Consider the following 129,025-nt stretch of genomic DNA (forward strand, 5'->3'; position numbering starts at 1 on the left):
AGGGATTCTGGAAGAAGTCATTTTCACTTTATTACTTGAAGAAAACAGCCTGATCAAAATAAGCAAGTCAGAGTGACTTCTGATCTTCTGCCTAGTCCTGCCTGTATTCTGATGGCTGCAAATTGACTAGTTCAGGGCAAAGGACACAAAAAAGAAGATTCTGGAACACCTAGCTTTTATTCTGCTTTCATTTTCCCATGGAAGAGTTTCCCAAGAGAACAGTTTGTGCTTTTAGCAAAAGCAACTTCTAAGGCTCTATTCCAATAATTATTATGAAAATCTTATGTGTGCTTTGGAAGCCCAGCAGAGGGCAGATGAACTGTGTCCAGAGACATGCATTTGTGACATGGTGAATGTTCACCTCCATTTAAGTGGTATATATCTTCCTGCGTGAAAATGAACTGCCAGAAGTCTGGCAGCTCCTAGGTAGCTTCAGAAGGGGTTGAGGTGGGGACTGTGATAGGAAAGACCAAGGCAATGAGCTGAAGAGCTGAGGGACAGCGCCCAGGCCCAGAGTTCAGGCCCCACAACCAGACCCCCCCGCCCCCCAAAAAAAGGAAAAACCAAGGCAGGACTAGAGGGCTAGGAGTTTTCATTTCTCACTCTTAACTTGCAGAGGTTAGATGGATCACCAATGACCAGTGGTTTCTTTGTGTTTACATAATGATGCTTCCAGAAAAACAACAACAACAAAGACTGGGCTCCTGGAGGAAGTAGTGTTCCAGAAGCATGGAAGTGACCATCTCTTCTACCATACCTTATTCTAAGCATCTTTTGTGTGTTTGTGTGCCAGTACTGGAGCTTGATCTAGGGGTCTGAAGATCTTGCTCAGCTTTCTTGCTCACAGCTAAGGCTCTGTTGCTTGACTCACATCTCTAGGCTGGCATTTTGCTGGTTAATTGGAAATGGAGTGTCTTTGACTTTTCTGCCAAGGCTGGCTTCGAACCTTGGTCTCAGCCTCCTAAGTAGCTAGGATCACAGATGTGAGCCACCAGTGCCCAACTTAAGCATCTCTTCATGTGTATCTTTTGTAATACCCTTTTCCAATAAACCAGTTAATGTGTTTCTATGAGGTCTTATGAATTGCTCTAGCAAATTAATGGAACTCAGGAAAGGATTAAGGTAATAATACTAATTTATAATGGTCATGAGAAGTTCAGGAGTCTTCACTATTAAGTGGGGTGGGCATTCTTTGAGACTGAGTTCTCAACCTGTGTGGGAGGTGTCTGATGTTACCTCCAAGTGAATAACATATCTTAAGCATTGAATTGAATTTGAGGATGCCCAGCTGGAGATCCCTGCTTGCTTAATGGGTGGGTATTGCCTGACCAGAGACTTAGCAGTCTTTGCAGTGTGTGTGTGGTGGCTGAGAAGGAAGTTATGGAGGGAAGAACATGTACATACTTGTGTAAGACATTTAGTAGGAAGCAGAAGAGCAGCTGGGTTTATTGAAGCAGAAAAGACAGGAAGAGATTTATAATTTGGAAAGATGGAGTCTTTTGGGAAAGAAACTCTGTGGTGTTTTCGATAGCCTTGAAAACAACCCTTCAGAGATGATTGAGAAATACTATTTCATCACCTGCCAGATTGGTAAAAAGAAAAATCTGATAAAATCAAGTGTGGTTCAATATAGTGGAAAAATGTTGTGAAAGTTTATTGTTACCTAGGAGAACTGAAGAAAATATAGACCTATTACCCAGCCATTCCATTCTCTCTTGCAAGTGCCTTAAAATAATTGTTGCACATGTACAAGATCAGGTACGGGGGAGGGGCGGTGGAGGGGGAAGATGGGAAAGGATGGTAAGGGAAAACAAAGGAGGAAGCAACAATGCTTGATAAGAAATGATGTACTCATTGTCTTGCCAATGTAATTGTTTTGTTTTGTTTTGTTTTTGTCGGTCGTGGGGCTTAACTCTGGGCCTGGGCGCTGTCCCTCAGCTCTTCAGCTCAAGGCGAGTACTCTACCACTTGAGCTACAGCACCACTTCCGGTTTTCTGGTGGTTTATTGGAGATAGGAGTCTCACGGTCTCTCCTGCCTGGGCTGGCTTTGAACCGCAATCCTCAGATCTCAGCCTCCTGAGTAGCTAGGATTACAGGCGTGAGCCACCAGCGCCCGGCTTGCCAATGTAATTGTAACCTCTCTGTATGGTATTTTCACAATAAAAAAAGTTTGAGTATGTTATCAAGCATCAAAAAAAAAAAAAAAAAAGATCAGGTACAGGAATGATGTATTACAATGATATATTTGCAATAGCAAAAGTTTGAAAACTGCTGGGCGCCAGTGGTTGATACCTATAAAATCCTAGCTACTCGTCAGGCTGAGATCTGAAGATTGTGGTTTGAAGCCAGCTTGGGCAGGAAAGTCCATGAGACTCTAATCTCCAACTAACCACAAAAAAGACAGAAGTGGAGCTGTAGCTCAAGTAGTAGAGTGCTAGCCTTGAGACAAAAAAAGGTCAGAGACAGGTCCTAAGTTCAAGCCCAGAACTGGCACCAAAAAGAAAAAAGAAAAAAAGTTTGGAAACTTCCTACTGTAATAAATAACCAAATCTTACTGTTTACACATTAGGATATGATTTGATAAGACAAAAGGATGTAACTACAGGTAATATGAATGAATCTCAGCAACCCAATGAATGAAAGAAATTGCAAAAGAATAATGCAAACCAAGTGCTGGTGGCTCACGCCTGTAATCATAGCTACTCAGGAGGCTGAGATCTGAGGATCATGGTTCGAAGCCTGCCTGGGCAAAAAAATTAATGAGACTTTTTTTCCTCCTTAAATGAAACAGCAAAAAGCCAGAAGGGGAACTCTGGCTCACGTGGTAGAGCATCATTCTTGAGTGAAAAACCCAAGCAAGAATGTGAGGCACTCAATTTAAGCCCCAGTACCAACACACACACACACACACACACACACACACACACACACACACACACACACACACACACACACACACACACACACACACACACACACAGAAAAAAGAAAAAAAGGGAGTGAAAAACCCAAGCAAGAATGTGAGGCACTCAGTTTAAGCCCCAGTACCAGCACACACACACACACACACACACACACACACACACACACACACACACACACACACACACAGAAAAAAGAAAAAAAGAAGGGACTGAGAATGTGGCTTAGTGGTAGAGTGCTTGCCTAGCATGTATGAAGCCTTGGGCTCGATTCTTCAGTACCACATAAACAGAACAAGCCCAGGGGTTGGGGATTTAGCTCAGTGTAAGAGCATTTGCCTGGCAAGTGCAAGGCCCTGAGTTCAGTCCTCAGCTCTGGGGAGAAAAAAAAGAAAGAACAAGAAAAAAAAAGAAAAGAAAAAGCTGGAAGTGGCACTATGGATCAAGTGGGAGAGTACTACCCTTGAACAAAAGAAGCCCAGGGACAGAGTACCCAGACCCTAAATTCAAGCTCCAGTAACTAGTAAAAAATAAATAAAGTTACAAAAGATTGTGGCTTCTTTGTTGTCTTGATCACTCTCTGTCTCTCATTCTGGAGAGAGGCCAGCTGCCATTTTGGGAGTAGCTCTATTGAAAGACCCACCAGTGATGAGGAATGGAAGTCTCCTGCCAACAGTCATACAAGGGTTCTGCTTCCATAACTGATGGCTCCTGAGCCAAAACCACTCCACTAAACTGGATTCCTGACCCTCACAAACTGTATGAGATAGTAAATGTTTTTGAGCTGTTTTAGGGGTAACTTGTCCTACCATAATAAATAATTGATATAGTGATATATATCTATGTGGTAAGGGAACATTAAACAAAATTCAACATGGTCATTGTGTATTAACAGAGAAAGGTACAGGAAACAGGATGAAGATGGGGACCTGAGTGAGAATAGAAATGTTATTTAATTGAATTGTACATTGAATTGAATTATTTATATGTAAAATGACTTTTGATCTTCATTATTATTTGTATCTTTTGTATATTTCATAACTAAATGTATTTTTTGTTGTTATTGTTGCTTGTGGGGCTTGAACTCTGGGCCTGGGCACTGTCCCTCAGCTCTTCAGCTCAAGGCAAGCATTCTACTGCTTGAGCCACAGCGCCACTTCCAGTTTTCTAGTGGTTTATTGGAGATAAGAGTCTCACCAGGGCTGGGAAGATGGCTCAGTGGTAGAGCACTGGCCTTGCATGCCTGAGGCCCTGGGTTTGATTCCTCAGCACCACATAAGCAAAATGAAAAAAGCTGGAAGTGGCTCTGTGGCTCAAGTGGTAGAGCACTAGCCTTGAGCTGAAGAGCTGAGGGACAGCGCCCAGGCCCAGAGTTCAGGCCCCACAACCGGACCCCCCCCCCAAAAAAAGAGTCTCACAAACTTTGCTGCCGGGGCTGGCTTTGAACCATGATCCTTAGATCTCAGCCTCCTGAGTAGCTATGATTACAGACGTGAGCCACTGGCGCCCAGCTACTAAATGTATTTATATCTAAATCTAATAAACTTAATTAATTTTTTAAATTTTTTTTTATTTTTTGCCGGTCCTAGGCTTGAACTCTGGGCCTGGGCACTGTCCTTGAGCCTCTTTGTACTCAAGGCTAGCACTCTACCACTTGAGCCTCAGTGCTACTTCTGGCTTGTTTTTGAGTAGTTTATTGGAGATGAGAGTCTCATGGACTTCCCTGCCTAGGCTGGCTTTGAACCATGATCTTCAGATCTCAGCCTACTGAGTAGCTTGGATTACAGGTGAGCCACCAGTACCCAGCTAAAATTAATATTTAAAAGACCAGAAAAAAAACTTACTAAACTGCTAATCATTATCTGTAAGCAATTATTTATTAGCATTATAATTTATAAAATTCTAACTTTTTAAAAATTATTTTTTCTATTTTCCAAATATTAAATATAAGAAACTTGGCATTCTTATTTTTTTTGTCAGTTCTGTTTTCACTCAGGGCCTGGGTGCTATCCTTGAGCTCTTTTGCTCAAGGCCTAGTGCTCTACCATTTTGAGCCACAGCTCTACTTCTACTTGGCGATAAGAGGCTCACATGGACTTTTCTATCTAGGCTGGCTTTTAACTCCGATCCTTAGATCTCAGCCTCTTTTTTTTGGGGGGGGGAGGGTCTGATGTGGGGCTTGAACTCTAGGCCTGGGTGCTCTTCAGCTCAAAACTACCTCTCTACCACTGGAGCCACAGTGCCACTTCTAGCCTTTTCTATTTATGTGGTGCTGAGGAATCGAACCCAGGGCCTCATGCATGAGGGACAAGCACTCTACCGCTGAGCCACCTTCCCAGCCCCTCAGCCTCTTGAGTAGCTAGGGTTATAGGCATGAGCCATTAGCACCTGGCCCTTCTTTTTTTTTTCGGAGCTAGAGGTCTAAGTTATAGCCTGCCTTATATTTACCAGGCAAGCACTCTACCACTAAGCTACATCCCTAGCTCAGAACACCATACAATACTTTTTAAATAATAAAAAAATAGTGGCTGGGAAAGTGGTACAGTAGTAGAGTGCTTGCTTGCATGTATGAGGCCCTGGGTTCGATTCTGCAGTACCACATAAGCAGAAAAAGCCAGAAATGGCGCTGTGGCTCAAGTGGTAGAGCACTAGCCTTGAGCTGAAGAGCTGAGGGACAGTGCCTAGGCCCAGAGTTCAGGTCCCACAACCGACAAAAAATAAATAAATAAATAAATAAACACAGCTGGACTCAGTGGCTCATGCCTATAATCCTAGTTATTCAGGTGGTAAAGGAAGGATTGAACTTCAAGGTCAGCCAGGCAAAAAGTTTGAGAGACTCCATCTCAACCAATAAAAACGTCACCTAGTGTCTCATGCCTATTATCCTCGCTATACAAGAAAAGTGGCCTACACATGAATATGAGACCCTATTTGAGGTAAGATTTGGGCTCACGTAGTAGGGTGCCTAACAATGGCAAATTCCTGAGTTCAAACCTAATATATATAAACAATGAAAAAGAAGTATTAACACATAAGAATATATATGTACATGTATACGTATATATGTACATATGCTAGGCACCAGTGGCTAAAGCTTTTAGTCCTAGCTACTCAAGAGGCTGAGATCTGAGGACTGTAGTTCAAGGCCAGCCCAGACAGGAAAGTCCATGAGACTCTTATCTCCAATTAACCACCAGAAAATTAGAACTGGAGCTATGGTTTAAGTGGTAGAGCCCTTGCCTTGAGCTGAATAGTTGAGAGACAGCACCCAGGCCCAGAGTTCAAGCCCTACAACTGACAAATAAAAACAAATAAATAAAAGAAGCTGAAATCTGGAAGACTAGAAGATCTTTGAAGCCAGGCTGGGCAGAATTGCCTTAGAGATTCCAACTCTAAAATAACCAGAAAAGACCAGGTTGAAGATGTGGTTCAGTAGTACAACAGCAGCCTAACAAGTATAACTCCCTGAATTCAAACCCCAGCACTGTCCCCTCCAAAGAATATACAAAATGTGCATGTATATATGGATATGAAATGTCTGCAGATACATTAAATGTCAGAGCACCAAGGAGTTACATTAGAGAATAGCAATGGGGTGTAGTGGAAGATATAGGAATTCACTGTATTTTATTATTTTTGTAGTGATAACTGGTGCTTGAATTCAGAGCCTGAGGGCTGTCCCAGAGCTGCAGAGTTCATTCATTCAGAGTTCAACCATTGAGCCACACCTCTATTTGTAGCCTTTTTATTTATTTATTTTTAAGTTGTAGGTCTTGAACTCAGAGTCTGGGCTCTGTCCCTCAGCAATTTAGCTCACTGCTAGTGCTCTAGCACTTTGAGCCACAGCACCACTGCCAGTTTTCTGATGGTTAATTGGCAATAAGAGTCTCACAGACTTTCTGCCCAGGCTGGCTTCAAACTGAGATCTTCAGATCTGTCTCCTGAGTAGCTAAGATTACAGGTATGAGCCATTGGTGCCCAGCACCTTTTTCTTTTTAATTGGAAATAGTCTTACAAACTTTCCTGCACTACTGGCTTTGAACTGCTGTCCTGAGATCTTAGCTTTCTGAGTAGCAAGGATTACAGACATGAATCTCCAGTGTCTGGCATTCAGCTTATTTTTCTAAACTTTGTAGTTTTTATTGCTATTTTTATCTTATTTTTATTTTTTGCCAATGCTGGGGCTTGAATTCAGGGCCGGTCCCTGAGCCTCTTGGTGCTCAAGGCTAGCTAACACTGGCGCCACTTCCAGCTTTTTCTATTTATGTGGAACTGAGGAATCGAACCCAGGGCTTCATGCATGCTAGGCAAGCACTCTACTACTAAGCCACACTCCAAGCCCTTTATTACTATGTTTTTTTTGTTTTTTTATTTTTTGGTCGTGGAGCTTGAACTTTGGGCCTGGGCACTGTCTCTCAGCTCTGAGCTCTACAACTAGAGCCACAGCAGCATTTTTGGTTTTCTGGTGGTTTAACTGGAAATAAGAGTCTCATAGGCTTTCCTGTCCAGGGTTGGCTTTGAAGTGTGATCCTCAGATCTCAGCCTCCTGAGTAGCTAGGATTACAGGTGTGAACCACAGGCACCCCCTCCTTTATTGCTATTTTAAATTTTTGTTGTTGTTGTTGTTGGTTGTGGAGTTTGAACTCTGGGCCTGGGCACTGTCCCTGAGCTCTTCAGCTCAAGGCGAGGGCTCTACTACTTGAGCCACAGCGCCACTTCTGGTTTTCTAGCGGTTTATTGGAGATAAGAGTCTCGTGGACTTTCCTGCCCGGGTTGGCAATTTTTTCAACTGTGATCCTCAGATCTCAGCCTCCCGAGTAGCTAGGATTACAGGCATGAGGCTGTAATTTAGGAACCCGGCCTAACTGAGGCCTTTTGTTCTCATTGTTGCTATGGCTTTCTAATTAATTGACATTCTTCAGTTTCTATCTCCTTCACTTATGTGACTTTAGACAATTTTACTCAACATAAAAAATCAGAAAAAAAATCAGCATATATTAGTTGCACAAGGGGGTTTCATTGTGGAATTTCCAGCAATGTATGCAATGTATCTCTATCCACTTCACCTCACCTCTTCCATTACTCAGATTTACTCAACTTATTATTATTATTATTATTTTTGGGTCCGGTCGTGGGGCCTGAACTCTGGGCCTGGACGCTGTCCCTCAGCTCTTCAGCTCAAGGCTAGCGCTCTACCACTTGAGCCACATCGCCGCTTCTGGCTTTTTTCTTTTTTCTTATGTGGTGCTGAGGAATCGAACCCAGGGCCTCAGGCATGCAAGGCAAGCGCTTTACTACTGAGCCACCTTCCCAGCCCCAGATTTACTCAACTTTTAAAACTTTTTTTTTTTTGTCCAGTTCTGAGGCTTGAACACAGGGCCTAGGCATTTCCCTGACTTCCTTAGCTCAGATCTCAGCCTCCAGAGTAGCTAAGATTACAGATGTGTACCAGTGCCCGGCTAAATCCTTTTTTTTTTTTTGTCGGTCGAGGGGCTTGAACTTTGGGTTTGGGCACTGTCCCTCAGCTCTTCAGGCCAAGCCTAGCGCTCTACCACTTGAGCCACAACACCACTTCCGGTTTTCTGAGCAGTTTATTGGAGATAAGTCTCACAGACTTTGCTGCCTGTGCTGGCTTTGAACCGCTATCCTCAGATCTCAGCCTCCTGAGTAGCTAGGATTACAGGCGTGAACCACCACCGGGTAGCACCCGGCTTTTTGGTCTGTGTTTGGAGGACCTGAGCGTGGTGGTCCCTGAGCTTTTTATTTTTGCTCAAGGCTGGTGTTCTATAAGCCACAGCACCCCTTCTAACTTTTTGGTGGTAAATTGGAGCTATCCGGGCTAGCTTCGAACTCTGATCCTCAGGTATCAGCGTCCTGAGTAGCTAGGATTATAGACTTGAGCGTTGGCGTCCGGCCAGAATTTTAATTTTAAAAAGCCGGCTTCCATCAATTCTTTGGAGAAGTGCAGGATCTGAACAGACACCCAGCTTCTTAGTTGGTTCCACCTTTCCCAAATAGTTAGGAGCAGAGTGTTCTGGGCTTTGTAGTAAGGTCCCCAGGAGAGTCACTCCAATGGGTCTCCACCCTTTGAGGGCGTGAGACTACACTTCCCAGAAGTCTTCCCGGCCTGTTGTTTACTTGTCCCGCCTCCTATCTTCCTGTGACGCTATGTTCTGGGGGCCAATCAGTAGGCGGCGATTTGCAGTTCCAGGCTCTCTGATTGGTGCATTTGACTGGGCTGTCTGAGTTCAAAATTTCAACGGTACTGAGAGTCCCGCGGAGGGCTTGTGGCGCTTGGCAGCCAAAACTGTGGCAAGGTGAGGTGAGGAGAGCCGCGAGGAAGAAAAAGGGGAGCCCCCTGGGGCATTGGGGTTCCTTCTCCCTGTTTTTCGAACGGGTAGAGGTCGCTTAACCCCTAGCGCTGTCCGCGTCTCTCAGCCGGGCCTTTGAGACAGTTTCGCGCCTGGGCGCCGCCTAGATTGTGAGGTGAGAGCGGGGAGCCGGGCCGCCTGGTCTGTTGGTGGTGACAGGGCTTTGTCTTGATGTCTGTCGGGGAAATGAAAGATGCTGTCGGCTAATTAGCCACAGTTAGTTAATACGACAGTTGTTATAATCACCATAAAGCGTGCGCTTTCTCTAACTTAGCTCCGGGCTGTTAGTAGCCTCCCCCCTCCCCCCTTTCCGCAGCTGGAAACCGAGGCCCAACTTTGGATAAATGGACGGAAATAGTAGATCTGCTGTTATTGTGTAAGATAGGTAAATAAATGATGTGGCCACGAAATTGATGGAGAGTGTGGATTCCACTTGGAGTTGTCTTCTAGTTGGAATTTAAAATTCATTTTACGTTATTCGTATCTGTCTAGCACTCTCCCATTGTATCGAGTCAGTAGCTATTGCTTCTCTAACTTCCTTTCTGGAAACATTTAGAGATTGGAAAGGGGAGGGAAACAATGACCCAGAATTGATTATCCCTATCCTTGTTTTGTCTTTTTTTTTTTAAACTACCCTTTATTTTCTTGCACTTTCTTTTTCTCAGAATTTTTTTAGTTGTTCCCCTAAATCATTCCTGCCTAGAATGAAAGACTTTTTGGTTTGTTTGTTTGTTTGTTTTGAGGCAGCATCCCACTTTAGCCCAGGTTGAAATTCAACCATTCCCCGACCCCAGCTTCCTTAGTGCTGAGATTGCAGGACTAACGAGACCTTTGACTCTGATTTTGCTTTTTAAAGTTCATCTACTGATGTATTTCCTGGATTCATCCTTACCTTGTCTTCACAGCTCAGGGCCTTTCTTTGAATTTCTCCCATCAGATATTGTATAAAAAAACTATTGAGAGAGAGGGGGCCAGGCACAAGAGAGGGAGGGAAGTATTTGCTGCCACAGTAAGAGTATTTTTTTCTTTCTTTCTTTTTTCCTTCCTTCTTTCTTTCTTTCTCCTTCCTTCCTTTCTTTTTTTGGATAGTACTGGAGTTTGAATTTAGGATCTCTTGCAAAGGTTCTATCACTTAGGCCACACCTCTAGCCCAAGAATATTCTTATGGCCTTAGTGTATTATACCATCTGTCAGGCTTCCCTCCAGATCATGCTTGAGTGTACTTAATTTGTTTAAGTGTATCTGTTTATACAATAGTATACATTTGGTATCTGTGGGAATCTGTTTCTAAGGAGACCTCCATAGAGGAAAAACTATAAATGCTTTGATACACAGAGTTCAGTACTCTAAAATTACAGTCAGCAGATTACATGATTGTTTAAACACAACTGATGTTAACAGAGGAATGACAGCTTCTTATCAATGGAGCGGTGTAATGGGGTTGAGTTTTTTTTGTTTTTCTAATCTCCCTTGGTGAACCACCTGTAATCAGTGTATTAAAATGATTCTTCGGTCTGGGAAAGTGGCTCAGTGGTAGAGCCTTGCCTTGCATGCATGAGGCCCTGGGTTCGATTCCTCAGCACCACATAAGCAGAAAAAAAAGCTGGAAGTGGCGCTTTGGCTCAAGTGGTAGAGTGTTAGCCTTGAGATGAAGAGCTGAGGGACAGCACCCAGGCCCAGAGTTCAGGCCCCATGACCGGACCCCCCCCCCCAAAAAAAAAAAAAAAAGATTCTTCACTAGTTGTCATTCTTGGTTCTGTGGCTCCCAGTTAACTTAGCTAGTTAATTGTCTTAAGGTATACTGTGTGCTCTGGTTGGTGGTAGATACTGTGGGTATACAGATGTGTAATGTATTCAAGGACTTTCTGGTATGTTTGGGGACAAGAGACTCATGGACTTTCTTGCCCAGGTTGGCTTCAAACTGTGATCCTCAGATTTCTGCCTCCTGAGTAGCTAGTGATTATAGGCATGAGCCACTGGCTCCCAGCTTTCTACATTCTATATTATGTATATTTTCAAAATGTTTCTTGTTCCCACTGTTTTTAACTTGCTAGAAAAGGAGGGTGGGTATTTTTTTTGTCGGTCATGGGGCTTGAACTCAGGGCCCAGGCACAGTCACAAGGTTAGTGCTCCTACTACTTGAGCCACAGAGCTACTTTCAGTTTTCTAGTGGTTAATTGGAACTAAGAGTCTCATGGGCTTTCCTGCCTGGGCTGGCTTTGAACTGCAATCCTCAAATCTCAGCCTCTTGAATAGCTATGATTACAAGCTTGAGCCACTGACATCTGGTGAGGGTAGGGATTTAAATGTCTTTTGACAATTTTCTTTGCTATAACTACAGTTATGAAGTAGAATTAACTATAGGGTGATTAAATAGCCCAACTTACCTCTGGAGAGATCTGTATTTGAGACAGACAGAGATCAGCAGCCCAAAGTACTTTGTGAAAATGGAAAGATTGAGAGGGTTTTTGTTGTTGTTTGTTTGCTTGCATGGAAAAATAAATAGTAAAGAGGAAAGAAGTTAAAGGTGTAAAATTATAATAGGTTACTTTAGCAATGTAGAAGACTTAGCAATAAAAAGGTAATACATTTGTTTATACTTTAAGTGAGGGCCTGTTATTTGTGATGATGTTTGAATAGAAGTATATGCTATCACCCCTCTGTGTCAGTGTTTCTACATTGTAGGCTTTGTGTAGATTGCTTTATAGTAAGGGGGTATAAAACAAAGAGACCAGGAAATAGCACATATACACTAAAAAGTTTAAGAAAAATGTTTTTACTGATGGAATAACAATCATTTAAGCTAAGCATGTTGGGAGATCCATGCTATTTGGCTCTCAGATGTACCTTTAGGTTTTCCTGGCTGCTGTCCCTGAGCTTTTGTGCACAAGGCTAGCACTCTATCACTTTGAACCACTGCTCTACTTTCTGTTTTTGAGTGGTTAATTGGAGATAAGAGTCTCAGAGACTTTTCCTGCTTCCAACTACTCAGATCTCTGAGTAGCTAGGATTATAGGCGTGAGCCACCAGCACCTGACTTACCTTTAGATTTTGAGGGTGGGTATCGTTAATCTTTATTTTAAGTTTCAAGTAGTAGACTTCCTGATAAAAATGTCAAAACAATTCATTACAAATGTAGGGAGGATAATTTTAAAAGTTCAGTAAAAATTTTTTTAAATTTGAATATTTCTCATTGCTTTTCTCCTACTTTCAGGCTCTTAATAAGTATCTGTCAGACATCAAGATTTCAGAAGAGACAGGAAAGAGTATTGTAATTTGAGTCACGGCTATAGACAAGTGGACTGGATAAATTGATCAAAACATAGGTAAGGCTGTGTCCACATGAGTTACATTAAAAAGAAATATGGGGTTTAAACTCTGGGCTCTGTTCCTCAGCTCTTCAGCTCAAGGCGAGTGCTCTATCACTGGAGCCACAGTGCCACTTCCGGTTTTCTGGTGGTTAATTGGAGATAAGAGTCTCATGGACTTTCCTGCATGGGCTGGCTTTGAACTGTGATCTTCAGCCTCCTGAGTAACTAGGATTACAGGTGTGAGCCACCAGCACTTACCTTTTTCTTTTTAATATATAATTTTATTGTTTTTGTTAAGGTGTTATACAAGAGGGGTTACTATTTCACAATTCAGGTTATGAATACATTTCTCTTTTGGACAGCCACCCCTTCTTTCGATTTTCTCCAGTTCCCCTTCCTGTCCCTGCCTACAAGTTTAATATATATGTGTTTGTGCTGGTCTTGGAAATGTAGAGCCTGGGCTCTGTCCCTGTTCTCCTTTTTGTTCAAGGCTAGCACTCTACTACTTGAGTTTCACATCCAGCTTTTTGGGTAGTTTAGTGGAGATAAGAGTCTCATAGACTTTCCTGTCCAGGCTGGCTTCAAATTGCCATTGTTAGACCTCAGCCTCCTGATTAGCTACAATTACATATGTGAGCAAATCAAGATAAATAAAAAAAATTCATAGTTAGAAATATTTTTCTAATCCTATCCCAGTCAATCTCTCTAGTTACTTAAAGGAAACTACTTTTATTATGTCCTTGGATTTATGTATATATGAATACATATGTATATATCTTATATCCCAGGCTAGCCTTGAACTTGTAGTCATCCTGATTCTGCTGGAGGTTATAGGCTTGTGCTACATGTTAGGCTCAAGCAGGAATGTTTTGAAGGGTATGAAATCCTCCATGACTGAGTAATTAACATTTGACAAGATTTGTAACTTCCTGCAGCTCCATGTTAACTTTCTCTCAGCTTCTTAGTATTAGAATATTAGTGTACTTTGGGATATCGCAAATATTTCTTTGTGGAAGCCATGTCATTTTTTGGCCTAGAGCGGTCTCTGTGCTCTTTTGCTCAAGGCTACTAGCACTCTAGGACTTTGATCCACAATCCCACTTCTGGTTTTTGAGTGGTTAATTGGAGATAAGACTCTCACAGGGGAGGGGGTAACTATTCTCATTAGGAAATGTACTCATTACCTTACTCATGTAACTGTAACTCCTCTGCACAGTATCTTTACAATAAGAAAAAAATATTTAAAAAAACTTCATTAAAAAAGAAAAAGAATGTCACAGGGACTTTTCTGCCTGGGCTGGCTTCAAACTGCGATCCTCAGATCTCACTCTCCTAAGTAGCTAGGATTACAGGCGTGAGCCATGGGTTCGCAGCTGGCCTAAGTAAGAATTTTTATAGCATCATTGATTTCTGTATGAGGTTTAGTCATTTAGGTTTATTGAGTTCTGTATATAAATTCTATGCATATATGAATGCAGTAGTTACTGAATTTGTAATCCTTTAGGAAGGGTGTTATGAAACTCACTGGTTCAAAAAGAAATGATAGGAAAGTATTTGCTTGAGGTTCCTAGACAGTGATGAATTAGAACAAGTGTCCATGTGTCCTGCGATGCCTTTTGAGTGTTTGGACAGTTAGGGATTGTTACTAGACTTTAAATTAACCCAATTTTGGAAGCTTCATGGATCTGTTGCTGTAAACAGATCTGATTTCAGCATAGAGGTTAGCAAACATAAATGTGGAAACATGAAGTCCATTAAACTTCCTTCCTACTTAGATTATGGCTTTGATTAACAGTTAAAATTGTATGCTGGATTATGTTACAATTTAATGACTCCTCCTAATCCCTTATGTACAAGAAAAGAAAAAGGTAGATGTTTTTTCCTTGGGTAAATGAAAATAACTTGCTTATGGTAATATAAAAGGATCTCTTACCCCTTATGAAAATAAGTGGTGTTTCTGGGGAAATGGCATTGCTAGGATGGGATTATTTAAGTTAGCTACTTCTAAATACTTGCTTAACGCATGCTTTTCTCTCTAATAAAAATAGCAAGGAATATTTCACAAACTGCATTGTAAAGTGTTTGAGCATCTACCATACCAAAGTCTCTGTTTTTCTAGATACTGCTATTCCACTATTTCAACGCTGCTTAGAATGCGCCCTCTACAGCTTTCTCCTACCCACTCTGGACTGGCACCTTTTGATTTATAGAGCTTGTCAATGCTGGTTATTTTTGGTTTGAGAGTGAAGAGAGGTTGTAGGCAATGGGAGATTAATTTCAGATGAATGTGGAAACAAGTTACATTGCTTCCTCTGCAGTCTTCCGCAGGTGTATTTTTCTCCATGATTCCCCTTTTTACTGTTTTCTTCCTCCAGAAAAAGCCAACATTCATTTTTAACGTGTAGTACTGTGAAGATCTGTCAGTATCCTTTTTGTATCACTTCTAGGAAGCCTTCATTGGCTGTCCTTCACTTTATTCTCTGCACTTACTGATTTCCTTCTGTTTATGCCTATTAGAACAAGGATCACCATGTATCCTAATTGCTGTCTGTATTTTCCATCCAACTATGAGTTCCTTAATGGAAGGGATTTTATAAAAATGTAAGCTTGCTAGCTTACATTGCCATTTACGGACTCCTGCTAATTCCTATGTTCAAGAAAAAAGTAGGTGTTTTCTCTGTATGCAAAATGAAAATGTGTGTGATGTTTTTTGAAAACAAGAAATGGGCATTATGATATGATAAGTGACATTTAAGAGGCAGGCTTAAAAAAAATCTTAACATATATGATAGGCTTTTTCCTCAGGTTTCTGGTAGGATTCTTGGCCATTAATAGCTATTTTTCCACTGATACCATATCTAGTTTTGTGGGAATCTTAGCTATGAGAGATTGAGATAATTTTGAAATATGAAACTGGTTCTCTTCTCTTGCTTGGCATCTTGGCAGCTTGCGTTGTTTGGGGGAATGTGGTTGACGCATGTGTTTTTTTTTCCCCTGTTGACAGAAACTCAATCTTGATTAAGGGGGTGCAGGAAGGCATCCAGTCCCACCATGCCTAGAGATTTCTCATTTAAATAATTGCCTGTTACTTTGGCCTATAGACTTTAAATTTTGAAGCTATTAAATCCTAATATTTATTATTTTTGGCTAAACAGTGTGGTAAAACTGTCATGACCCAGCAATTACTTTTGGTTTTCTTCATGTCCATGTGCTTCAAGCTCTTATTGAAGAGGATCAGAGTTCTCAATGGATACATTTTTATTTGTTCCCATTTTGGGCTGGGAAGCAGTATGATGTCCTGAATTGGCTATACTAGACCAGATATTGCTCAAAAGAACTGTTTAGAGGTCATGTTAGGAAAAAATAAGTTTGGTTTTAAATTTTTGAGTAAAGATTAGATGTATTTGGGTTTAGGTCTTTTTCCATCTATCCTTCTGTTATCAAATGCAGTCTTAGCTCTTAGAGGACAGTTCTTCTGATGCTTGAAACCTGCTTTATGATCTTTTTTTTTTTTTTGGTGCCGGTCCTGGGACTTGACTCAGGACCTAGGCACTGTCTCTGAGCTTTTGTGCTCAGAGCTAGTATTCTACCACCTGGGCTCCAATTCTAGATTCTTTTTTTGGGGGGTGTAAGGTCGCTAATTGGAGATAATAATCTAATGGGTTTTCCTGCCTGGGCTGACTTGGAACTACAATTCTCAGATTGCAACCTCCTAAATAGCTAGAATTTCAGGTATGAGCCACCAGTGCTCAGCTCACAGTCTTTTTCACTCTAGAATGCAGGAATAAGTTTATATACAAAAGAATATACCTAGAAAGAAGGAACTAAAGGGATGTTTTGTTTAAAGGAAGGTTCAGCTCAGTGCTTTCTCAATATCATTAGATAAAGTTCCTAATTTACCAATGTGTGTGTGTGTTTCCTAAAAGTCTCCCTACAAATGTGTAGCCCAGGCTGACTTCCATCCTCCTTGCTCAGCCTCTGGAGTACTAAGATTATATGACTACATCCAGCTCCAAAGTTTTCTTAATGACCAACTTGTCAGCACTGCTTAGAGTAGAATTTATATGCATTTGTCTTAACAGGTTAGTGTGTTTGAAGGTTGTAACCAATAAAATAGTTCTGTTTATTATTTTTTTGTGTGAGTCATGGAGATTGAATTCAGGGCCTGCGCACTATACCTGCGCTTCTTTTGCTCAAGGCTAATACTCTATCACTTGAGTCAGCATCACTTCCGGCCTTTTCTGCATATGTGGTACAGAGAAATGGAACATAAGTCTTCATGCATATAAGGCCAGCACTCTACAACTAAGCCATATTCCCAGACCTCAGAAGGAATACTTATAGGAAAAGCCCTGCATATCAGAGTCTAGGTTTTGTTTTGTTTTTTAACCTTGTCTTTAGAACTGTCTCTTGCTACCCACTAGTTGGTGATTTTGGAGTAGTACTTCTCTAACCCTGTTTCCTTATGGCAAAGTTATGATGGTAGTGTCTATATTGTTATTGTGGCTTAAATAAGGTGATTTATATAAACTATCTGGTAAGATAGTTGGCTTCAATAGACAATATTTGTTATTATTTGAAATGGTTTTGATTCTGGCACTATGACAGGTTACTATTTAAATTTCTAGCTGGGCACTAGAGCTTATGCTCGTAATCCTAGCTATTCAAGAGGCCCAGATCTGGGCTGGGAAGATGGCTCAGTGGTAGAGCGCTTGCCTCGCATGCATGAGGCTCAGAGTTCAATTCCTCAACACCATAAGCAGAAAAGGCCAAAAGTGGCGCTGTGGCTCAAGTGGTAGAGCGCTAGCCTTGAGCTGAGAGTTGAGGGACAGTGCCCAGGCCCAGAGTTCAGGCCCCACAACCGACCCCCCCCCCCCCAAAAAAAAAAAGAGGCTAAGATCTGAGGATTGTGGTTTAAAGCCAGCCTGGGCAGAAAAGTCCCTGTGAGACTTTTTTTTTTTTTGGTCGGTCATGGAGCTTGAACTCTAGGCCTGAGCACTGTCTCACACAGCTCTTCAGCTCAAGACTAGTGCTCTACCCCTTGAGCTACAGTGCCACTTCCGGTTTTCTGTTGGTTTATTGGAGATAAGAGTTTCACGGACTTTCCTGCCCGGGCTGGCTTTGAACCTCCATCCTCAGATCTCAGCCTCCTGAGTAGCTAGGATTACAGGCGTGAGCCATCGGCGCCTGGCCCCTGTGAGACTCTTTTTTTTTTTTTTTGGGTCCAGTCATGGGGCCTGAACTCTGGGCCTGGGCGCTGTCCCTCAGCTCTTCAGCTCAAGGCTAGTGCTCTACCACTTGAGCCACAGTGCCACTTCCGGCTTTTTTCTTTTTGCTTATATGGTGCTGAGGAATGGAACCCAGGGCCTCATGCATGCAAGCAAGCGCTCTACCACTGAGCCACCTTCCCAGCTCCCCTGTGAGACTCTTATCTCCAATGAAGTATTCAGAAAAAAAGCCAGAAGTGGAGCTGTGGCTCAAAGTGGTAGAGCGCTAGCCTTGAACACAAAGAGGCTCAGCAACAGTGCCCTGGCCCTGAGTTTAAGCCCCCAGGACTGGAAAAAAAAAAGTTTTCTACTTTTCACTTAGTAGAGAAGGGCTAGTTTACCTAGCATGTATGAGACACTGGATTTAAACCTCAGTGCTGCAAAAATAAGGAAGGAAGGGAGGGAGGAAGAGAGGAGAGGAGAGGAGAGGAAAGGAGAGAAGAATAGAACCGTTAGTGCCTATCCAGTTTCCAACCTGGTCATAACTGTATGACCATGAGCAAGTAGTAGATCTCTAGTCCTTGTTTGTTTTCCTCATCTGTAAAATGAAGATTATAATTATACTAATGTGACAAGATTATCATGAGGATTTAGTGAATTTATACAGCTAAAACACTGCTAACAGTGTCTGGCATTTCCTAATGATTCAGTAACTAATAGCTATTCTTATTTTAAGCTTTTTGGAGACAAGGCTGTTCTGGAACTCATGTAGCTGAAGCTAACAAACTTCTGATTTTCTTGCTTCAGCTTCTAAAGGGACTGGTATTATAGACATGTATAACACCTGCCATTATTTTCCTGTTTTTCAATTATACAAACCTTTTTCTTAGATCTGTGTTCATGAGTTATTTATGTTCAGTATTGATATATCAGAATGAACCTCTGAATATCCTGGTGATCTGCTGTAATTCCAGCTTTTGGGAGGTTGAGACAGGACTAAGAATTTGAGGCTGGTCTGGGCTATGTAGTGGGATTTGGGCTACATAGCTTCATGACAGCTGGGCTACACAGTAAGGCCCTGTCACAGAAAAACCAAAGAAGCTGGGTGTGATGCCTTGTCTATAATCCTAGCTATTTGAGACTGAGATCTGGAGGTTCACAGTTCAAGACCAGCCTGCGCATAAAGATTCTGTCTCAACCAATAATAGCTAGATGTAGTGGTGTATGCTGTTATTCCACTATTTGGGAAACCTAAGTAGTAGGTTTGCAGTCCATGCCAGCTTGGGCATAAATGTGAGACTATTAGAAAAATAATGAAAGCTGAAATGGGTAGGTGAGTGTCTTAAGTGGCAGAGTGCCTGTCTAGCAAGCACAAGTCCCTTAGTTTAGTCCTTGTATTTTCTGCCCCCAAAAAGTATATTAGAAAAATATGAAGTGCTGGGTGATGGTTCCTTACACCTGTCATCCTAGATACTCAAGAGACTCTGAGGATCCAGGTTGGAAACTAGCCTGGGCAGGAAAGTCCATGAGACTTATCTCCAATTAACTACCAAAAAGCCAGAAATGGAACTGTGGTTCAAGTGGTAGAGCACAGCCTTCAGCAAAAAAAGCTCAGGAACAGCATTCAGGCCCCAGTAGTAGCACACTCGTGCACACGCTTGCACACACATACACACAAAGCAAAAATGTGTGGTGCCATTGGGTAATATCTGTAATTGTAGCTACTTAGGAGATCCAGAGGTAAAGCCAGCCAGGATAGAGAAGTCCACAAGACTTTATGTAAACAACAACCCAGAAAACAGCTGGAGGCCTGGATCAAATGATAAAAGTACAAGCAGAACAAATATGAAGTACTGAGTTTAAGGCTCAGTATCACCAAAAAGGATTAAAAAAAAAAAAAAAAGGCAAAGAAAGCTGTGAGGGATTAATCCCGCCCCCCTCCCCCAAGTCAGGCATGGGGCTTGAACTCTGGGCCTGGGCATTGTCCCTCAGCTCTTCAGCTCAAGGCTAGCGCTCTACCACTTGAGCCACAGCTCCACTTTCTGCTTTTTTCTGTTAATGTGGTACTGAGGAATTGAACCCAGGGCCTCAGGCATGGGAGGCAAGCGCTCTACCACTGAGCCACCTTCCCAGCCCATCCAGAGGTTTTTTTTAAAGCAGCATGCTGTAAAATCATGGGTTTTAGAAGGTTGAATGTGATTGCTGACTGTTACGTTCCCATCTCTTCCTTCCCCCAGTTTTGGTTATCTTCATTACATTCTGGCCTGGGAAGTGTTCCCAGTGACCTTGGCTAGGGATTAAGATCATGGGAATCTAAGATTTTCCCATGTCTTACAGCATGTTTGTTCATAAGAACAAGGAAACTTCCTTCTTGAAGCCAGGAGATTTTAACCATTGTCAGTCACCAGGGTCTGTTGAATAGAAATGAATAGAAATGTGTTCCAAGAGAGAAAAGATATCAATAATTTAAATGGTTGCGATAAAACCTTAGGTTTTTGGTGGTGTTTTTTAACCAACTTTGTTATTATTATTGTTATGTGATTTTAGAGAACCTTTCTTCTTCTTCTTCTTCTTTTTTTTTTTTTTGTTGGTCATGGAGCCTGAACTCTGGGCCTGGGCACTGTCCCTCAGCTCTTTGCTCAAAACTAACGCTTTACCACTTGAGCCACAGAGCCACTTCTGGCTTTTTCTGCTTATATGGTGCTGAGGAATTGAACCCAGGGCCTCATGCATGCAAAGCAAGCACTCTACCACTGAGCCACCTTCCCAGCCCCCTTTTTTTTCTTTTCTTTTTTGCTTTAATTCCAATCTTTAAAACTACAGAAGAGCTTGCTGCTGGTGGCTCATGCCTGTAATACTAGCTACTCAGGAATCTGAGCTCAGAGGATTACAGTTCAGAGTCAGCCTGGGCAGGAAAGTCTGTGAGATTCATCTCTAATCAGCCACCAGAAAACTGGAAGTGGCACTGTGGCTCAAGTGGTAAAGTGCTAGCCTTGACCTGCAGAGCTCAGGTACAGTGCCTATGCTCAGAGTTCAAGCCCCATGATTGACAAAAAAAAATAAAAAAAGCAAAAGTTAGGTGTCTTCTACAATTCTTCCAAATTTTTAGAACTTCACCTTCCCATTATCTGGTGGTTTATTGGAGATAAGAGTCTCACAGACTTTAGATCTCAGCCTCCTGAGTAGCTAGGATATTTTGTACAAAGAATTTGAGTGGGCTGATATTGTTGATTTTTCTTTTAACTTTGTGTATTGTGCCTTTTATATGTATTATGAAATCATTTTCTTCACTAGTTATTTTTAGCCATGCTATGGATTGAACTTGGGGTCTTATATTTGTTAGACAGGTTCTGTCTTCCCCAACTCAGGAATTATAAGACAAAAATTATACTTGGCAAAAATATGTCTCACAGCCAGGTGCTGGTGGCTCACGCCTGTAATCCTACCTACTCAGGAGGCTGAGATCTGAGGATTGCAGTTCAAAGCCATCCTGGGCAGAAATATCTGTGAGACTCTTATCTCCAATAAACCACTCGAAAACTGGAAGTGGCGCTGTGGCTCAAGTGGTAGAGCACTCGCCTTGAGCTGAAGAGCGCAGGGACAGTGCCTAAGCCCAGAGTTCAAGCCCCTCGACCCACCAAAAAAAAAAATCTTGCTAGTACTATGTATAAGGGTATGTATGACGTATTCTCAAGTAAAATTCATTCTTCTTTTTTTTTTTTTTGACAGTCATGGGGCCACAGTGCCACTTCTGGCTTTTTCTGCGTATGTGGTACTGAGGAGTTGAACCCAGGGCCTTCTGCGTGCAAGGCAAGCACTCTACCACTGAGCCACCTTCCCAGCCCCTACCATTCATTCTTGTCTTTAGGAACTTAAGTCGACTGGGAATGACACTTACATAGCTAACTAATATAAAATTGGATGTTAAGTACTATGTCCTGCTGGGCTCTGTGACTCATACCTGTAATTCTAGCTACTCAGGAGGTTAGGATCTAAGGATTGCAGCTGGGGGCCAGTGGCTCACACCTTAATCCTAGCTACTCAGGTGGCTGAGATCAGAAGATCCTGGTTCAAAGCTAGCCCAGTCAAGGAAAGTCCATGAGACTCTTATCTCCAATAAACCACTAGAAAAACTGGAAGTAGAACTGTGGCTCAAGAGGTAGCGTGTACCTTGAGCAGAAGAGCTGAGGGACAGCACTTAGGCACAGAGTTCAAGCCCCACCACCAACCAAAAAAAAAAAAAAAGATCTGAGGATTGCCTTCAAAGCAAACCCAGGCAGGAAAGTCTGAGACTTATCTCTACTAGAAAACTGAAAGTCGCTCTGTGGCCTAAAGTGTAGACTGCTGGCCTTGAGTGAAAAAGTTCAGGGATGCCGGGCGCTGGTGGCTCACGCCTGTAATCCTAGCTACTCAGGAGGCTGAGATCTGAGGATCGCGGTTCAAAGCCAGCCCGGGCAGGAGAGACCGTGAGACTCCTATCTCCAATAAACCACCAGAAAACCGGAAGTGGTGCTGTAGCTCAAGTGGTAGAGTGTTCGCCTTGAGCTGAAGAGCTGAGGGACAGCGCCCAGGCCCAGAGTTCAAGCCCCACTACCGACAAAAAAAAAAAAAAAAGTTCAGGGACAGGGGCTGGGAAGGTGGCTCAGTGGTAGAGTGTTTGCCTCACATGCATGAGGGCCCTGGGTTTGATTCCTTAGCACCATATAAGCAGAAAAAGCTGGAAGTGGTGCTGTGGCTCAAGAGGTAGAGTGCTAACCTTGAGCTGAAGAGCTGAGGTACAGTGCCCAGGCCCAGAGTTCAAGCCCCATGACTGAAAAAAAGAAAAAAAAAAGATCAGGGACAGTTCAGGATAGGTCCTAAATTCAAGCCCATGTCCAACAAAAAATAATAAAAACAAAAAAACCTCCAAGTATTATATCAGAGATGTAAATAAAGCACTGTGGCTTTGGAGATCTAACAGTTAGGATAAGTGAAAACTGGGAAAGACCATAGCAATTTGGATTGGGCTGTAGTGAATATGATTTTTATTAATAAATATAAAAGGTAATGATGTGTTTTAGAAATAAGGTTATTCAAGGCAGAAAGAATAAGTTGAATGGAGAAGGGTTAGAAATAAAATGATTGCTTAAAGGAAAATAATACTAAAATAATGTAAACACCTAAGATAGTATATAACATATTGTTATATATGGCCTCTGGTGGCTCACACCTATAATCCTAGCAACTCAGGAGGCTGAGATCTGAGGATTGTGGTTTGAAGCCAATCCAGGCAGCAAAGTCTGAGACATTCTTATTTTCAATAAACTACTTAGAAAAGCTGGAAGTGGTGCTGTGGCTCAAGGGCTCAAGTGGTAGAACACTAGCCTTAAGCACTAAGAGGCTTAAGGACAGCGCCCATGCCCTGAGTTCAAGCTCTAGGATTGGCAAAAAGAAAAAAAAAAGGCCTCTTTCAGCCAGGTACCAATGACACCTGAGTATCCTGATTCAAAGCCAGTTCAGGCAGAAAAGTAATCTGCGAGTTCTTATCTCCAATTAACTATCAAAAAGCTAGAAGTGGAACTGTGGCTCCAATGGTAGAATGCTAGCCTTGAATAAATAAGCTAAGGGACAATGCCCAGTACCTGAGTTCAAGCCCCAGTATTGGCACCCCTTAGCCCCCCCCTCCCAAAAAAAAGAGAAAGTCTTTTTCTGATTCTAAACACATCCTTAACCCCAAAACAGCATAGTAACAAACCCCTTTTATGTTGATTTGACACAAAGACGCATTTTCCTGATGGTTTTCTAAATTTCAATGTGGAAGTAAAACCAAGGTAGTTGTTAGAGAATCAGTACCTTATATTTATATGCAACTAAATTTCTGAACCATTCTTTCCTCAGAAGGTGGCCTGTTAAGAAGAGTGACATAAATACTGGGGAAAACCTGCTCTTCTGCATAAGGGTGACACAATGTCACAAATTACAACTCCCTATTCCTTTGATGCCCCCTCTGACTTCATCAATTTTACCTCTTTGGATGCTGAGGAAGATACTGAAAATGTAGACTCATGGTTTGGTAAGTGTCTTGTTTCTTTGGTTATTTGAAGTGTTAGTGGCTTGGTTTGTGCAAGATTGCAGATTGCAGATTGCAGGTGGCTCACACTTATAACCTTAGCTACTCAAGAGGGTGAGGGCTGAGAATTGTAGTTTGAAGCAAACCTGAGCAAGAAAGCCCGAGACTTTCTTTTTTGGGTCCGATCGTGGGGCCTGAACTCTGGACCTGGGCGCTGTCCCTCATCTCTTCAGCTCAAGGCTAGCGCTCTAACACTTGAGCCACAGCGCCACTTCTGGCTTTTTTCTTTTTGCTTATGTGGTGCTGAGGGATCGAACCCAGGGCCTTAGGCATGCAAGGCAAGCGCTCTACCACTGAGCCACCTTCCCAGCCCGAGAGACTTTTATGTCAAATTAGCCATCTGAAAGCCAGAAGTGGAGGTATGGCTGAAGTGGTGGAACTCTGCCCTTGAACACAAAAGCTCAGGGACAGCCAGTGCCCAGGCCAAGTTCAAGCCCCAGGACCAGCACAGACAACAACAATAAAAACCTAGAATATGAGCTTCTATCTGTACCAAGACATTTTGTATTGTATCATCAAGAAAACTAGCAACAACAGCAGTTTTAGCTTTTTTTGAGTATTTATTTTATCGGAGATAAGAATCTCACATATTTTCCTGTCTATGCTGATTTCGGACTGTGATCCTCAGAGCTCAGCCTCCTGAGACTAGGAACCATTAGTATAGCAATAATATCAAGTGCTTCTTTTTTCTTTTTTTTTTGGTGGTGGGGCTTGAACTCTGGGCCTGGGTGCTGTCCCTCAGCTCTTCAGCTCAAGGCTAGCACTCTACTACTTTTTTTTTTTTTTGGGTCCGGTCGTGGGGCCTGAACTCTGGGCCTGGGCGCTGTCCCTCAGCTCTTCAGCTCAAGGCTAGCCCGCTCTACCACTTGAGCCACAGCGCCACTTCCGGCTTTTTTCTTTTTGCTTATGTGGTGCTGAGGAATCGAACCCAGGGCCTCAGGCATGCAAGGCAAGCGCTCTACCACTGAGCCATCTTCCCAGCCCAGCACTCTACTACTTGAATCACAGTGCCACTTCTGGTTTTGTGGTGGTTTATTGGAGATAAGAGTTTCATGGATTTTCCTTGCTTGGGTGGGCTTTGAACTGAGATCCTTAGATCTCAGCCTCCCGAGTAGCTAGGATTACAGCTGTGAGCCCCTGGTGCTGACCAAGTGCAGTTCTAAAACTTCTTCCACAATTTTTCAAACTTATCTTAGTTCTAGCACATTACTTTGTAGTTTTCTCTTTTTTTGCCAGTTCTGGAGCTTGAACTCAGGGCCTGGGCACTGTCCTTGAGCTTCTCTGTGCTCAAGGCTAGCGCTCTTCCACTTGAGCCACAGTACTACTTCCAGCTTGTTTGTTTTGATCGGTCCTGGAGCTTGAACTCTGGGCTTGGGCGCTGTCCCTGCACTCTTCAGATCAAGGTGAGCACTCTACCACTTGAGCCACAGCGCCACTTCTGATTTTCTAGTGGTTTATTGGAGATAAGAGTCTCATGGACTTTCCTGCCCAGGCTGGCTTTGAACTGTGATCCTCAGGTCTCAGCCTCCTGAATAGCTAGGATTACAGGTATGAGCCACTGGCACCTGGCTCTGGCTTTTTTTTGTGTAAATGGTACTGAGGAATCAAACCCAGGACTTTATGCATGCTAGGCAAACACTACCGATAAGCCACATTCCCAGTCCTACTTTGTAGTTTTCTTAAAATAACCACATCAGTTGGGCTGGGAATGTGCTCAGTGCTAAAGTACTTGCCTAGCATGCATGAAGCCCTGAGTTTGATTCCTTAGCACCACATAAGCAGAAAAAGCCAGAAGTGGTGCTGTGGCTTAAGTAGCAGGACTGGCAAAAAAACAAACAAACAAACAAAAAAATCATCAATTATTACTGGGCTAAACCATCCTCATGCTCTTTCCATGGACTGTCAGTAGAACAAAACTTTCAGTGTTTTGCTCTGACCTTTGGGCACAGCACAACCTAAGATAAAATTCCTTGAGAAAACCTAGCCTTGCTTTACTATCACATAACCCACATTCTTGTCTGATTACCCAGCTGATGAGAAGCATTATGAGTAAAAGCTGTCCCTTGTAATCCAACAGTTTCTGGTGGTTACAGTTTCTTTCAAAAGGAACATGAACATGAACATGATGTGTTTGGGTGGTAAATAATGCCAGACACTGTTTGTATTGCTCTAACTGTATCAAATAAAGATAAGGGGCTATTAACAATTAAGAATCTGAACTTTTCCTTTTCTAAAGTGCATTGTTTAATGTTGCTAGTTTACTTAGTGATTTTACACTCTATTTCTGATGTATAAGGTGCACGCATTTCTTTTGGTTGCTAGAACTTTACTCATTCTTGCTAAATGAGTTAGAAGAATGCTGGAAAGGAGCTTTACTCTCCATTTTAAATGCATGGTACTGACTCCTTTTGCTTCCTTAATGATAGTTTGAATGATCTTACCTTTTCACAGACAAGAAGGCCAATTTGGAGAACAAATTTCCTGGGAACAATGGGATAGGAGAGCTTTTTTCTGCCAAGACTTCCTTGAGAAAAGCTAAACTTCAGCAAGGTAGTACCACACCTTTGAAACCAGGTAAGAAAACATTTTAGAAAAAAATTTCTAGTTAGAAAGGTGAGAAATGTTTAGCTTGAGGATCTGTGAAAATAATATAAGTGCCATATCTGTTGGTTTCTTACTGGCTAATTCTTTTCATGATGAGGGTGTAACTAACCACATACTACATTTTTAAAAAATTGCTTCGAACTTAAGGTAATATAGAATTTTATTGCCAGATACATGATTTTTTAATGACAAAATGTAATGTAACCTAACTTAGGTCTGTCTAGGAACAAAATGGCAGGAGAAAAGAGTGTATTGCTCAATGTCATACAAGAATTCTTTGAATCATGTATCTGATTTTAAAAGATCATCGACATTTAAAATGGCAGGTACTAAATTTACAAAATATTGTCTGTTTGACCATAAATCCTCTTGAAAATTATTCATTAAAAATAGTTCCATTTAATTATAATTTACCTATGTATTGTGTACATTTGAGTATTTTTCACTGTATTCACTGTATTCAGAATTGTACAACTATTGCCATAATCTATTGGGAACATTTCAAAATTATTCTGAAATTGGCCTCAATCCCATCATGTCAGAGCCATATTTTCAGTGAATGTGTGTGGTTTATAGTCTGAGCTGCTAGGTAGACTTTCAAATAATGCCTGGGTACAGGTGATATCTATTCAGTTCAGAATCTAGAACAAGAACTTTGATATCCTTCCTCTCTCTGTCTCTCTCCCTCTCTCTCTCTCCCTCTCTCCCCCCTTCCTCCTCTCTCTCCCCTTCATCCCCTCCCTGTCCCTCCCTGTCCCTCTCTCTGTCTCTCTGTCTCTCTCTCTCTCTCGTATACATGTTGGGGCTTGAACTCAGTGCCTGGGTTCGTTTCTGAACTTCTTTTTGCTCAAGGCTAGCATTCTACCACTTGAGCCACAGCACCACTTACTTCTAGATTTTTTTTTTTTTTTTGGTCAGTGGTGAAGCTTGAACTCTGGGCCTGGGCACTGTCTTTGTGTTCTTCAGCTCAAGGTGAGCACTCTACCGCTTGAGCCACAGCACCACTTCCTACTTCTAGATTTTTGGAGATGGAAGTCTTATGGACTTTCTTGTTTGGGCTGGCTTCAAACTGCAGTCCTCAGATCTCAGCCTCCTGAGTGGCTAGGATTACAGGTATAAGCCTGTAATTGATATCCCTTTTTCTTGCACAATTAGCACTATGTGGGATATTTTATATGACATTGATGGAATACCAATGGCTCATGCACTGTATCTTTAGATGAAGCTCATTCAATGTGGTAAATTTTCTTTTTTATATTGAGAAAATAATTTATTGAAAAGGAGAAATTAAAAAAAATGTTTAAATATTATCATTAACAAGGCTCTGAATTTTTTCCATTGATGATTTAAAGAATTTTAAAAATCAAGAAAGTCCCTCACAATTCCTTTAGCCTTTTTTTCTAAACTTCCACAGTAGATAATTTCTTTGGTTCAAGACTTCAATCAATCACAACCTACTCTAGACAGGGTCCACCACAACCTGTATAATGAAGAAACAAGATCTTTAACTGATATGTGATCTCCATTTTCTTTTCAAAGCCCACTAATTCAGGAGGGGTTTGGTTTTTTTGGGGGGGGAGGTATTGGAAATGTGATTTCATTCATTCACTCATTCCTTCATTTGGCAAGATTTAAGAGTTAGGAGGCACAGTGAAATGGTAGAAAAAAAATGTAAGCTTCATTTTTCTCAAGCCTTTGCTCTAGTCATCAAGCCAGTGCAAAGGCTCTTCAAATACACTGCGTGAAGATGAAAACAAATGACCTAAACTGGAATATAAGGAAAATATAAATATATATGCAGGTGTATATGTTGCCTGCCAACTTTCTTTATGTTGATTTGCTGATTTTAATATATAGAATGTCACTGCTTCTCTTAGAGAAGGTGATTGAATGCTCAACTGCTCAGTCATGACAACTGGGCCCTCCCATTGCTATTCTTCATGCTTTTGTCACAAAATCAATTAACCATCAATAGATCTGGTTGCTTATACTTCTGTAGTGCAGATGAGAGTAGGAGAAACGGACATCTTTTGATGGCAGGGCTTTATCCCCATACCAGCTCTCCATGTTGAGGCATGATGGGCTAAAGAACCCTGAGGTTTCGCGCAGGTAGCAGAATCAGCGGATAACACTCAATGTGGTAAATTTTCTGTTGCAGTCTTTGTGTTCTTGAATTTAAAAGGGTTGCAATAGTATCTTATTTGCACAACCACTTTCAGTTTAAGGCTGTTTTGCATCCAGTGATCTCTATCATCAAATAGAATACAATGACTTAAAGTTTCTGTGTAAGATTTTACTGGAACTAAGGGCTTCATTGCTTAGGAAGGAAATATATGTATGTATCTATATATGATTTCAATCTAGAGTTTTGTTTTGTTGTTGTTGTTGTTTTTTATCAGTCATGGGCCTGAACTATGGGCCTGGGCGCTATCCCTCAGCTCTTCAGCTCAAGGCTAGCGCTCTACCACTTGAGCCACAGGGCCACTTCTGGCTTTTTCTGCTTATGTGGTGCTGAGGAATTGAACCCAGGGCCTCATGCATGCAAGGCAAACACTCTACCACTGAGCCACCTTCCCAGCCCCTCAATCTAGAGTTTTGTATTAAGTTTTATATATGTATACCCACACACATCTCCTTTTGAATTCATTTCTTTGGAATTTGAGTGCTGACTAGTTTTTGTTCTCCCACAGTTGATAACACTTACTACAAAGAGGCAGAAAAAGAAAATATTATAGAACATTCTGTTCCATCAAGTGCTTGCTCTTCGTTGGAACTTGAGGGAGCCATATCAAAAAATACTCCAGCCCAGCCTCAGAGGTAAGATTGTTTTAGGAGCTCAAAAGTTGTTTGTATAATAATGTTCAGGAAAGTATCAACTCAACAGATTGCCTTCTTGGTGTTCATGCTATATCTAAGATTCTTTTTTTTTTTTTTGGTTGGTTGGTTGTGGGGTTTGAACTCTGGGCCTGTATGCTGACCCTCAGCTCTTCAGCTCAAGGCAAGCGCTCTACCAATTGAGCCACAGAGCCACTTCTGGTTTTCTAGTGGTTTATTGGAGGTAAGAGTCTCACCGACTTTCTTGCCGGGGCTGGCTTTTAACTGTGATCCTCAGATCTCAGCCTCCTGAGTAGTTAGGATTACAGGTGTGAGCCACCAGCACCGGGCTGGTAAGATTCTTTGTTATTTCATTTAACACTTATGAATTGCAGTTCATAAGCTTAATTTATAGATAAGGGCTTATAGATATTAAGTTGCCTGCCCAAGGCAAATTCATTTCAGAACCAGAATTCAAGCATGATCTAAAGGCTTTGTTTGGATATAATTTTTATATTTTTCTCATGTAAAATGTCTCTTTTTGTTCCTCAGTATTAAGCTTTTTAATGGCAATGTTTGTGTTTTTTCCTCTTTCATCCTATTTTTTTCCATTTATTTTATCTTTGTATTGTTTAATTTTTTTATGGTGCTGGATGGAGATTGAGACCAGGGCCTGATGTACTGAGTACAGTCTATCACTGAGCTACATGCTCAGCCTGCCATGGGTTTTTAGTCTATCTTCTTCTTTTTTTTGTCCATTGTAGGTCTTGAACTCTAGGCCTGGGTGCTGTCCCTGGGCTTTTCAGCTTTAAGACAAGTGCTCTACCACTTGAGCCACAGGGCCACTTCTGATTTTCTAGTGGTTAATTGGAGATAAGAGTCTCATGGACTTTCCTGTCTGGGCTGGATTTGAACTATAATCCTCAGATCTTAGCCTCCTGAGTAGTTAGGATTACAGATGTCAGCCACTGGCACCTGGCTAGTCTATCTTGTTATATTTTTAGCAAGATCTTGCTTTTATATCCAGTGTAATAATCGTGGCTTTTTGCTTAAAAGTTTTATAGTTCATTTTTACTATTTTGTACTATAATTAATATATCACTAGCTCTTTAGTAATATATTAATATAATTAATATTGGTAATATTAAGTTTATATATTTCATTATAATTACATAGATATAAAATTAATACATTTCACTTTTTGTTATTGTTCTGTTTCTACTTTATGTCTTTTAAATATTTGTGTACTTCTATATGTATTAATTTATTCATGCAGGGGATGGAGCCCCATGTCTTGCATGGTAGGAAAATGAGCTATCACTGAGCTACATTTCCAACTGTTATTCAAATACTTCTTAATATTTTTTTTTTTTTTTTTTGTCGGTCGTGGGGCTTGAACTCTGGGCCTGGGCGCTGTCCCTCAGCTCTTCAGCTCAAGGCGAGCACTCTACCACTTGAGCTACAGCGCCACTTCCGGTTTTCTGGTGGTTTATTGGAGATAGGAGTCTCACGGTCTCTCCTGCCCGGGCTGGCTTTGAACCGCGATCCTCAGATCTCAGCCTCCTGAGTAGCTAGGATTACAGGCGTGAGCCACCAGCACCCGGCTTACTACTTAATATTTTAATTCAGCTATTGGTTAACCTTGATCTTCTTGTTCTTAGCCTCCCAGATAGTTAGGATGATTATATGTGTGAGCCACCAGTACTGGGTTTTATTTTTTCTTTTCCTTATTCTCCCCTCTTTTTTTTTCCCTTCCCTTCCCTGCTCTAACATTCTTTTTCTATTTTTTTACAAGATTAAAGTGTGTTTAAGTGAGGTAAGCCAGGCTGTGAGAAACCAACAGCACATGTTTTCTCTCATATGCAGAAGCTAGATCTAAAATACAGAGGACTGTAGGCATTCACATACAGTAAGACCAGAGGAGGATACACAAAGGCCCAATGCTTCTGTGCCTCTGATCATATAAAATAATATTTATTGAAATGAATTTTAGGAAATGGAAACAAGAAGGTTTTTTTTTGTTGTTGTTGTTATTTTGTTTTGTCTTCTTGATGGGGGCACAGAAATGGACAAATGGTGAACAAATGCAGTAGTAATACTGGACACTATGTTGAAAATAATCTATAAAACTTCTTGGTGGGGATGGGAGGGAAAAAAAATGGAAGAGAGCCAAGGAAGGGGTGACATTGTCCAAAAAGAAATGTACTTATTACCTGACTTATGAAATGGTAGCCCCTCTACATCATCTTTATAATAACAAACTATACATATTTCTAAAAGCTTGTTATGAAATTAGCTGGTATAACAAAAATAATTAACAGATGGGGCTGGGAAGGTGGCTCAGTGGTAGAGCGCTTGCCTTGCATGCCTGAGGCCCTGAGTTTGATTCCTCAGCACCACATAAACAAAAAGAAAAAAGCTGGAAGTGGCACTGTGGTTCAAGTGTTAGAGCGCTAGCCTTGAGCTGAAGAGCTGAGGGACAGCGCCCAGGCCCAGAGTTCAGGCCCCATGACCGGACCCCCCCCCCAAAAAAAAAAAAAATTAACAGGTATACAGATGCATTCAAAAACTTGGAATGTATTTTTTTTGTTGTTGTTGGTCATGGGGCCTGAATGCTGTCCCTGAACTCTTCAGCTCAAAGCCAGCAGTCTACCACTTGAGCCCACAGCGCCACTTCCAGGTTTTTCTGCTTTTGTGGTGTGGTGCTGAGGAATTGAACCCAGGGCCTCATGCATGCAAGGCAAGCACTCTACCACTGAGCCACCTTCTCAGCCCCAAAAACTTGGAGTGTAATATATACCAAAATATCAACCCTGTGAAGGGTGAGGCCTCTGGGCGGGGATGAAACACGCTCCCGGTGGAGGCAGGGGAGCTTCACGGAGCCATGGCCAGTACAGTGGTAGCAGTTGGGCTGACCATTGCTGCTGCAGGATTTTCAGGCCATTACGTTTTTTTGTTTTTGTTTTTTTTTTTATTTTATTTTTTTATTGTAAAGCTACTATACAGAGGGTTACAGTTACATGAGTGAGGTTATGAGTACACTTCCTCTTGAACATTGTTACCCCCTCCATTGTTTTCCCCCTACCATCCCCTCCCTCCCTCCCTTCCCCGAGGTTCTTTTTTTTTTTTTTTTTGATTGTGATTAAATGATTACATAATTTCAAAGTCACAAGTTCATTCTAACTTCCCTGGAGCAAATTGTCTACCATAGTCTGTAATATATAACAGTGTTCACATGTTATATACCATATTTGTGATCAGCAGCATGAGGATATTTAGTAGTGGTTCAACCAGATGAGCGGGAGTTCTTTGTTTCTTAAGTCCTGTTAGTTTTGTCGTATCACTAACCTTTTGGATTTAGCATCCACTTATGAGGGAGACCATGTACCGTTTGTCTCTTCGTTCTTGGCTTACCTCGCTCAACATGATTCCTTCTAGCTCCATCCATTTCCCTGCAAATGCCATTATTTTGTCATTTCTAATGGCTGCATAATATTCCATTGTGTATAGATACCACAATTTTTGGATCCATTCATCTGTGGTGGGGCACCTAGGTTGTTTCCATATCCTAGCTATTGCGAACAGTGCTGCAATAAACATGGAGGTGCACGTGTCCTTGTATATTGGTTCCTGTTGTTCAGGGTAGATGCCTAGAAGTGGTATGACTGGGTCGTAAGGGAGGTCAATCTTTAGCTTTCTAAGGACCCTCCAGACTGCTTTCCAAAGTGGTTGTATAAGTGTACATTCCCACCAGCAGTGTTAATAGGGTTCCTCTTTCTCCACATAGGCCATTACGTTTTACAAGCCATGAAGCATATGGAGCCTCAAGTAAAACAAGTTTTTCAAAGCCTACCAAAATCTGCCTTCAGCAGTGGCTATTACAAAAGGTGGATTTAAACCCAAAATGACAAAACAGGAAGCAGCATTAATACTAAGTGTAAGCCCTACTGCCAATAAAGGAAAGATAAGAGGTGCTCATCGACAAATTATGCTCTTAAATCACCCAGACAAAGGAGGATCGCCTTACATAGCAGCCAAAATCAATGAAGCTAAAGATTTACTAGAAGGTCAAGCTAAAAAATGAAGTAAATGTATAATGAATTTTAAGTTCATATAAATTTATGAGTACTAATTTTATATAATAAAATGCCTCAAATAAAGTTTTTAAAAATGATTCAGCACAAACAAAAAAATACTGTTAAGAAGATTAGATTTCTGAAATACAGATAATAATACTAAACTTTTTTATAGCCCTTTGTAGTTGGACCAATTTTACATTTTTGAAGAACATATCTACAGAAGATGTATTCATTATGAGATAAATTTTGTCAATTACTCTATTATAGAAGATCTACTAGACTCTCTGCTCAGAAGAATTTGGAGCAGAAGGAAAAATGCCAGATTCAAATGAAAGCAAAGAGATGTTCAACACCTGTCGTCATCAGTGAAATTCCACCTTCCAAGAAAATGAAAGTGTATGTGGCCACAACTTCTTACTGTAAAGGCAGGCATCTTGTGCCTTATAGACCTATCCTGGACTTATACCTTTGAGTGAACATAGGAAAATTACAAATGAGTACATCTGCTGTATGGGGCAGAATTCATATTAAAATGAGTTTTTCCCCAGAAACCCTTAAATTATGTCTTAGTTGTCCAGCCTGATACTTGGGCCTTCTGTTTGGAAGAGAGTTTAGTGACCTAGGTAAAATATATTGTTGAACTAGGTAAAATATCTTGGGTTTTAGTAAATAGAAAGGGATGGAATAGTTATTAGCATCTAGTTAACTATCTGCTTGTAATTTGATGATGAGCAACTAGAATCCCTCTGTACTTCTTGAATCACCACTGCATAGCTCCCAGTTGGAGCCCTGTGGGCTTTCTCACAGTTTACTTAGTAGAGGCATTGTTGTGTATGATCTGATGAGTATCTTGGGAGTATATTATAGTAGAAGCATGCAAGTTATCCTAAAAATGAGGCTATTTAAGCTTTTTGTAGTCTATTTGGGGAGGAGGGTGGTGTATGATATGCTTTAAGGAATTTGTGTGTTTTTTTGTTTTGTTTTGTTTTGAACTCAAGGTCTCACAATGAAAAGAAGCCAAAGGAAAATGAAGACAGTGCTCAAGGTACTTCCAAAAAGAATGGATCTTCCCCAGAGAAAGCCAAGGGCAAACATTCTTTGACTTGTGTGCCACCTCTAAGGTAAAGGACTAGAATACAAACCAGTATATTTGTATTATAATGCACCTAGAGTTTGGGAAAATGTCCTGGGCAATTAATCACAGAAAATGCTGGAAGTGGAGCTGTGGATCAAAGTGGTATAGTGCTAACTTTGAGCAAGAGGGTTCAAGGGATAGTGCCTAGACCCAGAGTTCAAGCCCCATGACTGACAAAAAAAAAAAAGCCTGAAGCGGAGCTGCGGCTCAAGTTGTAAAGTGGTAACCTTGAGCAAAGAAAGCTCAGAGACAGTGGCTAGGCACTGAGTTCAAGCTCCAATACTGGTAGAAGATGAAAAATCTAATCTCGTATGTGTACTAGATAATTTTTTTTTTTTGGGTTGGGTTGTGGGGCCTGAACTCTGGGCCTGGGCACTGTCCCTCAGCTCTTCAGCTCAAGGCTAGCGCTCTACCACTTGAGTTATAGCACCACTTCGGGCTTTTTTCTTTTTGCTTATGTGGTGCTGAGGAATCCAGCCCAGGGCCTCATGCATGCAAGGCAAGCGCTCTACCACTGAACCACCTTCCCAGCCCTGGCTAATATTTTTTGCCTTTTTTTTTTTTTTTTTAAATGTCGGTGGTGGGGCTTAAATTCTTGGCCTGGGCACTGTCCCTCAGTTCTTCAGCTCAAGGCTAGCACTCTACCTCTTGAGCCACAGCACCTTTTCCAGTTTTCTGAGTGTTTTATTGGAGATAAGAGTCTCCTGGACTTTCCTGCCTGCAATCCTCAGATCTTAGCCTCCTGAATAGCTAGGATTACAGGCGTGAGCCACCTGTGCCCAGCAATTATTTTTTGCTTTTGATTATTATTTTTTCATAGATTAAAAACAGTCAAGGGACTGGGAATGTGGCTTAGTGGTAGAGTGCTTGCCTAGCATGCATGAAGCTCTGGCTTTGATTTCTCAGTATCTCATGAACAGAAAAACTGGAAGTGGTGCTGTGGCTCAAGTGGTAGAGGGCTCGCCTTGAGTACAGAGAGGCTCAAGGACAGTGCCCAGGCCCTGAGTTCAAGCCCCAGGATCAACAACAACAACAAAAACAAAAACAAAAAACAAAAACAAAACAATCTATAGTTCTTGGTTCTTGCCTATAATAACTTTTAAATTATTCTGAATCATTCAGCCTCTTTCTCCTCTTTTGCTCTTCAGGCAGAAGGTTCTAAAAAGTACTGAGGAGCAAGAGTTAGAGAAATCATTGAAAATGCAGCAGGAAGTGATGGAGATGCGGAAAAAAAATGAAGAATTTAAGAAGCTTGCTCTTGAAGGAGCAGGTCAGTTTGGCTGTGGTTGAACCTAATTTATGAGAAGTGCTTCTTAAAACCTTGGTAGTGAGTTTAGGAGTCCGTAAGGTCTAAAAAAAGGCCTTCTCAGTTAGAGGGCCATATAAAAAGATTAGTTTATTTAAAAGACTGAATGAAGTTTCCATTTATACTCCAATGATATTGGTAAAACAGTATCTGTCACTACCTCTTGAGTCATTCTTTCTCTTCATATTAGAAAAAGAGGAATTAGTATTGAGGCAGAAGATAAAGTAATAGGACAGGTCAGACTTTTTAAAAATTATTTTATTTTTGTTGTTATTGTTAGTGGTTGTGGGGCTTGAACTCAGGGCCTGCACACTGTCCCTGAGCCTCTTTGTGCTCAAGACTGCCCCTTACCACTTAAGCCACTGTGCCACTTCCAGTTTTTGATTGGTTAATTGGAGATAAGAGTCCCACAGGGACTTTTCTGCCTAGACTGGCTTTGAACCATGAGCCTCATCTCAATCTCAGCTTCTTCTTTTTTTTGGGGGTGGGGGTGGGGTCCGGACGTGGGGCCTGAACTCTGGGCCTGGGTGCTGTCCCTCAGCTCTTCAGCTCAAGGCTAGCACTCTACCACTTGAGCCACAGTGCCACTTCTGGCTTTTTTTCTTTTTGCTTATGTGGTGCTGAGGAATCGAACCCAGAGCCTCAGGCATGCAAGGCAAGCGCTCTACCACTGAGCCACCTTCCTAGCCCCTCAATCTCAGCTTCTTGAGTAGCTAGGATTTATAGGCATGAGCCGCCAGCATTTAGCGTTTTGTTTGTTTGTTGTTGTTTTGTTTTTGTTTTTTTAATGCAATAAAGCAAGAGAAATATTTAATAGAGAAATATTGTTAAGGGAAAGAGCTGTCCTGAGGCAGGTGGCTCAATAAATCCCTTTTGTCCTAAAGGTTGAGGAAAAGAGAGCTGAGGCAATTGTAGTTACCGAGGAAAAGTATAATGAGAGAAGTTGTCACAATTCTGCTTTGCTTTGGGAGGCATAGAGTTGTTTTTGTCAGAACTCTAAAATTCTGCTTACTCAGTTAAAAAAGCACCATGGAGATGATAGAATTTGCTTCTTAGAGAGGCTGAGTTTAGTTTTCTTTTTTTACGTCAGTCCATAGGGTTAAGTCAATCCATACGGTTAAGGAATGTAGTTCAAGACTTGTCTGGAATTAACTAGCATGTATGAGGCCCTGGATTAGATCTCTAGCACACACACACACACACACACACACACACACACACACACACACACACACACGTAGTATGTGCATACATGTAGTATGTGTACACACTTAACTAGCATGTATGAGGCCCTGGATTAGATCTCTAGCAACACACACACACACACACACACACACACACACACACACACACACACACACACACACACACACACACACACACACACACACACGTAGTATGTGCATACATGTAGTATGTGTACACACTTTTTGTACCAAAAGTATTCTGGTGACTTGTCTTTCCAGAGCTCTGACTGTATCTGGGAAATGAGATTCTTTCCTCCCTGTGTTACCTAGTTTACATCTGACCAAAAGGCTCACACCAAATAAGATTCATGAACGTATCTATTAGTATCCCCAACTGTGTTTCAAGTTTTGTGTTACAGGTCACTAGTGAATAAAGTTAGATCCATGGTAACAGAAATACTAAAATGACTCCAGGAAAAATGAACTAACAGTTGTTCTCTGGTCTTAATGTTTTTGTATATTTTACTCTGCTCCACACTCAGGGCAACATGTGAAGAAATCAGTGAGCCAGGTCACCAAACCTGTTGACTTCCACTTCCGCACAGATGAGCGAATTAAACAGCATCCTAAGAACCAGGAGGAATATAAGGAAATAAACTTTACCTCTGAACTTCGAAAGCATCCTCCTTCTCCCGTAAGTTGATCAGTTAAATGAATTGTCTTGTTGCTAATTTGGTAGGATTCAGGTGTAGCATTTGATAGTGTAATTGAAAGTAGCCTGTAGTTTGAATTAAGGTAGATAAAAATTCTCTGTAAGCTGCAGTTTTGGACAAACAGCTCTAACCCTTTGGGAACCATCTTATTAAGTGCTGTGCAAATTGAATTAGGAATGTATATAAGGCTGGACAGCAGTCCAGTAATCCTAGCTACTTAGGAGTCTGAGATCAGAGGATCAAAGATTGAAGCCAGCCTGGGCAATAAAGTTCTCAAGACTCCATATCCAATTAACTAGCAAAAAGCCTCTCTCAAGTGGTAGCTGTAAGCAAGCAATCTCAGTGAGCGTGTGAACTACTAAATCCAAGCCCTTGCATCAGTCCTTCCCCCAAATATATATATGGCTGTGCATTATATACAACTCACATCTGTAGGAATCAGGAGGACAAAAAATTATCTTTTTTGGGGGAGGACTTGAACTCCTGACTTGGGCGCTATCCCTGAGCTCTTTTGCTCAAGGCTAGTGTTCTACCACTTTGAGCCCAAGCTCCACTTCTGGTTATCTGGTAGTTAATTGGATATAAGAGTCTCAAGACTTTCCTGCCCGGGCTGGCTTTGGCTGGCTTTGAACTGTGATCCTCAGATCTCAGCCTTCTGAGTAGGATTACAGGCATGAGCCACCAGCATCCAGCTAATAAGATCTTATCTCAACAAGTAAACTGGGCATGATGTGGATACTTGTTATACTGGTTACATGGGAGCTTTAGATAGGATTGTAGTCTAAGGCAAGCCTGGGAGAAACGCAAGTCTTTGAAAAATAAACACAATAGTGAAAGGGCTAGGAATGGCTAAAGTGGTAGATTACCTGCTTTGCAAACTCAGGGCTAGAAGTTCAAACCCCAATGCTACCACCAAAAAGGAAAAAACTTGGGGCTGGGAAGGTGGCTCAGTGGTAAGGCGCTTGCCTTGCATGCCTGAGGCCCTGGGTTTGATTCCTCAGCACCACATAAGCAAAAACAATAAAGCCGGAAGTGGCGCTGTGGCTCAAGTGGTAGAGCGCTAGCCTTGAGCTGAAGAGCTGAGGGACAGCACTCAGGCCCAGAGTTCAGACCCCACAACCAACCAAAAAAAAAAGAAAAGAAAAGAAAAAACTTAAAAATACAACACACATAAGATTATGTTGACAAATTATAGATACAGATACCTCTGCTATTAAAGAGTTCTTGACAAGAAAACCTGGAACCATTTCCTCTAAAATTAGGAACAGGGGCTGGGAAGATGGCTCAGTGATAGAGCGCTTGCCTTGCATGCCTGAGGCCCTGGGTTCGATTCCTCAGCACCACATAAGCAAAATGAAAAAAGCCGGAAGTGGTGCTGTGGCTCAAGTGGTAGAGTGCTAGCCTTGAGCTGAAGAGCTGAGGGACAGTGCCCAGGCCCAGAGTTCAGGCCCCACAACCAGACCCCCCCCCCCCCAAAAAGAAAAAAAACCCATAAAATTAGGAACAAGACAAAGTATACCTTTTCTCTCCCCTCTTTATTCAATAATAGTGCTTGAATTCCTAGCCAGAGCAATAGACAAGAGAATGTAACAGGGATATAAATAGGAAAGGAAGAGTCAAATTATCCCTATTTACAGATGACATGTCCTTTCTTAAAAGATCCTAAACGCTGTACCAAAAAACTCTTAGATCTGATAAATACTTCTGGTAAAGTATCAGTTTATAAAATCAACACTTAAGAACCAGTAGCTTTTTTCTCCCCCAGTCCTTGGGCTTGAACTCACAGCCTGGGCACTCTCTTTGAGCTTCTTTTGCTCAAGGCTAGCATTCTACCACTTGAGCCATAGTGCCACTTCCAGCCTATTCTGTTTATTTGGTACTGAGGAATCAAACCCAGGGCTTCATGCATGCTAGGCAACCACTCTACCACCCCTAAGCCCACATACCCAACCCTAAATCAGTAGCTTTTCTATATACTAAAAATGATAAGGCAGAGAAAGAAAACAGGAAACTGTCTCATTCACAATAGAAAAAGTAGATAATAAGTGAAATAATGGATGAAAAACCTAGGAATAAATTTAAGGACATAAAAGCCACCTAAATGAAAATGAGTAATATTGGAAAAGGAAATAAAACACATAAGGAGATGGAGAAATTGTGAAAATGGCTATAACTACTCTTACAGATTCAGTGCAATCCCTTTCAAAATTCCAGTGCCATTCCGCACCAAAATAGAAAAATCAGCTTTAAAAAATCAGGGGCTGAGAAGGTGGCTCAGTGATAGAGCACTTGCCTTGCATGCCTGAGGTCCTAGGTTCAATTCCTCAGCACCACATAAGCAAAAAGAAAAAAGCCAGAAGTGGTGCTGTGGCTCAAGTGGTAGAGTGCTAGCCTTGAGCTGAAGAGCTGAGGGACAGCGCCCAGGCCCAGAGTTCAGGGCCCACGACCAGCCCCCCCACCCCCCCAAAAAAATCATATGGAAGCATAAAAGATCTGAAATAGCCAAAGTAATCCTGGGCAAAAAGAACAATATTGGAAGAATCATAGTATCTGACATGAAATTATACTGGAGAGCCATAGTATCAAGAACAGCATGGTACTAGAACAAAAAATAGATTGATTAATGGAATAGAATAAGAGGTTTAGAAATAAACCCACAGAACTACACACATCTTATTTTTTACAAAGCAAAAAATATATGCTGGATATACATTTTTTTTTAATATGTGTGCTGGTCCTGGAGTTTGAACTCAGGGCCTGGACACTGTCCCTGAGCTCTTAAGGCTAGTGTTCTACCACTTGAGCTACAGCTCCACTTCTGGCTTATGTGATGGTTAATTGGAAATAAGAGTTAACTGACTTTCCTTCCTTGATCCTCAGATCTCAGTCTTCTAAGTAGCTAGGATTACAGGCTTGGGCCACCAGTACCCAGCCAAAAGACAGATTTTTTTTTTTAACAAATGGTGTTGGGGGAAACTGGATATCCAAATGCAGAAAACTGGAACTGAATCTGTGTCTTACCCTGTACTAAAATAACTCAAAATAGATTAAAGACCTTAATGTGAAACCCCAAACACTGAAACTACTACATGAAAGCATAGGGAAAACATTAGGAGAAATAGACAAAAGCACAACTTCCAGATAGGACTTTTAATAGCTTAGAAAATAAGAGCAAGAATTGATGGATGGGATGCATTAAAATGAGAAGTTATTGTACATCAAAGGAAAACAGTTACCAGAATCAAAAGACAACAACCCACAGAATGTGAGAAAAATCTTTCCTGGCTATTCAGTGGACAAACTCCATATCCAGAATATATAAAGAGCTTAAAATATTGAATAAATGGGTAGTGAGTTAAATAGGCAGTTTTCAAAAGAAGAGGCACAGAGTTGGGCACTAGTGGCCCATGCCTGTAATCTAGCTACTTAGGAGGTTGAGAATAGAGTATTTCTGTTTAGCACTGGAAGAAAAGTTCACAAAGACTCTTCAACCCATTCATTGCTGGACATATCACTGTGCATCTATCATCCCAAGCTACATGGAGGCTGACATTGGGAGGATCAGGGTGCTAGGCCAATCATAAAATATCCATAGGAGGAAGGCTAGATGTAGTGGTGCATGCACTTGTAATTCCAGTGTACAGAATTATAGAGAAGCCTATAATAGGTAGATGGTGGTCAGGCATATACCTTGCTGGAAAGTGTGACCCTATCTTAAAAATAGAGAAAAATAGGGCTGGAGGCATGGCTCAGCAGTGTCATATCAGCTTAACAAGCACAAGGCCCTGAGTTCCAGACCTGCGTTCAAATCCTGAGTATAGCCAAAAAGTAAAAAAGGATACAAATGGCTAATAAATACATGAAGAGGTGTTCAATATCCTTAGATATAAAGGAAATATAAATAAAAATGACACTGAGATTCCATTTCATCCACTGCAGAATGGCCATCATTAAGAAAAACAAGTGGTGGGGCTGGGAAGGTGGCTCAGTGGTAGAGCGCTTGCCTTGCATGCCTGAGGCTCTGGGTTTGATTCCTCAACAACACATAAGCAAAAAAGAAAAAAGCTGGAAGTGGCGCTGTGGCTCAAGTGGTAGAGCACTAGCCTTGAGCTGAAGAGCTGAGGGACAGTGCCCAGGCCCAGAGTTTAGGCCCCACGACCAGACCCCAAAAAAAAAAAAAAAGAAGTGCTGACAAGGATGTGGGGAAAAAGAAACCCTGATTCACGGTCATTGGGAATGTGATTAGTCCAGTCACTATGGAAATCAATATGAATATTCCTCAAGAAATAATAATAGAACTACCATATGATCCAGCTGTACCACTCTTGGGCATACATACAAAGGAATATAAATCACATAACCTGCACACCCATATTTATAGCAGCACTATTTACAGTAGCCAAGATGTGGAACCAGCCTAGGTGCCTAACAGCTGATAATTGATTTAAAAAAATGTACTACATGTTGGGTACTTGTGGTTCATACCTGTAATTCTAGCTCTCAGGTGGCTGAGATCTGAGGATCATGGTTCAAAGCCAGCCTGGGCAGGAAAGTCTGTGAGACTCTGATGTCTACTTAACCACGAGAAAATCAGGAGTGACACTATGGCTCAAAGTGGTAGAGTGCTAGCATTGAGGAAAAAGAGCTCAGAGACAGTGCCCAGGCCCCAAGCTCTAGTCTCTTGACCAACAAAAACAAAGTGCTACCCATATCCAATAGAGTATTATTTGGCCATATAAAAGAATGAAAGGACAAAATTATGTTGTTTGCAGAAAACTGGGTGGTATTTGCTACTATGAAGAAGCAGGTTTCAAATAGTAATGTATGCCATGATTTCACAAGTGGAACTCTGGGTGTTGGGACCAGTGAGTGGGGGCCTCACTATGTAGCTCAAATTGTCCTTGAACTCACATTCTGTAGTTGTAAACCCTGATGTGGTGCCGAGGAATCGAACCCAGGGCCTCAGGCATGCAAGGCAAGCGCTCTACCACTGAGCCATCTTCCCAGCCCCCCAAAGACCAATTTTATTAAAATGAATGATTCTAATTAGGTGATATTTGCCTAAACTGGTATGACCCATAAGCATGCTGTTGGGATTTTTGGTTCATTTTGTTTTGTTTTTAGTGGATTAGGAGTGGGATACCTTTCTGCCATTGCAGTTTTTTCTTTTTCTTTAAATTCTAAGAACGTTTGCTATTGTTTGGTTTAAAAGATTGACATTCTTGGAAAAACTGGCTATGTATTGCAGAATGCACCCTCTGTTTAAGTGTTAGACTGCTTCTAACCCTTGTGTAAGGATTGACAAACTTTGGAACATAGGGATCTTGGACGTTATATAGGTTCTTTTTACTTTGATCACTGTGCTGAATATGTGGCTTGTAGTAGATTTATACTCTTTTATAACATCTAATGTGGGGAATAACTTCTCTTTACAGGGTGGAGTGACTAAGGGATGTACTGTTATTAAGCCTTTCAATCTGTCCCAAGGAAAGAAGAGAACATTTGATGAAGCAGCTTCTGCATATGTGCCCCTTGCACAGCAGGTTGAAGCCTTTCATAAAAGATATCATTTGAGGAGCAAGCAGGAAGGTTTTAGTAAGTTTCATTCAAATAGCATGGCAACGATTGTTCTTTGAAAGGAAGATGCAAAATTGAGGGGAATGGGTGGAAATGCTGGTGATTTTGCAGATTTGGTGGTGAACAGGTGAGAGAATTCTAAAGAATAAGAGAAAATAAGTCTGAGAAATGAAAGTTGTTTTTTTGTTTTGTTTTGTTTGTTTGCTTTTTGGTCAGTCCTGGGGCTTGAACTCTGGGCCTGGGCGCTGTCCCTGTCCTAGCTACTTAGGAGGCTGAGATCTAAGAACCATAGTTTGAAGCCAGCCCAGGCAGGAAAGTCTGTGAGACGCTTATCTCCAGTTAACCACCAAAAATTAACTTTTTTTTGTTTTGTTTCTGATTTTGGACCTTGAACTCAGGACTTGGGCAATAGTCCCTTGAGCTTTTTTAATTTTAATTTTTGCTCAATGCTAGTGTACTACCTCTTGAGCCACATCTTCCAGCTTTTTGGTAGTTGATTGGAGATAAGAGTTTCAAGTACTTTTCTGCCTTGGCTTGCTTTGAACTGTAGTTGTCAGATCTTAAACTTTTGAGTAGTTAGGATTATAGGCCTGAGTCACAAGGGCCTAGATTTGGTTTTTATCTTTCATTGTTATATAGGCTGATCTACTGAAGGAATCATTATAAATATTTTGGAAAATTGAGAGGATTGTCCCTGTTTAGATAAATGAGTGATGAGTAGCAATGATGATCTTAATATTAGTGCATTCACATAGTTTTTTTACCTTTTATCGTTTGAATTTCTGTGAGTAGTATTCTTTCTTGATGCTTTGATATAGATGCTTCTAGGAAGTTAAAAAATTTCAAATCTATTACTTTTTTTTTGAAGGTCTTATGTTTAAAAACTGGAATTAAAAACCTTGTCAGTAACAAGTAAAATAGGTGGTGGTATCAGTAGAAAGTACAGATGTGCAATAATACTAAGGAACCTATTAGACATGACTAGATTTTAAATTTAGAAAGTGGCAGGAAAATTTACCCAGAGGCTACCTACCCTTCACCAAAGAGTGACAAGAAGGAAATGAACATTTGTCTGATACAAGTGAGCTGAACATAGAGCTCCAGGTACTCTGACTTGTTTATTCATTTCTCATCTGCCTATTGGATCTCAGCCTATTTGTGATCTCCATTTTATAGGCCTCTTACCCTCCAAGTCATCTGTGACCAAGATCTCCAGAGATCCTCAGACTCCTATACTGCAGACAAAATTACGAGCAAGGCCTGTGACATGCAAAAGTACTGCTGAGCAGGAAGCAGAGGAGCTTGAGAAATTACAACAGTAAGTCCTGGCATTGTCTGAGGAAGAGTTATAATACTTGCTTGCTTTCTCTTGCTGTTTTTCTTTTCATGAAAATTTGTGACATTAAGTTTTGGGTTCTATAATCTGTAACTCTGCTCCTGTGAAAAGACTGAAAGTGTGAAAAGACTTAAAGTGGAAGTATACAGATGTCCTAGATTGTAAACTGGTAATCTAATGCAGAGATGAGAGAACAAGATAACTACAAATCTGATTCTTTTCTTTCTTTTATGCTAGGGATCAAACTCAGGGCCTTATGCATGTTAAGCAGGTACTATAACACTGAGCTATATTACCAGCCCTTAAATTCCAATCTAAGAATGTCTTTGGGGTTATTCTATGTAGGTCAGAGTTTTCTTTTTTCTTTTCTTTTCTTTTTTTTTTTTTGGCTGGTTGTGGGGCTTGAACTCTGGGCCTGGGCACTGTCCCTCAGCTCCTCAGCTCTTCAGCCCAAGGTCAGCGCTCTACCACTTGAGCTACAGCGCCACTTCTGGTTTTCTGGTGGTTTATTGGAGATAAGATTCTCAAGGACTTTCCTGCCAGGGCTGGCTTTGAACCTCGATTCTCTGATCTCAGCCTCCTGAGTAGCTAGGATTACAGGCGTGAGTCACCAGCGCCCAGCTGGTCACAATTATTTTATTTTATTTTATTGATAGGTCTCATTGTGTAGCTCAAGCTGATTTTGAACTCACAATCTTCTAACCTCAGCATCCTGAGTACTGAGATTATATGTATATACATTACACCCAGCCTTTGTCCTTCTTTTTGAGAAGGGGAACTTCTACCATAAAGAGAAACCCTAATCTTTTAGGGAAATTAACTCAGAATTTAATGAAATTATGAAAAAATAATTATGAGCTAAGACCTGTTTACAGCTGTGAAGAACAGCCATCAGAGATACACCATCACCATCCCAAGCCCTTTTTTGTTTCTATGAATGGAGGTAGAATGAACACTTCAGAGTTCAGAGAGAGTATTAGTGAGGAACTTAAAGCCATCTCTTTCATTAGTTGATTGCAATGGAGCAAACTCATGTAAAAGGTGATAAGAAATACCAGATCATTTTTTAAGAGCTCAAGTAAACCTTACTTCAAAGCTAAGCTAGGCAGAAAGATCTATGAGACTCTATCTTCAAAATAACCAGTAAAAAGCCGGATTGGAGGCATAGCTCAAGTAGCAGAGTGCCAGCTGTGAGCAAGAAAGACAAATCATTCAAGAAGTTCTGAGTTCAAACCCCTATACAGGCAAAAAATAAAAGCTTAAAATTAGAAATATTACATACATAGAAATCTTTATAAACTTAGAGTGAATTACTACTAAGTTGGCCCAAATACACAAAATTTATCTATAAATATTTGTGTAGCATTGTTACTAGTATCAAAACTGGAAACAAGGCCAGGCACAGTGTCTCATGTCTGCAATCCCAGCTATATAGAAAACAAATAGAATTATGGACTAGGCTGACCTGGGCATTAATGCGAGACCCTATTTGAAAAATAATGAAAGCAAAATGAGTTGGGGTGTATGGTTTTAGTGGTAGAGTATCTGCCTAACAAGTATGAGTCCCTGAGTTCAAACGTAAGTACTACCTTAAACAAAAAATAAAAATGATTTAGTGTATGGATATGAAAAAACAAGAAATTAGTAGAGCTATTGGGACCATCTGGAGTAGGGAAAGTAGAAACTGTATTGTCCATGGAGGGTTATTTTAATAATATTTTTTTGGTTTTGGTATAATTTGTTTAGTCTTCTTTTTTTCTTTTTCTTCTTGTGGTTGTCATTTAAACACCCATCGTACAGATACAAATTCAAAGCACGGGAACTTGATCCCAGAATTCTTGAAGGTGGGCCCATCTTGCCCAAGAAACCCCCCGTGAAACCGCCTACTCAGCCTATTGGCTTTGATTTAGAAATTGAGAAAAGAATTCAGGAGCGAGATTCAAAGAAGAAATCAGAGGATGAACACTTCGAGTTTCATTCCAAACCTTGCCCTACAAAGATTTTGGAAGATGTTGTGGTAAGAATAGTTGAGGCTCTGAAACATTCAAATGATACTATGCACAGGGCACTATTATATTAGTAGCTGGAGGTGATAAGACATAACAGAAGGAAATTTAAGGTATAGGAATTCAGGGAATGATATCTTGCAGAAGATTCAGGAGGTACTTTACGGAAGAGGCAACATTTGAACTGACATTGACAGTGTGCAGTAGAGTTGTCATGATTGTGATGTTGTCATGTTCCAGGAACTGCTCTGTACTCGTTTTTACACAATGGTCCTTCAGTGTCTGTGGGGAATTGGTTACAGGACTACCTCTCAGATCCCAAAATCTGAAGATGTTCAAGTCCTTTAAATAAAATACTGCATTATTTTCATGTAAACTATATACATCCTACCATTATTGTTCATTAATGCACTTTTTTGGAGGTCTTACGTTGCTTGATCTGGTCTTGAGCCTAAGGGGTCAAGAGATCCTCTTGTGTCATTCTCCTTAGCAATTGGGACTATAAGCATATGTAACCATGCCTAGTTTACTCTTTTTTGGGGGGAGTGAGGGGGAGAGGGTGCTTGGTTTAGAGGTAAATGTGTTTTTTGGTAAAACTAAAACAATATATTACTTTTGAGGCCCTATTTTTGTTCATATTCTGAGATTAATATTTTCTAGTGTTAAAAAAGTCATAAACTGGTGGCTCACATCTGTAATCCTAGCTACTTAGGAGGCTGAGATCTAAGAACCATAGTTTGAAGCCAGCCCAGGCAGGAAAGTCTGTGAGACGCTTATCTCCAGTTAACCACCAAAAAACCAGAAGTGTCACTGTGGCCCAAAGTGGTAGAGTACTAGCCTTGAGTAGTAAAGCTCAGGGACAGTGCCTAGGCCCTGAGTTCAAGCCCATGACCAAATAAATAAATAAATAAAAACTAAAAAATTATTATACTTAGAAATAATTACTGTATCTTCTTGAAAGTTTTGTGTATGATATTCCTCTTCTAGACATAATGCTCTTGCCACTCTTTTACTATGAAACACATGTACTACAGGCCAAAGTCTATTAGAATTTTTTTTTAAATTGTAAAGGTATGATGTATAGAAAGGTTACAGTTACATAAGTAATGAGTATATTTCTTTATAAACAGTGTTGCCCCTTCCCTCATTTTCTCCCACTTTCCCTCCCCCATTCTCCTCCAGAAAAATTTTTATGGAATCTTCCCAGCCAAAGTACCCACTTCTAACAGTTGTACTTTCTGTATCATTATACTGGGCACTGTTCTTCAGCTCAAGACTAGTGTTCTACCACTTGAGCCACAGGACCATTTCCAGTTTTCTGGTGGTTGATTGGAGATCAGAGTCTCACAGACTTTTCTGCCCTGCCTGGGCTGGCTTTGAATGGTGATCCTCAGATCTCAGCCTCCTGAGTAGCTAGGATTACAGGCATGGGCCACCAATGCCTGGCTTATTCCCATTTTTAAGACAAAGAAGTTGACACCTTAGTCCTGGGATTACAGGCATTTATTACTACACCTAGCTTTCACTTGCTTTTAGAACCTAGTCTAAAGATGTTTGGAACTAAAACTTAAGAGTGGTTCAAGGTAATAGAGGCAGAAATAGTTTTGTTAAGTTGAAAGTAAAGATTGGGCTGGGAGTGGGGCTTAGTGGTAGAGTGCTTGTCTAGCATACATGAAGCCCTAGGTTAGATTCCTCTGTACCACATACACAGAAAAAGCCAGAAGCAGTGCTGTTGCTCAGTTAGTAGAGTGCTAGCCTTGAGGAAAAGAAGCTCAGGGACAGTGCCCAGGCTCTGACTTCAAGCCCCAGGACTAGCAAAAAAAAAAGAAAAAAAGTGAAGATTGAATATGTAATAATAACATTCTAGAGGCTGAAACAGGAGTTAGAGGCTACACAGTAAGACCCTGTCTAAAAATAAATAAATAATTAAAAGTAAAGATTGAGATTTTTTTTTTTTTTTTTTTTTGTCAGTCATGGGGCTTGAACCCTGGGCCTAGGCGCTGTCCCTCAGCTCTTCAGCTCAAGGCAAGCGCCCTACCACTTGAGCTACAGTGCCACTTCCGGTTTTCTGGTGGTTTATTGGAGATAGGAGTCTCACGGTCTCTCCTGCCCGGGCTGGCTTTGAACCGCGATCCTCAGATCTCAGCCTCCTCAGTAGCTAGGATTATACTCCTTAAGACTCTTATCTCCAATAAACTACTCAAAAAAGCTGGAAATGCACTAAGGCTCAAGTGGTAGAGAACTAGCCTTGAGCAAAAGAGCTCAGAGATAGGGCCCAGGCCCTGAGTTTAAGTCCTATGTCCAACAACTACAACAAAAATCACTCCAAGGAGAGTCTAAACCCGTTCTAAGCAGTTGTAGCATTCCTAGAATTAAATAAGTGTCCTTTTAGAATTCAAGGTATAAATTCTCATTTATTAGATTCATTTAAAGAATGCTTACTGAATAGCATATACTTATCAAAGTCTGTTTGAGGCATTAGAGTTTGATGTAATAAAACAGTACCCACCCTAAAGTAAGCACTCATAGTCTAGCCAGAGAGTTACACAATTTAAGTTGATTACACTGGCTGAGATTTGAGGATGGAGGTTTGAGGCCAGCTCTAGCAGAAAAGTGCCCAAGAGACCTTTATCTCTAATTAATCACTCAAAAACCAGAAGGGGAGGCTGGGAAGGTGGCTCAGTGGTAGAGTGCTTGCCTTGCATGCCTGAGGCCCTGGGTTCGATCCCCCAGCACCACATAAGCAATAAGGAAAAAAAAAAAAACAGAAGGGGAGCTGTGGCTCAAAGTGGTAGTAGAGTGTTAGCCTTGAGAAAAGAGCCCAAGGATAGTGCCCAGGTCCTGAGTTCAAGCCCCATGACCAACAACAAGAAAAAAAGTATATTTCTTTTTAGACAATGTCATGCCTTCCTTTGCTGTCTCCCAGAAGTATAATCAATTTTGTATATACAGTCTGCCCTTTGTGGGTTCTGTATCTCTGGCTAGATCTATCTACCATAAACAGAAAATACTTGGGAAAAAGTACATTCATACTGAACATACACCGACTTTCTTCTTGGTCAGTATTCCCTAAAACAACTATTTGCATTGCATTTACATTGTGTTAGGATTATGAGTAATCTAGAGATGACTTAAAGTATGAGGAGATGTGTATAAGTTATATGCAAATATACTGTTTTGTAAAGCAACGGAGCATCTGGATCTGGGATCCATGAGAGGGGTCACTTCTGCAGGCCTGGGAGTGGAGGGATCTATTGACACGATACATGAAATTTTCCTTAAGAAAAGGATTGTAATCTTTTACACAGCCTAGTGGAGGTTGTTCTGGGATGTCTGATTGAGTTGCATATTCCTTCTAGGGTGTTCCTGAAAAGAAGGTACTTCCAATTACTGTTCCTAAGTCACCTGCCTTTGCATTGAAGAACAGAGTCCGGATGCCTACAAGAGAAGATGAGGTGATTCTTTGGGAATAGAGCCTTTTTACCTTGTGTATAAGCAAGCTAAGCCTTAACATTGAATCAAAGGCAATCACAATTGTCTGGAGTTGTCTTTAAGAATGATACAAAAAGCAAAAGACAAAAATAAAACACAAAAGAATGATATAAGCCTGATGCTGGTGGCTTATGCCTGTAACCCTGGCTCCTCAGGAGGCTGAGATCTGAAGATAGCAGTCCAGGAGACTCTTACTTCCAGTTAACTACAAAAAAAAGTCCAGGCTGGGCACCAGTGGCTCACTCCTGTAATCTTAGCTACTCAGGAGACTGAGATCTGAGGATCATGGTTCAAAGCCAGCCTAGACAGGAAAGTACGTAAAACTCTTATTTTGAATAAACCACCAGAAAACCGGAAGTGGCACTGTGGCTCAAGTGGTAGGGTGCTCGCCTTGAGCTGAAGAGCTGAGGGACAGTGCTCAGGCCAAGAATTCAAGCCCCATGGCCGATCAAAAAAAAAAAAAAAAGGACCAGGCACAGGGCCCAGGTCTGAGTTCAAGCCCCAGGAGTGGACCCATGGCTTAAGTAGTAGAGTACTACCTTTAAAACACAAGAACTCAGGGACAATGCATAATTTCTTATAAGTACCGAGCGCTAACCAATTGCGCAACTGGAGCTCCGTCAATGCATAATTTCTTTTTTTTGGTCTGGTTGTGGGGCCTGAACTCTGGGCCTGTGTGCTGTCCCTCAGCTCTTCAGCTCAAGGCTAGCACTCTACCACTTGAGCCACAGCGCCACTTCCGGCTTCTTTCTTATGTGGTGCTGAGGAATCGAATCCAGGGCCTCAGGCATGCAAGGCAAGCGTTCTACCACTGAGCCACCTTCCCAGCTCCTCAATGCATAATTTCTGAGTTCAAGCCCTAGAACTGACACACACAAGAAAAAGAATGACATATATACAGCAGGTGAAGTGGTAGAGTACCTGCCTAGCAAGAGGGAGGGCCTGAGTCCAAACTCCAAAAAAAAAGAAGAATAGGAATATTTAGTGCTAGAGACATGGCACAAGTGGTAAGGGCCCAGAGTTCAATCTTCTGGTATGGGAAAAGAAAATACATTAAACTTTAAAAAACAAATTCTTTTTTGAGAGCAAAGTAGTACTTTTTGCTCTCTGTAATAACTGATTATACTTTATGAAAATGATAGGAAGGAGTTAGAGGCTTGCTTATTTCCATAGCTGTGAAGTCAGTCTATCTTGATCAAAAGTTGCCAATTCTTGTCCTTTAGTTCGCCTGAGTTCTTGTGACTATCCAGGTATATCCACATTCTCATATCTCCTTGATACCCATGGGCACGTAGATAATTATGGTAATGCTTCGTGGAACATTGATCATATTAGCTTCTTATGTTTGAGTTTTTATTTTAACTTACATTTTGTGTGTGTGTCTTTTCTTTTTTGGTTCTGGGGATCAAACCCAGGAAGTTGTGCTTGCTAGGCAAACACTGCCACTGAGCTACATCCCAGCCCCATATTAGTTTCTTATTACTTCTCTCATTTTATTTATGAATATCCAGAATTATGATAATTTAAAGCAGATCTCAATCACAAGCCTTTTTATAGGTTCATTTGGAACTAAAATACAGAGTAATCTTATGTTACTTACTTGAACACAAACAACTTACTTGGTCCTATTCTGGGTTTGGCAACTATTAAGTCCAGTCACATGTTTTGGTAGAGTCTGGAGGCTGGATCAAAAAAGAGGCTAAAGTGTCTGTATGTTTGGTTTGTATGTCTGCTTTCTTCTGACCTTCATTTTACTTATATATATATCTAATCTTCTTAGTTTTCCAACATTCCTATGAAAAGCTTTAGATCTTCTAAGAGTAATTGTGTTAGTTCTTTACCAAGTGCTTCCACATTGCTTTCATCCCTATTATGTAGTAGTAGCTGACTTTAGCAGTCTCTCCTTGATAGAAAAGGAATCTAAGACATGTATGGTTAAATGACTTCTTTAATTACTGATGTGTCTCTTTTGCCTTCACATTCAGAGTGAGGAGGTAGGAGAAATGAGAGTCTTGTTTATAAACTCAATTTCTCTATTAGGAAGAGGATGAACCAGTAGTGATAAAAGCTCAACCCATGCCACATTATGGAGTACCTTTTAAGCCTCAGCTCCCAGAGCCAAGAGCTGTGGAAATATGCCCTTTCTCCTTTGACTCTCGGGACAAAGAACGCCAGCTACAGAAGGAGAAGAAAATAAAAGAGCTGCAGAAAGGAGAGGTAGGTGTTGCCATTTCTTTAAAAAAAAGTAGCACAATACTATTCTCTGATTCCTCAAATTGAACCTTTTATGTAGTCCTTGTAACTATAAAATCAGTGACTTTCATTGATCACTCTAAGACCTCTCAGCAATATGAGGAGGGCAAGTAATTTAGTTGTGTTTGATACAGGGAGGTTAAATTACAATGCCAGATAGTGGCAATACTAAAAGGAAAATATAGGTTTTCTTTTGGGCAATTATTCTTTTCTGCTAGATAAGGCTGTTTTGAAAACTTAACCCTACTCTCTTTTTTAAGTTCATCTGTATTTGTGGTAGCAGATAGTGCTTTCCTAGTTAGAAAGTTTTTTGCTTTGTTGTGTCTTGTTTTTGAGATTGAGTCTGTCTTGGTAGCCTGAGAGCTAGTAACAGAGAATCTGAGTGAGTCCTGGGATTACACTTCCCTGGTATCATGCTGAGTGAGAGTTCTTTATCTTAAGTCTCATTTTCTTTTCTATTAGGTGCCCAAGTTTAAGGCACTTCCCTTGCCTCATTTTGATACTGTTCACCTGCCAGAGAAAAAGGTAAAGAATGTGACCCAAACAGAGCCTTTCTTCTTGGAGACTGATCGAAGAGGTGCTCAGAAGGAAGAGCTATGGAAACACCAGGTGGGAGATGGGAAAGTAGCTAAGTGTATGTTGGTTGTGTGGTTGGTTGGTTGGTTCTACTACACAGAAAGTTTCTAAGCTGATATACTTGATTAAAGTAGTATACCCTTAGCTAAGAAGAGTCAGTGCCCTTTTCTGTAAGGGTCTAGATAGTAAATATTCTAAGTTTTATAGGTTGCATGTGGCCTCTTCCACAAGTGCTACGTGTATGTGTGTGTATATGTCTGTGCATGTGCATGCATGTGCATGTGCATATATAGTTATAACAAATCATCTGCTATCATTTTTTCCATAGGTCCTGGGGATTGAACTCAGAGTCTGGGTGCTGTCCCTGAGACTCTTTGTGCTCAAGGCTAGCCTTCTACCACTTGAGCAACAGTGCCACTTCTAGCTTTTTTGAGTAGTTTATTGAAGGTAGAGTTTCATGGGGACTTTCCTGCCTGGGCTGGCTTGGAACCTCAATCCTCAGATCTCAGCCTCCTTGTGCCCAGCCTACCTCTCTCTCTCTCTCTCTCTCTCTCTCAAGTTCAAGTACAGGGGCTTGAACTCAGACCCTTGAGACTGTTTAACTTTCTCTCTACTACTTGAACTGGCTACATCACCAGTCTGGATTTTTGGTGATTATTTGGAGATAATCTTGGGCTTTTCTGCCTGTGCTAGCTTTTTTTTTTTTTTTTTTTTTTGGTTCTGGTCGTGGGGCCTGAACTCTGGGCCTGGGCGCTGTCCCTCAGCTCTTCAGCTCAAGGCTAGCGTTCTACCACTTGAGCCACAGTGCCACTTCCGGCTTTTTTTTTTCCCTTTTTGCTTATGTGGTGCTGAGGAATCGAACCCAGGGCCTCATGCATGCGAGGCAAATGCTCTACCACTGAGCCACCTTCCCAGCCCCCTGTGCTAGCTTTTGATTGTAGTCTTCCATGTCTCAGCCTCCTGAGTAGCTAGGATTACAGATCTGAGACATTGGCAATCCATTCATTGCTGTCTTTAATAACAAAGCAGTTCAGAAACATTACAACTTGAATTATTGCTGTGGTAGTCATGAGAACTTGTGTATTTGCCTAACTGACAGACTTTCTTCCCAACAGCTGGAAGAAGAACTGAAACAGCAGAAAGAAGCAGCTTGTTTCAAGGCTCGTCCAAACACTGTCACCTCTCAGGAGCCCTTTGTTCCCAGGAAAGAGAAAAGATCTGTTGCTGGTAGTATTCTATATATTGTTAGAGGATTGGGGCACAATGTCAGAATTCCCAGGGAATATTGGACTCAGGAATGCCAGGGCAATGCTGTGACAACCAGACATGTTTGACTAGAGGATGGTAGCTTTTCTTCCCTAGACCCACCCAGTCTTTTGCTTTTGTTAGAACCTTGCACCTTCCTGTCACTGTAGAAAGTATTGATATACATAAGCCTTGGCAGAAGCAGCTGGCATTTCAACAGTAGATACAGGTTTTCTCCACCCAAAGTTAGAGAGGACCAAAAACGTCTTTCTACAGATCACTCTGAAGCAAGCCATAGATATAAAACATTTGATGGGTATTATATTGGGAAATTGAACTTCAACATCGTCGTTAAGCCACCCTGTAGGTTTTTTTTGTTTTTTGGTTTTTTTTGCTAGTTTTGGGGCTTGAACTCAGGACCTGGGTACTGTCCTTAAGCTTGTTTTGCTGAAGGCTAGTACTCTACCACTTGACCCACAGTGCCACTTCCAGCTTTTTCTGTTTATGTAGTACTGAGGAGTCAGACCCAGGGCTTCATGCATGGTAGGCAGGCACTCTACCACTAAACCACTTTCTCAGCCTGACCCTGTAGTTTTGAGCAAGCTATTTTACTTCTGTGGATCTTGCTTCTTTCCCGTTTATACTAGATGATTTCCAGAGGCTCTTCCAACTTTTAAAATTCCAAGGCATGTTACAGGTGATTTGCTCTACCTTTCTTAGTACTCAGGCTTTTGCTTGTTGTTTTGGTATGCCAGTCTTGGAGCTTGTACTCAGACCTCGGCCCTGTGCCTGGTCCTTTTTTTTTTGGGGGGGGGGGGGGGAGGGGTCCGGTCATGGGCCTGAACTCTGGGCCTGGGCACTGTCCCTCAGCTTTTCAGCTCAAGGCTAGCACTCTACCACTTGAGCCACAGTGCCACTTCCGGCGTTTGTTTTCCTGCTTATGTGGTGCTGAGGAATGGAACCCAGGGCCTCATGCGTGTAAGGCAAGCACTCTACCACTGAGCCACCTTCCCAGCCCTGCCTGGTCCTTTTTTATTCAAGGCTACCACACTACTACTTGAGCCACAGCTCCACTTCCAGCTCTTTTTGGTGGCTAATTGGAGATAAGAGTCTCATAGACTTTCCTGCCTGGGCTGGCTTTGAACTGTGATCCTCAGATCTCAGCTTCTTGTGAAAAGCCATACTCAGGCTTTTGTTGCTATATGTGTCTCTGCCACGTAATTCAATCCTGTGGGGTGGAAGGGGTGTTAGGCTTATGCAAGTACTGCTTGTGCACCAATATTCTCTCTCTGTGCTTAGAGGGCCTTTCTGGTTCTCTAGTTCAGGAACCTTTTCAGCTGGCCACTGAGAAGCGAGCCAAGGAGCGGCAGGAACTGGAAAAGAGAATGGCTGAGGCAGAAGCCCAGAAAATTCAGCAGTTGGAAGAGGCTAGGCAACAGGAAGAAGAGCAGAAGAAGGAGGAGCTGGCCAGGCTACGGAAAGAACTGGTAATTGGGCAGCAAGCATAGTGACTAACTCAGAGTTGTCTTTGTTTTTTTTTTTTTGTTTTGTTTTTGCTATGCCAGAGCCTTATGCATACAAGGCAAACATTCTATCACCAAGCTACATCCCAGTCCTTTCTGATTTGAGGTTTTTTTTTGTTTTGTTTTGTTTTTTGGTTGGTCGTGGGGCTTGAACTCTGAGCTTGGGCGCTGTCCCTGCGCTCTTCAGCTCAAGGAAAGCTCTCTACCTACCACTTGAGCCATAGCGCCACTTCTGGTTTTCTAGTGGTTTATTGGAGATAAGGACTTTCCTGCCTGGGCTGGCTTTGAACCACGATCCTCACATCTCAGCCTCCTGAGTAGCTAGGATTACAGGTGTGAGCCACCGGCGCCTGGCTTTCTTTGGTTTTTCTTCAACATGTGGTCCCCATTAAGAAACTTTTCTTAGAGATTTTTTTTTTTTTTTTTTTTTTGGGTCCGGTCGTGGGGCTTGAACTCTGGGCCTGAGCGCTGTCCCTCAACTCTTCAGCTCAAGGCTAGCACTACCACTTGAGCCACAGCACCACTTCCGGCTTTTTCTTTTTGCTTATTTGGTGCTGAGGAATCGAACCCAGGGCCTCAGGCATGCGAGGCAAGCGCTCTACCACTGAGCCACCTTCCCAGCCCCTCTTAGAGAATTTTTAGAGTAAGCCAGTAGCATTATTCTAAAGCACAATTGATGCCAGTTACTACTAATCTGTCCTGAATAGATGGGACGGGTCCTCTCATTCCTGTTTATTGTTGGTTTTTGGTTTAGTCCATGTTTTTGGTGAATGTTAAGAATCTGCCAGCTATGGAAGTGGCGCTGTAGCTCAAGTGGTAGAGCACTCGCCTTGAGCTCAAATGCTGAGGGACAGCTCCCAGGCCCAGAGTTCAAGCTCCATGACCGACAAAAAAAAAAAATGTAAGAATCTGCTAGCCAGGTGCCAGTGGCTCATGCCTATAATCCTAACTATTCAGGAGGCTGAAATCTGGGGATCACACTTGAAGTCAGTCCCAGCAGGAAAGGCCAGGAGACTCTTATCTCCAATTAATCACCAGAAAACCAGAAATGGAGCTGTGGCTCAAAGTGGCAGCGTGCTAGCCTTGAGCAAGAGAGCTCAGGGACAGTATCTAGGCCCTGAGTTCAAGCCCCACCACTGACAACCCCCCCCCCCCCCAAAAAAAAAAAATCTGCTTTGGGATTTTTTTTTCCTTTTCCTTTTTTTGGCTGGTTAATCAGAGATAAGAATCTTAACTTTCAAAACCCAGCTGATTTTGAACCACTGTCCTCAGATTCCAGCCTCCTGTGTAGCCTCCTGTACAGACCCGAGTCAGGCCAGTAAGTTTAACATTTTACAATGACAAATTCTGAACTTGTAACTTTGCTTCCCTGTAATTCACTACAGCCCCATTACTTCCTAGTAAGTCACACTGGAGGTAAAGTTTGACATTCTTAGGACCTAATAGAAACTTATTTGAGTTTCATACTTTTCCGTCTAACTGTGTTATCTTTCCTTCTTTCATTTTGAATTTGTGACTGGAATCTATAAAACTAACCATGTTCTTTAAAAGAAAATGAAGAGCTGGGCGCTGGTGGGTCATGCCTGTAATCCTTACTATTCAGGAGGCTGAGATCTAAGGATCGCAGTTCAAAACCAGCCCATTCAGGAAAGTCCATGAGACTCTTATCTCCAATAAATCACCAGAAAACCAGAAGTGGTGCTGTGGCTTGAGCTGAAGAGTTGAGGGACAGTGCCCAGGTCCAGAGTTCAAGCCCATGACTGACCAAAAAAAAGAAAAAAGAAAAAGAAAATGAAGAGCAGCTATAAGCACAGCTCTCCAATCATGTCCCTGTCAGTGGTAACATTGGTTTCCTTACTCTGCAGGTGCACAAAGCAAATCCAATACGCAAATACCAGGCTGTGGAGGTGAAGTCAAGTGACCAGCCTCTGACTGTGCCCGTTTCTCCTAAGTTCTCCACTCGATTCCACTGCTAAGCCCAGCTGTGAGCTATGGATACCACTTGACAACAGACGCTGCTTATATCACACCAGCCGTGGAGACAACTTCTCTAGACTTCTACCACATCTAACAAAGTTGTGGACATCAGTTTGCTGAAATTGTTTTGTACAATTTTTAGGCTAATGAGACTCAATCCATCTATGCCTTAGTCAAACATCTTGTAATTATTTCCTTTAAATATCAGTTGACTCTTAATATGATCTTAACTAGAACTTCAAGTCTCTGTGTCAGCACAGTGGAATTCTGTTTCCTCTTATCCCCTTCCTTTTTTTTATATATGTATTTTATTTAGGAAATAAACATAGTTTTAAGTCCTGAAATAGGATTTAATTCATGGTTTTACTGAGGAACAGACTCTTCTCTTTTCTGCACAAAGTAGTTAATGAGCCCTGTGCTATGGAGAACCTCCTTCTGCACCAATAAGGACATGCAGCTATCACCCCAAACAGAGGTTGGGTCCTCCTTTCTTTTTTTTTTTTTTTTTTTCTTTTCTTCTTTTTTGTCGGTCACGGGGCTTGAACTCTGAGCCTGAGCCTGTGCTCTGTCCCTTAGCTCTTCAGCTCAAGGCTAACTGCTCTATCACTTGAGCCACAGCTCCAGTTCTGGTTTTCTGAATGGTTTATTGGAGATAAGAGACTCATGGACTTTCTGCCCAGACTGGCTTTGAACCATGATCCTCATATCTCAACCTCCAGAGTAGCTTGGATTATAGATGTAGGCTTCCGGCACCCAGTTTCCTCCATTCTTTATACTGTGATAAATCTCTACTCCATGTATTTTGTGGTGGATTCTTGGAGCTTTTATTTCTTTTCTGGCCACCTCTCATTTTTTCCTACCCTTCTGCTCTGCTCTTGATCATTGTGTGAGTCCATCCTACCTAGCTTTTCCTCTGCTTATGTCAGCAGATCTCTTAACAGTTCATTTATATCTGGCATCATTTTCTCATACATCTTTTCTGCTTCTTATTGCTCTAGCTGGGACAATAAATTCAGTCCTCAAATTGAGGGATTTTTGTTGTTGTTTCTCTTCAGCACAATCATTTGTCTAGTGTTTAGTTCTCTCATACTGACTCCTGACATACCCTCCCATTTTTTCCCAGAAACTCAGACTTCTGCTTTTTACACACAAGTTCATGTTCTTTATTCCTTTAGGCCATATCCTTGAAAGGAGTTGCATCTTTCCACACTCAGACATTACTTAGGAATTTTCCTAAATAAAGAAAATATCCCGAGATAAAAATGTACTGAGTTCTGTTAAGAAATCTGGCTGCCACTTTGGAAATTTTGTGACATTCTTTTTAATATATATTTTTTGTGATATTCTTAATACATGTATTCATGCAAATTGTTGGAATTCTCACAATTTCTGGGAAGGACATTTTTCAGAGTGGTTTTGACTTGTTACCGTTTTCCATTGCTAATGCTTGTGTTCAAATTCATGTAAGATTATTATGCTATCTTAGCTTGGTGGATTATTTTTTCTTTGTTAGGGCTTGGTTGATGTTTGGATTGCTGTTTTTTTACTGGTTAATTTTCATGGAGTTTTGTCCCTGGAAAGTAGAGCTGGAGTGGTGGACATACTGCAATTGTATTAATTGTATTGCCAGATGAGATGGCTCAGTAATGTGAGACAGTGCTGTGGGAATTTATGGAGTCTCATTAGAAGTGAAATTGGAGTCCCTTAAGAATTTTTTTTTTGTCAGTTGTGGGCTTGAACTCAGTCCCTGAGCTCTTGTTCAAGGCTGGTGCCTTGAGAGGCACAGCTCTACTTGCACTTTTTTTTTTTTTGTTATTGTTGTTTATGTGTTAGTCATGGAGCTTAAACTCAGGGCCTGAGCACTGTTCCGGAGCTCTTTTGTTCAAAGCTAGCACTTTACCACTTAGAGCCTTTGAGCCATAGTGCCACTTCTGGTTTTCTGGTGGTTTAATTGGAAGAGTCTCACAGACTTTCCTGCCGAGGCTGGCTTTGAATCATGATCCTTAGATCACAGCTTCCAGAGTAGCTAGGATTATAGGCATGAGCCACTAGTGCCTGGCTTCCACTTGCAGTTTTTGAGTGGTTAATTGGAGATAACAGTCTCAAGGGGATTTTTCTGCCCAGGCTGTCTTTGAACTGTCATCCTCAGATCTCAGCCTCTGAGGAGCTAGGATTACAGGTATGAGCTACTGGCACCTGGCTCTTTCCTTGCCCCTCCCGCTCCCACCCCCAGTCCTGGGGCTTGAACTTGGAGCCTGGAGACTGTCCTTAAGCTTCTTTTGCTTAAGGCTAGCTAGCACTCTACCACTTGAGCCACAGCACCAACTTTCAGCCTTTTCTGTGTAATTGAGGAATAGAACCCAGGGCTTCATGCATGCTAGGCAAGCACTCTCCCACTAAGCCACATTCCCAGCCCTTCTTTTTTAAAGTAAAAGTTGCAAAAGTTGTACTGTTAACTTAGAAATAATTAAAATATAGACTGTCTAAAACATAGATGTATCCTTTTTTTTTTTTTTGGTCTGTCTTGGATCTTAACCTCTGGCCTTGGGCACTGTCCCTCAGCTTTTCAGCTCAAGGCTAGCACTCTACCACTTTAGCCATAGCACCATTTCCGGTTTTCTGGTGGTTTATTGGAGATCAGAGCCTCAGATCTCAGCCTCCCGAGTAGCTAGGATTCCAGGCATGAGCCACCAGCGCCAGACTTAGATGTATCCTATTTTTACCCACTGCCCCTACTAGCTACAAGTAACCCATCATTTATAATTGTATATTCTTCCAGGATTTTAAAAAATGTATATATTCACATGGCCTAAAATTCCAAAAAAGAAAAGAAAAAGCCAGGCATTGGTAGCTCACACCTGTAAATCATAACCACTCAGGAGACTGATATCTGAGGTTTGAAGCCAGCTTAGGGCAGGAAGGTCTATGAGACTCTTACTTCCAATTAACCACAAAAAAACTGGAAGTTGAGCTGTAGCTCAAGTGGTAGAGCACTAGCCTTAAGCAAACAAGTGTAGGGATAGTGCTCAGGCTCTGAGTTCAAGCCCTAGGACTGGCAAAAATAAATAACTCCCATTGTCCCTAGAGATAGGAGTGATGCTTCCTTGCAGATTGTACTCAGACATGCTTCTATTCCCCCTGTCTTTTATCACAGTTATGTTTTATACCCTGTTCTTTGCCTTTTTCAATGTATTTATTTGAATGATGTAGTTCTATCCTACTTGGAGCACCTCCTGTCTTCCTTCCTGACTTAGGTGGAAGCCTCTGGTTGTCCATCTGGTGACATGAAGTGACCTCTATTGTGTGTTGAGCTAGTGATGGAAGCCCGAGGATTCAAGCGCAGGTTGGCCACCTCTGACTTCTCACTCCTGGCCTGGTTAAGCCTTGTGGACTTGCTTATTAGCATGCATATCTGAGATAAGTCTCAATATTGCTTTCTCTTCAGTTCCTGTTTAGAAGTCTATCTTACAGAATCTCAACTGCTGGGGAGGTTCCTCAGTGCTGAGAGAAGCAGTTACATATTGTTAGCCACGTGGCCTGGCTCCTATTTCTGCACAGGCAGGCTGAGTTTCAGCTTGGTGGTTCCAGGTAGGAACCGGTCAACATTCTGAGTTCTGAACTGCCATCTGCCTTGCAGCCTGCTGAAATGCTCAGTTTAGACAACATATAAAGTTTCCTGGAGACGGGACAAACCCAGGCCTATGGAAAGAGAAGGAAGGTTACAGTGTGTGGTGTTCTGAGCAGTGACGAAGGCGTAACCAGGGAACTGACATGTTTGCGCCAATGCCAAGAATTCCAGGACAATTTGTTATCTAGCTAAAGCCAGTGTGGGTGCTTCAGAAAAGAAACCCGGGGACAAAAAAAACATAGTTTCCCTAGTTTCCTTTGCTTTCTTGCATACCTTCTGTTTCCTAATCCTGTGGGAAAGGCTGCTGATGTCTTCATCTTGTACAAGAATAAAAAGCTGCGTTCAGGCCAAGAAGTGGTTCTTAAGTGCTAAAGGTATTAATTTTTAGAAGGGGTTTCACAAGTGATGACAATTTCTCACTTTGAGAAATTATAATTGAGAAGACAGGTTAATGGGCTGAAAGAAAAACTAAGTTATGAGGAGAGCATGATTTCTCCTAACTAAGCCTAACCTGAAGGTATCAATTTCCCTTTTTAAAAATGTTGGAATTATTGGACAGAAGAAATACAATGTGGTTTGTCTGATGTACTAAGACCTGTGTAGGGCCGGGTGCTGGTGGCTCACGCCTGTAGTCCTAGCTACTCAGGAGGCTGAGATCTGAGGATCGCGGTTCAAAGCCAGCCCGGGCAGGAGAGACCGTGAGACTCCTATCTCCAATAAACCACCAGAAAACCGGAAGTGGCGCTGTAGCTCAAGTGGTAGAGTACTCGCCTTGAGCTGAAGAGCTGAGGGACAGCTCCCAAGCCCAGAGTTCAAGCCCCACGACCGACCCAAAACAAAACAAAACGACCTGTGTAGGGCTGGGATAGTGGCTCAGTGGTAGAGCGCTTGCCTTGCATGCCTGAGGCCCTGGGTTCAATTCCTCGGCACTACATAAGCAAAAAGAAAAAAGCCGGAAGTGGCGCTGTGGCTCAAGTGGTAGAGCACTAGCTTTGAGCTGAAGAGCTGAGGGACAGTGCCCAGGCCCAGAGTTCAGGCCCCACAACCGGACCCGAAAACAAAATAAAACAAACAAACAAAAAAAAAACAAAGACCTGTGTAATTCTTTTTTTTTTTTCAGTCATGGGGCTTGAACTCTGGGCCTGGGTGCTGTTCCTTAGCTCTTCAGCTCAAGCTAACACTCCACCAATTGAGCCACACTGCCACTTCCAGTTTTCTGGTGGTTTATTGGAGATAAGAGTCTCACATACTTTCTTGCCTGGGCTGGCTTTGATCTGTGATCCTCATATCTCAGCCTCCTGAGTAGTTAGGATTACAGGCGTGAGCCCTGGCACCCCGCTCTGTGTAATTCTGAGAATACCATTCTAGAACATTACAGACAGATGAGCCTGTTAAGGAACTGTTGCCAAGGAAGTGGAAGTGTGGCTCAAGTGGTAGAACAGTAGCTAAGGGGCAGCTCCAAAAGGCCTGAGTTCATGTCCCAGCAAACACACACACACACACACACACACACACACACACACATGCACACACAGAGTGGGCATTTGTTTGGGCACTGATAGCCAAAATACTTCGTTGCCGGCACCAGTGCTCATGCCTGTAATCCTAGCTACTCAGGAGGCTGAGATCTGAGGATCATAGATCAAAAACTGCCCAGGCAGGAAAGTTTGTGAGACTCTTCAATAAACAACCAGAAAACCAGAAGTGGCACTGTGGCTCAAGCTTTGAGCTAAAGAGCTAAGGGACAGCGCCCAGGCCCAGAGTTCAAGCCCCAGGACTGACCAAAAAACAAAACAAAACAAAAAAAACCATGCCAACTTAGTTAACATAATATGAGAAAACAGTTCAGGATTACATTGTTTATTTTTCATGCAGGATCTCATGTATTTGCTCTGGGCTGGCCACAGACCACTTTTTCTGCCTCCCTGTGACTGGGCTTACAGATCTATCCCATCACACCCAGCTTACTGATTGAAATGAAATCTCACTGGCTTTTTGCCTGGCTGGTCTTGAACTATGATCTTCCTAATTTCTACAGGCATGAACCATTTCACTCAGTACAGATCTGGTGTTTTCATAGGTGAAACTTTTGCCTGTGTTGTATATTATATAGGGTTTTGTTTTTTTTTTTTTTTTGGTCAGTTGTAGGGCTTGAACTCTGGGCGGGGGTGCTATTCCTGAGCTCTTCAGCTCAAGGTGAACACTACAACTTGAGTCACAGTGCCACTTCCGGTTCTCTCATAGTTAATTGGAGATAAGAGTCTTAGCAGACTTTGCTGCCCAGGCTGGCTTTGAACTGCAATTCTTAGATCTCAGCCTCCTAAGTAGCTGGGATTAGAGGCGTGAGCACTGGCATCTGGCTTTATATAGGTTTTTTCTGTGTGTGTGTGTGTGTGTGTGTGTTTGTACAATGATTTTTTTCACAGCAAGTATCACTTTTCCTGTATATTATTATTATTATTATTATTATGTCGTGGGGCTTGAACTCTGGGCCTGGGTGCTATCCCTCAGCTCTTCAGCTCAAGGCTAGCACATTACCACTTGAGCCATAGTGTCACTTCCTATATTATTACATAGTTTGTAAATAACAATTTTAAGAGCAGTATACTATCCTATTCTGAGTCTGCTTTTTCCCCAGTGAAAATTCTATTTTGCAAAGGATTATTCTGGGCTCTTTATAGGATAGAATTGTCCTTTTTGCTTCTTGTAGTCATGTCTGTATCTGAACTTTAAATGGCTGTCTTTTAACCACTTACCATCTTTGTAATTAAAATATAAGCTCAAAAGAAAATACAAGCTGCTCTCTTAAGAGAATAATCAGCAACATTATTCTGTCATACACACTTGCAAAGTCAGAAGATCTTTTTGGCTGGTGTGATGTCAGCGTTACTAGTACTCAGGCCCAGCAAAAAAAAAGATGTATTGATACTTAGCAAAGCTTATGAGGATAATTCTAGTTATGTTATTTTAAAGCTTTGTAACTATGTTTTTAAATAGTCTTATACAATGTATGTGTTGTCTTTTTTTTTTGTCCCTCATGGGGCTTGAACTCTGAGCCTGGGCACTGCCCCTCAGCTCTTTAGCTCAATACTAACACTCTGCCTCTTGAGCCACAGTGCCACTTCCAGTTTTCTGGTTGTTTATTGGAGCTAAGTCTCACAGATTTTCCGGTGAGACTTACATGGCTTTGAATGGTGATCCTTAGATCTCAGCCTCCTAAGTAGCTAGGATTGTAAGCCTGAGCTACTGACACCCAGTTCAGGTCATAGTTTTAAAGAAAGCCTTTGTTGCTGGGCACCAGTGACTCCCATCTTTAATCCTAGCTAGTTAAGAGTCTGAGATCCAAGTTCAAAGCCACCCAGTCCCAGCAAGAAAGTTTGTGAGACTTTTATTTCCAATTAACTATCAGAAAACTGGAAGTGGTGCTGTGACTCAAGTGGTAGAGTGTTCACCTTGAACTGAAGAATTCTTGGACAGTACCTAGGCCCAGAGTTCAAGGCCCATGACTGATTTAAAAAAAAAAAAAGTCTTTGTCTTTGTTACTCTAGCTAGCCTCTGACGTGTCTTTTAGGAAGAAAATAGGGATTATAGTTTTACTTCAATCACTGACTGGAAAAAGTATTCCAAAACTGGAGATGTGGTAGTATGCCAGCCATGAGAGAGTGTGAAGGACTTGAGTTCAAGCTCCAGTACTAGTACAAAACAACAACAACAAAAAAACCTCCCTCTTTCTCTTCCTTTCTTTCTTTCTTTTCTTTCTTTCTTTTCTTTTCTTTCTTTCTTTTCTTTCTTTCTTTTCTTTTCTTTCTTTCTTTTCTTTTCTTTCTTTCTTTCTTTTCTTTCTTTCTTTCTTTTCTTTCTTTCTTTCTTTTCTTCCTTCCTTCCTTCCTTCCTTCCTTCCTTCCTTCCTTCCTTCCTTCCTTCCTTCCTTCCTTCCTTCCTTCCTTCCTTCCTTCCTTCCTTCCTTTTTTGTGGGTCATGGAGCTTGAACTCTGGGCCTGGGCTCTGTCCCTCAGCTCAAGGCTAGCACTCTACCACTTGAGCCACAGTGCCACTTCCGGTTTTCTGGTGGTTTATTGGAGATAAGATTCTCAAGGACTTTCCTGCCCGGGCTGGCTTTGAACCTCGTCTCAGATCTCTGCCTCCTGAGTAGCTATGATTACAGGTGTGAGCCACTGGCACCCAGCTTTTATTTATTTATTTATTTTTGCCAGTCCTGGGGCTTGAACTCAAGGCTTGGTCACTGTCTCTGAGCTTCTTTTGCTCAAGGCTAGCACTCTACCACTTGAGCCACAGCACCACTTCTGGCTTTTTCTGTTTATGTGGTATTGAGGAATCAATCCCAGGGCTTCATGCATGCTAGGCAAGCACTCTACCACTAAGCCACATTCCCAATATACTTCCCTTTTCAAGACCTTAATTTCCACATTTGTCAAAAAAAGATTGAACAGAATGATTAATAAAGGTTTTTGGTTTTTTTTGGTCCAGTCGTGGGGCCTGAACTCTGGGCCTGGGGGCTGTCCCTCAGCTCTTCAGCTCAAGGCTAGCGCTCTACCATTTGAGCCACAGCGCCACTTTCGGCTTTTTTTTTTTTTCTGCTTATGTGGTGCTGAGGAATTGAACCCAGGGCCTCATGTATGCCAGGCAAGCACTCTACCACTGAGCCACCTTCCCAGCCCCGAAAGTATTTATGTGCAGTTTTTTTTTTTTTGTGCAGTTTGTTTTTGATTTTGGCAATTTGTTTAAGCCCCATTGGCCAACTTTCATATTTATATTTCTTCTGTTCCTTCTACCACATATTTACCACATAGTTCTTCTATCACTTCTACAGAAGTGAAGGCGTGGTTCAAGTGCTATAGCACAAGCTTTGAGCAAAATAGCTGAGGGAGAGCATGAGGCCCTGAGTTCAAACCCCAGTATTCGTGCGTGCGCACCTGCGCGCGCACACACACACACAGAATTGTATAGTCGGCTGGTCAGTTGCTGCAAGAGGTGCCTCTCTTGTTCTTGTTTTTCCTCATGAGACCAGCGTGTTCTCTTGTTGAGGACTTTCCAAGGGTTGTTCTGGAAACGGAAATCTAGCCCAGATCCCTCCAGGGCACTAATCCCTGAATGATATCCTGGGACACACACATACTCACACACACATAGTTTCACTTGACCTTGGAACTGCTTAAAGACTGCACAGAATGTTCAATTCTTGCAGACCTAACACAGGTTCCCCTCCCCCATCCAGGATGTGATTTTTCTTTTTTTTCTTAGAAACAATCTCAATTGTTGGAGGCAGTTTAAGGATGTCACAGTAGAACAGATACCGTTTTCTGGTTCTTTCCCTGGCAATTCAGTTTTTACAGTGTTGGTGGCCAAGGAAAATCTGTTTTTGTTGTTTTTAGGTAATACTGAGGCTTGAACTCAGGGCTTTGAAGCTTGCTAGGCATGCACTCTACCATGTAAGCTATGGTCCCCACCCTGGATTGCTTTTGCATACTTGGCAGTGAATCCTAGGTTGGGAGAGCTGTTCTGGCTTTGTGGCCTTGAACATGGCATTTGAATTCTCTGGGCCTCAATCTCATGGTAGAAGTTACATCAGTTTCTAGGAAGGACTCTTCCTTCATCTGGGTGCAGGAGTTTTCCCCAGCTTTAAAGTGACCTTAAAGCACTTAGGGCAGCAGTGGTAATTATTCACCCCTGCTGGCTGCTGTGGCTTTAATGTGACCATTCTTGAATCCCTATTAATTGTCAGTGGGTATGTGTCACCAGCTGTTGCCAGAAGCCCCTGCTGTTTACCCCCCAGCTAACAACCTGACAGGACAGGGGTAACAGCTGCTAGTTAATAGCCAGCTAAAAGGGACAGGGAGATATCTTTGTACTAAAGGAGGCTCCTGGGAGTTTGTGCTAGCCAGAGAAGCTGGGGATGGATTTGTGTTGAGCCTGTAGAAATCTCATTCCCACTTGGTTGATGTTGGCACCATAGGCTCACTGAGTTGGAAATGACCTGTTTGGGGCTTTTTTTTTTTTTTTTTTTTAATTTGCACATTGTCCTTTTTCTTTGGCTTGTAGTTTGTACAGCAGCAATAGAACAGGACTGCTAGAAGCCAGACAGCAAGTGGCTAGTCAGGAAGGGGCCATGGGTCACCTGTTACATGCATCTCTTTCCCTGAAATGTTAGCTGCACCGGTGTTTCTTTGAGAGTGTCTATTTTCCTGTTGTCCTCTCACAGACTGCATGAAGTGAGCAGGAATGGAAAACCTTACATTTTTGGGCTGGGACTTTATTCTGAAACAGAGGCCCTCAGTGTGGTTTATGCACCAACAACATGAGCATCACCCTGAGCAAGGAATGGGACTTCCCCACTCCTACCCTGGACCTAAGAAGTCTGGACTTTAAGGGTCAGCAATGTTTTTTGTTTGTTTTTGCTTAGTTTAGTTTTTTTTTTTTTAAATGCTGGTTCTGAGGCTTGAACTCAGACTTTTGTGCTCAAGACTAATGTTCTACCATTTGAGCCACAACTCCACTTCCAAGTTCTGGCTTTTAGGTGGTTCGTTGATGCTTACTTGAAGATAAGAGTCTCAGACTTTCCTTCTGGGGCTGACTTTTAAACTGTGATCCCTAGATCTCAGCCTCCTGAGTAGCTAGGATTACAGGCACAAGCCACAGTTGCTGGCTCAGCAGTGTGTTTTAACAAGCCTCCAGGGGCTTGCATACCCCAGTGTGAGGACCATAGTGCCATGAGAGGCCTGGGAGCCAGATGTTGCTCCCTCCTTGTGACCCTCAGCCCACAGGCTAATCAGGAAGCTCTCTAGGGAGCACTTTCCTTCTTGTCTGATCTACCTTGGGAGTCAGTCACTTTTGTGAGGTGTTTCTGTTGCTGAGTTTGTGGGAGAGGTACTTTTCTCCTCAGCTGGGACTCCTTGCCTAGGATAAAAGATGGAAACAAGAAGTTTTTCCATATATCCTTCTAGCAAGTCTCAGGACAAATGATGAAACAGGTTCAGAGTTCCTTACCCAAAATCATGTCACCAGAAGTGGCACAGTCAGAATTTGAACCCAGCTCTATCTGCCACCAACTTCCCTTCCTACCACAGTAGCTTGCATCCAGGGAGCTGAACCAGCTGTAGGGGACAAGCAATCCCAGGAGCTATTGGAGAGTGGGGTCCGGTTCTTTTTGATTGGTCAGTGTGGGGCTTGAACTCAGTGCTGTCCTTGAACTCTTGTTGTTCAAGGCTAGGGCTCTACCACTTGGAGCCTCAGATCCACTTCCAGTTTTCTGGTAGTTCATTAGAGATAAGAGTCTCACATACTTTCCTGCCCAGGCCAGCTTTGAACTGCAATCTTCAGATCTCAGCCTACTGAGTATCTAGGATAACTGGTGTGAGCCACTAGTGCCCCAACTCTCTTTGCATTCTTGACCTTGTGAGGGAACCTCCTGCTAAGCTTTGTAGAGGCTTCCAGTCAGGTCCTCTCCTGGCTTTCACCTGCCATCAGCCCCAGCAGGTGTCTCAGAGAGTGCCGGATGCTTAGGCTCCTGTCAGGGATGAGGCAGCTGCCAGGTAGCCAGAATGCCAAGTGGTCTACAGCCAGGAGCTGTCCCAGCCCCCTCATTCTTTTATTTGAATGCTCTTCACAGCAGGCCCCCTCCTCCCTCTTGGAGCTTGCCTTACATCTTCTCGTTCTTATGGTCACCCAGTTCAGTAAATGGACATGGAGTTTTATAAATAGCACAATGGTAGGCCAGGAGCTGTCTGTCCTGTGCAACAGGACAGAACATGCATTCCCACTTCTTGAACCATTTCCTGGGTTCATGTCCTGGGATTGACTTCTAGTGCAGAGAGATTGAAATTGTTCTCCACTCCTGTGTCTGTGCTCCTTTGTTTAGTCTTGCTTCTTTCTGTGTTTCACCCTGCAGTGTCTTGTGTTTCTGCCTTCGTGTGAGGGTGCTTCTAAGTCTGTTCCTGGGACATTTCCTGTTCTTGGAACAGCTGCACCAGCCTGGGGTACCCTCCTGCTACTTGATCTCCTAGCGAGGTATCCAGTGGCTGTGGGCAATTTTCAGATGACCTTGTTCCTCTGACGTCATTGGGTAGCTATTTTTAGCTTTGCTGTTTATGCTGCAGAAGTTGGGCAGGGGTGGGGGAGAAGGAGGAGTAAAGGAAGGACCCATCTTAGCTTTCTGTTGTTGCAGGGTTGTACCAAAGTTAGAAGCATTAGTTCTTCCGCATTTACAGAGCACCTACGGAATGTCAGGATGACATAGTTTAATATTCTTCACTAGTAAATGTGTTTTTCAGGGGGCATCGCTTTGTGGTATAGAATAGAAATTAAGCATGAGGGCTCCAGAGCCCAACAATTGGGGTAAAATTCTGTACTATTTACCTCTGACACCTCAGATAATTTTTCCTCTAGGTGCTTAGGATACAGAGTTGAATGAGACATAGCCATGGCATCTGGATTTATAGTCTCTGATTTTGGGGGAGCACACAACCCGCACATCAGAAAGAACACCTGCCATGTGTACCACTTTATCCTTACTCATGGGAGATGTTTAGAAATTTAAAAAAATACCAACAGTTCATGTCTACTTCCAGATGCTCTGATTTCATTGGTCTGAGTTCAGGAGGGGCTAGGATTTCATGTGTTATGAAAGGGTTTCATAACTCTGAGGGTTCTAGTATTCATATGGGCTGAGAAGCAGGGCCCAAGCTGTAGGGCTGTGTGGTCCTTAAAGGTTCCCCCCGCCCCCCAACCCTGTGGCAGTATGACAAGAGACTAGCTGCTCAAAGTGGGTCCTCTCTGAGGGCTTTTGTGATACTTTCCAGTGGGTGGGCTTCTGACTTGGAGAAATGCCTGTCATAAAGATAGATTCTAACTAGGTGTGGCTCATACCTGTAATCCTAGCTGCTCAGAAGGCTGAGAACTGAGGATCGCAGTTTAAAGCAGTCCATATGGGAAAGTTCATGAGACATTTATCTCCAATTAACCAAAAAAGGCTGGAAGTAGAGCTGTGGCTCAAGTGGTAGAATGGTAGCCTTGAGCAAAAAAAGGTCAGAGGCAGCCGGGTACTCCTGGCTCATGCCTATAATCCTAGCTAAGATCTGATGATTCTGGTTCAGAGCCATCCATGAGACTCTTATCTCAAAAAGCTAGAAGTGGAGATGTGGCTCAGCGGTAGAACACTATCCACTATCCTTCGGCACAAAAGCTTAGGCACAGTGCCCAAACCCTGATTTCAAGCCCTAGGACCAGCACACACACACACACACACACACACACACACACACACACACAGACACACAATGCCCAAACCCTGATTTCAAGCCCTAGGACCAGCACACACACACACACACACACACACACACACACAATGCCCAAACCCTGATTTCAAGCCCTAGGACCAGCACACACACACACACACACACACACACACACACACACACACACACACACAATGCCCAAACCCTGATTTCAAGTCCTAGGACCAGCGCGCGCACACACATACACACACACAATGCCCAAACCCTGATTTCAAGCCCTAAGACGAGTACACACACACACACACACATACACACACACACACACACACACACAAAATGCCCAAACCCTGATTTCAAGCCCTAGGACTAGCACACACACACACACACACACACACAAAATGTCCAAACCCTGATTTCAAGCCCTAGGACCAGCACACACACACACACACACACACACACACACACATACACCCACACAATATGCGCAAACTCTGATTTCAAGCCCTAGGATCAGCACACACACACACACACACACACACACACAATGCCCAAACCCTGATTTCAAGTTCTAGGACCAGCACACACACACACACACACACAATGCCCAAACCCTGATTTCAAGCCCTAGGACCAGCACACACACACACACACACACACACACATGCCCAAACCCTGATTTCAAGCCCTAGGACCAGCACACACACACACACACACACACACACACACACACACCACACACAATGCCCAAACCCTGATTTCAAGTTCTAGGACCAGCACACACACACACACACACACACACACACACAGCTGAGGGACAGCACTTTGGCCCAGAATTCAAGCCCTGGGACTAGCATACACAAAGAGGGAGTCCTAAGGCCCTGTTCTAAGCAGCTCTGATTTTAAAACTTCTGGAGAATTAAGCACTGAGAATCCCAAGGGAGCTGAAATATGACCCTCTGAGATATGAACTGTGCATCTGGCCATCAGTCTCAAAGACTGCTTCCAAGGTAATTTACATTTCATCACTCTTCCCATTTTCTGTCTTGGTCTGTGTCCATGTTCGTAATGTTTTGATTTATGGGTTTTTGTTTTTGCCAGTCCTGGGGCTTGAACTCAGGGCCTGAGAACTCTCCCCTAGCCTCTCTGTGCTCAAGGCTAGCACTCTACCACTTGAGCCGCAATGCCACTTTTCTGTGTATGTGGTACTGAGGAATTGAACCCAGGGCTTCATGCATGGGAGGCAAGCATTCTACCAATAAGCCACATTCCCAGCCCAGAGTTATAACATGTTTTAAGCATGTTATAAAGGGTCATTTTTAAATTGGAAAAAATCTAGAGGAATAAAAGAGTGAAAATAATCTCCATTCCCGTATCTGTTAAAATATATCTATAGCTCTCCAGCCATCCCTATGAATATCTTGAATGACAAGGTGGTTCTACTATATGGATGATTTTCTTGTATGTGTGCTGGTCCTGAGGTTTGAACTCAGGGTCTGGGTGCTGTCTCTGAATTTTTTTTGCTCAAAGCTAGCTAGCACTCTACTACTTGAGTCACAGCTCCACTTCTGGCTTTTTGGTGGTTAATTTGAGATAAGAGTCTCATAGACTTCCTTCCCTGGGCTGTCTTTGAACCACAATCCTTAAATCTCAGTCTCCTGAGTAGCCAGGATTACAGGTGTGAGGCTCTGGCAACCAACGTTGAGGCATTTTTATTAGCTTGCATTAATTATACACAGGAAGATTCCATTGAATAAGTGGTGATTCTGAATGACCAGTTAGTTCTTGGTGCAGAGTAGCACCAAGAGTAAATAATCTTGGCCTAAAAGCTTGCTAGTCTGGTACAGGACAGTTGTTATGGGACTTCTGGAGAAACTGGCATCTCAGCTACTATAAGGATGCGCACAGATTTCTGCTTACCAGCATCGTGGCAAGAACAGGATCTTCTGTAGAGACCAAGCCTTACATAGGGTTTTTCCAGAGGCCTGGGAGGTACTGCCAGGAGCTAGTGCCAAGGCTCTGAGCTCAGAAGCCCAAGGTGGGAGAGGGCAAGGGATCTCAGACTAACAACTTTCCTGAGAGGCTTTCAAACTAGGAGCAGAATGGAGAGTTGGCTGCTCTCTTCCTGAGGCAAAAAGGTTGTTGCTCAACTCCTTGGATTTTCCATCACGGCAGAGCAGGGAAAGAGTCAGGCTGGGAGTGTCTCCTCTGAGCAGGTCCTTTTAAAGCCTCTTGGCTAGACTGGTTTCCTCCTAAAAGCCAAACAAGCAGTGCCCAGTGGACTTAACCCCTCTGCTCCCAACACATTTACCCAGAGATAGAAGGGCCTCAGAGCCCAGGCTCCTGGAAGGCAGTACTACTCAGGGCAAAAGGCCTAAGGAGCCGTGAACTCTGGCTGGAGAAACCTTCCCCCAGCCTTGTTAAATCCAACAGGCATAATTGCATCCTGCTGACCTTAATTCCCCTGGCTGGGTTTAATTGGTGCTGGCATTGCCCCACTTCTGGTCCTGTCCCTGTGGAGACAAAGAGGGTGCCTGCACAGCTGGCGTGGGGTGGTCAGGGGCGCTGGCAGCCCCGAGATTTCCCTGTGCCCCACCCCTGTGCCTCCAAGGGAGATTTGAGAAGAAGCTTGGGGACTCCCTGGGAACAGCTGGCTGGATCAGGCAATCCCAAGGATCAGAACCAGGCCAGCCTCGTGTCCCAGCAGAAGGCACTGTGACAGAATGGACAGGAATAGCTGGGGCCTCTAACCAAGGTTTCCACCACATTTGGAGCCCCTTGGATCCACAGCACTAGGCTAAGCACTGCCCCTAGCCACCCTGTCAGTTAGTGGAAGGTAATAGGGTAGAGTGATTATAAGCTAAGCCTTGGGTGAGTTAGATGGTTCCAATCCCAACTTTGTGATTTGGCCCTGTGACTCAGTTTTCCTGCCACATCTGTGAAATGGGATGAAATTGCTGACATTCCTGAACTACCCTAAATGCTTTGTTTTACAAAGCTTCCCCAAACAGGAAGCCAATGAAGGCACTTGGAAACCACAGTTTGGTGGTTGCAGAACTTCACGGCCCACTGAACAGGACAGTCAAAACACACATCAAGTTATTGACCTCAGCGCCTGGCCTATTTAGCAGAGTTCAGTAAGTCTTAGTTGTTTCTATTTGAGAATCATAACAGTAACACAATTAGCAAGTAAAGCCCCATAAATTGTCCTAGTCTAACTTCTGGTCTCATTGAGAAGTCTCTCTGGATTTGAATCTCTGTAAAGCCACTTACTAAGCTTTGTGACTTTGGGGACAAGCCACTTACCCTCTCTAAGCATCAGTCTTTGTGAAGTTGTGATTCAAGTGGCAGAGCACCAATCTTGAGCAAAAAAGCCAAGCAAGCTAAGGGTCTCACACCTGTAATCTTAGCTACTCAGGAGGCTGTGAACTGAGGGTCAAGGTTCAAAGCCAGCCTGGGCAGGAAAGTCCGTGAAATTCTTTTTTTTTCTGGGTCCAGTCGTGGGCCCTGAACTCGGCCTGGGCGCTGTCCCTCAGCTCTTCAACTCAAGGCTAGCGCTCTACCACTTGAGCCACAGCGCCACTTCTGGCTTTTTTCTTTTTTTTTATGTGGTGCTGAGGAATCGAACCCAGGGCCTCATGCATGCAAGGCAAGCGCTCTACCACTGAGTCACCATCCCAGCCCCAGTCTGTGAAATTCTCATATCCAATTAATCATCACAAAGCCAAAAGTAGAGCTGTGGTTCCAGCAAAAAGTTGTCCCTTGAGTAAAAAAGGGAGAATGTCTAAGCCCTGAATTCAAGCCCCAGGACTGGGGCACACACACACACACACACACACACACACACACACACACACACACACACAAGTCAAGCAAGTAGGAGAGGCCCTGAACTCAAGCCTAGCATGGTCTCTTATGAAGGTCTAGGAAGCTGGGTAAAGCTCTTGGCATAGTTGGGCCTGGCCTGTAGTGGACGGCACTCAGTGTCTAACTGCTGATAACCACAGTGACAGTTACATATGTCAGTAGGGGTAAAGTAATGCTCTAAACTCCAGGCTGGAGCCTCGTAGCCATTCAGACATTACTCATCAAATACTGATTGACAGTCATGTTCAGTCAGTGCTGGGGATACAAGTATCATGTGCCCAGACTGTCAACCCATAGTGGGATCAGCCTGGGGCATTGAAGGGGGTGGGCATGGCCAACATTTCCAGAAAGTTCCAATCATAGGCAAGGACAGGAACCATTTTGCCCTTCAGAATGCTGATATCCATAGGGTTGGGTTGCGGGGGTGGTAGCCAGCAGGGAGAAGGGAACAAGGTACGTCCTGGGAAATTTTAGTGAGGAAAGAATACTTTGAAAAAGTACATTTGGGACCATAATATATATATATATATATATATATATATATATATATACACACACACATATATGTGTATATATATACACACACACACGTACGTATGTGTGTGTATGTCTGTGTGTGTGGTGTGTTTCAGTGCTGGGAATAAACCACAGGCCTCATGCTTGGGCTGAGCAAGTGCTCTACCACTGAGCTCCACCTCCAGCCCTCCCTTCTTTGCTGACTTTAGGTAAGCTACCCATTCCTTTAACTCCAGAAAATGGGGTAAGCATAGCTCACAGAGATTACCCAGATGTTGTATGGACAAGACGGATAAAGCCAAAGGTGGGTGCTCAGTGAATAGGAGCTCCTACCATTAGATCAGGCTCCAGCTCAGGTACTCCTAAGCCAGCTGATTTTGGGTAAGTTATTCAACCTTGCCTCACTTTCCCTCGCTAGAAATACTTGCCTCAAAGGGCTATGAGTGAATGATCTACAAAGAGACAGGCCATTGCACACTGCAAGTGTTACACAGGCATCTGGAAGAGGCAGGTAGTCAACTAGACTTTGAAAAAGAAATGGAAGAGAGGAGGGCCAGGCTTGGAGGAAGGCCAGACTACCCACCCAGTCCAGACTGGAACAGGAGCTCCGACTCTGGTTTTACTAGTTTGTATCAAGAACCTTGCTTCTGAGCTAGGTGCTGGTGGCTTATGTCTGTGACTACCACCTACTCAGAAGGCTGAGATCTGAGGATCACAGTTCAAAGCCAGCCAGAGCAGGAAAAGCTGTGAATTTTTTTTTTTTTTTCTGTCGGTCGTGGGGCCTGAACTCTGGGTCTGGGCACCATCCCTGAGCTCTTCAGCTCAAGGTTAGCGCTCTACCACTTGAGACACAGTGCCACTTCCGGCTTTTTCTGCTTATGTAGTGCTGAGGAATCGAACCCAGGGCCTCATGCATGCAAGGCAAGCACTCTTACCACTGGGCCACCTTCCCAGCCCCAAGCTGTGAAATTTTTATCTCCAATAAACTACTCAGAAAATACCAGGAGTGACACTGTGGCTCAAATGGTAGAGCACTAGCCTTGAGCAAAAGAAGCTCAGGGACAGTGCCCAGGCCCTGAGTTCAAGCCCCAGGATTGGCACGCGAGCGCGCACACACACACACAGAACCTTGCTTCTGAAAATTAAATCAGGCTCAGGTTTGGTGGATGGGGTTTGAAATGGAAGGGAGGACTGGTAAACAGAGTGATAAGGATGAAAACAGAACAATAAAGCCTGTTGCGTTTTAAGAAGGAGGAATAGGCCGGGAGAGAGTGATGAGGGTGTGAGGTTGATCAGGCTACGTTGTTTGCATGTGTGGAAATATCACAGTAAACCTCCCCCCCTTACAATGGACATACTCTAATAGAAAAAAAAAGCTTGCTTTTTTTGGGGAAAAAAAAGAAGCTACTCCTCTTGGAATACAACGCATTCACATAATTCCTAGTTCAAGTGAAAAAGTAAAAAGTGTTGAGCATGGTGGGGGCCACATCTATAATCCCAGCTACTTGGGGAGTCAGAAGGACCACAATTTCAAGGCCAGCCCAGGCAAAGACAAATACAAAACAAAAGGGCTGAGGGTACGAGCACCTAGGTCCTAGATTCAATCGCCAGTACCCTCCCCTCCATAAGGACATCTCCCTCCCACTTCGGGCCCCAATTTCTTGCTTGTCCTGCTAAAGAAAATTCATTTCTTTTCTCCCAGTACCGGGGTTTGAACTCAGGACTTTATGCTTGCTTACTTGGTGTAGCACTCGGCGAACTTGCTTGGCCCTCTCTCATTTGAGCCATGCTTTCGGCTTTGCTTTTTGCAGCCTTGTTTTTTGTTATTTTTGCAAAGTAACCCCAGCTGGCTATTTTAGAGATGGAGTCTCAAGACTTTTCGCCCAGGCTGGCCTCAAACCTTCCTGATTTCAGCTTCCTATGTATCGAGAATTACAGATGTGAGCCCCTGACACTCAGATCCAATTCTTATGTGTATAAACACCTTCCATATTATCCTCTTCCTCTTTTGCATACCAGGTAACATTCTCCACATGCTGTTTGCTTGCTTTGCTTTTCTCCCTTCCACCTGGGAGGCTGTTTCACACTTCATCAAGCTTCTACATTCTCCTTGGTCCTCCCTTTCTTCCTTCTCCATGTCAGGGAAGTAGTTGTTTCCCTCAGTTGATGTAGAGAATAGTGATAGGATTGGTTGGCCGCAGTCAGGGCCTGAACCCAGATGAGCACTGCTCTTTTGGATGCACTCAGCCCTGGACTGCTTGCAGGAAAAGCTGACTGATGGAAGGCCCCAAGGAGCAGATTTCTCCCTACCCCATCTCTGCTGAGCAACTGACTCTTTGAACAGATTCCACTAGCCCCTGCTTCCAGGAAGACCATCAGCTCTGCCCAAGGGAGGAGCTGTGGGCATCTGCAGGCACTTAGGCAGCCTCTGTAACCCAGGAGCCTGAGAAATAGAGATTTTTTTTTCCAAAGAAAGTATTTTCAGGACTGAGGCAATTTCTTACCCAAAGGTGGTCCAAGTAGGTTCAGATACCAGAAGCACAGAGCTGGGCACTGGGGTGAAGGTGGTTATCCTGGGCCTGTCTGGTTCTCCCCAGGTTCTGGGAAGCCCTAGGAGCCCTGGCACGCTAGGGGTCAGAGCTGAAGCTGAACCTGGCAGAATCTTGCCCTTCTGAATGTCTGAATGTCTGAAAGCCCCTTTTCCTTCCAAAGACCCTCTCTGATCCTGTCCAAGTAAGGGTTCTGGGAAAGGGCTGTCCCCTTTTCTCTTCCTGCTGGTTCCAACACCATGTTACCCCCAGTCAGGCCGTGGGAAGAATGCCGTGTCCTCTGAACAGGGGCCAAGAGTGACAGGTGGTGGCAGCCTGAGCTGCATGGCCCCTGGTGTAAGAGATCCTCTTCCCCGTCCCCGCCTCCACTGCCTGCAACCCTGCCTCTGCCTCTGCCCACCAAGCTCAATCCCTTACAACCACTGCTGTGAGCAGCCCGCAGCCACCACGATTGTCCCTCTCCACTGTAGGTCTGTCTCTCTCCCTTGGTCAGCAGCCCTTGGCCTCCTGTCACCATAGCCATTGCCACAGCCAGGCCAAGAGGAGGCCAGCTGACAACCCCGGCATACCTCATACTTCTCTCTGCAACTAGAAAGACTTGATTTAGACGAACAGAAGCACATCCTTCCTACCTCATGGCAACAGAAAATGGAGCAGTTGAGCTGGAAACCCAGAGCCCATCAACAGGTGCCAAGGCGGGTGGAGGAGGAGCTTGGGAGTGGGTGTTTGAATTGCTCAGAGGGAGTTGTGTGTGGCAGAGGTGTCTTTGCATGGGTGAGGTGCCTGGGGTACTCAGAAGTCAGAATGATCTCTGGGCGGGGTTGGGCAATGTCCAGGTCCCACTTGTAGCCCTCCCTGGAGAGACCAGGAAGACCTGCAGCCTCCCTGGGAGGCTGCTGGGGATGCTAAACACTGTGTGAGGGGTGGAGGCAAGGGCAGTGAGGCCCACCCAGAAAGTCCCAGAAGCCTCCAAGGTCCTGGCAGCCAATCTCCAGGGCCAGCAAGTGGTCCCAGAGGCTCAATAGGACCTACGTTTGGGAGTGACTGCCTTGGGGGAGAGGCAGGCACAGAGCTGGTCTGCCCAGCCAGGCTGGGGAGGGAGGAGGAGAAGGTTGGTCCTGATGAGTTTCTCACATCCTTTGCAGACAAGGCATCCAATGGCGCTGCAGGGGAAGGACCTCCCGTTATAGAGAAAGGCTTGAGTCCCCCAGACACAGAAAAAGGCCTCAAGAAAGATCCAGACCCATCCTCTCTGAAAGAAGAAGCCAAAACCCCTGCTCCAGAGAAAGGGGATGGTGCCCTGCCTGTACCCCCTCCTAGCAGCCAGGGCCCTGAGGAAGTGGGCAGTGGCGATGAGGGTGGGGACCCTGCGGAGGGCAGGGCTGCGGAGGGCCGTGCGGGGCCGCCAGCAGCCCTGCCTCAGGGGACGTCCACGGCCCAGGCCAGCAGCAAGAAGCCTGATGCTGAGCAGGGACCCTCAGGCTGCCAGGACCCCAGAGAGCCCAAAATGAGCAAGAAGGAAACAGAGAGCCAAGCAGCAGTCAGGAGGGGCTCACCTGCTTTTCTGCATAGCCCCAGCTGCCCTGCCGCCATCTCAAGGTGAGTGCTCTCTGCCCCGGAGTGGGAGGGGTCCTGCCATTGCTTTCCAGGAGTCAGGCCCTACTGTCATCATGTTCGGGACTGGGGAGGATAGCACTGGCATTCCACAGCCTCTGTCCTGGGTGCTGGCTCGACCACCCTGTCCCTTCAGAATGTTGGAACATCATGCAGGAGGTGTACCCCACAGACCATCCATGCTGCATTTCTCTAGGCTTCCAGGATGCAGAGTGCTCTTTATTCCAAGGGCTTGGGTCTAGTGAAGGGCAGGATTAAGATGTCAGCAGGAGAGGATAGCTTTTCTTAATACAATGGCTAGTATAATAGGAAAAGATGACTGCTCAGTTAGGCTAAAATGAACTCATTCATAATATGTTATAAGCCACGACCATCATTATCATCAATTTGGTGGTTATACATTCACATCCATTCACATCCTCACAAATTTTATGACTCTAGATCTGTGTAGCTCCCTGGTTGTATCTACACTAGGACCAACAATTCTCTTGATAGTTATTAATGATTTTGAATCAATAGTGGAAAGTAATGGGCACAGACATCCCTTGATTTCGTACAAGGTGAATGTGGAGGCCTTGTGGGGGTGTGGAGGGAGCCAGGCTTGTATTAGCTCTAGATGACAGGTGGGTTTCTAGAAGCCTCCAGACTTCCCTAAGGCACGTCATCTCGTTTCTCACTTTCTAGCTCTGAGAAGCTACTGGCTGAGAAGCCCCCAAGTGATGCATCAGAGCTCATCTTCGAAGGGGTGCCTGTGACCCCTGCCCCTCCAGCTCCTGGGCCAGCCAAGGCAGAAGGAGGGAAGAACACCCTGGCGGGGAGCCAGGAGGAAGCAGCACAGAAAGCCCCAAGCCAGGCTGGCCAGGCGAAGGTGCAAGGGGACACCTCGACGGGGATCAAGTTCCAGGCTGTTCCCTCAGAGACATCAGAGGTGGGGCAGGCTCTCTGTCTCACAGCCAGGGAGGAGGACTGCTTCCAGATTTTGGGTAGGCCAGGGAAGGGTGGTGGCTGGGGCTACCCTGGGGATGGGGAGGGAAGGGGCCCATCCATCCCAAGTGGCTCCAGTCAGGGGGCTGAACTACCTTGGTCTAGGCCTCAGGCAGACTCAACCTGTCTAAATGACACTTGGTCCCAGGAAGTGTTTCATTTGGAAAGAAATGGAAAAGGAGAAATGGCGGGTCTGAAAACATACAGCAAAGACATCTTAACTCCACGGCCTACTTTGGATTTTAGCGTGATTTTTCTTTGAGCTGAAGATGAGCATTCTACCACTTGAGCCACAGTACTACTTCTGGTTTTCTGAGTGGTTTATTGGAGATAAGAGTCTTTTAGAGTTTTCTTCCCTGGGCTGGCTTTGAACCGTGATCCTCAGATCTCAGCCTCCTAGCTAGGATTACAGGCCTGAGCCACCAACACCTGGCTAGCGTGATTTTTTTTTTTTTTTTTTTGGGTCCGGTTGTGGGGCCTGAACTTTGGGCCTGGGCGCTGTCCCTCAGCTCTTCAGCTCAAGGCTAGCGCTCTACCACTTGAGCCACAGCGCCACTTCTGGCTTTTTTTCTTTTTGCTTATATGGTGCTGAGGAATCGAACCCAGGGCCTCAGGCTTGCAAGGCAAGCGCTCTACCACTGAGTCACCTTCCCAGCCCCAGCGTGATTTTTTTTTAACCAGGTTTTCAAACATGGTTTTAGGAAATCAGGCAGATCATTGGGGCAACACAAACTTGTTGGCAGTGGAATCTGGGGACAATCTGTAAACTCCATCCTGAGGTGTCATGAACCAGGAGCAGAGTGTCTGTGTAGGTTCGATCACTAAGGAGGCTGGGCATGAGATGGGGGCAGGGTGGGGCACAGCTCTATAGGGGCTCAGAGTTGAATATGACCAAGCTTGGGGAGCTTGGGAAGAGGAAAGGGACACAGTGGGCTGGGGATGAGGAGAGATGGGGTCAGAAGAGGCCAGACTGTCCTGATACCCCTTCCTCCGGGCTGAGGTGCCCTGGGAGACCCGCCAGTCTGCCTGGTGAGCGGCACAGTGCCACCCAGACTGGGTGGGAGGACCTGGCGGCTGGGCGGCAGCCAGGGGCCCTGCCTCCTGCCCCCAGCGGCGACACAGACCTCCGCCCCGCCCAGAGATCACATCCTCAGGGTGACAGGACCTGAACCACCTCCAAGGGCTGTCTGATTTATCACCAGCCCGGCTTCCCTGGCGTCTCTTGCTATTTATAAAGAGGTTTCCATTCCCGATGACTCAGCCCGTGGCCTTCAGGGACCACCGTTCCCCAAATAGCCACTAGATGGCAGCCTCTTCCTACCAAACAGCTCTGTCCCAGGGCTGTAGGGAAATCAAGAGGGAATGGTGAGTACGTCCCATCCTTCAGACACAGAAACCCTGCTCTCTGAGATTCCACTTCATGGTTATTATATTTTTAATAGAAATGCAGATAGCTTGGGGTGGTGCTCTCCTATCTTACAATAAAGGTCAGAGAGGTCCACTCAGCTGTCTCATTCTTCTGCCAGGAGAAGCTGAGTCCCCTCTGACAGGGGCAGACACTTTCCAAGACTATTTTGGGTGTCAGCGGCAGAACTGAAATAGGAAACTGGGTCTCCTATCCCCTATCCTGGAGCCCGGTGTCCCCCAGGTACCACAGAGTGAACTTAAGTTCCCTGGAGGGAGGGGGGCACCCAGGCCAGGGAGGGTGCTTGCTGATTAAGCTTGATCCCCAGAAATCCTGACAAAGACCTCAACTCTGCTCTGCCTCTCCAGATGACTGCCCACCTCCCCCGGCCCCCTTCCCGCATCGCATTGTGGAGCTGAGGACCGGAAATGTGAACAGTGAATTCAGCATGAACTCCAAGGAGGCATTGGGAGGGTGCGAGAGGGACCCCGGGGTGGGAAACCTGGGCAGGAGAGCAGGCCTCAGTGCGCAGGATAGGGGTCTATGTACGTTCACTTCTACATGATCACACGCGTGGTGTGTCAGCGGTCATGTACTGCTATGCACGTGCCATTTCCACAGACACCATTCAGTGTCCCAGAGGAAAGAGGCAGCCAGAAACAATTGACCTCTGCCTTCATTCTATATACCATAGTGGCTCCTCAGGTCAAGCAAGCACTAGTTTGGGCCAGCACCCCTAACAGAGAGTTCCCTCCCTGTTACCTAAAAGGAGCCTCCCCGGTATCCCTGCCCACCTTCCACCTTACCCTGTAAGGGTCCCTCTCAGGGCTGCGCTCCTCAGGAGCCGGGGCACAGTGTGCTCCATGCACTTGGTATGTGCAGTTCAGAGACTCCTCCACCCCTTGTCCAGGCACACATATGGCTCCTGGCTTCAGGAGAGAGGTTTGGGGCTGGCAGGGGTGAATGTTCTGATCTCTCAGGGCCTGGAGCCAAGACAGGAATGGAGCACAGCCCCCTAGGGATCCCTGGGTCTTTAGACTCCCCTCAATCCCACCTCTTGTCTCTCCAGTGGCAAGTTCGGAGCTGTTTGTACCTGTACAGAGAAAGCTACGGGCCTCAAACTGGCAGCCAAGGTCATCAAGAAACAGACTCCCAAGGACAAGGTAGTGGGGAGAGCTGGCTGTGCGGGAGAGGGGGTTCCTGGAGCAGGCACCTCTAGTCTCCCTCAGCCTGGGCCCCTGGGCCCAGGCGGGTACGTGAAACTTGCTACATTAAAGGTTTGAGAGAGACACACACAGACACACAGACACACACAAAGAGAGAGAGAGAGAGAGAGAGAGAGAGAGAGAGCACCATCTTGAGGGCCCTGGTACCCCAAACCATATACCCAGTTAGTGAACTTCTCCAGGGACATCTTTTTTTTTTTTGGTGTCCGGTTGTGGGGCCTGAACTCAGGGCCTGGGTGCTGTCCCTCAGCTCTATAGTTCAAGGCTAGCACTCTACCAGTTGAACCACAGCGCCACTTCCGGCTTTTTTCTTTTTTGCTTATGTGGTGCTGAGGAATTGAACCCAGGGTCTCAGGCATGCAAGGCAAGCGCTCTACCACTGAGCCACCTTCCCAGCCCCTCCAGGGACATCTTTTGCTAGGTACAGGCTGTTTATGCCCTCGGGCTTGATTCAGTGATACACGTATGGCTGTGAGGCAGGCTTCTGCTGGGCACTGGGGTCCTCAGGTGCCCTCTGGGAGCTGACAGCAAGGTGAGGAAGCCCAGTGGAGTGCTTTGCCTTACACCCCTGGTATGGGCCAGGCTCAAGGCCAGGAGCAGTTCTTGCCCTGGGAATACAGACAGAGCCTCACGAGGGGTGAGGAGCTGGTGCGTAAGGAGATGAGGACAGCCTTACAAATTGATGTGCTCAGAGCTGTAACTCAGGGAAGCTGAGGAGTCCAGAGTAAGGGAGAGGCTAGGAGAGGTTCCTGGCTCAATCCTGGGAGCCTGAGGAAGCTTCCTGGACCAGTTTCTCCAGGGTGAAGGCTTTGCAGAGAAAGAATAGATTAGAAAAATGGGATAGAATAGGACGGAGAAGAAGAGAATAAAATGGGAAAGAATAGAAAAAGTGGCTCACACCCGTAATCCTAGCTACTCAGGAGGCTGAGATCTGAGGATCATGGTTCAGAGCCAGCCCAGGGAAGAAAACTTCGGAAGACTCTTATTTCCAATACATCACCAGAAAACTGGAGTGGCGCTGTGGTTCAAGTGGTAGAGCACTAGCCTTGAGTTGAAGAGCTGAGGGACAGCACCCAGGCCCAGAGTTCAAGCCTAATGACACACACACATACACACACACACACACATGAATAGGATAGAATGGAAAAGAAAAGAAGAAAGTAAAATGAGAAAGAACGGAATAGTATAGAATAGAAAAGAATAGAATAGTATGGGTAAGAATAGCAGAATAGGATAGCATTCCTTGCTGGTGGCTCATGCCTGTAATCCTAGCTATTCAGGAGGCTGAGACCTGAGGATTGGGGTTCGAAGCCAGTGTAGGCATGAAAGTCTATGAGACTCTTATTTCCAATTAACCACCAGAAAACCAGAAGTGGCACTGTGGCTCAAGTGGTAGAGTGCTAGCTTTGAGCAAAACAGCTCAGGGACAGGGTTCAGGCCCTTAGTTCAAGCCTAACCAAAATAAAAGGATAGAATGAGAAAGGATAGGATAGGATAGAATGGCATGGGAAAGAATAGAATACAATAGAAAAGAATAGAATGGGATAGGATAGCATGGAATAGAATGGGAGGAAAGGGGAAGGAAAAGAAAGGTAGGAAAGAGAAAAGGACAGAGAAGCTGTAGGAGGAAAGGCCTATAGGTCAGAAATAGCTGGGAGGCAGAAAAGTAAGGTTTGGAGAGCTGCAGGCACACCAGGCAGAGTGCAGCAAGGGTATGAGAAGCCACTCCTGATCTCTGCAGCCCAGAGTCACTTTGCAGCTGTAAGTATAGTGGGAAGGTACATCTTTCCTATGCAGCCATATCCAGCTGTATCTTCAGTAGTCAGTGCTGGCACCTAGAGTATCCACAGTTGTTCCCAGGCCTCTATCCCAGGACTTGGCTCAGTAGATGCTCAATTACCTATGTGCGGCATGAATTTGTTGGCACCAGTGATTGGTTAATTGGTGACTGGGCGTTTTTTCTTGCCATTCACTGTGCTGGGGACTGGGTGTGATGTGTGGGAGCACTGGGAGACACATCTAGAAGCTAAAGCAAAATAAAAAGGCACCGTGTCAGGAACTGAGAAGTGCCAGGAGGCAAGATAGAGCCAGGTAAGGAAGAGCGAACAGGGAGCTCACAGTGGCCGCTCACTGTCGATAGGGCGGTGGGACGGTGGGAGGATGGGACGCAGCTTGGCTGAGAAAGTGGCAGGGAGGCGGGAGCTGAGGGGACAGAATCAAGAGCAGCCTTGTGGGGCCTGGTGTTTAACATCGGCCCTGGGGGGAGCAGCTGCAGGGAGCGGCCTGATATTACATGAACTTCCACAGTGTGAATAGTCCTAGACATATTGCTGTCCCCCCCGTAATGTGACAACTGACTGGCAATTGTTCTGAAAGTGACAAATAATGCTGGCTTAGGTCCAGAGAGTAGAGATGGAGGTGGTGAGACATGATTGGATTTAGAATCTAGTTTGAAGATGGAGTTCATCAAAGCACTCTCTGCAGAATGGGAAAGAGAGGAGCGTCGAAGGTGGCTCCTGGCCTTCTGTCCTGAGTGTGTGGGTGAAGCTTGGTAGCCTCCTTCTGGTGGGCAAGCTTGGGGGGCGGGGAGGCAGCTCAACAGGCATAGTGGTGTCATCAAAGGCTTCATTGTGGACACGATCCATTTGAGATCCTCTTGGCCATCTGAGGAACATGGAAAGGACGCGGCTGGATATTTTGGAACCTGGAGTGGGAGGAGAGCTCAGAGGCAGAGCTAGAGAATTGCAAGTCAATCATATTTGGATACAGTGTCAAGGCATGGACTTGAGGCAGAGGCCTGAGGAGTATCGGGGTGGGGGGGAGGAGGGAGAGGGAGAGACGGAGAGACAGAGACGAGAGAGAACACACGGGAGGAAGCTGGTCTGGCAGAGGTCCCATGCAGGGTACCACAGGTCTGGCAGAGGGCAAGGTGCGGAGGTCTGAGGGCCGGGGCTGATGATGCTCCCCTGGTCCCTTTGACTTCTCTGACCCCCAGGAAATGGTGATGCTGGAAATTGAGGTCATGAACCAGTTGAACCACCGCAACCTGATCCAGCTCTACGCAGCCATAGAGACCTCGCATGAGATCATCCTGTTCATGGAGTAGTGAGTAGCACCTATGGGGTTGGGAGCCGGGCTGGCGGGGGGGGGGGGGGGGTGGTCAGGAGCTGGGCTGAGGGAGGCCGGCAGCCCAGCACAAGGCTGCAGAGGGGGTCTCTGTGTGCAGCATCGAGGGTGGTGAGCTGTTCGAGAGGATTGTGGATGAGGACTACCCTCTGACTGAGGTGGACACCATGGTGTTCGTCAGGCAGATCTGTGATGGAATCCTCTTCATGCACAAGATGAACGTTCTGCACTTGGACCTCAAGGTGCTGCCCCAGGGCCCCTGGGAGGGGTGCAGGGAGCACCCTTCCATCTCCCCATCCCTCCTTCTCCCCGTCCAGTCCTCCTTCCATTCATAGATTGTGAGTTTAGGACTTACCGAACATGCCAGGAGCTAGGCACAAGAGAGATGGGGCAGAGAGGATGCCTCAGCTGTCTCGTAACTTCTAGTCTAGCACTAAGTATTTCCCCAATCATTTGCACCCCGTGAGCCCCAAGCTCAGGTCTAGTCGGTGTTCTCATACGCCCACCTCAGTGTGGCCCTGTGAGAGGTGCTGAGAATATTGGTTCATTCATTCAGAACCAACACATAGGTGCTCAGGGTCTGCTTTCTGTAGCTAGTACCTCATAGTAGAGATTCAAGGCCAAATTGACTAAGTCAAAATCCCTGCTGACAGCCAGTGGCTCATGCTTGTAATCCTACTTGCTCAGGAGGCTGAGATCTGAGGATTGTGGTTCAAACCTAGCCTGGATGGGAAGGTCTGTGAGGCTCTTATTTCTAATTACCCACCAAAAAAGTAGGAAGCGGAGCCATAGCTCAAGTGGCAGAATGCCAGCCCTGGGCAAAAAAGCTAAGGAACAATACTCAGGCTCTGAGTTCAAGCCCCATGCATGCATGTTCAAGCACATGCATGCACGTGCACATGTGCAGACACACGTGTACAGCAACAGAACTATGTACATCCTTTCCTGAGCCAGCACAGAGCCATGCACATGGCAGCTCTCCTGAAATACCAATTGCCATCGAGTGGTAGAAGCTGTCTGTAGCTTAGGGATGCCTGCCAGGGTGTGGCATGGCATGGGGAGGGGTGGAGTGAGGGGTATGATGCCCCTCTCGCAGCAAGTGTGCGTGGGTAAGTGGCAAAGTTAGATGAGATATTAATGCTGAGGAATGCGAACCTCTTTTCAGCATATGGATGGCCTTTCCACTCATTTCCTTGATAACATGTACTGCTGATGGCAGCTAAGACCCCCCCCCCATGGTAAGACCACTCTTGGCCTGGGGCCTTGCCCCATGAGAAAGAAAAGGAGGGGCTGGGAAGGTGGTTCAGTGGTAGGGCGCTTACCTTGAAGGCCCTGGGTTCCATTCCTCAGCACCACATAAGCAGAAAAAGCTCAGCCTCATCCCACACAGTTGCATCTTCTCTTTCCCTGCCATGGTGCGACATGAGGCTGAACTTTATCCTTCCCTGAGTGACAACGTTGGTTCTGTAAAGACTCCAGGAAGCCGGGGGCAGGGATTGGGAGGCCTCACACCTGTAATCCTAGCTTCTCAGGAGGCTGAGCTCTAAGGACCATGGTTCAAAGCCAGCCCAAGCAGGAAAGTTTATGAGACTCTTTTTTTTTTTTTTTTTTTGGTCGGTCGTGGGGCTTGAGCTCTAGGCCTGAGCCTGTCCTTCAGCTCTTCAGCTCAGAGCTAGTGCTCTACCACTTGAGCTATAGCGCCACTTCTGGTTTTCTTTTGATTTATTGAGGACAAGAGTTTCACGTACTTTCCTGCCTGGGCTGGCTCTGAATGGAGATCCTCAGATCTCAGCCTCCTGAATAGCTAGGATTACAGGCGTGAGCCACTGGTACCTGGCTTCTGAGACTCTTATCTCCAATAAACCACCAGAAAACTGGAAGTGGTGCTTTGGCTCAAGTGGTAGAGCACATGTCTAGGTGGCGCAAGAGCCTAAATAAATAAATAAGTAAATACTAGCTGAATGTAGCATTTAGTGATTCATAGTTGACCATGATCAGTTCTTGTGTGTGCAGGATGTGCGCGTGTGAAAGTTGGTGGAAGGAAGCCAGGGATCTCAGGATCCCTGCTCTGATGTTTTCCTGCTCAGGTCTTTAGGGATCCATGCCCTGGTGGGCAGTGAGCCACACTTCTCTACAGCCTCAGGATTAGCTGGCTCTCCTGGCCCTCAAGGGAGGGAAATCAGGCTCAGTCAAGCCCACTAAGGGGTTTTGGCCTCCATCTGACAAGTCTCTTGCAGGGCTTCAGCATCCTTTGCTGTGTCAGGGGCAGGCAGGTGTGAAGGGGTCCCAAAGAGGGAGTGTTAGCTGGGTCAGAGGCCAATTCAGGCCACCCTTCCACCCCTCCCCTCATCTCTCCAGCCAGAGAACATCCTGTGTGTCAACACCACCGGCCACTTGGTGAAGATCATTGACTTCGGCCTGGCGCGGAGGTACCACCGGGGCGGGCTGGTGAGGGTCAGCAGAAGGTGGAAAGGGCCTTGGGGACAGGCTGAGTCCTGAGCTCTTGATCTCACCCCCAGGTATAACCCTGATGAGAAGCTGAAGGTGAATTTTGGGACCCCAGAGTTCCTGTCCCCGGAAGTGGTGAATTACGACCAGATCTCTGACAAGACAGACATGTGGAGTATGGGGGTCATCACCTACATGCTGTGAGGCCCGAGGGAGAGTACCAGTGCCGGGGTGGGTTGGGGCAGGTGGGGGGGGGGGTCACAGAGGCCGAGCTTGGCTTCAGGGTCCTGGAGAGATGGCGCCTCCTCCCTGATCCCTCAGCCAGAGTTCACTTTTTGGGTGGGGGGATTGGGAGTGCCAGAGAGGGAGATTTGGTGCCTATTTTATAGATGGAAAAGCCAAGGCCCTGAATGGCGTAGAACCCCAGCCAAGATCTCTGGACAGCAGATTGCAGATGGTTCAGGGTGGAAGGAGAGGGACGGTGGACATTTTCTTTTTTATTTTTTTTGTGTACTCATCATACACCTGGTACTCACATTCCTCATCCTGGGAAGCTAGGATGCTCATGCCCATTTTACAGATGAGAAGAGTGAGGCTCAGAGAGGGGAAGTGACTTGCCCAAAGTCACCCAGCCAGATTCAAACCCAGGTCTGTCCCACTTGGAAAGCTGGGGGTCTTTCTAGCACACGGTGCTACCTCCTAGGCTCTGCCCCCACCCTTGACCCCAGCACCTCAACCTCACCTCCCACTCTCGTCTTCCTCTTCTTCCAGGCTGAGTGGCCTCTCCCCATTCCTGGGAGACGATGACACGGAGACCCTAAACAATATTCTGTCTGGCAACTGGTACTTTGATGAGGAGACCTTCGAGGCTGTGTCAGATGAGGCCAAAGATTTTGTCTCCAATCTTATCGTCAAGGACCAGGGGTAAGACTTACCCAGGGCATGCACTGTGAGTGTGCAAGCTCAGTGCATCTGCCCACAAAGTAGGCCCCAGGCTGGGAGCCCCGGGGACCTGGGCATGCCCGCGCTCACTGAGCTGCCCTCCCACACAGGGCCCGGATGAGTGCTGCCCAGTGCCTCGCCCACCCCTGGCTCAACAACCTCGCTGAGAAAGCCAAGCGCTGTAACCGCCGTCTCAAATCCCAGATTCTGCTGAAGAAATACCTCATGAAGAGACGCTGGAAGGTGCCGGGGCTGGGCAAGGCAGGGGACCGGGGTAGGGGAGCCTCCGGCTGGGGAGCAGCTTGGCTCCTGAGCCCAGCTCGCAACCCTGCCTTGGCAGGTTCTGTTGACCAGGCCTGGTCCTATCTGGCAAAAAAAGACTTGCTCTTCCCTCATGCCTGGGCTGGCTCTCCTCCCCGAGTGGAGCCTTCTTCAGGGAAGGGTCTCTGACCTGGTCATAGTTCTTTCATTTTCCCCCTAATTTTTGTTTTTTCGGGTGGCCGGGGGCTTGAACTCAAGACCTCGGCGCTGCCCCTGCGCTTTTTTGCTCAAAGCTAGTGCTCTACCACTTTCAGCCACAGTGCCGCTTCCAGTTTTCTGGTGGTTAACTGGAAATAAGAGTCTCATGGACTTTCCTGCCAGGCCTGGCTTCAAACCATGATCCTCAGTTCTCAGCCTCCTGAGTAGCTAGGATGACAGGTGTGATCTACAGGACCCAGATCCCAAATATTTCTTTCTTTTTTGGGGGGGGGGGTCCGGTCGTGGGGCCTGAACTCTGGGCCTGGGCGCTGTCCCTCAGCTCTTCAGCTCAAGGCTAGCGCTCTACCACTTGAGCCACAGCGCCACTCCTAGCTTTTTTCTTTTTGCTTATGTGGTGATAAGGAATCGAACCCAGGGCCTCATACATGCAAGGCAAGCACTCTACCACTGAGCCACCTTCCCAGCCCCCCAAATATTTCTTGAACAGTTACTTCCGGGCTTCCAGGATGCAACAGTGGACCCGGCAGGAGACAAGGATCCCAATCTTTGTGGACGTCCTTTGGTGGGAAGTAGAAAGTGGGATTTCCTTTGGTGGGAAGTAGAAACTTTCTACTTCTACCATCCTCCAGGCAGTGGGTGCTGCCAGTACAAAGGCCCTGTGGCAGGTGTTAAGTTTGAGGAACAGGGAAAAAGCCATTATTGCTGGAATGGGGTGAGAAAGGGAGAAGAGATGAAGTCAGAGAGGAACGAGGAGACCAAGATACACATAGCCCGGGCTCCATGTGTGTCATGGCACCTCCGGTGGCCAGGTTGGGTACTGCACCCTTCCTAGCCATGGATCCTTCTGGAATAATCATTGACTGGGACTCCTTCTCTCTCATCCCCCCTCTCTTCAGAAAAACTTCATTGCTGTCAGCGCAGCCAACCGCTTCAAGAAGATCAGCAGCTCGGGGGCCCTCATGGCTCTGGGGGTCTGAGCCCCAGGAGCCACCGAGGTCTGAACACAGCCGCGCAGTGGCCAGGGCTGAGGGCACACAGCCCGGAAGGCCAGAGAAGGCAGGCCAGATCCCTGGGGCCGGCTGGCCAGGACCGGCTGTGCCAGGCTGGGAGGCTCGGGGCTCCCCACGCCCCCCATGCAGTGATGCTTCCCCGACATGAGCCACCTTGGACCTCAGAGTGTGGCCTGGATCCATCTTGCTACTGCCTCCCCAATAGACATCGGACCCATCCGCCACATGACACTCCACGGCGTCGATCCACGGCGTGGAGCTGCACCCTGTCCCTGCCTTAGCTCCCCTTAGCAGCCCCTGTGGCCCCTGCTTTGCCCCACCCAGGATATGGGCAGCCTGGGCTTGCTCCTAGCTGGGGTGGGGGGGGGGATGGCGGCTGGGGGGTAGGGGGGCGGTGTTCAGCAGGAGGGCTTCCGCAGTTGTGGATGGGGGACTTCCGGCCGGGGGCAGGCAGGGAGTTGTGCATATGATTTCTAAGGTCCAGCTGCCAGGGGAGACAGAGCAGGCTTTGTGAAGGAGGATTCCACACGCCCTCTCCCATGTCCTCTCCCAACAGATAAGGCCTTGCACACACACACACACACACACACACACACACACACACATCATCATCATCATCATCATCTGGCCCCCACCCACCTTCTTTGTGTGACTACCAAGACACAGGAATTCTGGGAGCGAAGGCACCCAGCCCAGGTCTGCCGGGGTGAGGGAAGAGGCCTGGGAACACAGGAAACCATCTCCAAGCTCACCCAAGGGCTGAGCCTGCTGCCTGCCCCAGAGGGCGCCCATGGCCTCAAGCCCATGGGCTCAGCAGGCCCAGGCGATCGAAGGCCGTTGGGCAGCCCCCAACCTGCTCTTAGCTTGTGCCTTGTAAATAAATGTACAGGTCGGTGCGGCCTGCTGCCCTGGGTGCGTGCCCATGCTTGTGTGTGATCAGATGACTATGGTTGGCTGAGGGCCTACTGTGCGCCAGGCACTGGAGTACATGTACCTACAGAGTGCTGCTTACACAGGCAGACTCAGAAGCCTGCCTGACCAGCGTGGGGTCTGTCTGGGCAGGTGACTTCCCAGCACTGTGCCTCAGTTTCCACACTATGAGAGCAGTATCATACTAGCCAGCATGCCCTGGGATGACTGAGCGAGCCTCTGGTTGAGCCTCTGTCTGAACTCTGGGTCCCATGATTCCCACAGCAGGAGGGTGGGAGATCGCTTAGAGGGGAGGGGACGGAGGGGTCGAGGCGGGGGAGGACTCCACTCACATGGCAGATAGAGGGCCCATCAGTGAGATCCCTGGATGTCACAGGGCGGGGCTGGGCAGGGGGAGCTGCCAGTGTACTCGTCTTCATCTGATGCATGGGGAAACAGGCCGAGCTGAGAAGGAACTTGATGGCTGCTCAACAAGTTAGGGGCTGGGGCTAGAAATGAGGTCTTCTCTACCTGCTTCTTACCAGAGCCCGACATGAGCAGACAGCAGGCCATTTGCCATTGCCCTGCCATGGCTACTGCTCCCCACTAGGGGCTGCTGCTCTGCTCACAGGGACCGGACGGGAGTACCAGTCTCAGAGAGGCTCAGCCTCTGCTCACCCAGCAAGTCAGTGGTGGACCAGACCCTGAGCCCAGCCGGGCTGGGCACAGAGCCCCCGCGCTCACCCCGGCACCCCAGCCTCTTCCCACCAAGCTGGGCCTGCAGGGACAGAGAGAGCTCAGCTGTGCCTTGAATGCCTCTCCTGCCTCCTGGAGGGCGGAGCTAGGCACCTCGCTGCGCTCTGTCTTGTGGTAGATGCCATGCGGGGTACAGGATGGAGGACTTCTGGGCCCCAGCTTGGCCCTGCCGCTGTGGGGAGCTGGGAGGCTCAGAGCCTGGCTTGGGATCTCTGTGGGAGGTGGCCCCACAGCCACGCACCCCTGCCCGTCCACTCGCCGGCCCGCCCGCCACCTGCCAGCTGGGCCAGGCCTGTGGTTTCCGCTGAGTGGCCCGCTTGGCCTCCCTGGCCTCCACCCAGGCTGAGCCTCGGCCACACAGCTCGATGATGAGGGATGAGTCACCACTGGGGGGAGGAGAGGAGGGGAGGTTCAGCCAGAGCAGAGAACCAAGGCCTGAATCCATATGGGGGAAACCAAGGCCCCCATGAGGAGGGTCCTACATCAAAGATGGCAGCAACTGGGACTGGAATGCAGCCCTCCAAACTCCAGCCTCTGTTCCCTCCTTTGTAACGTGAGACTGACAACCTCAGCCCTTCTGTCCTCTGCCACTTCTAGGGTCCTATGGCAGTCGAGGCGGGGATGGGATGCCCCGTCATCATATTTCTCAGGTGAGGAAATAGGTTCAGAGAGGAGACGTGACCTACCCAAGGCCACACAGGAAATGAACATGTCCTGGGCCAAAGCCCACCCAGAACCATGGGACTGGGGCTGGTCTTGCTCTCCTTCCCAGAGCGTATCTTGGAAAGTGTGTGTGTGTGTGTGTGTGTGTGTGTGTGTTTGTGTGTGTGTGTGTGTGTGTGTGTGTGCGCGCGTGCGCACACATGCACGTGGATGCGCCAGAACTGGGCCTGGGAGCTCTCCGTTAGCTTTTTCACTCAGCTCTACCACTTGAGCCACACCTCTATTGCTCTCTTTTAGTTGATTAATTGCACATAAGAATCATGTAGACTTTCCTGCTCAGGCTGGCTTTGAACTGCAATCCTTAGATCTCAGCCTCCTGCACGGCTAGGACCACAGGTTTGGAAAGCTCTTTAGGTAGTCAGGTCCTTCTTTTGGGCCTCTCCTGGTCTCTATAGGCAGAGAGTATAGATTTGATCGTAGAGATGGGGGACAATGGGGTCTTAAGAGAGATTTCGTTCTTACTGCAGGCAAAGCTGGGGCCACAGCCGTTGGGGCAGAGCTGCTCTCTCTGGAGGCCTGGACTCCAGCCCCAGTGCTCTCAGTAGAGTTCCCATCCCTGGCTGTCACAGAGAAAGATTTTTTTCACCCTAGGAGCAGCCCAGATGGAGGGGGGAGTCCATGGCTGGTTTGGAATTGCCATGCTCCAGGACTGGACCTGGGCTCTGAAGCGAGGGTCCTGCGGTCCCCAGGGCGCCAGGCTGCGAGCCTCCTCCCTGTGGCATGGCGCAGTCCCCCAGTGTCCGTCCCATGTCTTCCCTGGTGCATGGTAGGCCTCCAAGATGCCTGGCCCCAAGCCCTTCCTCCACAGGATCCTGGTCATCCTCGTGGGCCAAGAAGGGTTAAGACGCTCTGTGGGACCCTCTCCTCCCAGCTGGTCCCAGCCCAGAGTTCCCCTCCAAGCCCATTTCCTGCCTCTGAGCCTTGGCTGGGCCCACAGTGAGCACCCCCATGGGCCTGGAAGCCACTGAGACCACATCTGGTTTGGATTACCCCAGGGCTGGTGACGTTGCCTTTTCCTGTCTGGGTCGAGTGGCCTCAAATTCCACTGGCCACCTTGGACCCAACAAGGCGGCGGTGGGAAAAGATTCAGCCAGTGACAGGGTGTAAGGCAGCCTGGGCGGTCCTGAAGGAGGTGCCCCAAAGGCCTGGACTGGAACCTGAGAGCCGCCCGCCCGTGGGCCTGTGTCCCGCCCGCCCTCCTTCCATCCCTTAGACGAGTGGTGTTTACTCAGCAGGTATTCTTTTCTTTGCCTTGTCTCCTTCGTTTCTTTGAGACCCAGTCTTACTCTGTAGCCCGGCCTGGCCTCCAACTCCCTGTTGCTTCAGCCTCCTGAATGCTGGAGGGTGACAGGACACACTCAACTAGAGGCGGTAGTTTCCCCAGCAGCAGAGCACAGGCGGGGGAAACTGAGGCAGGCAGAGTACATGGGCAAGGAAATGGCCCCCAGCCAGCAGAGTCAGATGGCAAGGCAGACAGTCCAATGACTCCAGGCCCGTTGGTCCCGTCCCGCTCGGGTGGGCCTGGCTCAAGCAGGAGGCCAGACAGGAAGTAATGACTTCTGTACTAAGGGAGCGCACAGCCTCTGGGACTATATAACTCTTGAACCCATGGGGAGGGAAAGGGACAGGGAGCAATATTCTCTTCTGGGGGATGGGGTGGGGGGGCGTGGCACCCATGGGGAACTCAAGGAAGAATGGCTCAGACAGCACTGAGGATGTTGTAGGCCGAGGCACGCCCTCAGACTGAGGCACGCCCTCAGACTGAGAATACACTTTGATTGGAGAATCTACACAATGGGGTCTTTGTGTGGGATGGCAAAGTAGAAATCAAGTCTGGGAAGGTGGTCAGAAGCTTGAGAGGCAGGCTGACTTGGGGCAAGAGGGAGCCATAGAAAGGTTCTGAGCAAAGGAAGGATGCGGTCACATCCACACTGTCACTGGATCCCCACAGCCAGGTCAGGCAGGTCAGTAAATGTGTGAGAGAGAAAGAAATCAGAGGCCAGAAGACCAGGGGAGGCCAAGCCCCATTTGCATGAGAGAGGCTGTAAGGATCCAGGTTGGAGAGGGAAGCACAGAACTCAGCCCCCTCTTAGGCAGACAGGTGCGTAACAGACATTGGGCTCCAGGATGAACAGAACACAGTTCAGATTCCCTATTTATCCTCTCAGAGGCTCAATCAATCTCAGTCAGAGAAGAGGAGGACGTTTGAAAGGAGGCCGAACCTGAAGGAGAGAAGCCCGCAGCTGCCGTGCCGCTGGAAGGCATCCGGGCTGAAGGAGGAGCAGGCAGGAAGGCTGCTCAGGGCCAGGGGAGGACGGGGGAAGGAGGCAGATGAAGCCACACCACGCAGGCCCTTACCCATAAACTCCCGCCGGGCTGTTGCTCAAAACCAGAGGAGCCCCTGGGTTCTTTGAGATTCTGTCCATGGTAAACGGTGAGTGGGTGGCTGTGATTCCACTCAGCAGACATTGACTCGCTGAGGTCTCTCTAGGGGTTGGAATGGAGGAAGTGAACAAGACAGACCCCAGTTCCTGTCCCCCTGAAGTTTTCAGGCTAAGGTGGAGACACAGGATGGAAGGCGTGCGCATACCTGTGTCACTGTGCCTTGAAACAGGTCTTCTGTGGAAGCAGAGACAAGGAGAGAACACTGTAGAGGTTGCTGGAGGTGTGATGGTGTTTGACGTGAGCTCCGCAGGCAGAGACGGAGAGGAATTTCCAGGTAGTGTGAACAGCTTGTGCAAAGGCCCCGAGGTGGGGAGAAGAGTCACACGGGAGCCAGAAGCTGGCTGCAGCCGAAGGGCAGGCCTTTCTCTCAAGTACTCAAGTGAGAGTAGGTTAGCCTGAGGCTTGGCACCGAAGACTGTGGTTGGGAGGAGGCAGCTCTAGTCTTCCGGGATGACCAAGTGACTAAATGAGCCTCTGGCCTGTTTTTAGCCTCAAGACCACTTCCTCCTGCCCCACCAGCTGCCTCCCTGAGTCATGCCCAGTCACCAGCAGACAGGAATAGGGGACTAAGCACCTCTGAAGCTCCACTCTGGGAATGTGGTTTCTTCCCCTGTGTGGAGAAAGGAGCCAGAGGCCCGGCCCAGGCCTCAAGGCCCTCCAGTGGGGCTGGTTTTCTTTTTCTTTTTGCTTTTTGTCAGTCCTGGGGCTTGAACTCAGGGCCTAGGTGCTATCCCTGAGCTCTTTAGGCTCAAGGCTAGTGCTCTACTACTTTGAACCACAATTCCACTTCTAGGTTTTGGGTGGTTAGTTGGAGATAAGAGTCTCACAGACTTTTCTGTCTGGGCTGGCTTTGAACCACGATCCTCAGATCTCAGCCTCCTGAGCAGCTAGGATGACAAGGGCAAGTCTCTGGTGCCTGGCGGGGTTGGTTTTTTGTTCTAATTTCATCCCCTTGATCCTACTGTCCCTTGTAGTTTGCAGGATGGGACTTCCTACAGACCAGTTCTGGGGGGGCGGGGGGCGAGGGACAGAGACCTTATCTCCATTTTACAGATGAGGAAACTGAGGCTCAGAGAGCCAGGAAGTAGAGGAGCTCATGGCTGTGCCGAGGGAACAGTCTACCCTCCCTCTGTGTCCTCTCCTCCTTCCATTACTAGGACAGGGAGGAGGGGGCAGGGGACAAGCCCAGGACCCAAAGGCATATGTATCGCACCAAACAAACACATTGTGATTTCCATGCGCCCACTTGCTCTGCGGTCATCCCCGCAGCCACCCCATGGGGTAAGTACTGGGAATGTCCACACGAGGGACACAGAGATGGGAAGCTATTTGCACAAGGTCACCCAGCAAGGAAGTGGCCGCGCTGGGATGTGAGTGCAGCCGGGCCTCTGGCAGCGGGGCCTGGGTGGTGATGGGAGTCTGGGCAAAGAAGGGAGGTTCTGGCTGAAGCCTGGATTCCTGGGTTTTTGCACTCCCAGCAGGCCAAGAGACGGACAGACAGACGTGCCAGGCCGCCACCACCTCCCCCTGCTTCCTCATCCTTGTGGCAGCCCGGGCCTCTGGGGGAGAGGGTCTCTGCTGGCCAAAGCGCTGTCTGGGCTGTGGGAAGGCGTGGAACTGGGGCTGTGGAATGCCATGGCGGGGAAGGAAGCAGTGGGCGGAAGGCGGGCCTGAGATAAGAGGGGTGGAGGAGCGGAGGAAGGCCAGTGCTGGGTGGGGGTGGTCTCCTACGCGGGGGGCGTCCTCTCCCCACTTGACCTCAGACCAGAGGCCAGCAGGTGGAGAGGTCCCTGCAGTTCTTTGGCAGGGAAGGCGGCCTCCCTGTTTCCTGAACCTTGCATGAGCTCATGGAAGTGCTGTCAACACTGGTATTCTGAGAATCTGAGCTGCTGTGATTAAGGAGTCTGGAATATTCCCCACCCCCACCCCACCCCCGTTGTGGGGTTTGAATTCAAGGCCTGGGCACTGTCCCTGAGCTCTTTTGTTCAAAGCTAGTGCTTTACCACTTTGAGCCACAGCTCCACTTCCAGTCTTCTGGTGGTTAACTGGAGATAAGAGTCTCAAGGATTTTCTTTCCCCAGCTGGCTTTGAACTGTGATCTCAGCCTCCCGAATAGCTAGGATAACAGGTGTAAACCACCACTGCCCTGCTTGGAATATTCGTAACTACTGATTCTGCCCTGTTAGCATTTGCGCCCTGTGCTACAAGGCAAGGGACCAATACCTTTTCTGCTCTGGCCTGCAAAAGAGACACGGTACCAGGGATCAGTCTGGAGGCAGAGCATCCTCTACAGGTGGGGACCCTAGAAGCGGAGCCAAATGCCGCAGTCCCTGTCCGTAGCTTAACAGCAAGGGGGGTCCCATGGGTGGGCTGAGAAGACAGCTCCGCTTCCCCCTTGCTGTGTGACCCTGAGCACGCTGCTCGCCTTCCCGGATCTCAGCCTCCAGCTATGTCAGGGATGCTCTTTGGGCAGGGCTAGGTGAGGAGCCCTTGCCGCCCTCTGGCACCCGCACCCAGGTGGTGGTGTGATCACACAGAGCCAGAGGTGTCTGTTGGTGATGGAAGAATGTGAGGGAGGGAGCCCTGTGGGTGGGGTCTCGGGCTGGGCAGCGGGCAGAGGGCGGCGTGAGCTCACAGGGTCTAAACCGCCCGGCATGGGGCCTCCTCCAGCCCGCCAGCCAGGTCAGACCCTCCCCTGGGACTCAGACCCAGCGAGTCAGGCTGCCCACCCCACTCTGCTGGGCAGAGGGAGTGAACTCAAGGCCCAGAGAAGCGGGCACTGAGCCCGGCTCACAGGGGGAGTCTAGGGCCGGAGCTCAGCCCTGGGTTGTGCTTGGGGAGTGGGACTGCTTGGGGCGGGGGGAGGTGATGTCTCTACTTTTTTGACAGAGGAGACATTTTTTGGGGGGGCAGAGAGGGGTAGACCAGAGCTGAGCTGTGCCCCTGGGTGTGACTGGGCCTTCCACATGGGCCCCGGGGGCCCAGAAGAGCAGGGGCTTAGCATTCTCCACAACACCCTTCCTAGCTCCCAGGCCGAGACTCCTTGGGAGTGGGGGGCAGGCAGGATGCTCCCCTGCCTCAGTACCTCCCGACCTCCCACCACTCCCAGCCAGAAAGCAGCCCCTCCAACTGCCTGCCTGCCTGCCTGCCTGCCTGTCACACACACACACACACACACACACACACACACACACACACACACACAAGCATACCCCGTGGTACACAGCCATGCAGGGTATCTGCCCTCCGTCTCTCCCCTTGCTCATGCAGGGCCGCCTCCCCTCCTGCCCACCCACGAAGCAGCTTCCTGAGGTGGACAGACCCTCCCTCCTCCCCAGGTTTCCAGGCGGGGTGTGGCAGGCATGGTGGGGAGGGGGCGGTCCCAGCCCTTCCACCCGCAGGGAGCGGGTGCTCCTTCGATCCCCCCCCTCGTCTCGGCTCTGGAGTCTGTGGGAACCAGACAGAGCAGCGTGTCCAGCCGGGCTCGCTTCCTCCCGGGCCCCAGGGGATGCGCGGAGGGAGGGGGAGGCCAGAGGCGAGGGCAGTGTGGCCGGCTGCCCAGGCAAGGCCTCTGCAGGGACCCGGGCTGCCTGCCCACGGAGGGCTCCCAGTCCCCTGGGTGTCACCTTGTGGGACATAGGGCCCCAGGACTCCATGCTAGACATCAAAGTGGGGGAGCCCCCCCCCAGCATCCCCGTCCCTTCTTCTCCTTGTATCACAGTCCAGACAGGCAACTGAGGCTCCAAGAGGAAACAATATGCCTCTGGTGTCCCCAAGGCTGGGGGGGGTTGGCTGGTGACAGCGAGGTTTCAGGTTTTCTGTGCATTTGAGGGGTGCCATGAGTATCCCATCCTCCTGTTTTGATATAAAGCAGGTGGCTAGAAGATCAACACTCAGGACTCAATGTCTGATGGATGCCTACGAAGCCACAGACACTATCTCTGCCCCTGCCCCTTCCTCAGGACCCCTTAAGAAGTGGGGGGGGGGGACCCAGGAGAGCTCCCTGTTCGTGTGGGAAATCCGAAGAGGCAGGTCAGTACTGCCTTTTCCCATGGGGTCCCTGTCTGCACAAGGGACCCGTTTGCTCCTGGCATTCCAGGATTTCACATACTGAGCTCTCCCCTGAGCCTCGGCCTGCTGTCCACCCTGCGTTCTCTCCAGCTGCAGGTCAGACCCACACAGACCTGGTACCATTTCCTCATTTGCCACCTGGAGTCAGAGCTGGCTAGGGAGCCTCAGTTTCCATTCCTGTAAACGGGCTGATATTCCATGCCACCTAGGAGAGATAGCTACAAGCCAGGGGTAGGAGCGAGGCCGTTTTGCCGTCGGCATGACGGCTCATGAAAGGGGTACTGAGCTACAAGCCAGCCCCAACTCTACCCTGCCTCGTCTCTCCCCAGGTTGCACCCCTCCCCTCTCCCTCCTCATTTCCCGCTTTCTCTGAGAAAGTCCCCAGCAGGGGGAATCTCAAGTGAGACATTTTCATCCAGGTTCCCCCCGCCAATACCACTCACAAGCCACCGCCCCCCCCCCCAAATCCAGCATCCTGGCCCTTGCCCCCAACCACCCAATATAAGCTGACCCTCTTCACCACACTGCCTTTATTGGCCTTGACAGCCACAGAGTGAATCCCAAAGAGCCCTGCTTCCCCTCACCCCGAGTCTGTGCGGAGGCCCCCAAGGCCTAGCTGAGTGTTCGCCGCTCCAGTCTTGGCTTCCTGTCCTGCTGGCCTTGGTCTGGGAGGACCGGGTCCTTCCAGGGTGCTCCAGCCCCCGAAGCCAGGCTCAGCCTTGTGTGTGTGTGGGGGGGGAACCCCGCGGAGGTGCGGCTTCCTTCATTCGAAGAAGAACATTCCTGGCGCCCGGTAGAGGCACGGGGGCAGCCCCAGCGGGTAGCCAGGGCCTCCCTGGACGGGAAAGCCCCCCGTTACCCATGGTTCCTTGGGGTCAGCTGGCAGGGGTAGTGGGGCCTGGAGTGAAGCTGGAGGGGTGGCTGGTGCCGGGGCTGTGGAAGCCAAGAGGTGGTCAAGGCCTGGATCGGCCCCCATGCAGAAATTCAGCGCCTGCAGCCGGCACTGGTAGCTGCTCCCGCTGCCTGCCTCGGGGGCCAGGATGGGCGTCGGCGTCTTGCTGAAACCCTCAGCTTCCGAGAAGCCGCTGGGAAAACTAAAGGCTGGGCATGGAGAGGCCGAAGTGGTCCCAGGGGCCTGGCCTGGGCCTGCAGCCTTGGGCATGCACAACTCTTTGGGCTCCATGGGTAGGCGAGGCCTGGCATCAGAGGTTGCTGGGCCCGTGCTGGCTGGCAAGGCACCTTCTGGACCCCCAAAGCTTAGGCTTTTGGGGTCTGGCAGCTCTGACAAGAAAGGGCACTGTCTGTCAGGCGTGGTGTTGGGGACTCCAGGGTCCTGGCTGGTGGCTCTGAGGGCTCCACGGGCTGCCCGGGCAGGGCCCTTGGTGCTCTGGGCACCTGCTCGCCGAGTGAAGCGGCGGCGACGGCGGAGGAAGCTGCCATGCTGGAACATGTCGTGGCAGTCGGGGTCCAGAGTCCAGTAGCTGCCCTTGCCTGGCTTGCGGTCATCACGGGGCACCTTGACGAAGCACTCGTTGAGAGACAGGTTGTGGCGGATGCTGTTCTGCCAGCCGGGCCGGTTGTGGCGGTAGAAAGCAAAGCGACCCATGATGTAGCGGTAGATACCACTGAGCGTGGCCCGCTGCCCCGGGGAGCTCTGGATAGCCATGGCGATCAGGGCTATGTAGCTGTAGGGGGGCTTGGTGGGCTCAGCGGAGGGGGGCAGGGGCCCGGAGGGGGGTTGCTGCTCCATGGTGGCCAGGCACAGCATCCAGGGTTGGCGGGCCGGCACAGCCTGCCCGGGCTGTTAAAGGCCCAGTGGCCCAGCCTCCCAGCCTGGAAAGGCAAAAAGGGGTGGGCCGGCCAGACTGCCCTCCCTTCCTCCTCACTGCCCCCTCCCACCCCCCACCCCCCCTCTGCAAGACCCAAGAGGGGCGGGCAGGAGAGGCCAGGGCTGGGAAGCTGTGAGTAGCTCACAGAAGGTGGGAGGGAAGGCCCGAGAACCCCCTCAGCTCACACAGGCTGGGTGGTGGTGGCCAGGGAGGGACAGGATGTGAAATTAAGTGAGAAACCAAGCCAGCTAGGATCAGAAACCTAAAGAAGCCGAGGCAGAGGAAAACAGACAGGGAAGAGAAAGAGACAGACTTAAAGAGGCAAAGGTAAGACATCAAATGGGCAGACACAGGCAAGAGGGAGACATACTACTGGGGGAATGAGAATCGTTGAGAGACAAAGAACAAATCTACAGACAGACAGAAGGAGCCACAGAGAGACCCAGGTAGGGAGCCAAGGTGGGGCAGGGGGAGGGGGCAGGCTGATGCAGAATTTGAGCAGAGACTCCACAGAGTGGGAAAATCCCCAGGAGTCTCCTCTCCAGTCTTGACCCTAGTACCTCCCTCCTTCCCCCGCCCCTCCCATTTCCTTTCCTCCCAGCAGTGCAGAGCCTTGGGTGCCACTCTGTTCCCAGCCTTCCTTCCAAATGGGGTTTGGACACTCCGTGAGGAGGCCGCACTCCCCAGTTCCGCTGCACCCTGGCGCCCTCTAGTGACTGGTGTGGGGAGGACAGCTATCAGGGCAGAGATCCTTCTAAGCCCCTGGCCTGGCCTGTGTCCCCATTCTAAAATGGAACTGACAAGTCTTTTCTTTCCAGAGCACTGTGAGGGGTGTAGGCTGCCTTACACAGAAGCCAGAACTTTAGGGGTGCCTGACATGGGTGTGGATTGTCACGGAGGCTCCCCTAGCTGCAGGCCCAGGTGGAGGTCCCGCTGACAGCCCTTCTGAAGAATGGGTCAGTATCACTCTCTGCCTGCCCAGTCCCACATGAGTGGTCACCTCCTCCTGGGTAACATTTCCTTCTTGGACCAACCCTGTTCTGGAAGTCCTCATAGCTTCTTTTGCATAGATGAGGCTCAGAGAAGTTAAGTAACTTGCTGGAGATCACACAGCTAGTGAATGATAAAGTTGGAGTTTGAATGCAGGATTTTATAACTTTTGCCAGTCAGGAGTGGGGACTGTCATAGGACCTCAGCCAGAAGACAGACTGGGAACTTCAAGAGAGCAGTGGAAGCAGTTTTGCTCTGTCCTTGGTCTCCAGCACTGGACACTGGAACAGAGGCTTGGAACAGAGTAGGTGTTCACTGAATGTCTGTGGAGTGACTGTGAAAACCAGCAGTCAAATGACTTCTGTCCTTGGTGGGTTCATCGTTTCCCCCTCACATGCAAGTGGCTTCTTGGCTGAGGCTGTAGTTCAGAGGTAGATCGGGTGTGTTCTTATCATGCACCGCTGCTCCAGCAATAAAGTGGCTTACTCAGATCTCACAAAAGGAGATTTATCATGTTGGTATCTATAAGAGGATTCCTGGACATAAAGTCAGAAATCAGAAAAGGGGAAAAAAAGTTACTCTACCCACAAGTCAGGGGGATCCACTTCTCCAGAGTTCCCTACACATTTTTTTTTCAAGCAATAGTGGGGCTTAGAGAGAGTCTTCCACTTTGACCTCTGACCTAGAGCTAGAAGTATCTGGGAGCCAGCTTAAGTTATCCAAAGACTGCAGGAGCTGGTGTTCAGTGGTTAGCATTGAATGCTCAGGTTTTCCTCTGGGAACTCATGGGTCCCCAAAAATGAGAGAGAGAGAAAGAAAGAGAGAGAGAGAGACAGACAGACACACAGACAGACACACAGACAGACACACAGACAGACACACAGACACACAGACAGACACTAGTGGCAGAGGTGAGAGGCAGGATCTGGAGATTCAGAGCCCTTGAGAAGCCAGGCCATTTTGCTAAAGGTTAGCTTGACTTTAAACAGCCTGGGGATCTAATTAACTGGTAAACAGCTTTGGTGAAGGAAATGTTATATAGAACTCAATGGCTGCCTCTGGATAAACAGCTATTGGCATTATGGGCTCTCAGCATACAATTTAATGGTTCCTCTGCCAATTTCCGGTGGGGAGGGGGCGGCTAGAGGTCCAATTCAATTTCCAGCTGATGCCCCTTCCCGGTTGCCAGGTCCTTCCTCTGCTCTTGCATGCCAGGACTCCACGCCTGCTGTGGAGAGGGCACATGGGTAGTTGATCCTCAGCCCACCGGTTCAGTGAGGGTGGGCTTGGGTGGGGCTTGGCCCTTCTTGGGAGGCTGCCGTTAGTGGGTGTGGGGCCAGGAGCAGCCTGCTAGGGCTGAGTCCTTGGAGGCATCAGAAGCTGGGGGACACCATCCACCCGGGGTGCTGGGTTGGTGACCCCATGGGATAGCTAGGATTATTGGTGTGAGCTGCCAGCACTCCACTTTCCTTCCTTCCTTCCTTCCTTCCTTCCTTCCTTCCTTCCTTCCTTCCTTCCTTCTTCCCTCCCTCCCTCCCTCCTTCCCTCCCTCCCTTCCTTCCTTCCTTCTTTCCTTCCTTCCTTCCTCCCTCCCTCCCTCCCTCCCTCCTTCCCTCCCTTCCTTCCTTCCTTCCTCTTTCCTATCTTGTTGGTCTTGGGGCTTGAACTCATGGCCTGGGTGCTGTCCCCAAGCTCTTTTGCTCGTCTAGTACTCTACCATATTGAGCCACAGTGCCACTTCCAATTTTCTGGTGGTTAATTGGAGAAAAGAGCCTCAGAGACTTTCCTGCCTGGTCTGGCTTTGAACTATGACCCTCCAATCTCAGCCTCCTGAGTTGCTAGGATTATAGGTGTGAGCCATCAACCTCCTCCTTTCCACATGGGGAGACACTGGGTGGTCTGACAGTCCTTGAACGTGTGTTCAAGTTCAGTGAGCCCGCCGTTGCTCCAGCCACCATCACCGGTGCAGTGCAGGACCTGGGCCGCAGGCAGGGCCAGACACAAGCTGATGGGCCTTGTAGGGCTGACTGCACTCGCACACCTCACGGAGGTCCACACTCTTGTTGAGCACACATTGGAGCCGGGTCGTCCAGGTAGAAGGGGCCTCTTTGTCAGTGCCCTCCAGAAGCTTGCCTTTTTCTGGGGTCAGTCATGGGGCTTGAACTCTGGGCCTGGGCGCTGTCCCTCAACTCTTCAGCTCAAGGCTAGCTCTCTACCACTTGAGCCACAGTGCCCTTTCTAGTTTTCTGGTGGTTTATTGGAGACAAGAGTCTCATGGACTTTCCTGCCCGGGCTGGCTTTGAACTGCACAAACCTCAGATCTCAGCCTCGTGAGTAGCTAGGACTACAGGTGTGAGCCACTGACACCCGGGTCAGATGCTTGCCTTTGTACCCAGCCCAGGTCTGGAGGTGGGGGGGGTTGGGAGGAATGGCCTGGATGGAGCCGGCGCTGTGTGGAGGGATGAAGGATTGCCTTGCCTCATTGTCTTTTCTCTCCCTCCCTTTCATTTTCCTTCTCCATCCATCCCAAATTCCTTGAACTCCTGTCTTCTAGAGAGGGCTGGTGGCGGGGGAGGATGGACAGGGAACAAGATAGATGTCACTGATCAGGAATATGCCAAATGGTGGCTTGTGATAACAGTAACAAGTAAATAAGGTGACAAATATGAAACACTGGTGGTAGTGTACTACGTGCAGAACGGTAAAACTAAATACCTGCCAATTGCCACAGGACCTCAACAATGATTGATAAGAGGTAACACTATAAAGTTAATAGAAAGCCTTCTAGACACAGAGGACACCTTTGAAGCAAAACTTAATAGATATAAACTGTAAGATGAGAGAGAGAGAGAGAACGAGAATGGCAATGTTTGGAACCATCCAGAGACTAAGAACTCAATTGAACATGTAAGGAACTCCTGTGAATCAGCAAGAAACAGATCAGCCCCCAAAGACCAGGAACAAATTTAGGAGATGCCTAAATGCAGTAGTGTTGAGGAAACATGAACACACAGGTGTGAGCTCACCTGTCGGGCAAGTGCAACCATCTGGATCATGTCAGGAGCTGGCGAGGTGGATGTGGGTGTGGGTGTGAGCTGGGCACTCTGGCCTGCCCAGTTAAATTAAGGCGTGTGAACAGATCTGGCCGCAGAAGCCTGAATTCCAAGAGGAGTCTCCACAGGGACCTGTAGGGGAATCAGAGGGGAGCAATAGCTCTGGTGCTGGGAGTCAGAAGCAAATGGATGTCCATAAAGAGGATGGGTGTATGTGTAATGGAGGCCCACCGTAGAGCCTTTGCAGTACCTGAAAGCCACAGGTTAAATGTACAGAGTACCAACACGTCTCCAAAGCATGGTTGCGGGGGTGGGGAGAGTACTGAACTCTCCACCATAATAGGATGTGTTCAAGGTAAGAACATGCCACATCCTTTTTGCCAGAATACATACAAGAAGACACATAGTAGAATAATTGTGATCGAGGGGTTAAACGAATAAAGAATCTGAAGGGCGTTTGGAAAAAGCTTCTCTGAGGAGGTGACATTGGACTGAAACCTGAATGGAAGGAAGGCGGGGGTCTGACAGAAAGCTCTGAGAGGGGTGTTCCAGGGAAGAAGAATGGCATGTGTAAAGGGCCTGAGACAGGAAAAGGATTGGTAAGTGAAAGACAGGATAGCATGGCTGGGTCGGGGTTAGAAAAGGGAAGGCATTAGGAGATGTCTTGCTAGCTCTAGGGCTAAGGGGGTTGCACTGCTGAATGAAACTCCAGATCTACCATGCAACATAGGAATCTAACGTTCTTGTGTTGGGATCGGTAAGTAGGTCCTTCTGAGGTTTGTTCTTCGTTGTGGATGTTGTGTGTGCATGTGGTGGGATGCGTAAGTACCAGGTACACAGTCAGAGTCTATTTGTTGCAGCACTTATTTATGGTACTAAAGGTCATGTGACTTGCAGGCGGGGTGGGCACTGGTAGAGTGTGCTGTCACCGTAACTACAGGGAGCTTTGTTTCGTCCACTGCTGTGTCCCCAGCACCACCCTGGCATGGGAGGTGCTCAGTTCTGACTTGTTGACTGACCTCCATGGCTGAGGGAACAGCAGGGGCAAAGCCTGGCAGTGTGGAAGGGCATGGTGCAGCTCAGGAATAGTAAGAAGCGGGAGCATGCTGGTGCTGAGCCTGTGTGTCTGAGGGGTTGTGCATAGCTGATTCATTATTCATCGCATCTCCACAAACACTGAGTGTGTGAACATGGCCACGGCTCCTAGGGAAAGAGGGCCAGGTTCCTGCAAGCACTGCTCACATCAAGTTCATCAGCTCATAACCTTGTTTATGGGGGTTTGTGTAAGGACACATTATTGAGTAGGCATGGTGACTTGTTAGCATTGAACTCCTTCCTCTAGCCCTACACCGCATGCTTGAACCAAGTATTTAGCACATCTTCAGTGCGAGACTACCATAGTCTTTATGTATCAGGAACAACTAGACAGCACCCAGCAACACTCATGGGGGTCTTTCTAAATAGTGGTATCACCAAAGAAAAGCACAAAGATGTCAGTTGCCAGGGGCTCACACCAGAAATCTTAGCTATTCATCAAGTCTGAGGTTTGAGGATCATGGTTCAAAGCCAGCCCTGGGACTCTTATCTCTAATTAAACACCAAAAGAGCCAAAAGTAGAGTTGTGGCTGAGGTGGTAGAGCACCAGCCTTGGGCAAAAAAAGTTCAGGAGATAGTACCTAAGTCCTGAGTTCAAGCTTCAGGACCAGCACACACACACACACACACACACACACACACACACACACACACACACACACACAAATGTGGCACTAGTGAAACTAGTTTGCAGCATGAGAGCTGGGACTGGTCTTGTCTGACCTCAGATTGTAGTGTACCAAATTATTTATGGGACACTAGGGCGTGGCTCAGTGGTAACACAGGACTATGATGCATGAGGCTGCACTATGAAAAGCACTATGAAAGCAAGCGTTCCCTGCCGTTCTGCATGTCCATGAAATGGTCACAAAGGCAACGTAACACTTGGCTTAGGGATGACCAGTACGTGATAGGGAACAGAAGAGTTTGCAAGCTGTACGTGCTGGGGGAAAGAGGAGGAGGACTTAAGGAAAAACGAGCTAGTTAGAGCCAGATGATAACTATCCTTGAAGGCTAAGCTTGATCCCATGGGCTCTGAGGCACCAGTACCTCTGGAAGCTAAGGGATCACATGTGCGCCATGGCGGATGAAGGGATAGGTGGGAGCACCCGAAAGATTCTCTTCCTCTGAATAATAGCATGGAAATCTTAAGGGAGCAGACCTGTTCAACACTTATTGAGCACCTACTATGTGCCAGGCACTGTGCCTAGAATTGCTGAGAGGTTTAACTGACTCAGTGAGTGAGTGAGCAGAGCTGGCTCTCTCGGGATAGGCTGGAGCGCTGGGCGCAGCGGCTGAGTGAAGGTGGAGATGAGGCGTGGTAGGCAAGGGAACAGCATGTACAGAATCCCTAGTGGTGAGAAAAGAAGCATCTAGAAAGTGAAAGAACGGAAGTTGGGGAGGGAAGGGAGGGGCCCAGAGATAAGAGGGTGAGGGTGGGGGGTGGGGGAGTTGGAGACAGCTCCTGTTGGTGCTCTGAGGCCCAGCTGAGGAGCTGGGACTTTGTCACCAGGGCCAGGCCCTGGGGAGAAGAGTGTTGAGACCCTTGTTGCATTTAGAAAGAACCCTCTGGAGGGCTGAGGGAGTGGCCGAGGGCCCCGGAAGCAGGAAGCCCAGAGAGGTTACTGTAGCTGTTCCCAGGAAAACTGTGGAAATGAGTTCAAAGTGTGCAGAAAGAGCCTGGTAGGGTGGGGAGGGCTCTGAAATGGGGTGCAATGAGATGGCTGGAGTGTGTGGGGTGAACTGGTGAGTGTGGCTTTGGCTGAGGGACTGGGGTGGGGGGTAAGGCAAGAAGCAGTGTCTGGCTGGCAGACAGTAAGACCAGCTAGTTTAGGCCTGAGAGGGGAGGCTTGGGGCTTCTAGATGGGGGCCATAGAGGAGGAGAGGGAGACTGAGGAAGGAGGTCTGGGAATAAAGGCTGGGTGATGTCAGAGGCCCGAGGGCAGGGCCTGGGAGGTAGGAGGAAGAGAGGGGTGGAGGAGGGAGGCAGAGCCTTTGGAAAGCCACTGAGTGTGTTAGGGAGGAGGGGAGACTGCCAGGTACAGGCTAGCCCAGGAGCTGGCGAAGTGAAGGCGGGGCTGCATGGCTGGATCAGAGGAGGGGCAGAAGCCAGGTGGGAGCTGGGGAGGGAGGGAAGCCTGCGGGAGAGAACACTGACCCAGCTACTTCTTGCTATGAAAGGAGAGAGGTGACAGAAGGGGAGCTGGAGGTGACTGGCGTGGGGGTTTGGGGTGGTGTAATCCTGTAATCCTAGCTACTCAGGAGGCTGAGATCTGAGGATCATGGGTTCAAAGCCAGCCCAGGCAGGAAAGTCCATGAGACTCTGATCTCCAATAAACCACCAGAAAACCAGAAGTGGCGCTGTGGCTCAAGTAGTAGAGCGCTGGCCTTGAGCTGAAGAGCTGAGGGACAGTGCCCAGGCCCAGAGTGAACGGTGAGACCAGCCCTGTGGAGGTCCCCCCAAAAGGGCTGGGGGTGCACAGGTTCCCCCCCCCCCCCCGTGTAGTTTGGGGCTGGGAGTCGCAGGACTCCCGCGGGGGGCGCTGGAGGCGAGGCGCCGCAGCTGGGGCGGAGGGGGTTCCGGGGGTTGTGTCTGAGGGTTGGGTTGATCCGGAGCTCTCGTGGGCTGGGGGAGGGGGTCTGCACCCCGCCCCCGCCGGGCCTTACCCTGAAGAGCGCCCCGGAGCCCCGCGAGGCCGCGCGCGTCCAGGGGATGCGGAAGAGGGTCTGCCCCCTCTCCCCCCTCCCGGCTGCGCCCCCGCCAGCCGTCTGCTCTCCATCCCGGCCACCAGCCAGTCCGGAGGCGCATGGCACCCTGCTTCCCGCCATCGGTGCCCACCGGAGGGGAACCCTCCCGTCCTCCTGGCAGCAAGGACTCCCCGGCCCTCCGCGGCCGGACCGTCGGGGGCGCAGGGGCGCCGAGGAAGGTGGCTGGACCCTCGCGGACCAGGGGGTGCGGGGCCACCGGCAGCCAAAGCGAAAGTGCCGCGGGTTTCCATTTGTCCTCCCCACCCCGGTCCTTTCGCCCTCCCCCCCGCCCCCCCCCCCCGCGCGTGGCATCCCTGCCGCGCAGAGGCTGGGCTGGGCCCAGGCCGGCCCCTGACCCCGAGGCGCCACTGAGACCCTGAGTGGCCAAGGGGCTCGGCCTGTCCCGGAGGAGAACCCCAGCCGGCATTCAGAGAGGGAGCCCCGCCCCACTCCTGTGCTTGCCTGCAAGGTGTCTCAAGATGTTGCCCAGGCTGGTCTTGAACTCCTGGACTCTGGTGATCCTCTCACCACACACACACACACACACACACACACACACACACACACACACACACACAGGCTGCTGGTCTCTCTTTAGGACCTGGCTTACTCCAGGCTGGAACAGGAGGGAAGTGTTCCTGTCACATTTGGGAGGCAGTGGCTAGTCTCAAACACACACTTGTGATCTCCCTGCCACACTGGCTGAGTCTGACATTGCGACTGGCAGCTCAGAAGCCGACTTTGATGGAGTTCTGACACAGTCCGGGAACAGCAGGGTTATACTCCTAGATTGGAAGTCCCCTTTTATGGCTCATCGGAGGGGCAGCACAGGCTAAACCCTTCCTGCCAGAGCCCACCACCCACGAGGTAGTTTAATAGCCTAGTCTAGTGTTAAAAAGACTGGGGCTCAGCGAGGTTAAAGCCCTGGAACAAAGACACTACACTGGGTCGGACAGCCAAGGAAAAGGGTAAGAGCTGTGTGTGTCTGTGCCCCACGGCCCAGAAGCTTCGAAAAATGCCCCCACTGCCTTGTTTGCTACACCTGGAGTTTATGGACTTCTTGTGAGATCTGTGAGCCCCTGAATTTGTGTGAAAATGTAGTTTTGAGACAAGGTCTTACTATATACCGAAAGCTGCCCTCCAACTCTTGATTTTCCTTACCACCACCAACTTCCTGAGTGCTGGAATTACAGGCATCTGCAGCCATGCCTGGCTGTGAGGCTTGAATCTTGTATTAAATTGTCAACAGATATTTATAGTATGGAAGATGCTAAGAGAGCTCAGACTCCTCTATCCCTTGTTTGGGTACGTGGTGAAATTGGGGCTCCAGGAGAAAAAAAAATCTCCTGCAGGGGGCAGAGAGTTGGGTGCAGGGCACAGAGCAAGAGGCGGGACCTGTTGGGGTGTTGGCGTTGTGCTCTTCATCTATCGGCACCCCATGTGCTAGTAGCCAGCAGGTGTCTGGTTCTCACCCTTCTGTGGCACACTCAGATTCACACAGGCCTGCAGGGTCACACTGAGGGGCAAGGCATTTCATCTGAGTCACCACAGCCCTCCTTTGGTCTCCATGAGGTACTAGTTCGGGACCCCCCTGTAATTCTGAAATCTGTGGACACCCAAATCCTTATACAGAATGGGGTGGTATTTGCAAGCCGGTGCACATCCTTCTACAGATTTTAAACCATGTCTACTTACCTACTGTAGTGAACCCAACCTAAATGCTTCATACTTGTTACCTCATACCATGTAGGACATAATAACAAGAAAAATCTGTACACATTCAGTTACACATGCTTTTTTTTTTTTTTTTGGCCAGTCCTGGGGCTTGGACACTAGGCCTGGGTGTTGCCCTGAGCTCCTTTTGCTCAAGGCTAGCCCTCTACCACTTGAGCCACAGCACCACCTCTAGTTTTCTGGTGGTTAATTGGAGATCATTTCACAGACTTTCCTGCCCAGGCTGGCTTTGGACTGTGATCCTCAAATCTCAGCCTCCTGAGTAGCTAGGATTACTGGAGTGAGCCACCACACTTGGCCAGATGCATTTTTTTTTTCCAGTCTTAGGGCTTGAACTCTGGGTCTGGGCACTGTCCCTCAGCTCTTCAGCTCAAGGCTAGCGCACTACCACTTGAGCCACAGCGCCACTTGAGGTTTTCTGGTAGTTAATTGGAGACAAGAGTTTCTCAGACTTTGCTACTCTGGCTGGCTTTGAACCGTGATCCTCAGATCTCAGCCTCCTGAGTTGCTAGGATTACAGGCGTGAGCCACCAGTGCCTGGCCCAGATGCAGTTTTTTTTGGGGGGGAAGGCCAATTGTGGGGTCTGAACTCTGGGCCTGGGCACTGTCCCTCAGCTCTTCAGCTCAAGGCTAGCGCTCTACCACTTGAGCCACAGCGCCACTTCTGGCTTTTTTCTGCTTAGGTGGTGCTGAGGAATCGAACCCAGGGCCTCATGCATGCAAGGCAAGCAATCTACCACTGAGTCACTTTCCCAGCCTCCCCTTTTTCATATCTGAGGTTGGTTGAATTTTTAGATATTCAAAGGGTAGTCAGGAAGAGGAGGGGAGGAGAGGGGTCTTCAACCAGGCTGCCTCAGGTCCCAACCCAGCCCCACTGCTTGCTAGCTGACCACCCTGACACCAGCCTTAGTCTCAGCTGATAAAGAGCAACGCCGACTAGCAGGTTGCTTGAGGATTAACTGAGATGCAGATGAAGTGTCTGGCACAGCCACCTCAGCCGAGGCTCAGTAAATGAGCCGTGTATTGTTGAGTCAGCGCGGGCAGGTAGTGTCAGAAGGACCTGAAGCACTAGATGCAGGGCTCTCTTTGGTCCCGTAGATGATGGGTTCTTGGGGTTAAATAGTGGAAGGCAGCATGTGAGATGCGAAGGTGCTTGAAAATGGGTGGATGGTGCTGCCACAAGCGGCCTGGGGTGTGCGCTCTGGGTGTGTGGGCAGCCCTGTTAGCTTGCTCTTTACACTCCACCCTAACCCAGGGCTTTTTCACTTACTCTTAGGTCTGGAACCACCCTCTCAGCTGTGCAGTGGTCCCCTCCCTCACCAGGACCTCACTGTCTTTATCTGCCATCTTCACTACCAGTGTCAGCTAGGTGGGGCAGAGGTTTCCCTCCAGCCAGCAGTGGATGCTCCTTGAGTGGATAGGAGTAGGAGATGGGAAGGGTTATTCTGTTTACCCATTCCCCCCACCACTGGGATGCGAGTCCCGGCACCAACCCTGAGCCCAGCACTCAGGCAGAAGAAGAAACCCATTCAAGTGATCAGGCCTCCTCACCCCTCTCCGCTTCCAGTTAATTTCAGTTTAGGAGAATCAGCTCTGATGACTTCATTCCTCCCTCTGTCAGTGGCTGTCCTGGGCAAGGGCCATTCCCACTAGCCTCCCGGGGTCTTTCTGTGGGGAAGAAGGCGCTGCTTCCCAACGCCTGTCTTGGGACTCAGGCTAAGTTCCCATGCGAGTCATGAGACCTAGACGGATGCAGTTTCTGCCCAGCGTTCCTGCTCCAGCTGTGTGTCCTTGGGCAAGCTGCCTGACCTTTCGGAGCCCCAGTAGCCTCCCTGAGGACAAAGTGAACTCAAGCAGCGGAATCCAGGCTTGGTGCATTAAGGGGAGTTGAAGGAGAGAAGGGGGACGGGGTTCTGAGGAGGGGGGGGTCAGGGGCGTGGCTAGAAGAGCCTGTTTCCAGAATTCAGCTCCGACGGAGGACGTGGGCCCCCTGTTGTAGCAAACACGGCCTGGCTCCCGCCCTGCCTCCCGCAGATTCGGGGTCTGACCTGGGCACGAAGACGGAGAGGCAGCTTCTCAGTCTCTTTAATACCCCCGCGTCCCCACCCCCGGCCCCTCCCGCGCGGGACCCCTTCCCCCCAGCCCGAGGACTAAGGCACCAGGTGGCTGCAGCAGGCCGGCCCGGACAAGACGCACAGAGGGGGCGGGAGGGGGCGCGCACAAGCGGGGCGGGCGTGGGGCGGGGGCTCCCCGTAGGCTCGGGGCGCGTCGTGGCCGGGGGTGGGGGTGGGGCCCGCCGTCCCGCCGAGGGGCGGGCCGGGAGGAAGAGGGGGCGCCGGGGCGGGGCGGGGCGCTCCTCACTTGCCGCCCTTGCGGGACAGACAGCGCGGGAGGCAGGAGAAGGTCTGCTTGACGCGCGCCAGCAGCGGCAGCGGCCGGTGCGCGTCCCGGGGCGCGCGCGGCACCAGGCGCTGCAGGGTCCCGTCCGACGTGGACGGGTGCGTGGCGGTCGGGACGGCCGAGCCCTGGCGGCAGCGGCGGCACAGCGGCAGCAGCGCGCGCAGGTCCTCCTCGTCGTGGAACGGGTTCTCCCCGAAGCGCTCCTCCAGCTGCCGCCGGAGCTGGGGGCGGGGCGGGGGCGGGGCTGGTCAGGGCCCCGCCCCCGCCGTGCCCCGCCCCGCCCCGCCCCGCCTCCCCCACCGAGTGCCCCTCCCTCCTTCGTGCCCCTTTCCTCCGCCCGAACCCCCTTGAACACTTCCAGACTGGCAACACTCTGCCCACAAAGCTGAGCTCAACACTCCCACACCCCAATACCTGCCACCTGCAGAGGACCTGCCAGCACTCTATAGACTCTTCCCTCTCTCCCCTAGTACTCTCACCCCTGACATTTCCATGCCACCTGCTCAGGAGTGATGGAAAGCCACTGCTTTGGCTTCAGAAAGATCCAGAAGGCTAGGCAACCAATAGCTCATGCCTGTAACCCTAGCTACCTACTCAGGAGGCTGAGATTTGAGAATCCCAGCCGGAAGCCAGGCCTGAGCAGGAAAGTCCATGAGACTCCTCTCCAATTAACCACCAAAAAGCTGTAAGTGGAGCTTCCTTGAGCAAAAAAGACAAGGGAGAATGCCAAGGTCCTGAGTTCAAGCCCCAGTACAAACACAAAATAAATAAGTACTACAAAGAAAGAAAAATCAAACCAAGTATGGTTGTGCATGCCTGTTCTCCCCAGGGAGGCTGAGCAGAAGGATCAAAAGTTCCAGGCCTGCCTGGACCATATAGCAAGTCCTTGTCTCAAACGGAAGGAAGGAAGGAAGTCCAAGCGTGGTGGCTCACAAGGCAATCCCAGCTACTCAGGGAGTAGACACAGGGAAGACCCCCATCTGAGGCTAACCAGGACAAAATGTTAACAAGACCTCATCTCAGTCAGTAAGTGGCTATGGTGGTATACACTTCTGTCTCAACTACATCAGTCATAGGTGAGAGAATTAAGATCTGAACCCAGACTTTGGTGTCAGGTCTAAAAGCAAAAAATACAGGTTTGACTCAAAGTGGTTGAGTGAAGAGAAAAGGGAGAGGAGTAAGGGGGAGAAGGGAGGAAAGGAGAAAGAAAGGGAGAGAAGGAAGGAAGAAAGGAAGGAAGGAAGGAAGGACACTTGGCATTAAGACAAACTATACTTCAGAGTGGGATTAGCTCAAGGTCACAAGTTTGAGATGCTGAACAATTACCAGCCAGGTCTGAAGCTGAATTCTTTTCCATGGGTGCTGTGTTCCAGTGGGAACAAAGGTTTCTCCCTGGCCCACCCAGTCCACCCATCCCAGCCAGCCAGCCCTGCCCAGCCCCTACCTTCCGTGAACTCCCCCAGCCAAACTCTTCAAGCTGCTGCCTAAAGCCTGGGTTGGGGTTGGCGATGGGCCGGGTGGCCTTGATGGCTTCCAGCACTTCCCGCCAGCCTAGCCCGGTCACCGTCATCACGTAAGCCGTCACAATGGTGGTGCTGCGGGAGATGCCTGCAAAACTGGATCCCCAACAGCCCTAGGCTTCAGGTAGGGCCTCTATGTTCCCAGATGCCTCCTCCCACTGCAGCCCCCACATCCTGCTTTCCTGAGTGCCAACACCAAGAGCCCCTAGGGCCTGTCTTCCCAGTGCTAGGCCTTTGTCTGTGAGGTTCCTTTCCTTCCTTTGCCCCACATCAAAGGCCTGGCTGAAATAGCACTCATTCGTTCAACAAACATCTGATCGCCTTTTCCCTTTCAGATACCAGGAAGAAAAAGAGACATGGCCTCTGATGTCCAGCATTTGGGGAACATACATTAACCAGAAAAGCAATTTCCAGGGGTGGCAACTGTTTTGAAATCAAGTCTGGGGCAGGGGAACTCACACTAGAAAAGCATTGCTGTGGGAGGATGGGAAGGTCTAGTGAAGAGGATGTCTTAGGAAGTGACATCAGAAGAATCTTAAAGGCTAGGTTAAGTTTTGGCTAGGGCTGGGAATAGTTCTGTGTGTGTGTGAGGGAAACACGTCATCTGTGTATAAGACCCTGTATTTAGTTCTCAGCAGTATATACCCCCCACACCCACAAAAAAAGCTAGGTGCCGTGGCTCAAGCCTGTAATTCTAGCTATCTGGGAAGCAGACATCTGAAGATTAGTTTAAGGAAAGCCCAGGTAAAATGGTGCAAGATTCCATTTCAACCAGTGGCTGCACATGGTGTTTGGTGCCTGTCATCTCAGGGGAGAACTGTGCCTGCATGCAATGACAAGTGCCTGGCATCCCCGGAGACCCTGGGAAACACAAGTAGAAGGATCACAATACAGGCAACATAGTAAACGAGGGCTGGGAAGGTGGCTCAGTGGTAGAGTGCTTGCCTCGCATGCATGAGGCCCTGGGTTCAATTCCTCAGCACCACATAAGCAGAAAAAGCTGGAAATGGTGCTGTGGCTCAGGTGATAGAGCTCCTAGCCTTGAGCTGAAGAGCTGAGGGACAGTGTCCAGGCCCAGAGTTCAGACCCCACGACCACCACCAACAACAACAAAAAAAACAAAACAAAACTTAGATGGGTTGAGCACTGGAGGCTTACATCTGTAATCCCAGCTACTGAGGATTGTGGTTCAAAGCCAGCCTGGGGAAGGAAAGTTCATGAGACTTTTTTTTTTTTTTTTGGGTCCGGTCGTGGGGTCTGAACTCTGGGCCTGGGCGCTGTCCCTTAGCTCCTCAGCTCAAGGCTAGCACTCTACCACTTGAGACACAGCTCCACTTCCGGCTTTTTTCTTTTTGCTTATGTGGTGCTGAGGAATTGAACCCAGGGCCTTAGGCATGCAAGGCAAGCGCTCTACCACTGAGCCACCTTCCCAGCCTGGAAAGTTCACGAGACTTTTATCTCCACTAAACTACAAAAATTGCTGGAAGTGGAGTTGCTCAAGTGGTAGCATGCTAGCCTTGAGCACAAAAGCTCAGGGCCAGCACCCAGGCTCAGAGTTCAAGCCTCAGGACTACCAAAAATAAAATAAAATAAAATAAATGGGCTGTTGGTGAAGTTCAAGTGGTAGAGTACCTGCTTAGCAAGCAGGAAAGCCATGAGTTCAATACCTACTATTGTCAGAATAAATGAAGAGGAGAGGAAAGGTGTCGTGGGTAGTGTGTATTAAGCTGATGAGGTGGATGACTAGTGGGTTTGAAAGTAGGAGGAGGTATGGCCAGGGTCAGGGAAACAAGACTAGACTTGAGAAAGCCCTGGGCCTGGAGCACAATAGGTTCTTGTTAGAAGTTCTGGAATGAATGATACCAGTGGATCCAGGGGTCTCCAAGGAGGCTCTGAGGCCCTGTCCCACCTCCTAGCTCAGGGTTTCTGGGCCTGCAGCCCAGCCTTAAAGGCTAGAAGGGGAGCAGAGGGGATAAACACCTGTCCTCACCTTTCTCTGACTGCCTTGTCAGCTCAACATTCCCCCCCATTTAACAGATGAGGAAACATAGCCTGGGAAGCCACTGCTGGCTAAGGCCAGAGCCCACACCTGCTAGTGGGTCTCTCCGTGTGAATGATGGGCTACCTTCTTAAAGGGAGAATGAGTACTGGGGATGGAGGACAGCCAGCCTCATCTCCCCCATAGCTCTGGGGACTCACCAGTGCACAAGGCAGTTCCCCCCACCAAGGCGGCAACAGTGGATGAAGTTGATACATTCTTTGAAGTGCTTTTTTCTAGAAAAGAAAGCAATAGGGTAAGAAGCACTGGGGATTGGGTAGGTCTCATGACAATAATCTCCCCCTCCACTTTTGGAATTGTAAAAGACAATGAGCTCTGGAGTCCATGGGTCCCAAGGACCTCGTTTTCATTGTGAGTGTCTTTTGGCCTTTCAAGGTAAAGGGTAGGAGCTCATCCTCTGTTGTCTGCCAGTGGAGCATTCGCAACAATGATAGTCAGCAAAGGGCATAAAGCAGGAGTTCAGTCTGGACCCATCCCAAACTGCGGTGCTAATGCCAATAACCTAAACAAAAGTCCTGTGTGTGTTTGTTTTGTTTGTTTTCTGAGACCCTGTGACACCAGGCTGTGTTCTAGATTCTCAACCTGTGCTATCTGATCTTTGAGAGTCTCCTGGACGACCTTTTGATGATTGAGCTCAGAGAATGGAAGCCCAAGGTCACATAGCAGTGAATGAATGGCAGGGCCTGGAAGGGAGCCAGATGTCTCAACTCCAAGGCCAGGTACAGGCTGAGCCTGACCCTTTCAAATCTGCTGGTGCAGCTGGACCCAAGAGACAGGGCACTTCCTCCATTTCACAGTTGAGGAGGCTGAGGCTTGGCAGGCTCAGTCTTGGCCAGGGACTTCCAACAAGGACATGGTTGAAAACTATGACTGCTCTCTGGGCTGAGTACTCTCTGCCCCCCACCCCCACCCCCAGGCCCACCTGCTTCCCCCAAGAGCATAGGAGCAGCTGTCTACCTACGTGTTGGCCCATCCAGGGGGACTTACATGAGTACCTCAGGAGTATCAGCCACTGGGATGCGAAGGTAGGTAATATCCTGCAAGTACAAAATATTCTCAGTGGGGGGAAGAGAGGGGAACCTGGGCCAGGCTGCCAACTCCTCCAACCTTCTGAGCCATTATGAGCTCTCTGTCCCTCCAAAATAGACACAATCTCTATGAGCCTCCCAATTCTTGTCTGTGGTTCCAGAACCTTCTGAACAGCCAGTGTCCTGAGAACTTGATTAGAAAGATTTAGAAACTATTCCTCTTACAGCTGGGAAAAGGCTTCTTAAAGTCACCATCTCCAAGCAGGGATGACAAAATTACACAGTAAAAAGGGAAGGGAAGCTTAGGTTATCTTAACAAGAAGCAAAATTTATTTAAAAAAAAATAGCTGGGCATAATAGCACATGCCTGTGATCCTAGCACTCGGGAGGCTGAGACAGGAGGATGGAGAATCAGGGCTACATAGTGAGATACTTTCTCAAAAAAATGTTTACATTTCATGAATTATAGTTGGAAAAACTGATGGAAAATAACAAGCTGAAAGCACTCACCTTCCCCACTGAGAGCCATATCTTAGAACTGTCCTTGCTTTCCATCCTGCTGCCTCGACTCACCTCCCCTCTCCTTCCCCCTGAACAAACGCACCTGGTCCTGGAAGACAGCCTGAGAACAAGGCGGAGGAAGGCACGGATGCCCTGGCAGACCTGACATCCCCTGCTTACGATGACATTGCTCTCCCACCCGCCTCCACTCACCCCACTTCCGTCTGCCCCACCTCACTTCAAATTTTTTCCCCTAATAAAGAGAGACACTAATTGTAAGGGAAGGGTGCTGTTTTCTTTCTGAGACTTGGTACCCATCCCAGGATTTTATCCCAAATAAAACCTGTTGGTATGCTGAGTCTGCCCTTCAGCTCTTTTATTTATACTCCTGGTGCTTAAAATATTTACTTACAATATACATTGCTAATTATTAGAATAGTTAAGGAATAAGCTGTCAGTATTTTTTTTTATCACATGTGGTAACTTTTGCTTCATGCTTAACCTCCAGAGAGTATTGTAAAGTTTTGTTTTTGGTTGTTTGTTTTGTGTGCCAGTCCTGGGGTTTGAACTCAGAGCCTGGACACTGCCCTTGAACTTCTGTGCTCAAGGCTAGCACTCTACCACTTGAGCCACAGCACCACTTCTGGCTTGTTTGGTAGTTAATTGGAGATAAGAGTCTCAGGAGCTTTCCTGCCTGGACTGGTTTTGAACCACATTCCTCAGATGTCAGCCTCCTGAGTAGCTAGGATTACAGGTGGGAGCACTGGACCTCATTGCTTTTCTCAAGCACACCCTCTGATACTTTAAATGAATCTTTTGGGGTGGGTGCCTGGCCCACCTCTGGTTGTGACTAAGGAACCACTCACCTGGGTCCTCATTCGTCCTCATTTGACTGTAGCTTTGCACAGAGGCTTCGCTAAGTGAATCCCCCAAGGTCATGAAATCCTGCAACTTTTGCAAGCTTTGCAGTTTCCTTTTCCCACACATTTGGCCTTGGGGAGTGCAAAGGAGCACCAAACCCTGACTGCTAAGTTTCCTGAGAGGGGGAGAGGGAAGGCTGGGGCACCAGTGAGGAGGGGCTTTTGGGACAGGGACTCATTTTCGAAGTACTCACTTCCTTAGTAAATATATTAATAACCTGTCAAGTCTCCCATGCAATCTATCTGGACCGAATACTCCCAAACGAGGCTGCCCTACAAAAGCAAAATCCGATTGCTCTGGCCTGGAAATTTCTTCTTTGACACCCAAAGTCATAGATCGTTAGAGACTGCCTGTAGAGACTAAACGCTGAGACAGAGAGGGTGAAAGACCCTGCTAGGGTCACACAGCAAGTCCATGGAGCTCAGAGCTCTGGGGCCATTGCCTACCCATAGTTCCTTCCTTTCTGTGGGCCATACACACTGTGAGATGAAGAGGAAGATAAGGCTCAGCTTATGGGACAAGGATACTTTAGCTTTGTTAGTCTATCAGCACTAATTTGTAGGCTCAAAGCGACATGCCCACTTACTCAGATGTAGAAACTGAGGCTCAGAGAATAATCCAGTGACAATGTGAAGGCGGATCTCCTGACTCCAGCACCAGAGGTCTGGATTTCCTACTTGGCTTCTCAGACTCCTCACAGCCTCACTCCCTAGATTCCAGCAGCAGCCCCCTGCCCAGCACCACCACCATCCTACAGCGCCATAGCCATCTGGGGACAGCCAGGACTCAGGAATCAAAAGCCCTGAGAGGTAAAGTCACCAATCAAGGTTACATAGCAATACCCAGAACCATCTGTAATCATCTATCTAGGTGTGCAATGAGAAGCCGATAAGGGAGCCCCTTTCCTTTTCTTTTTGTGCGGCTCCTGGGGTACTGTCCCTGGGCTTTTTTGTTTAAGGTTAGTGCTCTACCACGTGAGCCATAGCTCCATTTCCAGCTTTTTTTGGTGCTTAATTGGAGATACGAGTCTCATGGACTTTCCTGCCTGGGCTGGTAGGAAACTTTGATCCTCAGATCTCAGCTTCCTGAGTAGCTAGGATTATAGGCATGAGCCACCAGCACCTGGTAAGGGAGACTTTTTAAGGTTTGGGGTGAGATCTCTGGGGCCAGATGGCCTGTATTCAAATCCCAGCTGGCCAGCTTCTTGCATGTGTGACCTCTGGTGAGTTAATTTATCTCTCTGTGCTTCAGTTGCCAAATAGAGATGAAAACATCAAACAATCTAGTGGTAGATAGAATAAGGTAGCACGAATCAAGAGGGCAGCCTGGGAGCTGAGGATTTAGCTTAATGGTAGAGCACTTGCCTAGCATTGTGTGCAAGGCCCTGGGTCCCATCCCCAGTACTGAAAAAGAAAAAAAAATACAACCCAAACCTAGCATAGTAGGTACTTGCTAAAGGGGTGGTATGGGAGTCTACAGCCTCCCTCCCCACCTATGTACAGCCCTGGGATGGGGGTTTCAAGTACCTTCAGCAGAGGCTGGGGTGACTCGTGGATAGAGAGTATGTGTGTGATCTTATTCCGGCTCAGCTGATCTGAGTCTTTGGCATCTGAAAGAAACGGGATGCTTGAGCCAAGCTGGCAGGTGCAACTTATCCACTCTTAGTGGCCAAGAGCAGCCTTTGCTTGTGCACAGATCTCCCCACCCTACCCCCACTCCAGCCTGGCCCACCTTCCACTAGCTGCTTGCTCCTTCCTCACTTCTCGCTCTGAGTGTGACAGGTCCTGTGCACCCCAAGGCTTTCATCTTGCCTTGGGGAAAATCCACCAGACACAGACCAGCAAACCCAGCCTTACTCTGGCTGGTCTTTCCATCCCAAACACCAGCATATCCTTCAACAATTCTTCTAGGAACTACATGCTCAAGTGTTTGCACTGAACTGCATGTGGAAGCCACTGTTCTATGCAGCAGTGTTTTTATTTTTATTTTTTTATTCTAAAAATTAGAAATAGTTAAGCAATTGTAACACCAAATGTCTATCAAGAAGGGACTGGGTAAGAAATGGTATATCCATACTCTGTTGTGTGTGTGTGTGTGTGTGTGTGTGTGTGTGTGTGTGTGTGTGTGTGCGTGCATGCACATGCGCACATACATGGGCACCAACCTTGGGGCTTGAATTTAGGGCCTAAGCTCTGTCCCTGACCTTTTTTGTTTAGTCAGTTGTGGAGCTTGAACTCTAGGCCTGGGCGCTGCTCCTGCACTCTTCAGCTCAAGGCAAGCGCTCTACCCGTTAAGCCAAAGTACCACTTCCTGTTTTCTGGTGGTTAATTGGAGATAAGAGTCTCTTGGACATTCCTGCCCAGGCTAGCTTTGAACTGTGATCCTCAGGTCTCAGCCTCCTGAGTAGCTAAAATTACAGGTGTGAGCCACTAGCACCTGGCTGTCCCTGACTTTTTTTTCCTGCTCTGGCTGGCTTTGAACCTAGATCTTCAGATCACAGCCTCCTGAGTAGCTAGGATTATAGGTGTGAGCTACCTGTGCCCAGCTATATCCATACTTTTGGATACTGTTCAGCAATTAAAATAATCTCTTGCACTAATGCACAAAGATGTCCATAATTATTTCTAAGTAGGAAGCACAGCTCCAGACAGTGTGTAAAATGGGGCTTGCCTTTGTTTTAAATATTACATATGTGTATCTAAGATAAATGGCAAATGACCAGAGCTCTGCCCCGCTGTGCTGCCTGTCGGTGGCTCTGTGTCAGGGCTGGTATTCAGCATATGGCCCCCTTTCATTACCAGGGTAAAACAACTTAGATGCACAGATCCACTCTCTCATTCAACAATCACTCCTTGAAAGCTCACTGTACACTCTTGGGTGGGCACTGGGACCAACCTCATAGCGCCTGTCCTCGAGGAACCTGGGCCCTTTCAGAGGACTCAGACTCCACTCAGGCAGACACTCACAGACATGGATGTGGAGGACACGGAGGAAGCTCTCAGGGGGAGGACCTTAGCCTCTCCCTTCTGTGACTTTTCCACTTTGGGTCCCCTCAGCACATTTTTCTCCTACACAGTTTATGTTCAGTTCTTGCCACCCTGGAAATCCCTGAAGGCAGCAGCGGGAGGCTCTACACTTTTTTTTTTGGGGGGGGGGAGGAGTCCAGTCGTGGGGCCTGAACTCTGGGCCTGGGCGCTGTCCCTCAGCTCTTCAGCTCAAGGCTAGCGCTCTACCACTTGAGCAACAGCGCCACTTCCGGCTTTTTTCTTTTTGCTTATGTGGTGCTGAGGACCCAGGGCCTCATGCATGCAAGGCAAGCACTCTACCACTGAGCCACCTTCCCAGCCCCAGGCTTTACACTTTTGCTGTCCCCATGGAAGGGTGTAGAAGGGATGGATGAGGGCTAGGGAGAAGGCAGGAATTTGTAGGCTTGTCAAACACCATCTCCCCGGTGCTGGGCCACCCAGCTGCCTCTTCTAGGAGCTTATGACTCTATTTACTAGAGTGTCCAGCCTGTCTCCTCTCCAAGAGGAGAGGAAGCCGTAGAAAAGTGGGGAACCCCCGGGCATCCCACTTGGAAGAATCATTGTCAAGTGGACCTGAACCCAGAGCTTCAAGGCTGGGGAACTCAGGGGCTGAAGGGCCTTGTGCAGTGGCTGAGTCTCAGACTGGAGTTCCTGGTGCTGCCCTTTGACCCCTGATACCTCCCTCTCCCTTTCAAGCCTAGGGACCATATACCCACTACTCCTCCATGAGTTCTTGTCCTTCCCAGCCTGGCATGGCTTCTCTGCCCCCAACCCCATTCCTGAGCCCTTCTAAGGTGCGTAGGCACCACATGAATGGTGGATACCAGCCTGGACAAGGCAGAGTGCCACGGCCTTGGGACAGAGTGGGTGTTGCTCACCAATGAAGTTTCCCAGGTAGAGTCCAGGAAGCACCTAGAAGAAGGACAGGCCGGGGTCAGCGGAAAAGACCCTACCTCTTCCTACCCCGAGGGGCTGGGGACCACTCTGTCCCATGATGGGAGCGGAGGGAGCAAGGTCCTCCCTGTGCTAGGGTCGAGTAGGCCCTCTGTGAGAGGGCTCTGGGGCTCTGGGAAGGGTGGCGGACCAACCGGGTGACAAGTTCATTACTGGGGGGACCAAGGGAGGCCAATAAGGTGAGAGGGAAGAGGGGGAAGCCGAGGGGGCAGTGAGGGAGGGGCGGAAAAATCCCAAAGAGGAGGAGTGAGCCGGGCGGGGGTGGGCTCGGGCGGGCAGGGAGGGCGCCAGGCCGAGGGAGAAATCGCTGCCGGGGTCCAAGGAGCCAGAGCCACATGGATGGGTGGCGGCGGTGGAAGAGTCCTGAAAGTGACAGGGGCCAGACAGGACAGACCGACCGACCGACCGACCGACCGACAGGGGGGGAGAGGGGACAGCCACGCGGGCCTCGGGGCGAGGAGGCGGAGAGGAGAGGCGGGCGCACCGGGCGGAGGGCAGGACCCGAAGGTCAGCGGCGGGCACCCCGACCCGGCGCGGCCCGGGCCGCGGGGCGGGGCGGCCAGGTGAGTGCGGGCTGCGCGGGCCCCGCCCCCTACCTTGGTCATGCCATTTCCCATGGTCCCTGGGGCGGGGGGCCGGGCGCACCCCCAGCTCGCCACCCGGAAAACGGTGGGGTCACTGCTGCTCTGCTGGCCCAGGCCGGGCGCCTGTGGCCTGGCGGGGCCTCGGGGGGCTGAGGTCCGCGGTTCTGCGTAGCTCAACGCGGCCGCCGCCGCCGCCGCCTGTCGACCCCGGACCCCGGAGCAAAACGATGGAGCCGCCGCCGCCGCCGCCGCCGCAGCCACCACCGCCGCCGCCGCAGGCTCCTCCTACCCCCTTGGTCATGTGGGGTCCCCCTCCCCCGTGGGTCGTGGCGGGGGGCCGGACAAAGCCCCAGTGTGCCGGGCCCACGGCCCGCGGGACAACGGCAGCTTGTTGCGGCCGCGTGGGAGAGGCCGCCTCGCGTGGGGGCGGGGCGCCCCCCTCCTGGCACCGTCAGGCGCGGGCCCCCGGGGGAGATGCGGCCGGGAGACCCCCCTGAAGCTCAGGGCCCCCTGCCGGCTCCGCCGGGGCACGCCTCTTCGCTGGCATGCTCCCTACCCACGCAGCCACCCTGCCAGCCAGCCTTCTTCCTTTCCCTCTCCTCCGGCCAGCCATACTCCACCCCTTCCTACTCCTCCATCCGTTCATTCTGCCCATCCATCCCCTCATCCCCTTCAGTCCATCCTTCCGCTCACTCGTCTATCCATCCATCTTCTAGTCCACCCACCCACTCACCTATCCATGCATCCTCCATCCACTCATTTCCCATCCACCCATCTTCCCATCCATTCATCTGTCTGCCATCCATCCATCCATCCATCCATCTACCTACCCATCCATCCATCCATCCCTCCCTTCTTCCTACTCTCCCTCCCTCCCTCCATCAACCCATCTACCCACCCATCCATCATTCCCTCTCTTCTTTCTATCTACTCTAGCCCCTTATAAGGATGGTGCCATATGGGTAAGCTCTGTTGGGACCAGCCTTAATTGCTATTAGTGGACCCAAGAAGTCAGGAAATGTGAGGAAATATGTAAGAAGGTTCCAGTCCTCAGTTTAGGGTTAGTGAACTACAACATGATGTTCTCAGAGTCCCGAAAGATACGGGTTAAAAACCCTTTCACCCCTGACTTGCTAAGTGATGCTGGGAAAGCTCTCGTGAGACCCTATCTGTATGTCTCAGGATGAGGAGAGCCCTTCCCAATTACTGACCAGGCAAGTGAAACACTTGAGACCAGACACCTCCTATGGGGCTGAACAGAGCTGCAGAACCAACTTTGTTCTTTCTATCATCACGTCCATCTATAGTGGCAAGTGAATGCAGGGGAGGTGAACACAGGCAGGACAGAGACCATGGAGTCCATTTAAAGGCAGTAACTGGAGAAACCCCCTTTTCTTCGTGTTCCTTCCTTCCTCAAGTTCACAGTGTACTGGGGGCTTCCTATCTCAGCTCTGTGTGTACCCGGTTCTCATAAAAAAAATCATTCAGCAGATACTTTTTGTGTACCTACTCTATGATAAGTAGCAGGGACTTAGCTACGGATAAGATGACTCCTCCCTTCACCAGCTTACTACCAAGAGTGCCAGCAAACCACTTCTGCAATTTAAACTTAACTCTGTGTGTGTGTGTGTGTGTGTGTGTGTGTGTGTGTGTGTGCGCGCGCGCACGCACGCACTGGGTGGGTACTGGGGCTTAAACTCAGGGTCTTGGTAGTGTCCCTAAGCTTTTTTGCTTAAGGCTGGTGCTTTACCACTTGAGCCACAACTCCATTTCTGGCTTTTTAGTGGTTACTTGGAGATAAGAGTCTCATGAACTTTCTTGCCCAGGCTGGCTTCAAACCATGATCCTCAGATCTCAGTCGCCTGAGTGACTAGGGTTATAGGCATGAACACCAGCTTAAGTCCCTCACTTTGGTTCTTTGGAGGGTCAGTGAGGAGGCTACTGCAGCAGTACAGGTGAGAGATCATGGAGCCCCAGAACATGGAGCTCCACTAAAGCAGCTGGAAGGAAGGGAGGCACTCAACATGGTGGAGGGAAGGAAATGAAGAATTCCAGTGTGACTCCCAGGTGCCCTATATTTTTTTGGGGGGTGGTCCTGGGGCTTGAACTCTGGGCCTGGGCACTATCTCTGAGCTCTTTAGCTCAAGGCAAGTGCTCTACCACTTGAGCCACAGTGCCACTTCCGGTTTTCTGGTGGTTAATTGCAGCTTTTTGCTGGTAAGTTGGAGATACAAGTATTTCAGATTTGTCTGGGATTTCAGGCATGAACTACCAGCACCTGGCACGGATTGTATTTTTTGTGGCCCCAATCCAGGCCTTGAACTCAAAGCTTGAGCCCCGTTCCTGAGCTTTGAACTGCCATTCTCAGATCCAGCCTCCTGAGTAGTTAGGATTATAGGCATGAGCCACCAGCAGCCAACTGGGTTCCCTATCTTAAAGATCACAATCCATGCCACAGAAACGAAAGCAGAGTACTGACATTGATCTGTTTCCAGAATACCCTGCCCCTGGCTAGCATAAAGAAATGCTGGTAAAGGAAGGAGTCTCAGGACTAGGTCCTCATCATCAAAACCCTACTGGCTTTGTCAGCCTGGGCAGGTGAGTGCCCTGGGTCTGTTTCCTCATCCATAAAGCAATTATAACAGTCCTTGGAAACTCTACTCAGTAGTTAGGTGGAGTCAGCTAAATCACATGTCAGATTAAAAGTCTTGAGGGTGGAAAAAAAAAGGATGCAGTTATCAAACTTAGCCCATTTAAATAGCTACAAACTGTTGAGCCTTTGAAAGTGTTTGTACTTGCAAAGCACAGTTTTCCTTAAGTCATGAAGTAACTGTTTTACAAAACCATTAATATGAAGATGCTAAAAGGCTGGTCTCGCCCTGTCATTCCCTTGCTTAAAAATCTTTCACTGTGGTGGCAGCGAAGTAATTCCCTAAAGATATCCCTCTCCGGATGGAAGATGGAAAGAGCCCAGGAGACAAAGGTGCCTTCCTATCTCTAGACTATTTTCCTTCGTTTGTTTGTTTTTGCTTTTATTTTATGCCAGTGGCTTTAACTCAGGGCCTGCTGCTCTTGCTTAGCTTTTTGACTCAAGGGTAGTTATGGTATACCTCTACTTCCAGCTTTTTTGCTGGTAAGTTGGAGATACAAGTATTTCAGATTTGTCTGGGATTTCAGGCATGAACTACCAGCACCTGGCATGGATTGTATTTTTTGTGGCCCCAATCCAGGCCTTGAACTCAAAGCTTGAGCCCCGTTCCTGAGCTTTTTTGCTCAAGGCAATACTCTTCCACTTTAGTCACAGCTCTATTTCTGGTTGTGTTGGTGGTTAATTGGAGATTATCTCCTGGGCTTTCCTGCCCCAGCTGCCTTTGAACTGCAATCCTCTGACGTCTGCCCCCTGAGCAGATAGGATTACAGGTGTGAGCCATAAGTATGAGGCTTAGATTTTATTTTGAATCCAGGTGTTAAGCGGTGTGTGTGCGTGCGCGCGCGCGCACACACACACACACACACACACGCGTGAGTGCAAGGTGGCCCTTGGTACCTTGTAATCCCATGTAATCCCAACTACTCAGGAGGTAGAGCTATGGAGGGTTGTGGTTCAAGTCCAGCTCAAGCAAAAAGTGATACTGCTATCTCAACTGTGGTGGCATGTACCTGTCATCCCAGTTACAAGGGAGGCATAGGTAGGAGAACTGGGGTCTGAGGTAGGTCCTGCAAAAGTTCCAGATCCTATCTGAAAATAAGGAAAGAAAGCTCAAGACTCTGAGTTAAAACCCCCGCACAACAAAACAAACATGGTGGTAGTGATTCTATCCCAGTCAATCAATATGGCAGAAGAGACTTCTTTTTTCTCTCTCTTTTTGAGATAGGGTCCACTATGTACCCCAGGTGGCCTCCAATTTGCTATCCTGTTGCAGTCTCTAGGATGCCAGGATTACACTCATATGCTACCACAGTGGGAAAGATCACCAGCACTAGTGACTAGTCATGTTACCAAATGACCAAGTGTCTTGAATAAGGAAACCAAGTTATGCCATTCACCGAAGGTGACTTGCAGTCTTTTTAGATTCAAAGCTTAGACCTGAGGGCGGCACTGGACAGTAAGTGCCCTCAGCAGACACTCAGCCATTGTACTGGGGTTTGAAATCAGGACCTTGTTTGCCTTGTTGGAGCTTTACCACTTGAGCCACTCCTCCAGCTGTTTTTTAAACGAAATTAAAGAAATGGAGGTATAATTCTTGGGAGGTTGGAACACTACATAAGCAGGTTGTGGTAGTGCTCGATTCCAGAGTAATCCTTTTGTGTATTCCAGGGTCATAGAAAAGTGGGACTGGGAGTTGACAAAATCCCGGGATCAGTGCTGCCAGAACACCCCAGCTTTCAGGGGCTCGAGTGGGCGGAGCCTTCCTACTCCGCCAAGAGGCGTGTCCTCGGATCATCCAATCAGAATGACAAATCCGGGCGCCCTCTCCGTCGCCCTGGCAACGAGACGCACAGGCTGGCCCGCGGCGCGCTGGCGGTTTGGATCGGGCCCTGGAGAACAGTGTCATGTCACGACCGAAGGTAGGTGTGGAAGCACTACAGATGCTTTTGTGGTCTGTAGAGAGTGGGAGGGGAGCCGCAGGAGGGATTCAGAGCTGGGGAGGGAGCATCTCGTGGATGGTTTCGGGCTGCGAGGAGTGAGGCACACGAGCGCGGAAGAAAGACTACAAGTTCCGGCATGCTGCGCGTTCCACCTGAGATGCCGCGCATGCCCCGCGAGCCCAGCCTACTGGCGGGAAAGTTGCCCAGTCTAGGAGTCTAAGCCTATTCTGGATTTCCTAACCTGGAAAGCATTTAGAGACTTTTTCATCCTGCCTCCCGCCCAGGCAGTCATCCGTCTGTCTG

General features: G+C 47.4%; 4 protein-coding genes and 1 pseudogene across 13 annotated transcripts; 3 read left to right on the forward strand and 2 right to left on the reverse strand.

Moving 5' to 3' along the window:
* The first annotated feature begins 9,164 nt into the window (after positions 1-9,164).
* On the forward strand, positions 9,165-58,113 carry Tpx2 (TPX2 microtubule nucleation factor). 8 transcript variants are annotated; one of them, XM_042694683.1, is made up of 18 exons: positions 9,165-9,244; positions 12,508-12,619; positions 23,689-23,863; positions 26,372-26,494; positions 29,215-29,341; positions 33,685-33,813; positions 34,416-34,538; positions 35,701-35,822; positions 37,588-37,739; positions 43,194-43,353; positions 44,512-44,653; positions 46,472-46,688; positions 50,037-50,132; positions 52,210-52,386; positions 52,885-53,031; positions 54,114-54,225; positions 55,543-55,730; positions 57,632-58,113. In XM_042694683.1, exons 3-18 carry the CDS (start codon positions 23,758-23,760, stop codon positions 57,740-57,742), a joined length of 2,232 nt encoding a protein of 743 aa, XP_042550617.1. In that variant the 5' UTR covers positions 9,165-9,244; positions 12,508-12,619; positions 23,689-23,757; the 3' UTR covers positions 57,743-58,113. The 8 variants fall into 8 exon arrangements, with proteins under 8 accessions (XP_042550617.1, XP_042550614.1, XP_042550621.1 ...); XM_042694680.1 differs by having other exon boundaries at positions 23,692-23,863; XM_042694687.1 differs by having other exon boundaries at positions 23,692-23,863; positions 55,564-55,730.
* LOC122120439 lies at positions 32,160-33,460 on the forward strand (annotated as a pseudogene).
* A 20,073-nt stretch (positions 58,114-78,186) lies between the features above and the next one.
* On the forward strand, positions 78,187-90,941 carry Mylk2 (myosin light chain kinase 2). Its single transcript, XM_042694739.1, has 12 exons — positions 78,187-78,238; positions 78,697-79,150; positions 79,850-80,148; positions 81,923-82,028; positions 82,624-82,717; positions 85,776-85,885; positions 86,007-86,148; positions 88,265-88,335; positions 88,426-88,554; positions 89,126-89,278; positions 89,407-89,539; positions 90,673-90,941. Exons 1-12 carry the CDS (start codon positions 78,187-78,189, stop codon positions 90,751-90,753), a joined length of 1,824 nt encoding a protein of 607 aa, XP_042550673.1. The 3' UTR covers positions 90,754-90,941.
* A 9,292-nt stretch (positions 90,942-100,233) lies between these two features.
* Foxs1 (forkhead box S1) lies at positions 100,234-101,463 on the reverse strand. Its single transcript, XM_042694658.1, has one exon. It carries the CDS (start codon positions 101,456-101,458, stop codon positions 100,454-100,456), a length of 1,005 nt encoding a protein of 334 aa, XP_042550592.1. The 5' UTR covers positions 101,459-101,463; the 3' UTR covers positions 100,234-100,453.
* Positions 101,464-113,485: 12,022 nt separating this feature from the next.
* Dusp15 (dual specificity phosphatase 15) lies at positions 113,486-124,376 on the reverse strand. 3 transcript variants are annotated; one of them, XM_042694581.1, is made up of 7 exons: positions 124,145-124,376; positions 123,473-123,506; positions 121,095-121,177; positions 118,106-118,155; positions 117,259-117,333; positions 114,984-115,155; positions 113,486-113,760 (listed from the first exon to the last, which is right to left on the reverse strand). In XM_042694581.1, the coding sequence occupies exons 1-7, from the start codon at positions 124,163-124,165 to the stop codon at positions 113,497-113,499; spliced, it is 699 nt and encodes a 232-aa protein (XP_042550515.1). In that variant the 5' UTR covers positions 124,166-124,376; the 3' UTR covers positions 113,486-113,496. The 3 variants fall into 3 exon arrangements, with proteins under 3 accessions (XP_042550515.1, XP_042550514.1, XP_042550516.1); XM_042694580.1 differs by having other exon boundaries at positions 123,419-123,506; XM_042694582.1 differs by lacking the exons at positions 123,473-123,506; positions 124,145-124,376 and having other exon boundaries at positions 118,114-118,155; positions 121,095-121,140.
* Between the last annotated feature and the right edge of the window lie 4,649 nt (positions 124,377-129,025).

Source organism: Dipodomys spectabilis, unplaced genomic scaffold (assembly GCF_019054845.1).
Source record: "Dipodomys spectabilis isolate Male_0828 unplaced genomic scaffold, ASM1905484v1 ptg000175l, whole genome shotgun sequence".
Classification (NCBI taxonomy): domain Eukaryota; kingdom Metazoa; phylum Chordata; class Mammalia; order Rodentia; family Heteromyidae; genus Dipodomys; species Dipodomys spectabilis.

Excerpts from the sequence above, each read along its gene's own strand:
- Tpx2 (XM_042694683.1), top strand. The coding sequence starts at position 23,758 with ATGTCACAAATTACAACTCCCTATTCCTTTGATGCCCCCTCTGACTTC. Across the intron at positions 34,539-35,700 it reads ACTTGTGTGCCACCTCTAAG|GCAGAAGGTTCTAAAAAGTA; the intron begins GTAAAGGACTAG and ends TTTGCTCTTCAG. Across the intron at positions 37,740-43,193 it reads GAAAGCATCCTCCTTCTCCC|GGTGGAGTGACTAAGGGATG; the intron begins GTAAGTTGATCA and ends TTCTCTTTACAG.
- Mylk2 (XM_042694739.1), top strand. The coding sequence starts at position 78,187 with ATGGCAACAGAAAATGGAGCAGTTGAGCTGGAAACCCAGAGCCCATCA. Across the intron at positions 80,149-81,922 it reads GGACTGCTTCCAGATTTTGG|ATGACTGCCCACCTCCCCCG; the intron begins GTAGGCCAGGGA and ends CTGCCTCTCCAG. Across the intron at positions 88,555-89,125 it reads GGGGTCATCACCTACATGCT|GCTGAGTGGCCTCTCCCCAT; the intron begins GTGAGGCCCGAG and ends CTCTTCTTCCAG.
- Foxs1 (XM_042694658.1), bottom strand. The coding sequence starts at position 101,458 with ATGCTGTGCCTGGCCACCATGGAGCAGCAACCCCCCTCCGGGCCCCTG.
- Dusp15 (XM_042694580.1), bottom strand. The coding sequence starts at position 124,165 with ATGGGAAATGGCATGACCAAG. Across the intron at positions 123,507-124,144 it reads TGGGAAATGGCATGACCAAG|GTGCTTCCTGGACTCTACCT; the intron begins GTAGGGGGCGGG and ends TCCTTCTTCTAG. Across the intron at positions 113,761-114,983 it reads GCTGGGGGAGTTCACGGAAG|CTCCGGCGGCAGCTGGAGGA; the intron begins GTAGGGGCTGGG and ends CCCCGCCCCCAG.